Source organism: Salarias fasciatus (genome assembly GCF_902148845.1).
Source record: "Salarias fasciatus chromosome 7 unlocalized genomic scaffold, fSalaFa1.1 super_scaffold_4, whole genome shotgun sequence".
Lineage (NCBI taxonomy): Eukaryota > Metazoa > Chordata > Actinopteri > Blenniiformes > Blenniidae > Salarias > Salarias fasciatus.
In genome coordinates, this window is record NW_021941229.1 from 8,722,030 (window position 1) to 8,866,208 (window position 144,179).

The following is a 144,179-nucleotide window of genomic DNA, read 5'->3' on the forward strand; positions in this document are numbered from 1 at the left end:
CAACCTCGGGTCGTTTCACACTTGCAATGAGTCTCAACAGACTCAGGTAATTTAGTCCAGTAAGCTTAAATACCAAAGAGTCCTGGTGTCTATGATCAAGCTTATCATCATGGCAAGCAAATCTGTACCCTTGAAGAGACGAGGCTTAGAGGGAAGGTATGAGAGGGGCAAAAGGAAGCAGTAAGCAGAAAAGGAATGTAAAAAGAGAGAGAAAAAAAATGAAGGGATCCAAATGGGATGAGAGAGTGAAAGAAAATAGAGGAAGGAGTGGAGAAGGAAAAAAAAAAGAAGGTTGCACAGCTCTTCAGTGACTCAATAAGCTAGCAAGGGTCTCGGAACTGATTTAGTTCGAGATCTCAGGTTCACCCCAGTCCAGCAATTCTCATCTATTCAAAAGTGGCATTATAAGAAAATGTCCATGTTGGAGGTACAGAGCAGGATCCCGTTCCTGGAGAACATTTCGTTCCAGCATTCGCAGAGAATCCTGAGTCTAAATGAGATCCTGCCGGCGGACATCTGTGAGAGCTCCGATCCCCAACTCAGTGGAAGATCCTGCTTCAGGACCCAGAGGAGGTTTTGGAAACTGGTTCCAAGTCTTGCCAGGTTTCTCCAGTCATAGCTTCAGAACTCTGGGAGTGTGTTTGTGTGTTGGTTAGTCTGCTGGTGGGACTGAGGATACTGAGCAAACTGGTTGGACGGGTGTGTGGTGGGCTGACTGGGCGCAGTCTGGTTTGCTTGCTGGTTTTCTGATTGATACTGTTCGAGCTCCCTCTTCCGTCTCATGGCTGACTGCAGCTGCTGCTTGATTGCCACGATCTGACCCTCCAGTTCTGACAGTTCCTGAACCAGCGTGTTGTTCCCCACACTCAGGCCGGGACCGCAGTCGCCCACTCCCAGACCCCGGCACTGCGTTACACCCTGTCCAGAACCCCCCTGTCCTTGACCCAGCGCCCGGCCCAGCAGGTCGGAGCGACCGTTTGAAGTGGTCACCATGGGTAAATGTTTCTCCAGCATGGGAAGAGAGTAGGGGTGAGGGAGGGGCGACGGAGGCGGTGGAGGTGGGAGGTCCTGGGAGGAGGGACGTTCCAGGTCGTTCTGCATCTCCTGCGGCACCACCCTTCTCCTGTTGCAGTGGGACGATTCTGCAGCGTTCCACGAGCTGGACTGGTTGTTTCCCTCATTGCACCTGAGGAGATGAGACAGAGACAATTCAGCAAAGACAAATATATGAAGTTTAACTGCATTGGTCACAGAATGAAACAATAATGAAGCATCCATTTACAGAACCAGGCCCTCAAGTCATGAACATGCGTCGTACAGCCTGGTATGGATATATTCTGAACATGATCAGCGAGAGGATTAGGATTATGTCAAAATTCTAGGAGTAATACTAGAGTGAAACAGGCTGTTCAATGTAAATGTTCCATTTATGAGAAAGTGTAGCATTTCTGAGTGGGTCTAATGGTGAGGCATCTGACATCTGTTTCAAAACTTTACCCTTTACCACAAAATTAATGAGCCACAACATATCAGCCTCACAACAAATCTGGGGTGGGATGTCATTTTCAGACACAATTCCCCACTGATAAATCATATTTTCACAGGTTCTCTGATCTTGCTATGTTTTCATTCGTTTTCATTTGCTTCTATATATTTCATTTTGCTTGCTTGCTCCTTCAAAATGTGCTTCGTCAATAACTTAATCACATAGTTGCTGCGAAAACGTGAAATTGACATATATTAAACAGTGATTGAAACCAAGGATATTCTTGACTCACACTCACACTCACAGCTGTAAAGCGACAGCAATTAAAACGTAGATTCCTTCAAATTATATGCATAGGAATTGACTCGAGGACTTCAATTCATTATTATTGCATATATTTTACATACAGCAGAGTTGATGTTTTCAGGGCTGGAAAAGCTTGGAGCAAGACTGCATTTCTGATCTGCCACCAACAACATGCCACTCAGCCGCCGATGATCTGAGCTTAACTGCATTTGCATTATGACAGACAGAAGCAGCCGTACTTCCCTGTCAAGCCCGGGGAGTCAGTCCTGTGAATGGCTTTATGTATTTCTTGTGAGATAAATAAAACGTAGTTTTCCTGAAAATGTAGACTGAACATTCCACATGATGCATTTGATATTAGAAGTAGATGTAGAACAGGACTGCTCCTGTATGTGAACTCAAAGGGACATTGACATGTTTTCCCTGATTAAAAACCGTCAATATTTGACAGTCAGCTCATTATTCTTTGTCAATGGCCTGACAGAATATATTTCAGACTTGTGAAACTTTTGAACAAGTTTTTAAAAAAAGTCAACAGTGTTGATTTAGTGTTTGAATTTCATTCAGTCAATTTAAAATATTTCTGCAAGAAGAAATATCAGTCTGATAAAGGTAACTATTAAATAATTCTGCTTGTTCGGATACTTTACTTTGAATGTGACTGATCTCATGCTCAATTTATTATTGGTTTTCTGCGAAAAATAAACTTTTGAGGGGGCGTAGTAAATCAACAATTAATCATTTGGTTCCTCCTGCTGTGCAGAGTTCCGATCTGTTTCCTTCCACCTCAAAAAAAGTAACCACCACATGAAGTAAGAAAACTGTGGGAATGAAAAGGATAGAACATTTCTGTGATCAGCTCGGATTTGCTGTACAACCAACATGGACCAGAATGGGACAAATTACTGAGGCAAGTGTTTGTTAAGTAGACACAGTGTGAATTTGCAAATATGCCTCATTTCTTCAGGGCTCAACCATCCAATCATCACCACAAGAGTCAGCAGCAAAGAAAAGCTGTTTCGCACTGACAGAATTTTTTTTTTTTTTTTTTTTTTTTTTTTTTTTTGCATAAACTCCTATGAACACAATCCACATACCCAGGTCTGCTCATGCCACAAATGCATGCTGCTAAAAAATGTACCACCATTTAAAGTAAAAAATTGTTTCCTTTGCAATAGTATCACATTTATTGAAAATAAACATTTTTTAAACACATATTTCCTTAGTGTTTCTGTTACTTTGATTCAAACAGGAATTTCATTAAAATACTTGATTTTGAATATCTGTAACACACTTCTGAAAACACATAGTTTGTTTTTGCTTGGCAACAGTCTAAAACACTCTTTCCTTCTGAGCAGCCACTTGGTTCATAAGACACGAACAGCGGATAAGTTTCATTTAAATTTTAATGATCAGACCTCCACATGCAGGTAAGAGACAAAAAAGAAGACCTTGACAGTATGAACCCACAGTAGAAATCAAATTTCTGTCCAATTAATTCCCTCCGGCACCAGCACTGAACTCTGTATCCGTGTCCCGTGTAGCCGGGAGGCCTACCTTCACCTTCAAGCTAATGAGCACCAGCAGCAGGATCGCGGGTTTTTCACAGCGAGGCTGCCGTTTGACACAACGTCACCAAAGTCACGTCCATTTCTCGTTCAAACACGTCACCTGACAAATCTGTGTTTTTTTTTCCCCCTCTCCCATATCTGCCTTTATCTATTGTTCTGCTCCAGGGAGAGATGAATGAGCTGCAAGGGGACCACAAGGGGAAAAAAAGCCATGGACGTCTTTGAGGTAGTGAGGGAGTACAGTAAAAACAAGGGTGGGGTGGATCTGATGGACTCCCTCATTGAGAGTATCTTTAAAAGAAATCTCTAAAAAGCTGCAAGGCCAGTTAATTTCAGTGGTAAATGTGAAGAAGTCTGTCGGTATGAGTTTCAAAACAAAACAATGTTTTTTTCCCCTCCTTGAACAGAAACTTCTCAAATCTACAGGGACAAATCTACAAGCTGAGAAATAACCGCAAATCTAATAAAGAAGCCAAGAATAGGGATTCCCATCATGTGAAGTGAAGCTTATAACTGAGGAGCTCTCTGAATCAAAGGTATTTTTACTTGTGATGAAAAAAAGAAATGACAAGACGACTCCGGCGAGATCCTCCAGACATCAAAAGAGACTTAAGACTTAAGGATGACGAGTCGGAATATAGAAACATAAAACGAGTTTAAAGTGATACGTGGAACCTTTTGACAAGAGGGCACCTGTGCTTGCATCATGGCTGCAGCGGAATGGCGAGCGCTTTGAAATGCGGTTAACGATATCAGATCTGTTAAGCCTCCAGGCTGGAGATCATCACTCCAGCTTCAGTCTGCGCCGCCTGTAAGTAGAGCGGCCGACTCAGACCGACCCGGGTTCTGAGGCTCAGACGAGGCTTCGTTACAGGAGAGAGATGATCTCGGTAGGTCGGTCCCAAGAAGGAGTCACTTAATACAGATTGAAAGAAATTGCTGCCTGTGATTTTTTTGTGTGTGTGTGTGTGTGTGTATTTCTGGGAGAGTAAAGCTTGAAATACAAGTTTTCAGACTTTAACCTTTAACCAATGATAGTAATTCTGCTGTTTTCATGGCAGCTCTCAGAAAGTGTCCCACAAATAAATGATTCCCATTATCAGTGCTTCACTGCTTTTAGTCCCTCCATTCCAGTTAAAAATGACCTGAGTGCAGCAAATTGTCACTGTGAAACCTTCAGAACTGGCGACTTGGGTCAAGACGTTTTGGTTCTCAATGATATTTTCTATGAAGTTGATGTAAATTATTCAATTAAAGGACTGATTTTAGTACATTTGTGCAGCACTGTGAAGATACTGTGAATCAGCATGCAAGCACAGCTTAATGACTTATCATATGACCTGCAAGTCATACTTGCATGATGAGAATAAGAATCCGTTTACATGATGCTTCAAGTGAAAATGCATCACTTTTTAATTGACATTTCAACATTTTCAAAACAATCTCCTTCTGCATGGGAACTGTAAAGACGCTGAAAACAATTTAGTATTCATGCCGGGCCGCTGATGTCTGCTAAACATTAACATCACGGACATTTGTATGGACAGACAACAATGTTGGATTGCTTTTCCGGCTGATTCTCAACTATAAAACGACCAAGAGAGTTATGACACTCTGGTGGCCGCCATTGTCGTCATTGTCCGCAGAGGAACTCTGTTCTGCAGCCGCAGTGCGCATGAGCAGTAGCATTTGGTTTGCATAACGTTGTGTAATCGAGGCCTTAGACTGGCTTGTGTGTTTTATGTCCAGCAGGCTCATGTGGACATTCCAAAGTGTTTACCATTATTCTGATTTTCATCCTTCCCTGTTGGGTGGAGTTGAACCCCTGATAAATGTCTGCGTTGCCTAAATGCCATGAGCCCTAAAGCTTAACTTAAATAAGTCTAATTTCGAACTAAAATTGTTGTCCGTTCTCCCATCAGGCGTTCATACTTTAAATGGCAAATGTAGACTTGAGCGTACTCGAGCACCCATGGGCATGTTTGGTCTTCAAATGACGTGTTGGGTCCGCAGTACTCTTTTCTCAAGTGATGAGGACGCTGGGTAATTAAGACAGTTTTGATTTATCAGAAGCTGAAAAGAAACCAATGTGACTGGGAGCTTAGTGTATTCAGCGGTGAGCAAAAAGAAAACAACTGCAAATAATGACGTTCAATGTGGGAATATATTGGGAAGAATAAATGTCTTTACCTCCTGTGTTTCACCTTCACTTTAATATTAAAGAGCATGTCTGGGCACCTTTTTTTTTTTGGGGGGGGGCTGATGGAAGAGACCGTTGCAATCACTCCCATTCAAAAATGTCTGAACACGGGCTTTTTAAAAATTTTTTGCGGTTTGCCAGAGATAACCGCAGCGCGCCAACCCTGGAGAGATAATGATGTCAAGGTCAGAGAGAAAAATACGAGTGGCGATGATGCAAAAAAAAAAAAAAAAAAAGAAGCTCAAATATAAATAATATTTCCCTCCAATGTTAGCATGTCCTTCACAACATCATTATTTTACCAAACAGAGAAGTTTTTTTTTTCACTTGGTACTAAAGGATGCATGGTGCTGTGCGAGCTGGGTAGAAATCTCATTACTGCGCTCGTCTCACTGACGTTAAGAGGTTTCTCTGTTTTCACCACAAAAACAAACACACCTCTTTGATTCCCACTTTGTGTGTGAGAGCCCTGGAGTCAGTACACACAGCTGCAGGACAGCCTCTGTTGTTTCCTCATCATGCACTGGGAGGTAATTTACTTTTCTGCTCTGGGTTAGATACTTCTGCCCCCTTTATTCAGAGAAACCAGATTCTGGCTCACCTTGCCAATTACAGCTCTCAGATTCCTCTGTGTGATTTCCAGTTCCTCCTATCTCACATTTCAGGGCCACTGGATTCCTCTCTCACCCAGATGTTCCCTGTCCTTCAATCAAATATTAATCAATATCGATTTCCTCCATATATAGTCATTTGACAGATGTCCTTGCAGCACCCTGCACTCAGCAAACATGAAATCCAGCACTAATAAAGCGCAGAACTTCCAATAATTACAGCAACTTTTTGTGTCTCGTGTCAACAACTGCACCTTCTAAAGACTATTTCCCAACCCATCTGTCAGTACAGATGTTAATTTCTGCAGTGGCAACAAGGCATGGAAGCAGCGTGCAGCACAGAGGGCCCTTCAGCACAAGTGCACCTCGTTCAAGTGTCATTGAGCCGGATGTGGAACCCCACCAGCTCCGGGGGACTTACCACTGCTGAATGACCTCTTCGCCACTGAGAAGGAGGCTCACTGAGGTATCTAATTACTAGTCTCTGGTATTTTCCCAGTGCGATTTACTTCTAAATTCCAGCTGACAATTCTGATTATGCTCAGACAAAAAAGGCAGCTTTATTTACTATGTAAACATGATTGAATTCTTTCAAATTGAGGGATCATGAACACTAAATGGAGTGATTAGATCAGAGGTGGCGAACATAAGGCTCGGGGGCCAAAACTAGCCTGCAAGAGGCTCCAATCCGGCCCGTCCAACCACCAAGCAAATGACAAACATTTCAGAGAAAATGGTGATTTTTTTTTTTTTTACACATTTTGTAGGAGTCGCAGACACAAGACACCGAAACACCGAAACCCGAGCTGAGATCTCAGTGTTGCTGCCATGAATGATAGAAAACTAGCGTTAGCCTCAACGCCATGCTGCCGGGATGAGTTGGTAAAAGAAAGCCTAGTGCAACGGCTACAGGAGGAGGTTTTAGGACATTTCACTGTATTTTGTACTAGAAGTTATCATTAAAATCGACTTTGTGAAAATATCGCCAATATGTTTTATCAGTCCAGTTGTGCTTTGGCTCTGAGATTTCTCTCAAAACCGTCCCTGAAGCCTCTCACAATACAATAATATGGACTCTGATCAGATCATAAATATCTTTACACCATCATCCAATAGGATTAGTCTAATGAGTTTTTATATCACTCGACTGTAACTGGATCAACCTTAACCCTCTGATTGGGAAAGCGTCAGCTGATTGACAGGTTGTCATCATTTTGTTACCACTTAACGTCTCCGTTCATCTCAGCCAGGTAGCAGTAGCAACATTTAGTAATATTAATTTAATGAAACATTACCAACGGACAGGAATGTCAAATATAATCCAACTTTTGATGTGTAAATATGCACGGAGGATTGGGGAATTCACTACTGCATATCCCTGACTTTCGTCGAGGACTAAAGGACATAAAAAAATTTCAGTTTTGACAAAAGACATTCTTGCATTTGCAACAATTTCCTCATGAAATAGACCACCACAGCTGAATTATAGCTGCTATTATTGACCGACTGGACATGACAGATAATGTCCTCTCCTGCATGCATGTGTGTCTCTTCCAGAGCTTCACGAGCGAAACACTCGATACTAAATGACTTGATCCTAATTGGCCATCCAAGAGAGTTTTCAGGGTATTGCAGACTATGCTCTTAATTCTCACAGACAGACACTTCTCTGATGCCTTTAGGTTTCTCTTTTTCTGTGTCCTTGTTAACACCGCCAGTGGAGAAATAAGCCGTGGCTCCATCCTTAGTAGTAGCTGCAGCCGATTTAATTTTCTGTTTGGTGACAAACCGCTGACGTTACAGACTCGGTAAAAGCAGCACAGCGGCCGGGATTGATGTGGATACTTTTTGGTACAATTTATGGTAAAAGCTGGAGGAGGTCATCCCATTTCAGTGAAAGTCTCGCAAACAGGCACTTTTTGACTCCTGATGCTCCTGCTGACAATAGGACGGTAATAATTTGTGACTCTGAGGCAGCGAGCGGGCATGATGCAGAAGAGCTTGATTGAATGAGCATAATTATATGAGAGGAGGCAATCTATCCTCATTACCAAAGGCATCCCTCACCAGGACTCACAGGACTGTGTGTGTGTGTGTGTGTGTGTGTGTGTGTGTGTGTGTGTGTGTGTGTGTGTGTGTGATCCCTGCTCTCAGTGCTTCACCTGAGCAAAGCCAGGATGGAAGTGAGATTACAGCAGAATTTTTCATTCAGCGTGGAGAAGGAGAGAAAAAAAAAAAGATCTGTTTGCTCAGCAAATGCTGGAGGTGTGTTTTGATCTTTCCTTCGCCGTTCTACTTCCGTCGCGTTGCTGCTCACAGGATATGGCATGTATGAGATTGTGTGAGATGAATTCATGATGAATAAAGTACTGCAGCCATATTATATTAGTGGATTCATTGGTGTTTCACAGTAAGATGTTTGAATCTTCTACAAGCTTGTATCTCACTTCCTGCTTTATTGTGTACACAGACATCGTGCACATGTTCCTAAGACTCACTTCCTGTTTTCTGACTCCTCACAACTGCGCCTCATTACTGATCAGCCTACTCAACACCCTCTCACCTATTGTTGGCCTGATTGCATTTGTTTGCCATTCTCTTGTGGATTTGTGATTTTGTTCGCACGTGCCTTTTTGCACCTGTGCTTCGCACATGGGTTTATAATACCAAGTCGACCTTCCTGTGTGGAGTCTGGATGTTTTCTTTGTGTGTGAGTTTCCTCCCGCAGTCCAAAAACATGCATGTGAGGGTAATCTGTGACCCTCAGTGTGACTGCTATCCTGAACTCGCCCATAGTTAGGTGGGATTGGCTCCAGCGCCCCTGCACAGGATAAAGCGGAGTCGAAGATGGATGGATTCTGAACTGTCCAATGTCTGCAAGTGAGTTCCTCACCTTCGTCACGCCATCACATTATGTCACATTTTCAACATACACACTGAAAAAAAGGTAATATTGAAAAACTACCATTAAGAATTGAAGCATTCTTAGAATAGGTGGCAAAAACAATCTCTCACTGTAATTTTCGGACAATTTATGTCCATAAAATCAATATAATAAGAGAGTTAAAGCAAAGGAAAAGCATGGTGCTTAAAGTTTCCAAAAGAGAGCTATACAGACACACACACACACACACACACACACACACACACACACACACGCTCAGTCTCGTATTTCTATCCTCGTGGGGACCGTCCATTGACTCCCATTCATGTCTAGCCCCTAACCCTGACCCTTACCCTAACCCTAACCCACACCACAACAAAGCCTAACCCTAAAGAAATGTTTTTGCACTTTTACTTTTTTCAGTAACAACAACATGGTCAAGAAAACACTGTTTCTCCTACTTAGGACCGGAAAAAGGTCCCCACAAGGCATGTCGTTCCACGTTTTGCTATCCTTGTGGGGACATTTGGCCCCAACAAGGATAGAAATACGAAAACGCACACACACACACACACACACACACACACACACACACACTTACTTATGTAACTGATCTGGACAAAGAGCACCCTCGCAACTTCTGAAGCTCTCATGATATACCGAATCTCCCGCTGCTCTCAACAATGCTCCGTGACGTCAGGGTGAGATTATTCCCTTAATTTCGCTCGCTGATAATTGGCTTCCATCAGGCTGACCGTACCGTTTAGTTTCTGATTAAAAAAACGAGTTCCCTGACTGCCACTCGGATGTTAATTGATGTCACTTTTTCTCAACCTAATAATTTGGCCAATGGGCCACTTAGATTTGGAAAATTGGCTTCCAGCTGGAACAGCTTCAGTGCGTTTTAGATGTGAGTGAATGTCACAGCGCACGGAGTCAGGAGCGTTCCGTAACCATACCCGGGAACCAAGCATGACTTCGTTCTTAAATGGAGGTACTCGTCTTTGTACGAAACTTGTAATGTAGTTCTATGAAGGTGTACTATTTAATTAAAAGGGTTCAGTGGTATTTTAGCCCTCTTTAAAGAGTAAGCCTCTAAAACCATCACCTCAAGCAGCCAGAAATGAGAAGCAAAGCTGTTCCTGGTGTGTCTTTGCATGACAAAAGTTCTAATGAGCCTAAGTCTCGAGTCAATCGTTCAAAAGCGTGGACCTGAATTACAACACACATAAGCTCAGTTCACATTCAGTTCAGACACTGAGGGATGGGATTTTCCCACAACTCTTAATCCTGAAAAGGAAAATATCACATGTTCATGATTTACACTGAGAGACTCGTGTTTTTGATGTGCTTGAACTGAGAGGAGCAATTCAAAGGAAAGAAAAATACCTTTTATCAGGTTTGGTAACAGTCGGGAGCTTGTCGTCGTTGAAGACTGAGTTGAGGGCTCGGTGTAATCTCTGGAAAACAAGCAACACATTAGTTTGCACCTGTTCTGTGTTTACTGTGAATTTATGCTTCGTGTGTTATCAAAAAAGACACCAAGAATTTTTTTTAACATAATTGAACCTTCAATATTTGTTTTCAGCCCAAAACAGTCATTTAATCAACATTCATTTCTTTATGATTTTAATTGTAGTTTGTAGACAGAAAAAAAGATTTATTTTGCGTACATTGGTTACACTGAAGTGAGTGAAATGTAACTAATCAAAATCACCACCCAGCTTTTATTGATTCTCAATCATGACAAGTCTATTTTGAACTCATTTAAAATGTAAAGTTCATCATTAAAGCTTTGGAGAAAAATCCACGTTCCATTTGATGTCACTTTTATCAGTAGTCTTTCAGAGAGGACCTGTGATGTGTGGAGGTGTGGCATCGCTTTCTCGACACGACTGCAGGTCTTGAGGCACACATCATTGAAATGGTTATTAAGAAATGTAAAATGATCACAACAGTGCAACATTGACATGCCACATGCTTGCAGTCATCTTAAAAACGTTCAACTTTTTGTTTTGAGTGTCCATTTACACAACGGTGATCTCAGCCACTGATGAAGTCGCTGAAGTGTCACGATAAGCTAACAGCTCTTCGCATACTGTTTTGAAAAGGTTTTCTGAAACAAAAACACGAATGCCACGTTTTCATGATGAAACACTGTCATGGGACCTTGGAGTGAAGGTTCAACTGTAAAAGGGTTTGTCATTTATGATTTTTGCATTTAACTATTAAAATGACTGTAATTTTGAGTTTTGATGTCAGCGAGAACACATTGGACAGGATAATGGTGTTTTCCTCTTTCTTTTTTTTTGCACAACTAGTTCTGGTGAAATATGCATTTGGACTTGTACTTTAAAGATCTTGTTTGGCCCTTTTCTTAAAAAACAAAAAAAAAAAAAAAACAAAAAACCAGTGGTTCATTGTTGTGTGTGTGCATGCGTGTGTCAGCCGGGTGAGTACCTGACTCGTGTGCAGCCAGTATTTGAAGCGTGGCTCCTTGACCCTCGGGATCACCAGCTTGTACACGATGTGTTCTGCTATTGTGGTCAGCAGAGATAAGGCCACTCCCACACACAGCATCACAAACAGTCCGGAGAAATGCTTTATTCCCATCTGCAGCGTCTGGAAATACAAGCAGCGGGTGAATGACACAACAAAGTGAAGAACAGAGAGACTCAAGAAAAAAAAAAAAAGCGGAGAGATACAAAAGAGGATAAGATATGCATATAAATTGCTTCAAACGGGGAAGTAGCTGCCTAAAAAAATCTAACCGTGAAGTATAAAGCTCCTCACATTGTGCTGTGTGGTTAAAACAGCCTCTTAAAATGTCATTGCATTTAATTACAGCTTCTTCTTAACCGCCTTGGGTCTTTTTATGTTCTTCAATCCCCATGATACAATTATGAATGCATAATTTTTGAGTTTATTTGATGTAACCCGAATTCCAAAAGGTCTGGATGACGTGTAAGTAAATTAAAATAGAATATGATTTGCAAATCTCATCAAGTCATATTCTATACAATATTAGAAATATTAGCTCATTTTGAATTTTAGGGCAGTTCAAAGAAGTTGGAACAGAGTAAAGAAACGATAGCTGTTAATATAAAAGACAGTTTTAAGAGGACTTTCCCTCCTGGATAGAATAATGTGCAAATGGGTCAGGTCAGTTTCAAGAAGCACAATCTCTCACAGGTTAGAAATTCATCGATGTTTCTGCATCTGTTCAAGCCAAAATGAAAATGACAAACCCTGTCATCTACAGATTTTAATATAAATTTGCAAACAAGAAAAATCTCTGTATATGAGTAACCAGGCCAAAGGTTAACATTGATCTTTGTGCGTTTTGGAGATACAGCGGCGATTCTGTTCTGAAAACTACTGCACTGGCTTAGGGGAACTTCCAGTAATCGATGATTTTGAACACAATTCACTGTACAATCCAATACTGCAGGTTAAAGCAGTATCACGTGAAGAACAGCGCCATCCAAAAAAGGATGTTTTGTTTGGGCCAAAGCTTGTTTTTAATGGACTGAAGCCAAATCAAAAACCTCTGAGAAGAACGCAAATTTAGCATTTGCTCTGCTCACCCCATGCACTGAGTTTAGTGGACTAACGAGGAACAAGAATGTTCAATTTATCATGGACACATACTTCAAAAAGCCTGAATCTCATTGCATTGGTGACTACGGCTTGTCCAGCTTAAATATCAGGAAAGGAAACATCAAGGCTGAAAAGTACATCAAGGGTTAACAACAGTTTTCTCTCTTCCAGGCGTCTGTTTCAGAGGAGACTTTGTGAAATGCTGAAAGACAATGCGAGAGCACACACTGCATCAATCCTCGAGCCAGCGCTTTAATGATTAGTGTCACTTTGTAATTTTCTCATTTCGATATTATTACCCATGAAGCTCGTGTACCCACTGTTGCACTGGCCGCAGACGTTCTTCCTCTCTATTATATCAGCTGATTTGGCTGACCTCCCAGGAATTATTGGCTCCCATTGTTTTTCAAATAAAAACAGCTGTCACAGTTGAAGCGGCACTCAGAAACGAATTACAGATAATATATATATGCTGGTCATCTTTCTCTTGAATTAGTTATTTCGCATCGCTTGATGGAAATGAAAATTATCTGAGCTGAAAGACTGATGAACCGGCAAGCGCGTCCATTGTACAGAGAATTTCATCCTAACAATTCAGGATGGTGCTCAGTATTTTTTTGCGTGGCCTCCCCATGTCTGCTTGCCTGAGGCGCGCTTCTAATGAGGTGGTGGGTGTGGTCCTGGGGGATCTCCTCTTCGATCTGGACCAGGCCTTCACTGAGATCCAGAGCTGCACCTTTGCAGCACCAGATGGACTGAAACATGTGCTGTTGGATTTAGCTTAGTCATTGCTATCAATTCCATCATCCTCCAGGAGCTGCCTTCATCCTCTCTCCACATCACATTGGACGTTGTTGTGAACCAAGGAGGAAGTCGGGGCAGTAAGCTGCAGGTCGTCGGGGCCCTGAGACAATCCAGATCAAGACTGTGTGGTCGGACTTTCACACTGGTGGCCTGCAAGAGGTAAGTCTGTGAGCCTCCGCCAGTGATTATTCACTTCTCCTTTGCACAAGTGCACTGATACAGATTCTGATCGTGAGTGAAGCAGCTTGGACTACCTGTGCACCCTATGTAATGTCAAGCCCCAGCACCATAGTGCCTCCGTCCCACACCCTGCACCTTAACTGACCACGTTGAGTTTTAAGTGACTCCAAAAGGTTTCAATTTTCACTTCAAAATATTGGATTCAAGAAAAAAAAACCCATTATATTCAAAGTAAATTAAGTGAAATCTGCAGTGGTTGTGTCCATTACCATATTCCACTATGCCACTCAATGAAAATGAGAAACTCTTGCTCCCCTCCAGGACTTCATGGAGAGTTCAATTCCCTCACTTACATCTTAAGCTGCACTTGTTCCTGCTCTGAATGTGTCTGTCAAAAGAAGAAGAAGAAAAAAAAAAACAGTACTGGATCATGAATCTGCAAGAGTACCAATCTACAAGTGTGATGTGCTGCTTTTCTTAAATGACCACTTGTGGCGGTAACTGCAAATGTTGCCTATTTTCTCATGAGGATCTATTTACTGCTGAGTACAGAACAGCTTGGGATACAGGAGCAGCTGCAGTGATTGCATTATAAAGTCAAGCTGAAAAACAATACATGATGGATTAAATTCACCACTGGGACTTGGCAGGCGAGCCATAATGAAATTTTAGGGAGTGTTGGGGATAAGGACCCGGGATTTCTGGAAAGTTTGACAATGGCAACAGGAGTTTCTATTTTTTGGTGGGAATCGAGCAAGATAGCGGAGGAGAAAATTCCAGCGGCATTATCCCTTTACAGTCAAGCTTAGTGAAGCTACATGACGTTAATCTAATCTAATTCTGCAGCTCCAGCTCCAGTGCATAAAAAGCAGTTTGTGTGCATGAGCCCATTGCAGCATTCATTTCGTGAAGGACTTTACCTTTCCAGAGCACATGAAAACAATGCCACTGATTTCTCAGAGCTTTTACATTTCACAATGCAGCTGCATTAATTGCAACACAATGTATGAATAGCTTCTATTAAACACGTCCTGCTCATAACCTTCATCCATTTTTTTTTTTTTGGCGGTTGGCTTTATGTGAGCTAATTGAATAATGCGCATTGACTTTATCACGTGAAATAGAATCAACTTCTTTTGAGGGGTGGGGGGGTTACAGAGAGCTGGCTACGTGCCAGAGACTTTGGCCGCCTCTTCGAAATCAATCCATCAGATTTTTCATCTTTTCTGAATCCCCGGGCTCGCTGCTGGGGGTGTAGCAGTCAGTCATCGGAATAAAAGATTGCTTAAAAAAATGCTGAGCAGGACCGAACTGAGTCAGCCAATTCATAATGGTTCCACGACGCGGTTTTCCCGCACGCTCTTAGTGTGATGTTGGGGAATGCAAATATGTACACACACAACATTTTAACATCAGATTAGCCTAATGCAGGTGAGTGAATAGCTGAGAAACCAAAAATAATTATATGGCCTAATGCAGGTGAATGAATAGCTGAGAGAGCAAAAATAATTATTTGCTGATGTTAACATGTGCCCAAACGCAAAACAAATAGCTACACAAAGTAATGTTTTTATATTGTTTAATTTACATTTTTTTTCATTTGATTCATAGTTAATATTTCTTTAGTTAATTGTTAAAATTTCCATATTGATTGATTAAATGTTGTTCGCATGAATAAAAGCTAGAAATGGATTGCCCCACTTGGGATGAATTGTGTGTTTGAGAAGTGAAAATACCCTCCACAGCAGAGGAAAGGGTAAATACAGCTAGAAGGGTAAACTGAGCCACTCTGTTCAGTCCCGCTAACCATAAATAAAAAGTGATAATGTGACCACAAACCAAGAAAATGTAGTTCATGCAGCTCAATCCATCTTGAACAAAATTGTTTGGGAGCTACGGTAATTCTTGGAGCCATATTATATGTCAAAATAATGCGGTCGCTATCCGTGGTGCTGAACTGCTTTGGATATGTGTTGTTTTATTAGTGACCATGTAGCCTAATAATTTTTGTTGCTCCCTTGGTTTGTTATACTTCATGTCCTTTTGATGGACTTCAAAATGACATTGTCGCTCTCCATGGTGCTGAAATTCGTAAGCCCCGCTTGCTGTGGGCACGTGTATGTTGTAAAATGATGTCACATGAATCACTGTGTGAAATCAGCGAGTCTCTTCCTTGAGACATTAGATTTGCATTTTTTATGAGTATCATGAGTAGTCAATGGATTTCAATCTTTTTGTACATTTCAACATTGTACAATTGTGAAAGTGAGACATTTGAGTAAGGAGTTAAAAAAGTAATGAACTTGACAAAATGCATTTGATGATTTTACACTTTTCATCCACAATATTGTGACTCAGTAATACAGACAGGAAATGAACAGCAGTAATTTTTAAAAAGGATTTTGCAGGATTAACAGAAACTCTGGGAGAAAAACGTTTTGAATGAAACTATAGAAACTCAAAAAATGTTCAAATCAACACTGTTGGAAATGATTCTGCGCTGGTATTTTTTTTTTGTTGAAGCTACAAAAAAACCTTGAATAAAAATCATTGAGCATATTTCTGATTTATGTATTCATTCTATGTTTTTTCTGAAAACGTTTTTGATAGAAATTAATGTTTGAATTGAAACTTTATGCAGTTTTTTGTTTTGTTCATTGGTGACACTCTTCACAAATCAAAATTTTTACAAATTATGCAAAACAACTTGAGTGATGTTACACAAGCAAATGAAAATGAGCATTGATCACTTCCTTCAAAAATTGTGGAGTTACTTGATACACAGCGCAGTTCATGGAATTGCCTCCATTTTTGATAATTAGCATATAGTTGTATTATTGCGTCACTATGACACATTAGCTGCGCTGGCGGTATAGTGTGAGTCAGTCCAATGCACAGGTGTCCAAACTATGACCTGCGGAATACGCTTCAGTTTTAATTGTCCTGCAGCAAACTCATAAATCAGAAGTGTAGGCCATATTTGTTATTTTTAAACACTGGGGGAAGTTTGAACAAGTTAGCTTCAAAACAAAACAACTCTGCATGCTGGGGGTATCATATCAATAACAAAATACCTACAAAAACAATCAGAAGATGGCAGAAAGTCTTTGAAAGGGAAGCTAATGTTTATCTAAGAATGTTTATCACAGTAGTGACTGTGGATACAGGCTAAATGGAAAACTTTTGTTTGGGGTGTCTGTTTATACAATAATGGTGCTGGGAGCCACTGAAAATGCAACTTTTTGACATAAGCTACTAACTATGTCTCCCTATGAATGAGGGAAAATACCAATACTACCAAATGTGCACTGTGCAAGTAAATAGCTCTTTCGATTCAATTCAGCTTTATTTGTAAAACACCAGGTACAAAGCAATCATTTCTTTTGCAAAGCTCTCCTGCTTATGCCTGAGTAGATGGACAATAACAACAGCAGCCTCCACAGTGGCTGAGCAGTCGAGTCACCCAGGTGAATAACTCAACGGCTTCTTTCCATCAGGTTAAAACATACTAACATTCGAAACGAAGTTTTATTTTGAAGTGACATGATTAAATATCAGACAGTAGTTCATGTTCCACTGTTCCCTCTATTTACCAACATTATCTCTGATATGGGACTTAGAGGGGTGTTCATGGTCATCGCACCAGTTCCTACACGGAGCTTGAATATTTCCAGACTCACTGCAGGCGGAGCGTGGCATGATGCTGCAAAATGAAAAGTACCTGGAGCAATTTAAATGTCGGCAGTGGCAGATAGCATCTGTAACACGTCTAGGTTGCTGCATACTGGAAAACGATTCACTTCGCCGACACTGATTCTGCAGCGTGGCAATGTAACCACGAGTGCTTGTGTCACGGAGACTCATAAGATGGTAATTTACATTTATGATTAGGCACCGAGGTGACGCCGTCATTCAAAGGCACGCACCATGACTGCTTATTAATTAGACATCATCATGAGGGGTTATATTGCCTGTCACACGGCAGCTAAGACAATAAATAAAAGAAATGAGTGATTTACAAGTGTTAAGAGGAGCAGAGGGAGGAATCAGGAGAAGTTTCCAGGAGTTGCCAAAGTCACAGCTGGAAAGAGAGAAAGCCAGGCCGGTGAAAGCGCTAAGTGCTCAATAATAACAGAAACGAATGGACTTTGGGGGGGGGTTGGACTGGTTAGGATAGAAGTTAAAGTGGCACGGCTTGAGCAGCTGCCAGGGTCAGAGGTCAGGGTTTGAATTAGAAAGCCGCAATTACTGTACATGGAGGTTGTAAAGGGCAAGGGAAGGCATTTCCAGAGGAGAAACGGTGCACCAAGAAGCCAAATCTGTAGTGCTCACTGAGCTTTGAAGAACAGAAATGTCCTCCCTTCTTGTTAAGCGACAGTAAAGCTATCAGCCAGTTTCAATAATTAATTTTTAATAACAATTATTTCCAGGGTATAATCAGAAACTGCATAATAAGATGAACCTTCCACCCAGGCCCACACTGCTCTTACCTCAGTCACAGCGAAGCTGCGCTTCCCGCAGGGCACAACCTTGTACCATTTGTCATGCAGCATGTCCATGAAGCCATCTGACTTGTACTGACTAACAAGCTCTGAGATGTTGGATGTGAGCGGAGAGTTCTGAGGGAGGCCAATGCCGTAGCCTGCCAAACAAAAAAAAAACACACACACACACATGCAAATAAGACGCTCCGGAGTGATTATTCTTCTGTCATGACAGCAGACAGACTTGTTTTCTTCGCTTCACCTTCATGCTGCTACTATAATCTTTTCCTGGCTCATAGCTGTGGGGGGAAAAAAGCTGCCGAGCAAAAACACGGTAGTCTCGACAGTTTAGCTGTTTCCTTTTTTAAAAAAAAAAAACAAGATCCCTTTTAAGACAAAGTAGACACTTGACGATGTCAGTATACTGTATATACCCCCTGAAAGTCTTGCCAGGAAAGTGTGACAAATTCTGCAATAGCCAATTACAAGAGTACCTCGCCTTGGTAGGAAGCACACTGATTGATTTGTATTGTATCCAGGAGGCTTAAGGGTGCATTAAGTAATTAACAACAGTGCTGGAATCCGGGGCTACGGTGGCCTGTAATGGAAGCAACCGCCATGGGAACATTTTCACAGTGGGAGGAAGAAGACTGCTAAATGGACCAGAGATTAACAGCAGACAGTGGCGAATGTAAGCTTTTGAAAGCCAAAAAGATTAGCGACAGCACAAGCGATGAGTGATTGATATTGTTAAATTTAGGGTCCTGCTAAAACCGCTTATAGCCAGTCGGTCTGCAGAGCGGAGTCTCTTAACATCGAGTCATGATTAAAAACCAAAACAACACCTGTGTGTTAATATTACTGTAACACCACAGTGAGGTGAAATGAGGCCGAGGTTTCAGTGACTTAATCTGGAGAGAAAAAAAAAAAAGACTACTAGGAAGAAGAAAAAAGTTTGAATTTTGTCTCACTTTCCCACAAAAAACAATATTCATGATCTCATACTTACAAAACATTAAACAACAATGTGGACAAAAGATTCTGACAACATAATCATACAGGTGGACTATTAAATCAAGAGGTTATAAATCATTGAAAAGTGTATTACTAGAATTTAAGTACGGTTTGAAACTTACAAGAAAAACACCAAAGGACACCAAGACCTGTTGAAGGTGTGGTGCAGTGTTTGAGTGCAGCATATGTGACAAAAGTTTTAATTTATTTTTCAGATCTAATATGAACAAAACTTGAGTTTAACACTAGCGATGTGTCGATACTAGTATTGGGTTCGATACTGCAGGAAGTACTCATAGTGTGAAAAGACGATGCACCCCGTCCACATAACCTCTTGGTACTTTATCAGCACAGCTCACTTTCTAAGTGGGTTTATTTTGGTTTTCAGTATTTTTTCTTTGTGTTACCTTCTATTGCGAAGGGTTTTCCGACCGTCAGCGTTTTACAGTCCGCATCTATGGAGACCTCATAGTCCAGCAGAGCTTTGTCCATGATGAATGCATCCAGTTTCTGAGGGTCAGCCCTGTAAACAACAACAACAACAATAGAGAGATGACAGGAGTGCGCTCCAACTGCAAATGTAGCAGGAGGAAGTCACCTCAGTTCAGGGACTCGTGGTAGCAGTGGAGGGTGGTTTCGTAACTTCGGTGTTGTGTTCAGCTGAAATGCGGTGAAGGGTTCTTGACCCAGCTAGTGAGAGCTCATCTGTTATGTTCACGGTGCTTTGTAGCACTCATCTCAAACAGCGAGCTGCACTAATTATTTTCCTGCGCGCACATTTCGCAAGCACTCCTCAGGCTAATCAGTAATAAATAAACACTGCATTGCAGAATTGGGGAGAAACAGAACCACAATCAAATGTATGGCATTTCGTACAGCAAACATGATCAAACAATCGAGCTAAGGCTTCAAACTGGTACTAATTCAGGTATGCGTTTAATTTTGTTTGAGCTTACCATCAGTTTGACACTAAATATTAACCTCTACAACCCCAGGAGACTGCAGTGTACTTCATTTAGGCACAAAACTAGGAGTTTATTTTGCAGTTTTTCATTTTCTCTGCTTCTGTCCTCAAGCAACTCATCTGACCTTCAAGAGTGAGAACAAACAACAGGAAAAGTTTTGTTTTAAATCCATCTCAAGTGTGCAGGCACTGATTTTAGACTTGAGAGGAGTAATTTGGAATCATGAGTTTATTTCTCTTCATCTAACTTAGGGTGCCGGGTTCAGATCCTGCTGACAGTGGGACTGTGTGAATATTAGAATTTGTTCTCTGGTAAATTAAGAAATGCATCACTAAAACACATTTATTTATTTTCTTAAAAAAAAAAAAAACAAAACAAAACAAAAAAAAAAAAAGTGTTGTCTTATTCAGCCAATGGCTGTAGCCTTTGAACTTAATACTTCCTGTTAACTAGAGAGCTTTTTTTTTTCTGGTGACTGTGTAACTTAAAGTAATAAAGCATGTGGTAGCTTTTTGCTAAAATTTCCAAGTACTGGAAACTGATTGATTCCTTTGCTTTCAGCCACAACAACCGACATATCATCATGATATCTAATAGTAAGTGCGTTATTATTGCCTATTTGAAGGTTGAGATCCAAATTCTGACTCCATCTGGTTATCTCTATGCAATATGCTAATATGTCATTAAATCTAATACACCAAATATTTTTTCTGTAAGTGTAGATTTTGGCAACTGGCAGCATGAGTTTGTGGTCTTTGTGTATGAAAGCCTGCTGTGTGATTTGCTTGTAATTTGTTTTATTCGTCCCTGTCAATGGCAATATTGTGTTAAAGTGTACATCCAGTGGTGTGTTTAAGTGGCAGGCTTGTAATCTTTTCGTCTTTATCATTTTGGCTGAATATCTTGCGTATTATGCCACATTATTTTAAATCGCAACACTTTTACTGTATTTGGACGACTGTTGCGTGTGTGATGTGGTGCATACATATCGGTGTTACAGAGCAAATTAAACTTAGAGATCCCTAAATTCTTCCCAGTACCGCCACTGAAAGATGGAGCTCTCCCAAAACGCCAGCAAAAAATAGAAAAATTAAAAATCTCTGGCACTGCCACTGGCATCGTTGTCATGTAAATGAAATCCCAAAACACAACAAAAGTTTTATGTTTTCACTTGAAAACAGTGTCGTGCGAATGGGGCCTGAGAGACACCAATTAACTTCAACGGGAGTTCATGGAGGAACATGAAAATTCCACCAGGAAACCCAGAATCAAGTCTTTGCCGTGAGGCAAGAGAGCTAAAAATGACATCCATTAGAGCGGCAAAGACCAGCACACAGTTTAATTTTTAGCCACTCAAAAAAGCATGTTAACACTAACAGCATATAACCAAGGTGCAATGAATATCTCTGCTTTTAGCTTCGAGGCAATTTTACAGATCTCCTCACAGTGACTGCAGTGGGATGTCAATGATTCAACAAATTTCTCACCAACCTCTTGCCTTGTCTGAACCTCATATTTCTCATGCTGGCCCTGTCTGGATATTCTACTGGCCACCTGCCAGTGGAATTAACGCCTGCCCTTCCGGCGTTTGCCAATTTATTCGTATTCCTCACGAGTCGGTTACACGGAGGTGAGATATGAAGTGGCAGCAGTCTCAGTGAAGCTTTTGCAAATCAACTCTAAAACATCTTTAATGTCAGCTGGAGCCTACTGGGATACAAATGCTACAAAGACCGTTTCAAGATATGTGTTTTCCTTCTTTACTTGCGATCAAGGACAGGTTTTGAAATCGAGCACTCTTCTATACACTGTCTGTGTTGATTAACACTCCTTGAATTAGGGCTTCAGTGCACAACCTTGGACTATCCACACCTTGGTATGTATTTAACCAGGTACAGCCAAGTATGATTAAAACATGATGCGCCTGTTTTTTGCATCATCTGCCTTAAATAATCCATTTAAAATCAAGTACTTTTATCCCAGTGATGTGAACTTCAACAATGTGGATTTTTTTTTAGGTGGGGGGAGACGACAGTCCGAAGTAACGAACATAAAGTGGGCAAACAGGTTAAAAAAAAAAGACTTTTGTGGAGGAACAACATGAATATTTCTTACGTGAATTGATCATGACATCTGATCAGCAAACCAAAGTATGAGCAATGTGGTTCACCTGATACCGTATAGTTTAGGAGATTATTTTATCTCTGTAATGACCACAACGTTTTGATTCTCCGTTTTTCGCTTGGAAAAGTAATTGAACCCTCAGGCTTAAGGCTTGGAAAAGTAAAGCAAATTATTCTTGGCTGGAGATGATTAGATACTTGGATTTCTCCATTTTGGTTACTCTTCCTAAAACTGGGCCCTCACCAAATTTAACTCAAAATCACAGAACGCCTCTGGTCATGGCTTTAGGCATGAATGCTTAATCTAAACCACACTGACATATACTCAGCATTCAACACGTAAAATACATGTTGAATGCCTCGCATACAGTACATCAATTTGAACAGCACTCAAGAAAAGGATTACCTGCCCAAAGAAAGCATCTCTACATGGCCTGAGCCCCTTGAGGTTCTGAAATACAAAATATTCCCAAATAATACGCAGCACAATGCGGACAATGAAAAGACTCCTGGAGCATCGTCTCCACACCGATGCACACTGATGTATGGAGCTTCAGGGCTACTGTATTACCTCGTGGTGTGAGGTTGCCTGTCATTAGTTTGAGAAATAAAGCTTCGTGAGTTTTTCAGTGTATCCTACAGGGGAACATCAGGGTCACAGCTCACAAGCAGAAGCTCAGAAGATGTCGGTTGAAGGTTAACATTAAAAATCTACTGCAGAATGACCTCCAAAGCCCAGTCAGGGTGGCTATAGTCAGGTGATGTTTAGACAACTTTTTCATGTGAAAACGGAAAGCTTTCATTGTGTTTTGGGTCTCTGCTTAAACGACATTAGTGCTCAGAGTTACTGAAAAAGGAACTTTTAGAAAACGGTTCAAGGTGAAACTTTTTGAAAACAGTCCAACTCTATCTCCGAGTTAACGGGGAAAACTAATCTACACAACTTTTCTGAAACTCTGCTGCTGCGCATGTCCATGACAGCCAAAGCAAATACTTCTTGCCAGACAATAACAACAATGATGGCTTCCAGAGTGTCTTGACTCCCAGTTGATATTCTCATGAGACTTAGTTGTTTTATATTTGAGAATTACTTGGAAGAGCAAAAAAACTTCTGTGTCTGTGTACTTACCATTGTTGATGTTTATAGTGTATTGTTCTTTGTGTGCGTGTGTGTGTGTGTGTGTGTGTGTGTGTGTGTGTGTGTGTGTGTGTGTGTGTGTGTGTGTCTGTGTCTGTGTGCTTGTGTGTGTGCTACTGTGCTTCCATTACTGAACCACCAACAGCACCAACTGGTGGCCTGGCAAGCTCACTACATCGTCTTCATTGTTTCTGCCACTTCAATGTAAACAGAAATCATTTTTTTAAAACACAGCTGAGTAAATGTGAAACATTTTGGAACAGATTAGTTTTCCCTCAATGTTGTGTAAACAAGGCCCAGAGTACAATGTTGTACTGTTGTACTGTTGTACAATGCTGGTTCTCAAATAGCTATTTTGGAAGGGAGTCGGGGTGGGGGCTGGCATTTGTTGCAGTTACCGCAACCTAATCAGTAATATTTGTTTTGTGAAGAATTCACCAAGTTGAGGTTCCTCTGTGAATTTCCTTTGTGTTGAGTTTAGCCTCCACATGCCATAACCCTATCAGTTGTTTCTACAGTTGTTTCATAGTGTAAGAATAAAAGTGACCAGTGGGAAAGTGGTTTGCTGTAAAATCATATAAGTGATCCTTAATGCCTCGTCCCTAATGCAGTGAATCCTTACTGAACTTGTATACTGTCTGGTTGCTAAGTTGTAATTTTCTAAAGATGACATTTTCCCCTTCAGCTTCACTAATCAGCGTTCATGAGCTCAGTAAAAAGAAAAAAAAAATCTTGTTTTATCCATTTAAAATTTGTCCTACCAGACTAGGCCCGCATTCCAGCTGCCTTTTTGCACTATATTCTGCTATGCTCCACGGGGATGCCGGTTGAATGTTGAAGCGGCTTAGGATGACAGCAGTGGCAGGGTAAAGAGGAGGGTGAGATCTGAATGCGAACAGGCATGCTTGTGGTGGGGACTGACAGCAGCGGGGATACACTTTTTTTTTTCTTCTCTCCCCCCTTAAATTTTTGACTTTCCTTTGGTAAACCCCTCACATTTCTCTCCCCTTATGTACACACAAAGAAGCTGATTTTTAGGAATGATGATACCGAGAGAAAGAAAATATCTGGGTCAATGTGAGGGGGGGAAAAAATGACATCAGATCATGAATCAGTAAGGATGGTTGTGTGTACAATGTTTGCTCCATGCACTTCTACATAGGGCTACATATGAACCACAAGCATCCTGTTGTCTTACTTGAGATTATGTATTCCATCCGGCGTTGCAGGGACATTGTATCTTCTCATGTACTCGTGCATTTCAGGGAAACTCTTCTTGACGTAGTCCTCTGCACTGCTTTCTCTCACTGTAGCAAATCTGAATCCCTGAGAGGGATGGTGCAACTGCAGGAAAGCAGAATAAAAACCCTGATGTTACCTTTACCTTTCGCATTACAGAGCAAAATCATTGATACCAACATTTCAGCTTATTGCTTCTCATTTCCTTCGGTCCTGAACTCTACTTTCTTTTCTTTACTTTCGCCTCCCGACTCTCATTATTCCTCATTACGAAGTGATTTTGGTGACTTGACAACAAACATCTATTAGCCTTATCCAAATTACTCATTCAAAAGTGCTTTGATTAAAGATTGCTGCGTAGCCGTTTAAAAGAAAACAGCAATTTGTAAGAAATACACAAACAGCTAAAATCTGAGCACCAATTTGTTATTTGTAATTTCAAACAAATTGAAACTTCGATGAAAATCAAGCTACCAGAGCCACATTTTCACATCACACTGTAGCGAGTTTTTAACTTTAACTTTAGAAACTCTAAGTTTCTCCAGCGATGCTTCGTTCTGCCTTCACTACCTTTGGGTCGTGTATCCCTGACAGCTGCTCGTAGGTCTTCTCCCCGACCATGACAGCAGCCAGGTTGGCGGTGTAGGTGGACAGACAGAACAGACAGAAGATGGCCCAGAGGTTCATCAGCAGACGGCCCGTCCAGCACTTCGGGGGCTTGATGGCGACCGTTCTCCCGAAGAGGATGGCGTAGCAGACGTTGAGTGCGGAGGAGAAAGAGAAGACCCGATCGCGGTTGCGTCCCCGCGGCGTCATGCCGAACGGGCTGTGCCACTCGTACAGGGTGAGGAAGACGGCGGTGACGTGGAGGGAGACGAAGATGCCGAGCCACATGGACCAGTGGAGGGGCCACATGAAGGCACCGATGGGGGCAGCCGTGTCTCGAGTGCGAACCTGTTCAGGAGAGGACACAAGATCGAAGAGCTTGCATGCTACCAAGCCAAAGACATGAAGTCTTGAATAAATAGTATTGTTCTGAGCAAGAAAAATAAACAAATAAAAAATAGACCAGGTCATATTATTTTCTGTTGCCTTGCACCTAAAAAGATGCTGAAGTTGGAATGGGTAAAGAAAAAGAAGGAAAAGTAGAGGCATAAAAAGACATCCAGTGAAAGATTTACCTGTGGTGGCAGATAAAAAAACAGAATGAATACTACCATCACTATGCCTGTCAGGCAGTGAGACTACCTTTCGTAATTGTGGTAATAGGGTTGCGCCACAAAGCTGTACATTCAGGAGGCCAGTCACACATCGGAGGATTGCATTAGAAGCCAATAACTTAGGACTTGCAGTAATAAAACTCTGCCATATTGATACTGACCACCTGAATACCAAGAGGAGAGAGTTGAGGCGAGGCCACTGACACACAGCAAAGTTAAATGGACCAAAGAGTGACAGAAATGGGGAATAAGAAGAACATGGAAGGAAAATCTAATGAGGTTTTCGAGAGAGGAGCGGTACTGACCAGAATTCCCAGGCTGGTGGAAAAGAAGGGTGAGGTGAAGTCAATGACTTGACTTCGGGCTGAATTAATGCTGAAGGAAGTCACTGCCAGATGTGCAGCACCGCTGAGCAGATCGCCCACCAATCCTGTCCAGCGGCCATTCTTGAACCCTCCATATTTCCCATCACCGACAATGTAGAGGTCAAAGGTAAAGCCCATGTCCTCTGCCAGCTTCTCCAACAGATCGATGCAGTATCCATAGCAACACTTCTTAAGTTCTGTCGGAACAGATCCGTTGGGTCCCCCCAAGTTCTGGAAAAGTCCTTCCAGAACTGAAGAGTCATTGGTGAGTGGGTCGAGGCACAGCTGGCCCGCGGGACACATACCATCTCCGTCCACCTCGCGGGTGAATACGAACGGGTGCTCCACCAGCGTTACCACTCGCATGTGCAACCGGGTGGGCCGGCGCCAGTCCCCTCCGCCCCCAGAACCAGCGTGGCTCGGCCAGGCCCCTTGGTCCATCAGAACTCTGCCTCTGCGCCAGCGTCCGAGGCGGGTCCAGGTTGGCTGGCCCAGAGGGTCCAGCTGGAGGGACCAGATGTAGTGATGGGACTCTGAGATGACATTCTGGCCACGACTGTCTCTGGATATGAAACCACTCTGGCCCTCGAAGGACGTGTTGGCTAGAAATCTGAGGGAGACGAGGGGAAAGACAAAACAAGAAGTGTCAGGAGGAAAAGAGATGGGAGCAGGAGCAGAGCGGTGGTTAAAGCTCATGAAGAATGCTCTTTTTTAAAATTTTAAATTGTTTTGTAAATTGATAAGAGAAACCAAATGTTGAAGTGGGATTTGGGTTAGAAAAATAGTGTAATGACAACTGTTAGGGAATTCATTCATACTGATTGACACCTGATGCAGTTATGCTACTAAATTGCAGAAAATCAGACCTAACCTACATAATATCAAAACAATAGAAGAAGTTCCTCTCAAAGTAGATAAGACATGGTAGCAGTGGGTCAGGACATCCAGATGAGATTAGCATGGAGTCAGATGAGTGGAAGTTTTCAAAAATGGGTTGTTGCATAAATATTGTTGTTCTGGGGAGGTTGGATGCAGACTGAAAGCATACTGACTGACATTTTCTGAACCAGATAAGAACCTTTGTACAAAGTCTTTTTGTATTCAAGTAAATTGTCCTAAGATGTCACCAGTTAAGGAGAAACTTTGTGATCCTCAAATTAGAATCAAGGAGCAGGCGAACATAATTTAAACAAGGTGATTTGATTAAAGTTACTGAATTGTTGAAAGTTGTTATCGTTACAGGAATTCTCTCCAAATTGCTAATTGGAAAGTTGTTTCTTTTGTTACTTTCTTGGGGCAGTTGGTATCGTGTTTGTCTCTCAATTGGAAGGTTACAGGTTTGGATCCCTGTCTTCTTCTGTCCACATGTTGATGTGTCTTTGAGCAAGACACTGAGCCCCAAATTGATTCCAGTGATTAGATTGAGCACTGCTTGACAGCTACCTCCACTGGTCTGCGAATGGGTGAATGTGATTAACACTGTAAAATAATTTGAGGGCTCCTCGAGTAGTGAAGAAGTGCTAGAAAAGTGAAATCGATATAACTTTATAAACATTTTATTTCAATCAATTCTTGTTAGCTTAGGATGCTTTGCAACCTAAGACAGGTGAGCAGTGCTTTTTTCTCTTTGAGTCAGTCAGCTGAGCATTTGTGACTTTGAGTTTCTTTTACCTTAACTTTCAACTTAAATCTAGGGTAGGCGATGTTGTCCAAAAGCACTTTTTGTCATACTGAGTGAAATGCTCCTTACCCCCTGGGAGAAGTCAATACATTATGTGGACGGAAAAAGGTGCGGAAAAAAATCTGACAACTGTAGCGGCCACAGGACAGTAAAAACTCCGACCAATCGTAAGGCACGGACCGCTCTTAAGAAACCAGTCAAATCCCTTCGCTGTTATACCAGCCCCCTGCGTGTACCTTTCACTGGTGTGCACTGGCCCTGGTTCAATGCACGCGCACGTTGCCAAGGTGCTCTCGGCGCTTGCGTGAAAAATAGAAGGAAGCGGAGCGGGCGCTGCGCTCCTATGCGCGTTTTGTGCGGGCAGTCAGAAAGGTTAATAACATTGGAGGCGATCACAAACTCCGTGCCCGTGGCGCGCTTCCGCATCCAGTGCATTCGCTCCCAACGGGAGCTCCTCCAATGGGGTGGGAGTTGGGCGGAGCCTTGGGGAAATGCTACATTCGAATACATGTTAGTTTTCCAAGATCGCCGACCCTAGTTTCAACCGAAGTAGGTTGAAGTGAAAAATTAACTTGATGCTTACACTGATCAGTTTGGTACTGTCAAGGTCATGTCAGTAAACTTACAAACATTCCTGACTTTTAAGTAGATGTCAATTATTATGTGTTCACCTGTTACTTCAAACAAATGTTAAAGAAACCTTTGACTAACTATTGACTAAATTCACTATTTTCACCCAATATTTGACTCAGCCAAGCTCGATTGTGTGCAGATGAGTTTTCTGTTTCTTATTTAATACAAAAATGTAGAATGCATGACTCCTGAAAAAAGAAATGGATGTTTTATCTTATCTTGGTAGATACAGAAGAAGCTTATAGTGCATGCGTGTGTCTGTGTGTGTGTGACAGCATGAGACACACTACGGTCCAGCGATCTCGCCGGCTCTCTCACTGAGCCATGCTACTGGCTGTCTGAGAGTGTCAGATACCAGGGCAGATGCACACACTCACTCTTCCACAAACACACACACACACACACACACACACACACACACACACACACACACACACACACACACACACACTGAAACAGGCTCAGACTTTTCCGTGGGATCGGGTGTGTTCGGAGGCCAGACAGAGCTCGGACGCACACCTCTTCCACATGCCCACAGGAGGTAATGATGAAACTGATGTGACCTTTTTCCAAAACAGCTCCATCGTGTCACCTTGCTCACTGGAAAATTTCGTTTTGCACCACCTCGTCGACTTCTCTACATCTTTAGCGGTCTTTAAGCCAACCTGACAGCTCAAGCAGTCAGTCTGAAGGTCAGTGTCTTCAGTGTAGCTTGTAGACGTTAAACTACCTGGGGAATGTGTCTCTCAGCTTCAATTGCACACGTTGTAAGTGACTCGCTCCTGCACCCTCCTGACAGTGCACGGCCCGCTGCGTGTTAACACTGAAATGCCACCTTTCAGTAAAAGGTCACATATGATAGTTGGATGTATGTTTTTTCAATTGTCGAAATCTTTCGACTGCCAGACACGAACAAAGTGCATCAGAAATCAGCTGAACTTGAAAATGTTCATGTTGAACCTACTGGGTTTTTTTTTTCTCCACACATCCCATTTTCAGAGGATTCTCATTCATACTTAAACAGGAGGCAGGCAGAAAGCAGCAAGTAGAAAACTCAGAGTTAGACTGCTACTTCTCCAATCAGCTAATCAGAAGTGCAAGGTTACTCATCACATCTGGGCTCCATCCTGATTGGCTCCACTCATTAATGCACTTTTCGGTCCAGGTTACAGTAGTTGAACTGATTCAGCCCATTTTGCAGTGACGTTAATTGAAAACGAGAAACCGGTGTAGTGGTTTATTTGTGTATATCTGGCACAGTGTACAGCAGCCAACAGATCTCACAAAGCACAAGTCACCACATAAATGAATTATCTATAATATACTATTATGTAGTGATTCAATGTGACTACAAAATTCAAAGCATTGCAGCTGTTTCAGCTGAAGCAATCATACAAAAGCAAGACCACCGATGCCAGATCTTTCAACACAGATGTGCTGCCATCGCCACGAATACATAATCCACAGACGGAGAGAGCAGAGAGCTGTTAGTGTATGGGATTCTGAAGGACTGCTGCACATAATGTAGTGTTACAGTATACATTTTTATGATACATCTATTTATCAAGCCTTTTGCCAACCATCTCATCAGAGTTTATGACTTCATGCTGTAGCATTTTCACCTTTTTTTTTTTACATATAGCCTATATGCCATGTCTTTTGTAGAGGATTTCCTTTACTTGCGTTTCTGTAGTTGTTGGAAACAATTTTTTCACTTGGGTTAAACACAATTTATAATTTTTGTATCACCAAGGAAGTGAAGATGCAGAGGCTAATATATTACATCTGCAATAAATCATTTAACATTATTATAATCATTAATATTTTGTGTCCTCAATATAGTATTTGATGGCCAGAAAGTATTAATTAGTGGCCACAAAACAGTCCTTTTTTCCCCCGATCACATCAAAAGATGTAAATAAAATGGATGCTTGAATACTGCGTGATGTATGTTCTGTCACATCATTTCCAGAACAATGCTGGGAGCTGGGCTTTGTGCCATATCATGTGGGCACATTGTGCTGGCTTTTTTTTCTCCCGAGCCAAGAGCAGCTTATAAAATGTATATGGAGGTCAAAACAGCAGCAAGGGCTTGTGTACAGCACTTCTGAGTCCCATCAGGTCCTGTTTTTAGTCTGTTCCCAGTCGTGCTGTCAAACTAATTCTAATTTGTGGGGTCACATCATCTCAAGTGGGCTGGACCAATAAAAACGATAAAATGAAACCTTAATAGCGTTTGTTTCTCATCTGTATGCAAGTACACAATGAAAAAAGTACATTTAAATTAAAATGCTTATAAAACCTTACTAGATCGAAGTGAAAATGTAAGTGTATCTTGCTCTTATTTTTCCCTCCATGACTCTTGCAATGAAAAGCACAAAAATAAATTCCAGTAATTACTACTGGCATTTTTGAAATCCTGTTTGCCATAGTATTACTCCTCGTCTTTGGAATAACCTGGTGGACTTCTCAGGGCACACAGTTTCTGCAGCCTTCAGCACAAATTTACAAATTCAGACTCACTTCAGCTTTGATGTCGATGCTACATCCGCCAGTAATAAGGTAGCAGAGTTTTACTGTTGAATAAGATCTCTCGGCTCACATACTCTGTGTGCTCCACGTTATGTTATCACAGCTGCTTTTATTAAAACAGTGACGCCGCAGTAAATGAATTAAAAATAGCTGTAAGTCTTATTGGGAAAAAAAATGCATTTACAGCCATGATGGGATCAGTGATGAGATGATTTTAGACTGTAGGTTACATGTTTGACACTTCGTGCTGCATTTGGAGTCTAATTAGAATGCCTTGCAATTTCTTTCTTCTTGCTTTTTTAGTGTGTCTGGATCAAGGGTGTAACTGTCAGTATTTGAGGGCCAAACTGTGACAGCTGGATGGTCAGACCGTTTCAAAAATTGCAGCTCTCGTGGGAAGTTATGGGTCTGCAGTGGTCAGTATCGATTAGAAGTTGTCCCAGGGAGAAAAGGCAGTGAACCTGGGAAAAGGGAGGACATGGAAGGCCAAAATTCAGTCGTGCGTGGTGGAAGTAAAAGCTGGACTGTCTGGACGAGCCAATACCTGCAAAAGTTACTGCTGGTTCTGATAGATTTGGGTCCAAATTCCATCTGTAATTGTGCATGGTGCTGCAATAAGCAGACCTACACCATATCATGCACAGGCTGCAGGCGCCTATCCTGGCTAACAGTTGGTAAAAAGCAAACACAGAGAGATGGACACACATGGACAACATACAAACCCTGTACAGAAGGGCTTCAGTTAATACTCAAGACCTCGTCCCTGTGAGTATTGAGTGTGAATATTTATTTTCATAATTATCTCCTTGGGATCCATAACCAAGCTGTGGCTTTACTGGTAATACTTATTCTTATACAACAGTATCTTGTTTAGGAAAACTGTTTACTTTTAGTACATTTATTTAAAAATACATCTAAAGCCCAGTTTACCTGACAATGGCGGTTGGAGCCACTGGAAGTGCAACTTTTTGAAAATTTCTTCCAAAGGTGGATATTTTCAAAAAGGCGTTCCTGAAGCACTGCACCTGCACTGTTTATTGTTTATCTTTCTCTGTGAGGTTTCATGACAAACACAATCAACAGCACTCACTTGTGGCTCGGAATGTTAAATTCATCTTATTCTGTGTTTCTGCCATTTCTGTGCAGACATCGTTTTCAAAACTTTGCATTGTAAATGTGAAAACTTTCGGAAAAGAAAATGACAAAACAAAGTGTTTTCTCTTGAAACGCTGTGTGAACAGAACCTAAATGTCAGTTCATCTGGGCAGCTGTGGCTGTTAAATTGTAAGGTTGCTGGTTTGATTCCCCATTCTATCTCTCCATTTGTCAAAGCGACCTTGAGAAAGACGTCATTCCCCAAGACGCTAACGCTCTCCAGGACTGTTTAAAAAGTGCCGTATAAGTGAAATCCATTCTGACTGAAATGTTGGTTTAAAGTCACAAACAGGGCGATGTTTGAACTTTAGAAACGGCCTACGCCTCAACATTTTATTCATTGACTTGTCACAGAAACCGCACACGGCTCGGCTGTCACACAGGTTCGGTCCACTTTGAATTAATAGTTTGAAATTGCTTCGGAGGAGCTCGGATGACAAAACACTTTTTGTCCAGCATACTGATGACTCGTCCAAGGCCGGGGGCCTGTTGATGTATATCCAATCTTTACAGGGTCACTAAGCGTCCGCGACTCCAAAGTAAAAAGCGAGAGTTGAACTTTTTATACAATATGACATGATTCATTTCCACCTCGTGGAATGATAAAATGATGGTATTCTGAAGCAGAGGAGTTTTGAAGGTATTTTAAGCCGGGGAATGACGTGTGGATGAATCACATCTTTTACACAGCGATACTAACTCAATGTCATGCCCGCCTTGTGTTCTCGCCTCATGCATCACCAAAACAAGATTTGGAGCATAATATTGGGTCTAACCTCACAGATGTGTCTGTGTTCGCATCCGCTTCTCGGTACGCGGAATGAAAGGGAATGGGAGTGCACTTAAATCATCATCTTATATTACCAGAGAAAAATATTCATCAACGGCATTGCATGTTGTTTGTAAGTAAGTATCAAAACATCATGTTCTCAAAAACCCAAATACAGAAAGAAGTGAATGCGGCGGTCTTTTAGGCGGCATTAACATGTCTGCCAAGAGCATTCGTCCTTGTTAAACCAATCCCCGCCTAAAGCAAACAGAAAGTGTTTCACTTACTCTGGTTCAGGGACTATAAGCCTCAGTGGGGACATTTATCATATAGCATTTTCTACCTTTTATAGCTCATCTTCCTGGCACATCAGGGTACTATCCTTTGCTTTGATGGGCATGCATCACCTTAAAATGATTTTTATCAAGAGGGATTGTCTCCAGTGGCGTACAAAAAAAAAGAAGGAGAGTAGAATTGGATAACCAGGTGAAATGTGCCCCTGACAGCATATCTTATCTGCTCATACAGGACTTTTACCCCCTAAAGTTTATCCCTGTGTTTGTGTCTACAAAGGTTATTTATAGTGTTCATGTGAGAAATCCTTAAAAACCTTTTGCTTTCTGCTTTATTTCCGCCTCCATCTCGCTCCCTCTCCCCTCTCCCTCTGTGCTGTTCTATCTTCTGCCAGGACTGTAATTATATGGTACACTCATCACATGTAGGTGCAGGTTTGATGTCTGTAGACTGCATCCAAACCTCAGATTTATTTAAAGTGGACACTTTAGTCACAGTATGTGGTGAACTCAAACATGCACCGGGCAATTTTGTGTTTATTGAGCCAAATGTTAAACTTACCTGTGTCTCTTTTGGAAATAATGTGACTGTGTGATGTTATAGGGAAATATTTTGTTTTTGCAGCTTATTCAATTCAAGAAAGAGAAAAAAAAATCTCCGTAATCCAATTAATTACTATGAAATGAAGGCAGTGTGTCACTTTTCGACTCACTAAATCTGTCCTCTAACTGCCAGATTTTCCAATCATGGTGACTGGAATTAGGTAAGGCAAGGCAAATCTGGGCGACTTTGGCTTCCTGTGCATGTGGAGGCCGTGTGCATGAAGCTTTGCCTCATGGTTTAGCCCAAAAGTGCATGAAATAAGTCCAACGATGTGTGTGTGTGTCTGCTTTGACATACGACGAACGAGCTGCCTTCCTCGCTGTGGCCTCCCGACCAATCCTACTGTACTGAACGCTGCAGGCCTGGGAGAGACTGTAACCGTTGAGCGGAGTCACATCATTGATTTTGTCACGCTCTCTTTGATTCGGGGATGTTTGCGCACACGCACGCCCCCGTCAGACACAGCACTGAAGCGGACCAACTTTCTTTTTAAAAGCAGCTCATGCATGTGGCAGAGGTGCACTGTGACCTGTGGTGATTGAGGCATTGTACGGGAAGAAAAGTGGGCTGATGTAATGTGCTATGTTACCTAAAAGGAGCGAGAGAGTCTATATTTCAGGGAAGGGAAGGTGCTGTGGACGGATGGATCACACACTGGGCTTTCATCCAAACGGCTGAGGGAAGGGTCTAGTAAGGACATTAAAGTGAAAATTCATTTAGAAGTAAAACTGATGGATTGAAATGAAAAACATTTGTAAACCATATTATCAGCCTGAATGACTTCAGTCATATTGGTTCTGATTGAAAACTAGTGCTGCTTCAAAAAAGGGACCAAAAGGTTGGATTATGAACAAAGTTCAGGTACTCTGTATCTGTACTGAAGCATATTTTTCACATTTTTCACATATCTGTGCCTTCTGTTGATTACTTTCATTCGAAGATATCTACAGTTTCTTCAACATACATTCTTCCCAAAAGCACTCATGATTAAATTTAACTTTTATGGGTGATGACTTTCAATAAAAACCAGAGGGAAAGTCATATATGATCAGAAAGCTTACAGTCCAGACTTTGTGCACTTTCTGATAGATAATTACCTGGAGCCTTCATTAAAGAGAAGAATGGCACAGCCTCTTTATTCCTCTATGCTCGTCACCACAGCCATCACGTATATAGCTGTGCATTCATGCTGCTGCGGATCGGAGCTCATGTGCCTACGTGGCGACCATCTTGTGGAGGGGCCACTCGCTCCCAAGGTGCATTATGATGTAATATACCTAGCTGCATTGATTCCAAGCTCCTACCTCCGCTGGTGAAAAATGTAGCCAATGCGGAGGTATAGAAAAGCTGTAATTCTGGGGAAATTCCATCAGGGGACGATGATGTTGGTTTCAAATAGAGCTCAAGTCACTTTGGAACCCATTCAAAAATACTGACTGTCAGAGTATAAATAGACATATCAAGTGCCCAGTTTCAGTTTCTGTCACTAGTTTCTACAACTGTGTCAACTTGACCACACTCTGATTATGAAATAAATCATCCATTAATTTTATTTTATGAGTTAAAGTTTTTCATAAATGACTCTATCACAGCGCCTCCTCTGTCCACGTGATGCGGTTACATGACATGATTGATCAATCACATTTATATAGCATATTTCATATGCTCAGTATGGAGACATCCAGCCTCAAAACCTCAAAATACGATTTCAGAACGCTGTGAGTGACGTTTTGTCCATCTTTCTAAACAGTCAATGATCGATTCTGACGTGAATTTTTATTGAAAAAGTATCCTAGGCCAATTGCGGTGCAAAAAAACCCACATATTTTCCAGAAAAATCTTAAAAGCTTCAATTATATCCACTCTTGGTTCTTGAAGTCTTCAATCGTGTTTTTCCTTGGAAAAAATCAGACAGAGTTGGAGTCAGAATGCAAAATAGAGAGTTTTATTACTAAAACTCCCGGCAACCAGCGTGACCGTCTGAGACTGGCGCAAAGACCGATTTCAGCCCCATCCTTTTATACTGTTTTCTGGGAGTACATTGTATCTCATATGACCCTTCGTCAAGAATACACACATGCTGTAAAACACTCCGTATCACTCCATGGTGGCTGTACGCATCTAAGAGCACAACTGGGAACCTGCCAGTCCCCCCCCCCCCCCCCCCCCCCCGCCCCCCCCGCAAAGGTGCCTGTCCATGACCTCTTCTGAGTCCTTATCAGGATCCACCAATTCTCCATCCATCCTTCACGAATGCCAGATGTTGTCCAACAATACATATATAGTATTACATTGCTTGTCAAGTGAGCCTCATTCGCGTAAGAAAGAAACAGAGAGGCAAAGTTACATGTAGTTTTAGCTTTAGAAAAAATAAAACAGACTGTCCAGCTGCCAGGAGGCTGCCGTAAAAATGAAAAATGGCAGGCAGGAAAACATAAAAAGAATACATTGTCTTTTCCACACCTGTGTACACAAGCACACTGTATCTAACAGAGACATGCGTAATGTGAATAATGCTAAATGGCATAATATAATAAGCATGATTTGAAGAATACTATAAAATTATTCAACAGGTCCTGATTTTTTTCAAACTGCTTCTCCTTCTTCTTCGTTTGTTTTGGTGGATCACAAGCAGCTTTAAGGTGCATACCGCCACCTACTGTACAAGCGTATCACATCACGGACGTCTCAGTTTCCCAAACTCCGGTGCGAGACAAGGGTTATAAAAGGTGCACAATTTAATCACGTGTCAAATAAATGGGTGGCGCCAATAGGAATTTGAATTAACTCGTTATTATTGCGTTAATTTTGACAGCCCCAGTTTTCCCCCATTTCCACCATTGAATCATTTTCAAAAAGTTCCTCCTTGGGAGCTGTATTCAACAAGCTGTATCTTCAGTGGCTTTGAGCTGTGTTGTCATGTGAATTTACAAACAAAAGGTAACAAAAGTTTTCTATTTTCATTTGAAAACTTTGTCGTCTATGCAGGACATTAACTGGATTGTGAATTCAACATGTGGGGGAATTTGTTTTTTTCTTTTTGACACAAAAAATGGCTCAACGTGACAATGTTGAGTGAAAACTCCTAAAAACTCAGTAGCTACTTACTAACAGCTAAGCAGTGATGTCCTTCACTGAAGCTCTCAACAGCGCGGGCATGCTCGCTGAAAAACAGTTTAACATTTACACAGCTGCACTTTTACGAGCTATTGAGATAGCAGTAGGTAGCATTTATTTGTTAGCGTCACCTTTGTTGAGCTAGCAAACCGGGAAAAACACTGTTCCCTCATTTTTATTGAGGAAAGGCCAACGGTTACCTAAGGTTATTGCCAGAATACACTTTTTGACTGAACACACACAAAAAATCATATTTATTTTGTATTTGTAGTGACTTATAGTCCAACTTTGTGTGTCAAATCATCTCTTTATGTAAATGTCAGCTAAGAACACACTGAGCCATTTTTTTCTTTAAATGAGATTTAAAAAAAAATTGCAGAAAAGATCAGCTCTATGATGCTTTAATGATCTGATATTTTTCTAAACATTCTCAACACAGTCTGTCTTAACAGTTTTCCAATGCAACACAAAGGCTGGGCTGTCTGTTTCCAAGTTTCCAAAAAATGTTTTGAAAAGTAGTTTCTGTACCGATTATAAATTGGGGGAAGACGACGTCTTATGCCTGGAACGCATCCTTTATCGCTAAACAAAAGTGATAGTGTCATCGAGTGCTTTAAAAAGCCTCTTTCAATGGTTCATTTCCTAATGTGAGTCAGCCACAAATATTTGCCAGACGACATTGTTATTTCAGACAAACGCAGAGGCTGTTGGCTTAAAATGAGGAGGCCACTTTTGTCAACCACCGTCTGAAATAAATCACCCGCTGTTTGGAAAATTACTACGAACGTGGAGTGGTAATTCTGCCCCTGTCATTATCGTAAACTATGAATAGTTTGGCAAATTACAACTGAGGGAACAGATGAAACAACGGCATTGTGGGGCTTTTCAGAGATAAGAGAAACCCATTCAAAAATGAAAAACAACCTGTGATATAGAGCGGGGGAAGAGACTAAACGTTTAAATGCACCTTTGATTTCGGCATTAATGCGCATACAGTGAGATGGAAACGGTGCCATGGCTGTGTGGTTGTTCTGTACAGTTTTCTGTAGCGTCTCCGTCGGGCTGTTGGTTTCCCATAATGCTAAGTGATGAGCCTTGGAAGAATATTCTCAAAGGACTGAATGGATGACAAAAAAATAAAAAAGAAGCACAGATCTTTGAAGACTCAGTAAACCAAAGTCGGTGGTAAACAGAGGAAAACAAGATCTGAGAATAGGATTTTATCCACAAGCCTGATCTCTGCTTGATCTTTTTCAGTTCAAAGCAAACGAACAGAGAAACGAGGAATTCAAGTAATAATGAATAAATCAAGCATAGAGCCGAGCTGAATATCCAGCAGCAACCGATTAGAGCTATTTAAAACAGAGAATATGTAATCATCTGTCGTCTCATAATGCAATGCTAATCTTTCCACATTATTAGATAATCTTTGGTTCATTTTTGTCTATACATAATTCATGTCCGTACATCCACTCCCAATATATTCTGAAATGTAAATTTCACTTGGTGGAGAGAATCAGCAAGAACTTTCTTCAAACGAGAACCGAATAAATCCAGCTTCCACACACTCGGCCTGTTTCACTCCGCTTCCTGACACGACTGGCTGAATAGTTTTACGTCTCCCGAGCAAATTAAGCGAACGGTTCCCGGAGAAGAGAAACGTCCCATGGCCAGTGTTGACTTTATACTGGAACAAACATAAAACAGTGCCTACAGATAATGGTGGTATTATCAAACAAATGACTCGAAGAGTTTGACATTTTGAGTTAAATAAAAGGAAAAATAATATATACAGTATGTAGGAAAATAAAAAAGCACAAATCAGTCGCATGGAAAAAGTAGCATCAGGGATTACATCAGGTGATTTTAATGAGTTGAAACTTGTTCCCAAATCCAAGGTCTTTGCTCTTCGTGTTCGGTGTCATCAAGCCGCTCTCCAAAGAGCTCTTCAGGGTCTTAACATATAAGACTTGATTGATGCCTGTAAGTCTGTCGAAGGATTTTAAAATAGCTCCAAACTTCCGATCTCCACTGAGCTTTATAAGTAGCAAGTGAAAGTTGGATAAGTTGAGGGCATCTGAGGTGTTTTATTGCATTAGAATATAAAGCTGTGTGCATTTTGATTAACGACTTGTGTTTTCCTCTTACCTCAAGCATTCTGTATTTCCCGTCCCTGTGGACCGCATGCATCTGAAACCCGATCTCTACCTGTTTTTTATTAGCCTACAGAAGGGGATCTGCCACAGATCTGGATCTGCTCGCGGTACTTCTGCCCCTCTACACTGGCTCTCTGTGAAGTTTTCAACAGTTTTGTAGAAAACACACTTTTGTATCATCATTTAAAATCACAGAAACTCCTGTTTCGCAATGTGAGAACACACGTCACGTGAAAAAAACAAAGATTTAATAATTTGCGATCTAAAGGAGTAGTTTTGCTTCATTCCTCACTGAATTTGATACAAGAACAAATTTAACGAACACAACGACCAGTAAATAGAGATTTAGAGGGGGAAATACTCCACTTTATGTTCAATTACTTTGGTAACTTCAGCCTTTCTTGTTCAAGTTAAATGTGTTTTCATGCACAAATATGACAGAAAAATGATCTTTAGGGGAAAAATAGTGTCAAAAAGCAGATTCCAATTAGAGATGTACCAATACCAGTGTCTAGTCTGATACTGGTATCGGTTCAGCTTCATCCTTCAACATGCCAACATCTCACTGCACAAAACACATTAGCTTCCTCCTTTGTCCGCAATTTAATAAAATCCATATCTCATATTCCGTGTTTTGTTTACATATGCTAATGGGGCTCTGAGTAACATGTACAAGTGCGAAGAGACGACACTGAATTGATTTTTATCTCGCCTTTCTCTTTTCCCACTGAAAATGGGCCGCGACCCACTTTTGAGTTTCCACCCACCAGACGAAAATCAGAGAAAATGTGTCACATCTTAGCAACTTTTCCACTTCTCTGTATGCTCGCCATGAATAAATCCATATGAAGAAAAGGTCCAGAGGAGAATAGTTACTGTTAACAAATTTTTTTTTTTTTTTTTTGCATTCACTGCTAAAAATGTTGTTTCATCTGTATCTTTTTGAAACAAACAACAAAAGGCAATGTTGGCACACTTCCGAGCTAAAACAGCTTGAGGGTCAAAAGCTGATACAAACAACAACATGTCAGTGTTTCTCCATTGTAGCTCTCAGAATTCATAAATGCAGGATCAGCTGCAGTTTGGTAAATCATGCAAAATCATATAATCATTAGTTTACTGGTTGAATATATTTTGTGACTCCAAAATAAATAGAGAAATAAGAAGAGAAAATGTCTCTTTCAGTCATAAAAGTAGCAGATCTCTCGACACGGGTATGTTGCATTCATGTTTTGAACTGTTTCAATTAACAGACCTGGATTTTTTTTGTTTGCATTATTATCTCCATTTGTGCTTTACAATTTCTTGAGGTTTTTTTCACAAAAACGGACATTTCTCTACCCCCGTTCCATTTGTCTTTTTTTTTAACTTCACTTATATCACAGCTGTTTTGTGGAGAGGGGGATGCAGGAATGGGCTGATGCCCCATGATGCTTTCTGCTGCCTGTAGTTCCCGCAGTGATTAGCGTTATTGGTTGGGGAAGGATGAAGTCATCTTGAATGACGGCTGTGAGGACGTCCACATGTGGAGTGTTTTCGCCTGCTTGGCTTCATCAAACTAGGATATTTGCCCAGAAGATCAAGAATCAATTCCACCAATGAAGGAAAAAGGTCAACATTCATTTCAAATCAGTCTCACTAACTTAATAAAAAAAAAAAATCTGATCTTTTAATAAACAGCTTTCTTACTCGGCTTCCTCTGTCTTGATCACTGCACTGGAACTAGCTTAGCATTGAGCCATTTTTTTCTACACTGACTCAAACGAACCCTCTGACGGCTTTGGCCCGTGACTCGGCTGCAGCTCAGTCCATAATAATCTTGCGATACGTTCCCTTGGGGGCGGTTAACCCGCCTGGTCTGAAATCGGCCGCGGCGCCTCCGCGGCTCGTCTGTCACATGGTCTCTGGCTTCAACACGACTGGGGAGTCAGCAAGCTTCCCTCCAGGTTGACTCATCAGCAGGCACCTGATCCTGCGATCTGACAAGTGTCTGGCTGCACCAGAGGTCTCACACGGGAAACTGAGGAAAATGGCAACAACTTTCACACAAAAAGAGCCATTAGGTGTATCAGATGTGGGACGTGGACTTGAGGGGCCTTGACAGGTTGGCGACAAATAAATGTTTGGATTGACAACAGCAGTGGCTGTCAGCTTTGATTCCAGAGTATCCCTGCAACGATGTGCACTTTTAAATTCCACTTACGTGACGTTTCAGGTGAAAATGCATCATTTTTGTTTTCATTTCAGACAAAAGTTTGCATTTACAGCATTGCAGTGAATGAGCAATGTATTAAAGTCAGCTGTACTAGGTGAGTTACAGGAAGGGTTGATCGCCTTTTCCCTTTGTTTGAGGAATGTGTGTTCAGACTTCAAAGATCCACCCCAGAATATGTATTGATAGATTGTGGCCACTGGAACAAGTGTTTGCCACACTGGCACCTGCATATGTGATGTGAGATCTCCATGTTGGTTGTAAGAGAGCTGATTTTGCGTTTGTCACGAAGTAGGATTTGTCAGATTTGCCAGTGTACCTCCATGTTTGATTTTCATGCTGTTCAGAGTCAATTTAGGAACTGTGTTTTATAGCTCTTAAGCTGGTATTTGGATTTTTGTCTGAATTTAAGAATATAATCCTCTCAATTCACATGTTTTTAGAAGTCATCCTGTTACAACACGCCTGATTCCGTTAAGTGGATTTTTAAAAATGTTTTATTGAACTCTGCAGAGGCTTAATAACCCAATTCAATTGAATAAAGTGTAATGGGGCAGGAAAGCATCTAAATCATGCAAACCAGGGCCCCTCCAGGAGAATGGCTGAGAAACATTGCATTGAGCTATTGTCTTTCTAGAAGAAGAACTCTGCCAAGATGCTGAATTCCTCCTCGTTTCCATTTTCCCCTGAAAAGGAGAAAATCTCCCTTTGCCAGGTTGCTTAGTGTTCTTTTTTTTTCCTGTATAAGCAGGTCATAAATAATCATTTTACATTTTCATGTGCAAAGAAGCCAGAACGCAAGCAAACGTGCGAACGTGCCAACAGGAAGTTAATCGATTTACGTAGCATCACACCAGCTCTTTATTAGTTTAGAAAGAGTAAGGCTGCAAACGTCTTTACACTTGGCACATCTCTCTATTAATTACACCAGGCCTTCGATGGTCCCTGCTCTGTTTTCTTATTCTTCATTTGCTTAAAGCCTTCCAACAAATGAGGACTAGTCCCATGCTATCATTTAGAAAAAGTATAATAATTTCATGCGAGCGTATGTCAAACCTCAGTCGCCCTAATACCAGTAATTATGATAATAACGACCTGGATAAGGTGAGTTAGTATGATTGCTGCTAAATGATGGTTTCTTAATTGCAGTTTCTCCTCTCAGCTGAGTGATTTTTATGACTGTATCTGCACTGTGCAGTTCAGGGGTTGATTTTAAAGTCGATGCTGCTTAATAGAGAGGATTTAGAAAAAAGGATAAACATCGGTCCGGTCCTCATCCTAATACAGACGATTGTCACAATAGTTTTTCAGCCAAAGAGCCACCTGACAGGGCGCATCGAGATCCGTGTCGGCTTGGATCGGCCTCACCACCTTCACACAAAGTTGCAAGCAGAGACGTCAAAACAAATATCCAAAGTGAGGGATGAACGGCGACTTAAAGTGGCAGCAAAATCAGACCAAACTTGATTAAATAAACAAGCAACAGTCGCTGCCGCTAAGTTGACATAAACGTCAAAGAAAATGTGTTCTGAAAAGAGTCTTGAATGGCTGATTTAAGAGAGCTGCACCTGCAGCGGGGGCCTAGTTAACAGTAACATGAAGAAAGGTGCAATTTTAAGTACTTAGTTCATCTATATGCGCAGTGGAAGGGTAGCCGTTTCAGCGCCGTCGTCATGTAAACAGACATAAAAAAATGCAAGAAAAGTTTTCACTTTAAAATGTTTAAAATGGACTCAGCTGGGTCTGCAATTCATTAGACTGAAACAATTGCTATTAAGAGAGAATCTAGATCCCACCTGGAAGCTGCTTCACGGTGAATTTCTGCAAGTTGTGTGAAAATGTGTTTTTTTTTTCTTTCAAAGGAGTTCCTGCAGCCCAAGTTACCATTTGAGGACCCAGCTCAACAAAATGAATGACCTGGAGTTCACCCCACTGCATAAAGGCATACACATCCTGCAAGTGTACGAGAAAGTGAGTGGATTTATAGTGGCGGCCCAGCTGTGTGAGAGGATATGCGAGGATGGGATGCGAGGATGGGATGTGAGCTCTTTCCCATTTTCCTCAATGCAGATTTTTTACCACCAAAATACAACTTAGCACAGGAACTGCTTTTTGACAAGGATGCAAGAGCAAGTGATCAATTTATCCTCCAACTGTGCAGGTGAGACAACACACAAAGAAAAGGCTCGATTGGATTGCAATCCAGACAGGGAAAATGACGATTTGAGACAATAGGCACTCAGCGAATGGTCTCTGTGTCGAACCAGAACCGAGCGAAGACCAGGTTTGATGTGCAGAGCCGTCTGAGCGCAGCTGCGGCCACAAACGCTTCCAGGACTGTCAAAAAATTTGAGTGACGTCCGGCCTCAGGTGTCTCATTAAGAGGGAGAAAAAGCTGGTTAGTGAGTTCATTTTTCAGACAGAGTCCTCTTTGCTTTGTTAAAATAACATTAATTTTGTGAAATCGGCTTGACCCGAGTGGTACACCTTATTCCTGCCATACATCAGACACCTTCTACAGAATTTACCTTCTACCAAGAACTTCTAAGGCCACTTATGACGCCATGAGTAAAAAGCAAGATGTCTCCAGATTCTTGTTGACGTCAGCTACGATCACAATCCTCCCAGATGTGCCTATAGTATATTATTTGGAGAACTTTATGAGTTTAAAACTATCAGATAATAAAATGTAAAGATCTTCTGCCAGTTGCATGCTCAAAATAATGATTTTGCTACTTTATGACAACAACATGGCAAGACTGCTTGTGGGTCAGTGGGTGCCAGAGGTCACTGAGCTCTGATGAGAAGCAAGGGTTTACTTTAACCAATTGTGTGAAGCAATATTATTTACCTGGATTTTATAAAAGAGTAAAACTTCTAATCATCAAACCACTCAGCAGTTTTTGGACAGTTTAAATCAGGGATATCAAGCATGTCTTATTTCTGAGGCCACAAACAGCTCAGTTTTAACTTGAGTGGTGAGAGGATCAGTAACACGGAGCCACAATGAACTTTAAATTTTCGTTTTTATTTGTTGTGGCGATGACAATGTCCATTTTTTTTTACAAAACTAAGCAGTTAATGTCAAAAATGGATAAAATCTCAACATCAAGCCAATTTTAATGATAAGTTCTGCAGTAAAATACTGTCACATGTCAAACAACAACAACAGCAACAACTTTACTGTTGCATTACGTGCGAGATTATGGGTGCAAGCTCACCCTGACAGCATGGCTTTGAGGATAGTGTGTTGGGTCTGCCACGCTTAAGAAATTTGTTGAAAATAAAACTCTGTTTTTCCTTTGAAATTTAAAAAAATTGGATTTTCAGTTTGACGTTTGGCAGATTGGAGCCTCATACAGGATAGTTTTAGCCAACGCACTGTATGTTTGACACCCCTGCTGTGGATTGTTGCGATTTATGGAAACCTGTTTCCAAAGTTGAATAAATTTTTACTATAATACCGCTTTTTAATTTAGATATCGAGACTATATTATTTCTAAAGTATGGAGTATCACTTTAATGACTGTTTAGTCTTAAAAACATTGATGTTGTCCTGCTTATTTGCTCTCCTTCATAATCATGTTTTGGGAGAATTCCATAAAAACTTCGACATTTACACTGTTTATTACTGTGGATTTCTTTTTCTGAAATTTGTTGTTCTGACATTTGTCATAATGTACAATATGTTGGAGTGCTGTCATGTTTTCTGTACATTTTAGCTTTAAGAGTGCGAAGCTTTCTGTCTGTCTGCTTCTTTTTTCAGTTTTAAAGAATCAATTCCACATTTTATAAAAATAAGAAAAACTGGTTGTTGTCATTTTTGACCTATCCTGTCTGAGTGAAATAATTCAGTTGCAGATATGCATCATAATCCATGACATATACTTTTGGCATATTGATTTAGGTATAATATTTTTTATATAGAATTCATTTTTATCAAATAAACATTTCAATAATTTTCCTCTTGTAACCTTGACTTGTTCTTTCTTATTGGAAGTCATTGTTGTGTCACTGAAACAGCGAAATTTATGGATCATGATAAACTTTAAAGTACAAGGGTGCTTTTCCCTAATCAAAATATCCGACGTCAGAGACGCAAACGGTCCGGATATTGCTTTATTTTTGTCACAGCCTCAGCTCACCCATATATCAAACCCTCCCTCAGGCCACCTCCGGCCCTCAAACCCTACATCACTGTGTGGAATATTCTGACCAAATGGATGTTTTGTACTTTGCCGATGTTGTTTGCTGCCAAAGAAAATGTGTTTAGTAGATAACAAAGAAAGGGGGTGGAGAGGAACGGGAACAAAAAGCACAAGCAGACAAATGATCCTGTGGAGAATAATGAAAACCACTCGACAACATAAATATTGTGTAGCGCTTCCGTTTGGGAAAAAAAAAAAAAAAAAAAAAACAACTCAAGAGACGAAACCTTAAAACAGCTTCTCACAGGTGGGACTGCATTTAGAATCATGAAACAAACAAAACATTTGACCAGTGCTCGTTCAAAGACATATTTTTGAAAAAGCAGAAGTGAACTGATATAATTGAGCCGCACAAATAAACACATTTGATTCTGTGTGGAACAAAAGTTAATAGAAACAGACGATGATGGCCATGACTCGATTTATCTCTAATCTTTGAAACCTGAAGAGACATGAGGAAATTGGAGAAAGAACAATAAGTCCGTGTCTATTAACTCCTGTAACATTAACGGGCTCAGACAGGTCAAATCCGAAAAACTGACGTACAAATACATGGATTCCAAAAAGGAAACTGCCTGTCTATCTTTTCCAGATCCATTCAAACGTTGGTGCTTATCTCTCCTCCAGCCTCCACAGCTGATTCTAGAGGACCATATTCCACTTCCCTTTCAGATTTCCCTGAGCCAGGTATGTGACGGACTTTTTCCAAATCCCCTGCGTGTAACAGCTCGGATTAGCAGTCGGGAATTAAACCCCATCAGGTAAATCCTTCCTTGGCAGGGTCAGTGACAGGGCACTCATAGAACAAAAGGTCATGCTAAAGAGCGGCTATTTTCTTCACCAGACGTCAAACAGAAACATTTTTTCCCCTCACTTCTCCAAAAAAAAAAAAAAAAACAAGAAATGCAAACAAGGCTTTCAACGGTTCCTCTGAACGTACCGTGTTGCAATAATAATTTTCACTTTGCTGATTCGGGTTTTTCGAGGAGAGAGTCTCAGTAGGAAAGGTCAAACTCTACTTGTAATGCAGCGGCGTGTGATCACACACCTCTTGTTGCTGGTATCTGAGCAGCAGCATGGCTTGGCAGCAGATTACAGCGCAGGTGCTACATTCAATTTATCACACGTGATCGTTTCACCGCTCTGCTGCAGTCATTCAGTATGTATAAAAGACTGCTTACATGTGCACAAACACTGCAAGAAGAATGTGCATAAATGGCTTGTTTCTTTCTTAGGAAATCCTTGTTCTGATCCCAATAGGATTGAGGAAAGACACATAGGTGAAGGTATGATTTACAGAATGGACTGAATGGTATACGTATCTATAGCTATCAGCTTTTTTGCTGACTGTTGAGATCCATATTTGATTTATTTCAGTTGAAAGTGGTTATTATTACTAAGGTGTCCTTGAGCAAGATCCGTAACTCCTACTTAGCAGTTCCCCAGTGACCTGTGAGTCAAGCAGTGGTTATAATTGTTCAAAATGCCCAAGAAGGCAGATTTTAAAAGAAGCAGAAATGATCTCTTTTTGCTTGTATTGTGATCTATCATGTGAGAACAAGTACAACAAAAACAAGAATAAAACCTATCATTTCTATTCAGAGGAGATTGGGGCGGATGGATGGCTCCGATAAAGACTCAATACCAGAAAAGCAATTAAATGATAATGTGAAACAATGCTTCAAACATCGTCAAGCCAACAAGAATGGTTTTCCTACTTTTTTAAAACATCAACTGCTGGAGAAAGTAAGTCGCTTATTATTTATTACTATGATAGCAAACCATGACACAGATGGTGCTGCTCTCAATCAGCCAAATCATCATCAGGTCCATCATTTGGCTTTTTTTTTTTTTCAAATTCAAAAATGCAAAACTGCTGCGCACTGTTGAATGAATGGAGAAAAACTGACTGAAAGCATTTCACTAACTCAACAGTATATCCTGCTTTTGTTCTTAAGTCTCACTTTAACCTGTTAGACCTGTTCAAACGCATGAATGAAATTCAATGAAGCAGTTGTGTTGCATTCAAAATGCACAGTGTGTAAAATTGCATCAGAGCAATCAATCTTTTCGATTTCCTACCTGGCCAAGTACTCCCCCGAGCTGCCGTTGCTTTGTTGTACATCCATACAGTTGGTAGTCCCAGGTATGAGTGCCAACGCCGGATCCTCCTGGGCCGCACTGCCCACCGCCCGAGCCACCAGCTCCAGCGAGTCGTGAACATAATGATCCAGAGACGGGGATCCCATCACCCCGTGGGCCAGCAGCCCCAGAGGTAACCCCTCGGTTCTCAACTCCACCACATTCTGGCTGTCCCCCAACACCCAGTGAAACTCCGGCAGCGTCATCCGCGTGGCCACCGTCCACAGGCGCCGCACCTCGCGGATGTCGCACCCAAACGTCACCACTCCCGTTGTGGACGAAGGTTCCCTCAGAGCCTCCAGCTGCCGCATCAGGGCCTGCTGCTGGTCCGATTTAGCAGCGGAGGTGGACGAAGATGAAGAAGGTGAAGCAATGGAAGAGGACAGTGACGCCTGAGCTCCCGCTGGGATCCCTGATGCGGAGGACAGTAGAGAGGACGGAGGCGATGCCGAGACCGTGGCCGTCAGGTTGACGAGGGAGCCCAGACGGAAGCGGGTGTTGTTCTTGACGAGTGAGAGGAAGTCGCTAATGTTCCATTCTTGGCAGAGAAGAATGCTTATGTCCCACCAGCCGTTCATCATCAGCAGGGTGTAGAGGAGATGGGATGGTGGCGCCTCCACGGTCCGCATCGCCATTTGGAAATGGAGATTATTCTGAGAGGAGAACAGGAGGAGGTGATGAAAAACATAGGAGAGTGAGGTTTGACAGTCAAAGGGAAATCAAATAATGAGATGAGTGTGTAAGGTGAAAGTTATACAAAATAAACAGGAGGCGATGCGGAGGGCGAGGAGTTGGTGAGGGTCAGTTGGATTTCATCGAGGGCAGGCAGGTACAAGTGGAGATAAAACATTAGAGGATGGATTTTAAAGTGAAGGATATTGTGAGAAACAGCAAAATAAAGGTAACCGAGGAGTTTGGAGGTCGGGGTGTAATAGTGAGGAAGACGATGGGCGGTTTGGAAGGAATAGAAACAAATTTGGACAGCAGGGAGGAAAATATGGAAAGGAGGACAGAAGGAAAGAAGGAGAGGTTTATAAATCTAACAGTATTACTTTCTGTCTTAGAATTCAATTTGTTCCTGGAGAACAAACACCGTCTGCTGGATATAATGGATTTCAAACTCCATTTACCCTCTTCCATGAATATCATTATTCACATCATGAGAAATACTCAACATCTATTTTGATGTGTAGTCATTTTTTTTTTTCATTTAGCATTACCTTCAACCTGAATATGGCTCAACAGGCTATTTTACATACTCAGTTCCGTGTAGTTAAATTCACATTTGTGATTCATAAATTCATGACCTGATTGATGAGTCCTGGACAGTTCACTGAAGCGTTACATCGAGGAATAATGGAAGCGTGCTAACTCCTGCGAATCATCCTAAAGCACAGGTAATTGATGAATAAGACGCATAAATCTGCCTAATTTGGAAAGGTTCATTACTATTTTGAATTTTCTTCAACACAGCAGATGTTTTCTCTTGGTTCACTGGAAAACAATCGCACTGAAATTTGGGATCTTCAGACTGTATTAAGTAGTGTGTGATTACAGCTTATCAGGTTATCTTTGCACAGATGTTTGACTGAAAGTGTCACTGTCATGGTGTTTTCTCCTGGAAGATGTTGAAAACCCCAAATAGACTTAATCATCAGCTTCAGGTTATCAAGAGCTTGATTCATAACTCGACATAAACAGTGAAGACATGAATCCTTCTTTATCAGCTACACCGGCTCACAGTGAAACATCTGCAGTCATACAAACCCTCTCAAACTCCTCCAATCTTCATCAACAGAACTGAATAATCCCGCCATAAACTCTCTGTGCTTTGTGTATCAGAACCTGCCTTTCTTCTCCAAAACCTTGGAAAAACAAACCTCAAGGACTCAGTTATGAAATTCAAAATGCAGTCACACCCTGACCAGTACCAGTTGGTGTAATAGCTGGAAGATAAGAGGCATTGTTTCTGATAAAGTTGGCTTGATCACAAAAACACATGCACAAATTTAAAATTTCATAAGAGGAGCAAGCAACACCGAGACCCGAGCTGAAATGGCTAGCTACCTTGCTGCTATTAATCTAGCCTTAAAGTCATGCTGTCAGGATGAGTTTGTAATAGCATGCATCATAAAAACAGCTATAGAAGTTTTTTGGGTTTTTTGGACATTTCAGTGTTTTTAGCACAAGAAGGTTTCATTAAAATTGGCCTCATATTGAGATTACTTTTAGATAGTAATTATTTTGTTTCTGCAAGAATAAAGAAATTTTCATATACAACAAAGAAAAAACTTGAAAGTTATTATGGCACTGTGGCACTTGGAGGTCAAATGTCACCCCCAAACTACAATGTATTTGACACCCCTGATTAAACTTTCTAATACCCACTGCAGCATGTAAAAGTGTTTCATATAGGGTGACGGCTATTTATTCCAAAATGTAAATGTTACTGCTTAATGAAGTAAAAATATCTTGAATTTTGTTCAGTGGTTATATATTACCGTTTAACACACCAGTTAAAATGTACTGTGTCATCAAACATTTGCCATCTGGGTTGTAATCCATGCTTTAACCTTCATACACCCTACAAAATTAAATAAACCCACAAAAATTTTGAAACATCACTTTTATGATAGTAGTACATTGAGCCGCTACCATTAAATATAAAGTTATTTGTTACAAACTGTTTATCTACATAACAAAGCTTTGGTGGCTCCATAAGGTGAATATATCAATATGCTTTATGTGCTGCTTCCAGCACCTCTTTAATTAAGTGTTATGTACAGAATTCTTCACTCCACTGTAAATGATCTGAAATCTAAAGCTTCCTGTACGTGAGGACATAAACCTGTCATGCCGTAAAAGTGGCTGGCAGTAATGGCAGATTGGTGTATCCGACTCTCTCTCGGTGCCAACGTAATCACACAAGTGCAAACGGCACACATCACCATGCATCGCACTCACGGGATTATAGCAGGCCGCGAGATCAGAGCAGATATGTTTCAGAGTTGACACAATCGTCGCCGTAACACTTTAGATAAAACTAAGTAGGACACATCAGTCTGCCTCGGCATACCTTGTCACACTGTATCCACCAGTTCTGCAAATCTATCAATCAGTCTGTTTGTTTGTTGTGCGCACACACTCGCACAAAACTACACATGCCTAAAAGCCTCAGAGCAACTCATTTTAATTGACTTTATAACTATTACACAAGCTTTGCACTTAAAGTCCATTAGATTAATCTACTGGTTAATTTCATTTATCCCATTAATCACTATGCCCAATAGCCATGCAAATAACTCATCATTCATCTGCTTAATGCGCGTACATGGGCGGATAATTGTTGTGGAAAACGCACCAACAAAAGTGAAAGTACACGTTGTATTTCAGATTTAGAAGTCCTGTGTCAGGGAAGGGAATGCTAATGCCGTCCACAGGGCATCAGGCCCTCACCTCCTCTCATCCCCGCAGGAGGATTGGAGGATTTATTCTCGACTGCAGCCCCTCTTGCACTGTGATCTCCATAAATCTTTAACCCCCTCTTTGTTCCTCGAGTAAATAAACATGAACAGAAATCAGTCGGAAATGTAGCCGCCTGCTCTCCAACACGAGGCACTTCGCTTTTTGGTTGGTCGGGGAAATCCCAGCTCTGTTGTCACCGCGCTCTCTTTCATCACTCCTCTCCCGTCAAAAGTCACTCTCCTCCCCTTGTGATTTGCACATCCAAAAAGCCTTTTGCCGTGGATTGTTGTGCAAAAGGGAAAGCCTGCAACGCCTGCTGTCTGGTAAAACTGCAGATGCCGATGGATCGGTGGAAATGAGCCGGTGGACAAATCAAATCAACGCATAATGGCCTGGTTATCGATTTCGCTTTGATTAGATGATTCATTGAGGGGGACGGTGTGAAAACTGATTAAACTGAGTTTCTCTTTTTACTTTACTTGATTACAGGAGTTTTCCTCACTGAACAGCAGCCAGGATCACAGAGGCTGATGGAACAGATAAAAGTCTCTTCAGCTTATTATTCACTAAGTAAAGCAGAACATATGTGAGGAAATACTTACTGATCAGTGCGATCTTCAAATGATCTTATAAGTGGACAAGAAATTGTTTTTGTGTGTATCCTTGTGCACACAAATGTTTTTTCTTATTATCATTTTCTTCCAAATATCCTAAAAAAAAATTGCTTCTGAGCTTCTGCTTTCATGCTTCATTCCCACAGCTCTCTGCCCTTTGGCCTGAACTCATCGTAAGGTGTGAAGAATCAAAGGAGTCTGAGCTATTTGTGTTTTTGAGAAAACACAGCAAGTGTCTCACACACTCGCATCTCTATGTGGAGCAGCTTGATGTTTGAAACACCAACTGCGTGAAATACACAAATCACTCTTGGGAATCACTCCTACATAAGAGTTTTCTGTAAAACAATCAGAATCTGTCTTTGTTAATGTGTGATCTCTCCGGAGTCGTGAGCGATTTAAAGCTCGCAATTTAGGTGCAGACGAATTCTGCTCAGTGGCATTTATTGTGACCCAATTATGAGGACGCCTTTGCTGCTGTGATGGAAGTTGTTTGAAAGCCAATAATGGATTAACACTTTTTTGACTTAATTCTACACGCACTGCAAAATAAATCACTTTGTGTGCTGAAAAGATGTGCGCCATTAGTCTAAATGATGTTAGGTGTACCTGTTCAAACTGATCTTTCTGCATGATCATTATTATCATCAGTGAAATATAAATGCCTGTCGTACTCTGACAAAGAGAAACACTTTGAGCTTTTTAAAAATAACATCTAGTGCCTGGTGTTACATAACATTGTGCAGTTTTAGCTCATAACCTTGAGTCCAAATTTTTACTTAAGAAGAACAAAACGTAATTCTACCGCTCTGGAGTCTCTTCATTTGGAGTCACTTCCTCTTCGCCTCTTCGTTATATTCCAGAGGGAATTGTTATGTTTTCTGTTTCATGGTTCGACTTGTTTTCAGTTTTCATAATAGTTGAAAAGCTTCTGTCTCTCCCTCTGTTGACTCAACTCTTCATTTCAGTGATAAGCTGGGTTACAGTTTCACTAATATCTTACTCATTTTTTATTAATCCTTTCATAACTACAATATTCCGTAGCAGTCAAGAGCTTCAGCCACTGATGTGTCACCATTTTATTCTAGCTGCTTCTTTCAGTTGCTCGATGCACCATCTTGTGGTGCAAATCTGTACTGCAAGATTTTAGTTGCTATTCGAATTTAGGTAAGGTAAGGTACTTTATTTGTCATTATACAGTGAATGTATAACGAAACTCTTCCTCGCTGAACCATTCCATAAGAAGCAGTGGGCAGCTGTGGGGAGCGCCCGGGGACCCATCTCCAGATGTGGAGTCAGGCTCATGGTCAGAATCACCTGACTGGAGGATTGACCTATCGTGCATGTTATCGGTTTGTAAATTTGTAAAGCTTGCTGATATTGGGAGGAACAGGAAACCAGCAGCAGGTCATAAAGTTGGCTTTGAGCATCGACACCATCGTTTTGTCTCATTCAGATGCAGATTATTTGAGGTTACGTTAATTCACATTTGTTGACCATTTTACATGCTGCAGCTCTGAAGAGACATTTACGGCTCAGAGGATCTGTCTGGTTTTTTTCTATATTTTTATAGTTTATCTCAGCTGTTCACAATAAATTCCTTTAATGAAGCACGAAAATGCCGATTTTGGAGCACCTTCCTCCAACTATCTGATGTTCAGCCTAATGAGTGAATTAGTTATAAAACTGTTCCACAGACAGCTTTCACTGATGTGTCACAGGAGCACTTCAATCACACAGATGTGGGCACACAGGATTAAAAATAAAGATATTTCTATTTGTTAGTCTCAGTAATTGCACTGCACTGTAACTGTAATTAGAAACTAGTTTCAATGCAACAAACACCATATTTGCCTTTTACAATTCAACACATTGATAAAGATTACACTTTCCACTTGATGTACAACATACAGCCAGGTTCACATTTCTGATCTTTAAGAGCTGTTAACAATCCCAACAAATACTATGTTTTCTTTCAAAGGGGCTAATATTAAATAATAATAATAATAATAATAATAATAATCTAAGCTGAAAGAAAATTCCCAAACCGGAAACATACTCAGGTCTTCCTTCTTTCTAATTATGCAGCTCAGGAGCCTGCAGATTCATCATCCCTTCGTAAGAACCTGTATAAAAAGGGATTGATCTTTCCCATCAGCCTCTCAACACTACTCATACATTCATTAATTGATAATCTCATTCTGTTAAATACATCCATACATGATGGGATGAACCTGAAATACATTTAGCTGTGAATACATTCATTTATCTACTGTACTGCTTTGTCTAACTTAGGATGGTAGGAAGCTGGAGCTGGTCCCAGTTTGTATTGGGGGAAAAAGGCAGGATACCTGGACAGACAGCCAGTCCATCACAGGACACAAATACAGTCTCTGCTGGATGGTGTTTACACCATGTGTCTGTCTGCGATGACACTCTTCATTTTCATGAGTCACAAATAGTTCTATGCATCTACCCTTTGACATAATGAGGATATTTGCAGCACATTTAATGCAAAGAGCATACGTTTGCACATAATTGGATTAAGGAGCAACAGATATTTGCATATACGCTTCGAGCTGTTACTGAAGATGCTCTATCTTAATTTCCCACAAGCTCGAGCGTCGTCAGCCAGCACACGGGACAGATTTCCACTTAAAAACTAAGTCCTCATATCAGGAACCAGCTGGCCCTTCCTTTCTCCAAGTTCCCCTCGGTTCTTGCTCTTTTATATGTTAAATTCTCGACCCTGCTCTTCTATCACCAGCAACTCCCAGCCCAGTTCCTTTACTCTGAGGTCACTTTATCCTTCACTCCATTAGCTCCGTGTTCTCACGCAGCCTCATCATTTTGACACTTACATAACAAACTGAGGGCAGATCACATTATCAAAGGTTTCTCGACGATTCGCCGAATTAAACAAATTTTCACTTTGCCTAATCTTGACCGCGAACTCTGAGAAACGATGAAATGAGCCAAAGGTCACACAAAGTTAGCAAAAATAAGGACTAATGAGATCCTCTCAAGACATTCAGAAACTTCTGACATTTTGAAAACTCTGTTTTGGAGAAATTGCTGTCAGCCTTCAGTTGGGATTTGCTTGTGAAACTAGATTGAGTCAGAGGAGAGTTAAGCCATTTCTGTAAACGTCTCGCACAAACACTGCACACGAGGGCCATTTCCCAGCCGCCTCTTGCCCCTTTACCCTTTCACATCCTTACATCTACCCTTCCATCAATCACTCATTCTTTATCCGTTGCTCTGTCTGCTCTATTTATACCTGTTATTTTGCTTCAAGCGACGGAGTCTGACTTGAAACGCCTGCTGACTGCTCACGAGGAAATGCCTCCTTGTGCATTGAGCAGGAAATTAGGCATTACCCTGGAAACACACACAAACACTCCTATAGCCCAGCAGGTGGCAAGCGTCCCAGAAACCTTCAGCCCAACTAATGGATTTGGATGCATGTGTGTGTATCTATCTGTGTGAGGATGTGCGTGCAAGTTCTGAAAGACACACTCAATGACATATTTGTGCATTGCATAAAACACAGCATTCTCCTTGATATCCAAGCTGCGTTGTTATTGCCAACCAATTATAGAGCTTTACAGTGCATAGATGCACTAAATCATTTTGTTGTGAGAGCAATTTCTACCTGCACACACATGCACTCAGCAGGTGTTCTCTCTGCAGACTAAATATTTATGAACCGTCCCACTTGTGAATTTAAGAGTGTTTACACTTAAGACTAATTCTCTAATTCCCGAAGCAAAACTTCACCAATAACCTTTATCGCTTAATTTAGTACAAGAGTCAATTTTCCAGCTCATATTAGTTGATTTCAGTTGCATAACATGACTCTAATAGCTGCAGTTGCTCTGCCTTAAAAACCCACGTTACAGTTCCACTATGGTCTTATATTATTTGTGAATGGTTGTTGATGCAGTATGGAAGGCACTGTCGTCAATTTATTCTGCATCCAGACGCTTTCCATCGGTTCTGCAATTACATAATGCAGCATTAAATTAAAAAATAGAGAGCTGTAAATGAAACATTCAACTAGTCTCAGGTTAAGAAACAGTTTGTTTGTTGTCATTAAAAAGCTGCATGTTGGGAAAATCTAACCTTTCACATGTTTCATTGCTTAGTGTGTATTCTTGCCATGAAGGGAGGAAATGTTTCAATCGCACTGTGGCAGAGACAACCCTCAAACCTTTGTTTCTCCTATGGTTCATTCTTTCAGTGAGGATTCATTTCTGGAACTGGCAGAATGAAACATGTGATCCAGGTTACAGCCTTTCTGCCTGAACGGATTAATTCCTGTACATTGCAGACACATTGTGAGTCAGAGCAGTAGACGTTTGACTGAAGAAACTGGGAGTGGTGATCACATGCAACCTCCATAAAGTCTCCTAATGAGCATCAGAACATACAGTACACTTCATTAGATCTATTTGAGGGAGCACATCACAGACCTATTTATTATTTCTTTGTTTAACGGATACCTTATGGCGCTGCCTCGCACATCAACCTAACGCTCCAAGCTGAGGTGTGTGGATTCATCTCGTTTATTCCAATTACGAAGGTTTCAAAGCTTAATGCCACATTGACAGACAAATTCAATCCTCACCATGTCATTAGTACATAAAGAATTTTCTCATCAGGCAGATATTGATCCCAGGCGAGCAGAAGGGAATCAAATGATTGAAATGTTTACAACACACAGTGCTGCTTTTATCGAGTTACCGATATAGGACCAAACCGTAAGTCACACATTAGATTAAGTGTAGATGTTTGTCGACATTTGAGTCAGTCCGATAGGGGTGAACTTTGAACTATATGTTGGCTTTATTGCAAAGGAATGGATATGAATGTGAAGTGTACTTGTGTTTGTAGGAAGTCAAGGTTTGATTTGATTCCGCGGTCCTCAGGATAACATCTGATTGGATATATTTAAGTCAACTTAATCAGGAACAAAGATTTATGTGATGTAAATACTGACAGTGAGGTACTTGTCTTTTCAGCATTGGTTTTGTCTGTGCTGTATTGAGCTGAAAATCAGGTTTTACCTTTCTAAATGACTTGTGCAAAGCTGCACCAAGTCAAATAATCATTCTTGATAAATTAAGGACATGAAGTGTGCAAAACTCTCTATCAAACCCTTCTCTTCTGTTCTTCTTTGATTCTGTCTGATTATTAGAAAACGTGATTGTTGAGACAGTGAATTGATGGGAGTTAAACAAAAAAAAAATACAAAAGACCTTTCATTATCTCTGCTGGAGGGGTAAGAAATCACATGCACATTACACAATAATCTATTAGTTTTAACTCATCACAGTAATTTGCATGATTTGGGCAAATCAAGCTAAACAGGTTGCATTTCATATTTCCAGTGTCTGGCAGATGTAATCTAACTGCACCCTGTTTGTAGATCAGTTTCTGTATGGTTCTGTGTGCCCATAATGTCACATTTGTGCCCATTATTGTACAAAATTTAGTAGTTCACCTATTTTTGTTAAGTGTCTTTCACTGTCAAGGCCTTTCTGTCTTTGCCGTTGCATTAGAGTGTTCAGTATTATATTGAGAATCTCTTCGCAGACCTTTAAGTCTGTGTAAACCAAACACTCAATGTCCTTTGTTGTTGAAGAACAATCTTATTTTTCAAAAATCTTTTTGAGTTGTATTTGTAACCTCTAAAAACTGACTGTAGATTTTTACGTCTCAAGTTTCAATTTGAACTGTGTCAAACACTTGAAAGCCACAATGGACAGAATAGATAAAGGTAGAGCCTTCTTTCTCACTTACCTTAAATTTTTACCACCTTCAGCTGAGGATATAAGGCTGTAATAGCTCCACCACCTCATATTCTATCAGTAATGTGACCCATATGTCCTTAAACACTTGATATACAAAGAATGAACCCTTCTGATGACCCTTGATGACCCTATTCCTCTCCATAGTGTCGAACCTCTGCCTTATTCACACACAGTGCTATGCTGAAGAACCACAAATAATTTGTTCATGCAGATACACCTCGGGCCATGTGCTGCTGGGTGTACTAAGTCGTCAATCAAATATTTAACCTTGCTGCAATAGGAAAAAATCTTGCATTCCTGTCTCTGCGCAGACTCCCTGTGTTCACTATAATTCAGCACCATGGACAGAGGCAGCCTCCCCCCTGCTCTCCCCGTGGTTCCTTCTTTTCTTTCTTTTTTTTTTTAGCCCTGTTTGGAAGCAATTTAAGTTTTTTTTCAGGTTCCCTACGTCTTTGGTTTGCTTTGTGACAATAAATACCCCAATTGTGCTGGAACTTAAGCTTAATTTCGGCAATTTAAAGCAGAAGTGATTGAATCAATGCAGAACTTTGTCCAAAGGATTTCACCCTATATCAAAAACAAATTCACACCCTCTGCTGAGGAAATGGGTTTGACATTCAGCTACCCCCCCCCCCACCCCCACCCCCACCCCATCTAAAATATTGGCTCCGTAAATTAATCGATTCCTTGAAATCGTTAAGAATGGAGCTGCGCTCAGTGAAAGGATCGATGTCGATGTTGACCACAGCATCTGTCCCACCTGCACAAACTGAGTTCAGAAAAGCGATCAACAGTTAACAAAAGTCCACATGTGGCAGAGAAATAACTTTTTTTCTTTTTACATTTCATATTTACCTTACTCTTACGTGAGAACTCCCTCTGCACAACACTGACAACCGGCACCTGAAGCGCAAACGAGACGAATTCCAACTTGACAAACTCGTCCCGGTTGCGTGGGAAGGCGATCATGGCGGAAACCCCCTGCACGACCACCGTGTGACACACGCTCTCCACGAATGACAGCGGGTCCTCGTTTTCGGGGATGCCCGTGGAGGAGAAGGAAAAGGCGGGCAGCTCCCCGAGCGCGGACCCGACTGCCATGACCATCTCCAGGGTCAAATTGTAAGGGAGCAATCCGGCCCGGTTCAGAGCCTCGGCGGCGAGCAGGACCGAGTCCCGGGGCGCGAACACGCGGTTCTCCCTGGAAGTGTTGTCCTCCCGCTGCCGCGCCTGGCTCCTGCTCCTGTTTGCGCCCCGCTGACTGTTAGCGGAGACCCGAGTCCTCAGGCTGCCGTATCCTGGCGCACCGGCACTTGTTTTAACCTGCTTTTCCAACTCCGGCTGCTGCTCTCCTGCCAGAGCCCCCTCCGCGTCCCAGTCCTTAGAACCGCTGCCAGCAGTGGGGGGGATCAGGCGAGGCTGTACGTGCAAAGCCCCTACCCGAACCGTGTGGCCGATCCGTTTCAGCACCTGGCACGGCTGCGGGTGTGAGGAGGCGCACGGCGCCAGAAACACCAGGGCGCACAGCAGTAAGCATATCGGCGGCGAGGCACCGGTACCTGGTCGGGCTGCCGTGACATCCGCTATCACCATCATCCCCACCGACCTCACCATCCCCGCTCCAGAACTGCGCCGGATGCCCCGTCCAACCGCGCCAAACGCGGGGGCCGCTCCGTCGGTCCCCTCTCTGGCCCCTAGCCTGTGGCCCTGGTGTGCCGCTCAGACCGGCTGCAGCCCCCGCTCCCGGTCCCGCTCCCGGCACCGCTCCCGGTCCTCCTGCCCCTGCTCCAGCCCCGGATCCGTATCCAGCTCGCGGTAAAGTTGTGCGTTTCTCCTCGGACGCGGACAACAGGCTGCTGAGGCGCAAGATCAGGCACGAGCCGCGCACGAGCAAAAAATGATCCCCAAAAGTGCTGCTTTTCATCTCAAAAGATTTTCATCATTCAAACCTCGGGATTACTAAAATAAACCGTGGAATCAAATGAGTGAAAAACATCCACATATTCCAGTGGCAGAAGGAAAACCAAGCAGAGTGAAGGCATTGGCAAACCCAGAGGAAGGAAATGTCGGGAAAAACGCTGAATGCGCATCAAACACATTCCAAAACAGTGCAATCCACCTCTGGAAGGAAAAAAAATAATAATCTGATGGCTTTTAAGGCTTCGAGGAAAACAAAATCACCCCATTATCATCCATAGCGCGCGAACCAAGAAAACACTTAAGGCTACTTGTTCCCGGTGCTGGAAAAATGGATATATATTTTTTTGGGGGGGAAGAAAAAATGTTTCCCCCTTGTTAAAACACCCCAGTCAAAGCTTCCCAAAGCGCACGCGCTGCTTGGCTCGAGTCAACCTCTGTACTGACACTTGTAGTGGAGAGACCCCCGGCACGAGAGCGCACGGTGTCCGCGCACGTTCCAAGGAGATTTAACCCCGTCCTCACCTCCCTCTCAAGTTTACCCCGTTCCACACTGTCAGACTGTCTTTTCAACGGCGCCATCAGGAGCGAGACATCCGAATTTAAAGCACAGTCAGTCAGCGGGTTCTCTGAACGCATATGTGGAAATATAGAGGGGGAGTGTTTTCCCTCCAACTCGCACCCATCAACATTTTTTCCTACACGCCACTCTGTTATTATTAGATTTATTACTTATAATATTGTTCCGTTTTTTTTTTCATATTAATTACAATGGCTGGCAGAACCTACCTCAATAAATTGGTTTTTCACCGTGGAAAAAAGATGATTGAGAAATATAGTTCATATTTACTTCTGACTGAACTTAAATTTTTGAAAAATTTAATCATGACTTTCAAAGAAAGACTGGAACTTCGAGATGAAACTCAGAGCAACAGTAACACATAAAAACCCCGTCCAAAAAGTGCTTGAGCAAAACTCCAATCAATGTAAGTTTCTTCAATAGTGTTAATATTTCATGTGACCCTGTGTGATAATTAGTCTCCCACCAATGAGTAAAATTGTTTCATGCCTCATAGAGGTGTCAGCTGTAGCATTTCACCTGGAATACTTTTTCTAAAGCATGTACAGGAGCCATACCATGATTGATCTGCTTTTAAATAAGGGGGTTGAGGGTCCAAAAAGGTCACTCCAAATGAATGTGAGTGTGTGTGGTTGTCTGTCTCACTCTGTTTGCCCTGTGATGGACTGGCAACATGTTCATGGTGTATCCTGCCATCGCTCATATATCGCTCATATTGATTGAAGATGGATGTATGGATGGATACAGACCAGGTGGAAGGTGTATTCTCCCTACTAAATGTCGCTCTGATTACTCACATCATGGTTCTATCGTACTGCCAGGGGTCAGATCAGCCTGCCAGATGGTGAAAGTGCAAACTATGACCTTGAAAAGTGTAAAAGCAAGAAAAAAAGTTGAAAAATTCACTGAAAGTAATCATTGTTTCTGACTCATTCATAGTTTCTTGCACTGTTTTAGTAATTCAAATTAGTCAACTACAGTAATGAATGCTATAGTGAACTTCTTGTACCAAAGACAGAAGCTATTGAATTTCAGTCTCTCCTTAGTCCCTTTTTATTCACTCCACCATCAGTATCAAAGCCACACTCTGAGGATGAATTTGTAGAAAAAAATATTCATGCAGCGGACATTTTTTGTCTTGAGAGGCGACAGGCTTTTGCCAACATTTGTCTGAAAATGGCAGAAAAAAATCTTCGATCTCTAAACGGATAAAGCACAGAATCTATTCATTTGTGGAAATTTTGTGTGCAGAAAAATTCAAAGAGAAAATATGAGCCAGGAATGAAGGACATGGTTTGTGGATATTTCACTGCATTGTGCACAAGGAATTATCAAAATGACAGAAGGTGGAAATTGTACTTTTTTTTAATCAACTTGTAAAGATTCTGAAAAAAAAAACCTTGCTATTTGACATTTGTTTTATGCAAGAGTGAAATTCTTCATCCAATGAATGAGACAGTAAGGCACTCTATCCACCCATTAAGAGCTATTAGGGGTTCAGTGCCTTGCTCAAGGACGCTTCACCATGCGGAGGGGTTGAGATGGGGATTTAAACCAGAAAAATGTTCAGTTGAGAGAAGACCAGTCTATCAAATGAGCTTCAGCTTTTAGGAGTCCAAACATATTTTTCTCATCGAGAAAATACCGTCAATGAAAAAGACCAGGGGGACATTGATTCCTTTTTATGCTGTTTTATTGTCTGTGGTTGGTGTTTACTCGTGCAAGAAACAATAGTTTTCGCTAATGTGGTTCAATGAGCAAAAACACAACTTACAGCAACATGATAGGAAAAAAGGTTTAATAAAAACAAAAAGCCTCCTTGATGTGAATCGTGTCATTACAGCCTGATAGAAAAACGACACCAAACCGACCATCATCGGCGTATCTCTAATTTATCAATGCCTTCAATTTAGCAGTATTATTGGAACAGGGACATTCGGACGAGCATTTATTCCAGCAAAAACAAATTCATAATTGCGCTCAGACGTCTTCATCTTATCTGAATAACACTGCTCCATTCCTGATGCCAGATTGCTGAAAGAGTCTCCAGCATTTTGTGTGTTGAAGGCTTTTAGCTCCTCTCGCCAGTGACAAAGCCTTGATGGGGTTTGGCGTGATAAATGGTGTTGCTATCTGAACGGCTCAAAACAATCACAATTTAATAGTTCTGCAAGTAAAATAACTTACTTTCAAAAGAAGTAACGGACCGTGTTTGCATTTCAGATTTTAAAAATAGACTCGTTTGTGTTTGGAATCATAATGTCTTCTCTGTTCGTGTGTGTGTGCATGTGTGTGTGTGTGTGTGTGCGTGTATCAAAACTGTTGCATGGATCACTTTTACTCTCAGTTTACCCTCGGCGAGTGTTTTTGCCAACATCACTGGCACATTTTCACCCCACAAAAATGACAAAAATGTTTCACACAACTGCTCACATTTCAAATTCTGATAAATTTGGCAGCACAATCTATTTGGCTTAAACTGACTCCAGTCAACATGAACTCTTTCTGATATCAAAATTAAATACGGTGTGCATACCAGTTGTTACACATTAACCCTGTGAGTCTGGTGTCATTCACACACTTTTGTTTATGGTTATATGAATATATACAGTATTTTACATATGTAGCCATATATAAAACACATGATTATATATGGTCATGTTTTCAAATGTTTTGACGTACCTCATCCTCGTTGAGGGGTTAGCTTTGGTTGTGTATTCATGCACTCAAGGCAAAGTGAGGACAAATAAATGTACTGGTACTGCACAATTCAGACACAAGGTAATTCAATGTTTTACCGTAAGGAAATACATTCAAACAAGGTGGATAAGAATCTTTGTCAATTAAAGAATCTTAAGCGATGGAGATTATGAAAACATTCAAACAAAAGGATTATGAATAGCAGAAAAAGGAGAATAAATACTGAGTACTCAAAGAGATTCAAACTGGAGATTTTGCAACATGTAAAAATGTACCAGGGAAAGAATCATCAGCTGGCAACGGGCTCGAGGTTTTTGTTTTACTATCTACAATAAAAGAAAAGACATAAGCCAATATTTAGCTGAACACAAAGAAAGTATGATCTTCTGAGTGGGCCTTGTTAAAAAGAAAAAGGGGGGGGGTGGTAGGGTAGGGTAAATGATTTGGCTTAATTTACGTTTTTTCTTAGAAAAATCATGTTAAAAAAGAGAAATGCTTGGAATAGAAAAGTACTATTTCTTCCAACAAATAACTAAACTTTAAAAGTAACGGGATTATATTACTTTTCAATCAAAACGATCGAGTCAGCCATATTGAACAATCATAGTTTTTACATGTATGGTTGCAGGTCTTTGCGTAAGGACAGCGTGTTTCTCAAAGGGAGTTAATCCTTTCCCCATACTGCACCCAGATGATAATCATTCATTCACGGCTCCTGTCAGTCAGTGTTTGCAAAGATAAACGAGCTAATCATAGTGTGACACCGTGCACGTGTTCACTTTGAGACAACCAGTGTCACACTGCGCGATCTTGTGCATTTCAAAAGCAAGTTACCTCTAATGCAATATGGTTCAAAGTTTTTAATATAGAATTTCACCCTGTCACACACACAGACACTTTGAAAATTCTCTTTTTTTCCCCAGATGAAATCAGACAGCTACCAGTTCCTCACTGAGTCGTTCATTCTCCCCAAAGACGCCACATAATGAAATTACTTGCGACTGAAGGTGTGAAAGTGTAACTGATGTACGTCTTGTTCCTGTGGTAACCCAGAGGTCGGGGGTCTCCACCGAAGCCGGTTTAAACAGCGACCTGGATTAATGATTGGTTAATAGTCTGATTTAGATTAATGACCGGCTAATGGTCAGGCTTGAAATGAGCGGCGCGCCTTCCGGGATATTGGAAGATCAATGACCCACATTGATCCCAAATGGACCGACCTCAAAGGCTTGGAGTGGAGGGAAGAGAGAGGGGAGAGGAGGAGAGAGGGAGGGGGGGAGGTGAAAAGTGATAAGAGGGATTTTGACAGGAGGAGAGCATGAGGTGGTGACTGTGGGGGACGGGAGGAGAAAGAAGCAGAGGTTATGATGAGAGAGGCAGCGGTAGGTGGGAGAGATGGATAAGAGGGGATTGATAGAGGAGTGGAGCGGTGCATGCTGGAAGGACCACAGGAGAGAGACAAAAACAGGTAAATAACAAAGGAATATGAAGGCAGTGCAAGACGGATCAGCTGCAGCTTTTCTTCACTATTAGAAATGAAATAAAAAGACGTTTTATCAAAGCTGGTGGGAAAACTAACAGAGGAGGTAGAAGGACCCTAAATTGCACCGAGAGATGCATTCAAGGTGAGAATTAAGAGTGTGTTTAAAAGGCATCACCGCCGTGGCGCTCTGCACGGCGTGCTGAAGGAGGGTATCAGGCTGCCATATGCTGTGTGGGGCTTTCAGAAAGGCTTCAGAGTCGGAGCGTTAATTCTAATTCCAGCTCCTGATGAAAAGACAGTTCAATCACACAAATGCTGGAGATTACCTCTGCCACTTGAACTCGGCTCAGTGGAGGAAATTCCCACTTTTAAAATTTTCAGCACACTCATATGGCCTGGTTTCTTCACCAGTGAGTCACTGGAATTGATTTTTTTTTTTTTTTTCACATTTGATGAGTAATGAGAGAAGTGAAGATATATCTGTCAGTGCTGAGTCCAGGACATTCTTCTATTTCCTGACCCTGCAAATATTAAATATATAGGGAAAATCTGATGATAAAACACCTGGTAGTGTTATAGCAAAACAAAACCACTTTACTGCAGTCAGTTTTGAAGACAAATTGACAGACAGACCTTTTGCATCATCATGTTGTAACTTTATTGACTTTTTCCCGGTTGCATTAGCATTGTTTCAGATTGATACAGCATATTACCAGTAATCAAATGTGTGAAACAACAACAAATATGTATAACTGGATCATTACTTTACATAATCGCACAGACAGTAAACACAGTGAAGTCACTGCAGATCCATTTGGTGGAAATGAGGATGTTTATACCAGCCTGTAGGAGCGACAGATACACAAGACATAGCTCTGTCTTTTTTCAAGCAAAGTGGTAAACACTTACTCATGTCACCTGGGAAATTTCAACTTCAGATAAAGTAATGACAGCCTTTGGGATCCAAGAAGACTTAGTGTGTGTGGGTTTTATGAGCATTCAATTTGAAAATTAATGTCTGTGTCTAACAGTATAATTTTTGTTCCCGTTACAATTAGTTTACATAAGTAAACATGAATTTCCATTCTACCCTATTCATCAGAAATGTGTGTTTATTATACTCTCCACTCAGTGGTTTTCTATCATTAGTTTTTCTTGAGAAAAAAATCAAACGGGTAAAGAGAGATGTTAAAAAAAATCCCAGATTCTCTTTGAAAAACTCTTCCCTCTGATGAAGAAACAGGCCGATCACAGATTAGTGGTTGCATATGGGTGCAAAGTTTGAGTGTTTTAAATGAGTAGCAAACCCACTGAACGTGTACTTTTTTTTTTTTTTTTTTTTCAGAGCTGTGTCTAACTCGGAACAAAAAAAAAATAGACTTTTGTTGAGTTCAGCGTCATTAACAGTGTAAATAAGCCTGAGCTGCAACAAGTGTGGGGCATGAAGTCTGTGATAACAACATGACCACAGGAACCTTTAAATTTAAACTTCAATATTTTTCTTTGTTGTGATGCAGAGTATACGTGAAAATATGATGCAAAATGCAGTGAAATGTCCAACAAATTTGTCTACTAATAAGCAAATATGTTAAAAAAATGTGTTTTCTTTGAAATTTGGCTTGATTGTCAGTGATATTGACGCCCTCTGGGAAAGTGCTCCTCCAACTTACCCCCCCTCTCTAAATCCTTCCTTCTCTACCGTCAGTTTTTCATTTTCTTTGTGTTTTCCCTCTTCAGGCTCCTCTGATTTTGCATGCCCGTCCACCTTCCTGCCCGGTACTCCTGTACGCCTGCCCTCTCTTTTGTCCCTCTCTGAATATCTACTTGACCCCCGTCTGGTTGAATATTCATCCACGCTCCCTCGTCTGCTTCGGTTGTCTGATTTTCTGACCATTTCCCTCACCTGTCTGCTCTCCCGCTGACGGCTCCTCTCATCTCTCTCCCTGTCTGTCTGCTCCCTCTGTCAGCCATCTGCCTGTCTCTCGCTCTGCTCCTCCACCCATCTGCCTGTCCGATCCTCCGATAGTTCGCTCGCACCACGGCGGACTCTGCTGACCCTTACACCTGCCAGCCGAATTCCTCCATGGTTCAGTGCTCCCTTCTGCAGCGCAGATGAAACATGAACTCAAGAAAACAAAAGAAACACAGAAAAGTCAGGCTCATTGATTTACAGGTCACAGCGTTCATATTTAAAGCAGAATTCAGAAGCTGCTTTTTAACCTGTTATTATTCATTCATGTTGGCTACACTGCAACAAAGGCAACCGTACAGGCCACAGAGGTTGGTTTACAGTGGTTGTTCAAGAATTTAAGTATTCTACAGTATCATATTCTCACGAGAAATACAATTATTTGTCCACATTCATCACTTCCGTTTGCTCAGCATGATGACAACACTAAAACTTTTATTAAGTGATGCTTCATTGAAATAGTATCATCCTCCATGTCAGATTGGCTCCACAATACGAACAGATGCTTCCTTTTCTGCAGTGTATTCTAGTTGATCACTATTGATATGGGAGACATACAGATTTTGATTAACTGAATTTATATGTAAAAAAGAACACATTTCAGACAAAACACACTGTTGTTACCCTGTAGTGTTGGCTCACATGCTTTTTGAATGAATCACATGATTCACTGGATCCTACTGGTTTGTTTGGCTTCATGAAATTGTTCTTACCCCCACCAGTGACCAACAACAACAAATAAATGAATAAATGGGATCTCATAAGTATATTCATAACACTTGTTGTCAAAACCATAACTGCAACACAGTTGATTGACTGTTTAACATTTTTAGCTTCACAAAAATTCCCTACATTGGTTAATATTATCAATATTCTCATTATATCCAAAAAAGAAGAACAACAAAACAACAACATAAATATGACTCCCTATTAGCCCCGTATTTGAAACAGTTTAGCCATAGGTCAGATGTCAAAGTACTCTTTGTTTCAACAATCAGGTGCACGGATGCACTGACCAAAAGGGCAAAATATAATGGTTGCTATTAATCTTAATGTTCAACATGAATGTTTAATGATGCAATCAATACCTGAATCAATATACAGTACAATTTGGTAGCTTGTGTGATGAACTGTTGAGCTTTAGAGTTGTGCAGAGTTGTTGGTAAACTGAAATCTGATTTCATTTTTAAGATATGTCAATATAAACCTACAACATATCAGTTCATTAAAATATATTTAATGTCTATTGTGGCAGATAAAATGTGACTGATCTGAACTAATATCAAAACAAGTGTCACCCTCAATTAAAGTTTGTGTGTAGACTTCATATCTGTTTATTGCTGACAGATTAACAGCACATGAAGATAAACTGCTACAAAGTTACTGAAAGGAAACATTTTATCCAAAAACTGACTGGGCTCTGCACACTACAGCACAGTCCACAAATTCCGTCCCACTCCATTGTCGCCCCATCCCTCAATGTCCCGCAGTAATGTCCTCTGCTTTGCTTCATGGCCCTGTGAGTTAAAGTCCCAGTAGACAAACCAAAAGGGGGAAATGACTTGATTTCTCTGTTTACAATGCTGCCTGACACATTTAGCACTCTGATCTTCAGCTGGGGATGGAGAACCGGGCTCATCGTGATTAGTGTTGAGGTGGGCTGATGGCAGCCTGTTCAGCTGGGGCATTAAACAGAGACCCGTCCTTGGAGTGTGAATAAGACATAACTGTCTGTGTTACCTGGCTCTGTGTGGAAGGCTCCGTTCAGCGGAGACGACGTGTGCAAATGCCTCATTTTAATTATTTAACCCCGTCGTCAGTTGGCTGTCTCACCTTCAAACTGTTGTCGTAACTTCAGAGAGCTTTTTTCTGCTTACTCAATCATTTTTTTTAAAATACACGAAACTCCCCTGCTGTTTGTCGGAGTTTTTATTTTTCCGTCTTGCTGGAACTGATCAGACATAGAGCTGCAGACGCACCAACTCAGCCGAATGGATTTTGTCAAGCAAGACTTACGGTATTAGAAGGCTCAACAAAAATGACACAGAAATACATAATTATATATCTGCATGCAGTGAATGATGAAGGTATTTCAGTAAAAATCCGATTTATAATCTGGATTAGAAGCAGTGAGTATTTTTTTTGCTCAAGAATCCTCATTTCAAAATAAAATAAAATGTGCTGAATGAAACATATCCCTGAAATTATGTGTGCAATTATATATGCAACTTCAACAAACAACCTCCAGCCATGTCTTAAAATACACCAGTGTTTCATTCACATGCAGTGAAGTGGACTGTTCAAAGGTGTTCAGCCGTGTTGAATGAGATTCCAAAAATGTTGAGCTTACAACACGCTCAGTTTAAAGGGAATTGCTCAGGGTGGAGGGAGAAGTGAACATGAGTTCATGACTTCATACACAGGGAAAACCCATCAGTTCCAAGGGAATCAGGAAAACGAGAAAAAACTCGATGCATTTTGAGGAAACTTGCTGCAGTTCATCTTCTAGTATGGATGTCAGCATGACTGTGAATTGGTTAGTCCAAGGTATTCTGATATACCATACCGGTAAAATAAAGCCATTATAACCTTTAAATGCATGCTTTTAAAGGTTTACTTTGTTATGCCAAAGAGTGCATGGGATGAAAATGTCCACATTTTGGCAAAATCAAACATTTACTATGGAAATTCACAAAACTTTCAGCATAACGTTGATCTTGATAATATCCTTCTGGTGCAAAATACAGTGAGATGTCCAAAAAAATGTTTCCTATAGCTGCTACATAATGCATGTTTTCTGACCCTAACAACATGGTTTTGAAGCCAGTGCTACTTTGCGTTCCTCCAGTGAAGTAGCCTTCATGGCTTTTAAAAAGTTAGCTGAAAAAAATCTGTTTTCTTTGGAAGTGTCTTTATCGTGCTGCCTCCAGAAAACGAAAATGTTTCTATGTTCTTGCAGAGTGTGTACCTGCCTTGACGGTTATTTCACTGACACCTCATCAGATCTTTGATCCGTGTCTACGCTGATGTTTTTGAATCGTTTATCTAATTCTCAACTGGAACACGACCCAGGTGACGTGACTCCAGAACGATTATGTTTAAACACAGTAGTACAAGGTCCACTCTTTGTTGAAGGTGCGAAGCTCATGCAGAAGCTCCAGAGAGCAGGATCATGTTTACATCAATATAAAATAGAACTGTGTGGGAGACCGAACGCTTATAGCAGGCTGAAGTCGAAGTTTACACCTTCACAAGCAAGAAAAACGTGGCTTGTATAAAACATCTTTTGTGGTCAATACTTACACCTGAATCTGACCTCCTGGACCTTCAGACAGAACAGTGATTGGCTCCTTTCTCAGTCCTGAACGTCTGGGTCTTCTGGCTCATCCTGCCTTTAATTTGGCCTTCAGAAAGTTTAATACAAGTTCAGTTGGATTGAGATCCGATTCCATAAGTCAAAGGTATTTCACATTTTTCCCTTTAAAATAGTTTGTTTACCTGCCCAGCCATTGTGGTGTTGAGAGAGGGAATGCTGTCCAGCACCTCTGAATGTGGCGTTTGGCTGAAAGCGTCGCTCTGCGTTCAGTTTGATCCTGCTGCTTTCGTTAAAGACTGAAATGATTCATAAATTCCATTGTGGAGTGTCCAGCGGCAGCCATTACTGCCCAGACCGAAGCCGGAACAGCGCCGCCGCTGTGATTGACAGATGAGCTGCAGACGTTTGGCCCATGAGTTGTTCCCTTTTGCTCCTCATGCCCTGCTTTTTGTCATTTTGATTGAGGTTATTTCAAGTTTACAGAAGCATTTTCCAAACGGTGCTGGTTTCAAACTGTCTTCTTTCGCAGATCCTTTGAGATTGTGATCAGGGGTTTTTCTGTTTGTTTTCTGAGCAGACTTTTTTTTTTTTTAAGCATCTGCATCACTCTGTTTTGTCAACCTGGCTTTGATGATTCTCTGATAGATGTTTTTTGTTGTTCTGGCTGTTATCACCTTATAATGAGAGGAACTCCATCTCCGTCTAAATGGCAGCTCTCGATTCACAGCAAAGTCTGATGTGACCTTTTATGTGCTCATGTTAACTGGTAAATACCACGTAAACAAACATTTAGGGAGAAATTCAGCTTTGTAATGTGGACACAAAACTCTCTGGTCTCACATGAGGTCAGTATGAACAGAAGCTGAGAAGAAAAGGAAGATGAAGGGAGAGGAGAAAAGAAACAGAGGAAGGAGAAGGAAGAAAGGAGTAAGGAGATGAAATGAAAAGAATCTCCATTCAGAGAGAGAAGGAATGAAAAACTAGAAGCATGAAAGAAGAGAAGGATGAAAATAAGACAAATAATGAGGAAGGGAAGAAAGAATGAAGAAAGGAAGATGATACGAGGAATTAAGAATGGGAGGAGGGAATGGAATGATGAGGGAGAAAAAGCAAGAGGAGAAACTAAAGGTGGAGGAGGAAGAACGGGGATTAAGAAAGAAAGAAAGAAGGGGAAGATATGAAGTGGAGGGAAGAAAAAAAGACAATGAAAAATGAGAAATGTGGGTGATGAAAAGAGGAAATAAGAAAAAAGAAGGGAATTCAACTAAAGGGAAGAAAAGAATTTATAAAGATGAGAGAAAAAGAAAAAGAGGGAAGAACATGAACAAATTATACAGAGGAGGAAACAAGAGGAAGAGAAGGAAAAAAGACGACAAATAAAGGGAGAGGATATATGAGGAATTACAGAAGGGCAGGAGGAGAAAAGAAAAGGTGTAAGAGGAAAAAAAGAGAGGGTGCAAGAAACATCTATACATTATAAATTGTCTAGTAATGATAAAACATTATCACCATGTTTAAACTGATCCAAACAGCTGATGAGACAACATGATTCCTGCTCTCTCAAGATGAGTCTGTCTCATGACAGCTTCAATAATTCAGGTCAGCTGTGTCAGATCACAAACACTTTTCAGCTGGAACCTGCTGAAGGCCATTTCTGGCACAATTAAGCTGAAAACAACAGCTAGATAGTTAATTAGAGGATGTGGCTGAACCTGATAGTTACCAAGCAAGGAAAGAAGGTAAATGAAAGGCTCTTATGTTGAAACCACTACAGGAAATCAAAGTTGTGATTTTTTTTTCTTGCTTTCCACCTACACCAGCCACATGGACTGCCCCTTTCAGGCTACACTGAATGGGATCGTACTGCACTGCATGGCACCAGAAAAGGTGCCAGTCACAGGCTCATGACAGGTAAATTCAATTTGTTTTCATTTCCTTTTGAATCTCCAGTTTATCCTGGTACTACTTGCATCTCAGCTGCCATTGTGAAGCGATTAGTTGTAGCTTGGGGCATTAGAGCAATCAAGAGCAATTGATCATTGACTTAGCTTAATTCAGTTTAATAATAAATTATTTGTATACAGATAGTGTAAGCACATTGAGGTGAAAACTCATCTTTTAATGTGTCAAATATCCTACACACAAATTTTTCAGATTTGATTTGATTTTTTTTTAACTTTCCTCCTTGTTTGAAAGGGTCCACCACTTGGTATGGACCTAACAGTTTGCAGCAGGGTTTGCAGAGTTAATACACTGTAGATTTGAGAGAGATGAGATCTCCGCTTTACTGAGGATTTGAAAATCCATTTATTTGATGTGGTGAAGGAGTTCTAATCAAGATGCAGGGGAGTTAAATTTGATCCCTCCCTGCAGTAAAAAATAATTAAGCAGAAGGGAGAAAAAGCATGTGATTATCAGTGTTTTTTGTGTGCTATATTATTACAGTGTTTAATTTATTTATACTAAACCTCATTCACCTTTCATTCTTTTAAGTAATGCTGAACATAGATGCACCACCTCACTTTGTAGTGTTGTGCACTGATTTTAAACTATTGCAGTGTATTTTCTTATTCATTGTATTCGTTGTATTGCCATTACCTGAGTAATGGCTCCAAAAAATCATATTTTAAATATCAGTATTTTGTTTTTCCATGTAATTGTTTTTGTGTATTGGTTCTTTACTGTAAGTATATAAAACGATCTACTTGTACACTTTATTGACTTTGAAACAGGGAAATTGTGAATGTTGAATGTTCTGTTAAAATGTGACAGCAGTGTGCTTCGTGCTATGTGGTCTTATCTGTTGAGAAGTGTTTGATTGTAAGAAGCAACATTGATTTGATGACTGTGGAAGGTTTCTCTCAGCTGGAGAGCTGGAAGTTTCTCAGTTAGATTCCACACTGTGAACCTCTTCTTTAAGAACTGAATATATTTAAAAATTTATTGCTTTTAGAGAATTAATGAGAGAATAGTTGTCGGTTTTAGAGGTTTTATGGGTTGATTCTTACAACTTTGTGGAATATCAGATAAGAGATGTCATTAAGCACTTTTTTTCATACCTTTCTGAATCCTGTGTGAAGGGTTTGTGTCTTTTTGATAATGTGTGTGAATCTGTCATCGAAGTTTCCACTAATTAATGCAAACTGCTTTTACAGCCTCTAATTTTCAGAGGCTTAAGTTTAATCCTGTGTGGATTTGAATATTGCATTTGTGTCTGTAAAGAATGGTAATATCCAACATTTTTGGGTTGTCCAAATCTAAGCGTTAAACTAATAAAGCTATGTTATTAGAGCACACATTGATTTATGAATCTGTTGGGCCTTGAGTTTTTGTCATACAGATCCATTCCTGCTTCACACATCCATGCCTTGTTCTGCTTTTCCTGTCAAATCTTCTTTGGCATTTCTCAAAGCTGAACTGATGTTCAGGTTGGCTGAAAGTTCCTAGCTCCATGTCGAATCTTTGCAAAGAAGACTGAAGGCAGTTCACGTTCTTGCTCAGGTATAAGCCAGCAACTTTGATCAGCGTGACAGCTGTAAACATCTCATCTAACACATAATATTACGACAGCTACTTTATTGAAATTGATTTTTTAATCAATATGCATGTACTTCATACTTTCTATGTTGAAAGAAAACTCATCGAAACTTGGAGTAATTTCATTTGATGAATGGTTTGAATCAGCTTGAAATGACCATCATCCTAGCATCACTGGCATATCAGTTTTTGAAAACTGGCACTTTCTCCCTGACTCCGCCCACTTTCAGCCACTGAACAGATTCATTTCCTCTTTCATTTATTCAGCTGGAGAGTTAAATGGAGCATGCTTCTTCTATCTGTCATTTAAAACCATCATCAAAAAAAATCAGTCCGTCTTGCTATATTAGATATCCATTCGGGTCAGTGGATGGAGATTTTTTTTACTAACATGTCATGTTCTTTTGATAACGATCCGTGGATGAAGGTGCAGCATGACGGAATAAAGAATCAAATATTGGTCAGAAGATGGTTATCAGACCAGAGCATTTCCAGATTATCATCTTTTTTAAACGTGCAGTTTCACACCGTAGTCCATCATCTACATGTTTGAACAAGGATTTTTGTATTTCAGTTTAAACTGCTGCCAAGTTTGCTTCTCCTCATCTAATTGCACTTAAATTAAATACATTAATAGCCTACAATTCAAGCAGTTTCCCCCTGTAGCATTATTGTGATTGTAAATTGATATGTTGACTCGAGCAGCAGTGTTCTCTCTCTTTTTTGTTACAGTATTTTCTAAAAACATTTTCAAACGAACATGTTTGTATGAGCGTATATGAGTATGTATGAGCGCATTAACGTGTTCGATTCCGTTGGGGTGAAAAACCCCTCCCTCTGCTTCCCTGTTGCCATGGTGACTCGTTAAAACGGGGCTCCTTTTATGCTGTCTTTTTAAAGTTGTGGCACATGTGCTGAAGTTTTCAGAGTTCATCTGCCTAATTCAAATCAGCTTTTCTGAAACTGAAAACTCAGATTCCTGTCGCGACAATATTTTCAAATGAAAGCACAAAAAACTTGTTGGATTTTGTGGTCAGTTTACACAACTATGCTTGAAGCAACTTGAAAATACAACTTGCTACTCCCTGTTGTTAATGCTGACAGTATGTTGTTTTCTAGACGCATGTGTGTGGTTTCACTGCAAAACAACCAGCATCCTCAACTTGTGAACTGGCAGTGCTAACTACATAATTTTCAACATTTCTATCCTTTCCATATAAATTGATAGTGATTTTTCACATGAAATGGTATGTAATTGGGGCCTGAATGTATCTGTTTTAAATGACCTGTAAGGGTTTAGCTATTGCTACACTGTGTAACTGTGTAACTTGTGGAGACTCCTTTGTTCACAGCCTCCATATTCAGTATCACAGGAAGAAAGCTCAAAAAAGGGAGGAAAACAAAGCCTGCTATCCTTACAAATAATTACTGTGTCTTTCAGTTTTACAGCTCTGCTCTGCCAAGGTCAAGTATTCACACCAGAAGCCAAAACACTTTACATTTGTCTCCGTATGTTTCATTCCGCAATTTTAAAGCCACTCGCGTCAGATATTCAAACAGGAGCACCTTCGCGTATATTCCTTCAGCAGAACTCAAACTCATCAACTTATCAATAAGTGTGCAGCATTTTCTGATAAAAAAAAACACTCCAGATTTTCAAAAGATGTTCAGGTATAAGAGTTCACGTGGAGTGCTTTACATTGGCCTTTCATGAATTAAAATGTGAATCAACACTACTTTTGAAGTGGAGAATTATCTCCGTGAACTCGTTGCCTCAAAATACCTTTTTAATGCATGTTATCACTCTATGATAAATATGCTCATGTAAGGGGATAAAATGTAAGAATATTTGCATCTGTAATGACCTCAGCTTCTTTACAGAAACTCTGACAATAAAAGACTTATCAATATTGAGAAGATGTCAAGGTCTAATTGGTGTAGTCTGGGTCACATTCATTCTGAACGGGCAACAGAGATCATGGAGACAACATAGAGCTGCAGCCACATGAATACTTATCCACTTTCTTCCAAGAAATGGTTATTCCAGTGCAACCAAAGCATGAGCTGCAACAACAGAAAATGCCATTGCCGGTCATGTTGAGGTGATTTTGATTCAGTTTGTAATTCTCGGAGGTCTCAGTGAGGTAAAGTTCCAGGGTCAAACTTGTTAGATGGAGTGTTTCTGTGCAGGGTTTTGCTGTTACGTGTGAGAATGTTGGTGCATCCGTAGCGTCCGTACTTTGATGCAACTACCTGGTTGAGTTTTGTGACAGTCGGTGTCTCTGGACTTCAAAGGTCTTCTCGAGGGCTTCAGTTTGAATCTGGACCACCAGTGTGTGTGCACACAGCCTCATGCAATCAACATATTTGGTCAGGAATTCTCTAGTGGCTTGTCAGTGTCTTGTAAAGTGAGGGTCAATTTCAGCACATTTGTCTGTCTTTTTTTCAACCCAAAGTGTCCTATTCATGTTTTATTTGGTTCTTTGGTGGAACACTGAATCGCACATTGCTCCCAACAGTGTGTGACCACCCTGTGTGTCGTTGTGTGAATGGATGGATGTGATGCATCATGTAAAGTGCATTAAGACTGCTGACGCGGTTGGAAGGTGCTGTTAAACTTGAAATCCATTGATTACGGTCGAGCAGCTGCAGAGATGTTTAAATGTTAGTGGAAAAAAATGTAAACATATACTGCTATTGGAGGCAGGTCAAGCTATTTTTTTCTTTTCGAAGTCTTCCTTGCTGCATACCAATTGGTGTTAAACTCCAACAGTCCTTCACTCCGAAGCTCTTTTATCTTGCAGACAGGCAGACTGTCAGCTCCCCCTTTGGACCTCGCCCCAGATTTCAAACCCCAGATTCGGCAGAGAAGAACAATACCGTTGTTTTCTGTTGGCGGCCCCAAGGACAACATGGTGCCATACAGACGGCGAGGTTGTGCCATTTCCTCTGCCCCGTCTTTGTTCAGCCTTTCTCCCCCACACGTTTCTCTGCTTTCCACAGCTCCCATTTTCAACACTGAGTGAAAATGAACAAAAAGTCACTGAGCGCAGGGAGGAACGACACACAAAAAGAGAAATCCTACTGCTAAATAATCAGAAACTGAACATCCCGCTGAAAACAAACAGAAGACCTTGATGAATGCAGTGCTGTGGTTTCTTTAAAAGTAGTTTGTGTTGAATTGCTATCACGGGTGATTCTCAACTCTGAAATTACCAAGTCGCAGCACTATGGACCGGGAGTCATGACACTCTGGAGACTGCTTTGTTGTTATTGTCTATTTACTTGTGCAAGTGCAATGGATCTATGTACATGTGTAGCAGCAGCTTTTCAAAAAGTTGCATTTACAGCCGTTTACACTGAGACAGAGTCAGTGTTTTGGAAAAGTTAAGCCTCGGAAGCCATTTTGGAAAAAAGTGCTTTATCAGGCTCTATTTTCACTTGGAAAGCGTTGTCCGGTGAAATTGGCTGAAGATGGTTCCGATTTTCAGGAACAACGTAGGAATTCATCACCATTTTTGTTGACGTATCCCAACTTCTGCTGCCTTTGTTTTTTTTTGTTTTTTTTTTGTTTCCTCAGTTGGGATGCTATTTTTATTTTACAGTGAGTAAAGCTGCATGTTTGAAACGAACACCCAAGAAAAAGAGACCTGCTGATAGTAAAATCTTACTCACAGTGAGCTGTAAATAGTGTTTTTCAGACTTCAAATTTTTTATCGAGCTGTTCAGACTAGTAGAAGTGAGGTGAGTTGCTCTTCACATTTAGCGTTTCTTCCTGTTACACTTGTAGATGTTCACTTTATCTTATTTCTAAGTTTGGAATTACATAATCACAATTTAAACCAGGGCCGGGTCTCAAACTAAATCCCCCAAAATATATTAGCACGAGCACGCACCGCACCATCCTCACGCCGATGCTACTTGCAGCAAATTGGAATTCATCAATTAATCGAGACTGACAATTAATCTTTACCAAATCCATGATTTGGCTATTTCCGCACCATGGACAGTGCCTTGAAAACATTTTGAAAGAGTGAACTACTGATACTCTGCACCACAACGTTGGATTAGCTATTTCAACAGCGTGGACAGCGCCTTCGATTTTTAATGATACAGTGACCAACTGCTACTCTGCACATCAATGGCGGATTGTCTATTTCAGCACCATGGACAGCGCCTTATTTTTATTGGTAAACAGCGACCCACTGTTAAACTTCACCACAACAGTCAATTGGCTATGTCAGCAGCATGGACAGCAATTGGACTTCATCAATGAATAAAGACCCATTGTTAATCTCTACCAAAACGTTGGGTTTGGGTATTTCAGCACCATGGACAGTGCCGAGGATTTTTGATGATACTGCGACCAACTGATACTCTGCACCACAATGGTGGATTGACTATTTCCGCTCCATGGACAGTGCCTTGGAGTCATCATGAAAGAGTGACCAACTAACATTCTGCACCACAACAGTGGATTTGCTATTTCAGCACCATGGACAGTGCCTTGGATTTATCTGTAAACAGTGACTTAATATTAATCTGAATGAATGAATTGAAACTGGCAATTAATCTTTACCAAATCTGTGGTTTGGCTACTTCAGCACTATGGACAGCGCCTTGAAAACATTTTGAAAGCGTGAACTACTGATATTTTGCACCACCGTGGTGGATTAGCTATTTCAACAGAGTGGACAGTGCCTTCAATTTTTAATGATACAGTGACCAACTGCTAGTCTGCACCACAATGGTGGATTGGCTATTTCAGCGCCTTGGATTTATTGGTAAACAGCAACCCACTGTTAAACTTCACCACAACAGTCAATTGGCTATATCAGCAGCATGGACACCAATTGGACTTCATCAATGAATAAAGACCCACTGTTAATCTTTACCAAAATGGTGGGTTTGGGTATTTCAGCACTGTGGACAGTGCCGAGGATTTTTAATGATACTGCGACCAACTGAGACTCTTCACCACAATGGTGGGTTGGCTATTTCAGGACCATGGACAGCAAATTGGAATTCATCAATGAATCGAGACTGACAATCTTTACCAAATCTGTGGTTTGGCTATTTCAGCACCATGGACAGCGCCTTGAAAACATTTTGAAAGAGTGAACTACTGATATTCTGCACCACAATGGATTAGCTATTTCAACTTTACAAGCCTATTTACAAGCTTTAAAATAGCTACAAAAGAGCACTGGAGTGGGACTACAAATTATCATTTAGGATTAGTCAACCAGGGAAGTTTATCTCTTCAGAAATTGCAGCCCATCTCTTTGTATTTGTTTTGTGAAAACAACAAAAAGCTCAGTCACATTCAACATGATCTCTAAAATGAGAATTGAGTCTTCATGTTGATAAGGCAGTGAGGATAAATCTGTTAACCTGTAAGCAGACATAAGTGATGACATTTTTAGCATATTATCACCCACATTAACATCTCCTCTTAAGCAGCGGAACGTTTGACGAAAGTTGAAAGCTTGCAGGAAGTGGTTTAAATCTCTTTGATTTAACGACGATAAGAGGCACTTTCATGCGTCTCTGACTGGTGCAGAGGCAAAGTGGTGTGTTGGGATGAGGGGGAAAGTGAGCAGAGTGATTCATTTCCTTGCTTCCATTTACACTGCAGGGATGTCTGAATGGAGTCAAACATTATCTCTTCAAGTCTAGTCCAGGAAGGGCATTTTGCTGTGACCCATTTCCTGCCCCTGCCCACAATTTGGTCGTTTGTGGTGGTCCAGACATGGACTATATGTTCAGTACGATGCATTATATTACATTAAAATGCGAACAATCCCAGGTCAAGAAGATATACTCAAGCAAATGTTCATTACTCCATCAATCTTCTGTAATGCTGAGTGCAGCTCAATGAAGCTGATCCCAGAAGACTTTGGACCCGCTCCCTTCCCTCCTGCAAGGAGTTTTTACAATCACCCTCAAACCTCAAAGTATGTCAGAACTTTGCAGAACATGCAAACTCCTCAGAGATGCTCCACTGAGGTATTGTCATTGAGATGATGATCTTTTAAAGTGGAAATGGAACTTTCGTTTCGTTTTGGTTGTGTAATTAGAGGACACTGGCATTCGGAGCCATTGAAAATGACACTTTGGCAAAAAAAAAAAAAAAAAAAAAAATGAAAGCAACCCCAGCGTGAAACTGTCTCTCACATGGATGTACCTTCGTAGGAACAGTATGTGTGTTTATTTTTCAAGTTCGACCACACTTGAAGAAGGGGTGGAATATGGGAGTGTTCCTTAAGTTGAACCCCCTATTTGGGGAGTAGGGGGTTCAAAGTCTCTTTGGCTTAAATCGCCATCCAGTACTGGAAACATCTATCTGGAATCTCTGAAATCTTCTCAGAGCTCTTGAATCGTTCTCCAAAGTCTTAGACAGGAACAGGGGGCCTCCAGCTGAACAAATAAAAGCTGACCATGTTCAGTATCATAAAGGTAGGTGTCAGGCCTCAGACTACTTGCTGAAACAGATGGCGTTCACCCTTCTTTCATCCACACACTTCAATGTCAGCTCTCTTGCTCGGTGCTCAGCTACAGCTGACGGATCAATCTACCTTTCTTTTGGTGACCAGTCAGACGGTGGGCTCAAGCTTTTGATTAGCCACAATGACCATACATTTGACTCAACTATTTGACCAGTTTGTCAACAAGAACTTTCCTTTTTATCTATTGAGTATTTCAGCCATATAAATGATCATTTATAGCTATAACCATAATAGTTGTTGTGATTATCTTAATGTGTATTGTCATCTTTGGTTTAAGTTGCTAGTTGGATAGCATTCTGAAGGAAAATACTTTTGTCTATAGTTGAGTATGAGTATCAACTATGTGCTGAACACATTTAAAGATATTGAAAACCTTGCTGTAACAGGGAGGGATGCCCTAAAGATGCCTGCATCTTTTGATATTACATGTTGCAGCATTGTACTGATTCTCAAACTCCGAAACACTATGTTTTTGCTAAGGATCCATTTACATGGCGTTTCAAATGAAAAAAACACTGTTTTGGAAAAGTTTCACATTTTGAAAACATCCATTTACATAGAAATGACAGAACCGCTGAGAACAGTGTGAGCATGCCAGGTCACAGGTTGGCATGCATGTTTCTCTGCAGTGAATGCATTTTGGAAACTATTCTTTCCATTTAGTATTCATCCTTTCATCAGAGTAAATAGAATTAATTTTTTTGATGGTTTGATGCAATTTTTTTTTTTACCATGTTTGAAATCTGTTGTTGTGCATGGTGAATATTGCACTATCAAATGATTTGAAGAAATACTGTCAAATCAAAATCACAATACCTGTTTGAAAAATTACAATTAGATCTTTACCTAAAATTGTTCAACCCTACCCAAAACCCAGAATGGAAAAGACAATACAAATCTCGGTTCCTGTGCTGTAATGGATGTTAAATCACTAGACCTTTGTACCAGGATACATGCAGTATTTTCTTTTCATTAGATGTCTGAAACCATCCTGAAGTATCTGCTGCCTCATCCAAAAAAAGCACCTTGTGAGTCATACTGTGTTGGATAATTGCTTCTACAAACATCAGAAACACATAATCGATACCTCTCACTCATCTCAGTGAGATGCTCATTACATCGGCTCATGTGCATTTCCATTCGTCGAGCAGATGACGCTGGCGGAGACAAGAGAATGCTAATCTTGACAGAAACCAGAAGCCATCATCCCTGTGATGCTAATGCAATGCTGACGCTAGCATCATTTCACTCACGGCCGTGTCACTCTCCATTACAGGAGGGACTAAACTCCTCATCCCAGTGGAATGCTAAAAACTCTGAGATGCACATCATGATCCGATGAGTAAAATGGTCATGCCTGCCATGTTTAGGAATTGCGTCGGACCTTGAACATCTTTGCATGCATTGGACTTAGTTTTAAAAGTGAGATGAAACCTCTCTGTGAAAGAAAATCTGGAAATGTTCTTTGACAAATTGAAGCTTTACTCAGTTGGCTCAACAGAAAGAAAAGATGTTAAAGTTGTGAGTTGATACAGTTATCAGATTGCAATGGGAAAATCAGGCTTATGCAGAATTGTCTTTTATGCATTAATGGTCTTATTTGGGTTCAATGTTTCTGGAGTAGATTGCAGTGAGTCTGAGAAGTACAGGAAGAAGGAAGTAGAAATTATTTGTTTGAAAATAGTTTGAGTGTTTGATTATTGTTGCTCAGAAACAGTACAGAGGCAGTCAGACTAGGGCTGCACAATTTTGACAAAAAACCTAATTGCGATTTTTCTGACCAATCATGCGATTGCAATTTGATTTGCGATTTTCACATTTTATACTTTCAAATGCAGAAAACCGCTAAAATTATGGTAAAAAATAATTCTTGTTACTTTTACATGGTCTTGCTCAAGTTGAAACATAAAATTACACATATTGTAAACTAACTTGACAAAGCTTCAGGCAGCGGCAGCCGAGACGCCACCGTGCGTGTCTGCATCACGTTTGAGAAAAAAAGAGTGCATTGTTTTAATGAAATTAATAAAAAAAATAATGAAAATCCAATACTGTCCAAATTGTAATTCAATACTGGTCTTGCTTGCATGGTTCACAGAACATTATTTAGTTTAGTAACAGTTTTCAACGTGAAATAAATGGATATTAAAAACCAGAACCGCAAATAGGCACCACTCAGAAACCAACTTCAACTTGCAAAAAAAAAAAAAAAAAAAAACTCACCATCCTCTAAAGATAAAGGGTAAAACAAAATAATACTTATTGCTGTAATATTCTTAGATCCCACTCAGTTTAGTAGTCCTACTCTGGGTCATCTTCCCTCACATTCTTGGGCTGCAGCTTCATGTTTTCATGGAGAGAGATGAGCAGATGCTGGATGAAGGCTGGAGCTGTTGGGTGATCGGGTGAGAGAGAGAATAACCTTGTCGACATTTCTGTTAATTGTGTAGTGGTGTTGGTTTAAATAAGACGTGTTTCCTCTGGATCTAGCTGCTGCACGGTGACACAATTTGTCTCGCTTTTGCGCCATGTCGTTTTTTTCAAACCCAAAGTCAGTCCAAACAACTGAACTACAGTTCTTTTTTGATACCAGCTGCTCCGCACCCTCTTCTGTTGTCATCTCAGCCATTTTCACACTGAGAAGGAGTCACACTGAAAACTTTTTGTTCCTCACGACACCGCAAATTACAAGTGCAAAGTTTGTTGTTAGCAACATGACGCTAGTTAGCTGCAGCGGTGCAGTGCATACATACTTGCTTCCTATTGTCATTTCTGATTGGCCGGTGGGCCGGAATGCGAGACTCGAACGTTTTGATTGGCAGATAGGTCTGTCACTCAAATGCCTGTAAAAACCTCAGCCCTGTGCGGTTCGGTTACCGCAGTAGTTACAACCTCAATTTCGATGAGGTGTCGGTTAATCGTGCAGCCCTAAGTCAGACATAAATATATAAGCTACAATCAGAACATCACAGTTTTTTCTGTGGTGTTTTATTGCTGCCCAAACTGGGACATCAGGATCCTTTTGATCACTTTATGCTGGGAAGCAATACTTCAGATTGGACTTGCACATGTCTCAACATGGTAGTTCCTCGCCTTTCAATTCATTTCAGCTTTATTTATAAAGTGCCAATTACAACATAGTCATTTCTAGACACTTTTACAGAGAAAAACCTACAGATCCACATGAGCAAGCATAAGTGACTATCCAAAGGGAAAATTCCCTTTTAAAAGGAAGGAACCTTTGCAGAACCAGGCTCAGAGGTGGCGGCTTTCTGCTGTTCCAGTTGGGGTGAGGGGACAGAAAGAGAAATAGGACAGACAGGTGCATTCTTTATTTCTTGTGTCGACATACATTTCATGTAGAAACAGAGAGTACATAGGCTACAAGAGAAAACCTTATGGTGCTAAATATTGTAAAAACTGAACATTTATCCACACTGTAATGTGATCTGGTTTGATTATGTAGATGTTGACCGGACATGTTAATGTGTTTATAAAAAAAAAAAAAAAAAGGAAATATCTGTTAAGTATTTCACCTTCGTCTCTTCTGACATTTGAGAAAGGCTGAATGCCATTCCTACTAGACTAAATGCCGCCTTCAAAAAAGCATGGGATTCAGGACACTCTGACCTCAAAAGTAAAATGTGGATACCACCAAAACGACCAAAGATTCAGATATTCGTCTCCAGCTAGTTTTCCACTTAAAAACATCTAAACAGGCCCTGAGAACGATGCCCGTCTTGCAAGCTTGATGCTATTGACCTGAGTGTGTTTTCTTCTTTCTGCTCTATAAATAAAAATGTTCAATCAATAAACATGACTCAAAGGAGGAGAATGTCTGGTAATATAGAACTATAGCAACAAAGAAGAAACTGAGTGTTGTTGAGCAACAATTACTTTTGGTTGAGACAAAGCAAACAAAAAAACTAATATTTTTCTATTGTATAAATGTAATCAATAGCTGTATTTGTATAGATTCGATTCTTTCCGATTAGAGGATCTGATTGGCCCATTTACATGAACACTGAATAAAGAAATTGCAATAATGATATGTACCAAGGTGCTGATGTAATTACAGTGGATCAATCCCATAATGCTTTGCACTGTGAGGTTTGTGGTTTGTGGCATGCAGATGGAATCCTAAAGCTGGGTTTTTCAGCAGGGTCCTTCCCACGAGACGGCCTCAGCTGCCACATCCAGCATGGGGGTCCTGCCCTTCTCCGGCTCTCCGGTCAAAGGTCAGTGTAACCACACCTACTGGTGACATCAAGCAAAGAAATGACTGGGATGACCCCACAGCAACAAATGATAACTGACTCGAGAAGGAAGTCCGCAACAGATGTGTAAGTCTTGATGTGTTTTCCAGCTGCACAAAAATAATGTGTCAATGTTTCAGTAGACATGAGTGAAGAACTCCGGTTTTCCTTAGTCAGCATTTTGTTTTACAGCAGAACTGTAATAAAAAGAGACAGGCTTCACATTTACCTCAAGTGATCCGTAAAAAGTCCGAAAACTTAAAACAATTCTAATCCGTTTCTGAATTGCATGTCAAACTGGAAAGAGCCACAAAGGAAGATAAACAGTGTGTGCTTCAAGGACTTTGCAATGTAAGTGCACGGAGAGGAAAATTAGGATGGGGCCTATCAGCCGTAGTAAACTCCAGAGATTGTTGTTTGTGGAGGATGATGGATCGCTTGTCGTCACAGAAGACTGTACTGTTGGAGGGCATCGCAGCCAGCTTAGTAAATTCACATTAAATGCAAAGACGATCAAAAACATAAATATTTAGTTTCTTTGATTCAACAAAGTCGAAATACATGCCTGATTTGATTTTGTCTGTCTGTTTATTCTCAAATGTGCTCTGCAAACAAAGATCAATATGGCTCGCTGCAAATGCCCAACATTGTTCTGGCACCTTTTCATTCAGTAAATCAATGAGAAAGTTGGACATTATAAAAGGGAATGCAATCAGGACAGACCGGGTTTGAGGAAAAAAATTGAGATCTTGGGGTGAAATGGTAGAATAATATGATTTTTCCCATCTGAAGTGTGTGCTTGTGATTGAGGTGGCTTGAGAAAAGCATGAAGGTCAGTGTGCCACTAGCATGTTGATTATGGGAGGGAAGTATATGGGTATAGGGACTCAACATCGCCGAGAGATGTGAGTTTCAGTGCATTTGCAGTACTGCCAAAAGAGGGAATCTGTGAAGGGCATGACACAGGAGAATTTAAGGAGGGTTGAGGCTTGAATACACGACACTGCAGCATATCTGTATTTTTGGAGGGTTACAGATGGCCGATTATTGTTGCTCAAACATCGAAATGGGCTGAGACACTGGTACAGTTCTCTAATATTTGATAAAGATTATGTTATCGTCAACTCCTGCAGCTTTTTTAACTCAGGATATTCTGCCAGATCACAAAGCAAAAATCACATTCATTTTAAGTAGCACATGAAATAGTGACCTTTGGTTAACTTCTTATGGTAATGGCTTCTAATGGTAGCAATAATAATCGAAATGATCAGAAATCAGGCACACAGGTTAGCTGAAGCACTTGGACATGTGAACAAATAGAGAATGTTGGGCACGTGCCCTCACATCGTGTCACGTGTGCTGAGAAACCGGTTCAGTAGATGAAGAAAAAAAAAATCCCAGCCGTCATCTTGTGCCAGCTACTTTGAGAGATGGATGCTGCTTACTGATGGCAAGAATTTAAAGCGCTTGACCCACATAAGCCGGGTTCTACTGCTGCGGACATGACCCAAGGTGTTGATTGTGGAAAGACGCCCCTGAGACAGTCTGTCACATACAGGCAAAGCTGAAGATACAATGTGTGCCAACTTGTGCCCTGGGAGTTTTAATTAAGTGGCTGAAATGCTGCATGGAAGCCCTTTGTGTTCAGTGTGGGTCAGTGTTTTCTTGGGACCAACAGGACAACAACCACAGACAACTGCAAAGAAAAGTGCCTGTTGCATTTTCAGTTCCAGAAAAACTCAATATGTTGATTCCAATCAACTGGTATATCCCAATGGTAGTGTGGGCAGATTGCCTGCTGTCTGAGATCTGTCCACTTCTAACACAAACAATGATTATAGCAGCAGTCAGAATCATAGACTGTGTTGACAGACAACTTTGACTGATTTTTTATTGCATGGCAGTTGTTCGTGTTCAGCATTTGAGAATAGGTCACAGAACTTATGAATGAGAAAGATGCCAGGATGTGTTTCAGATTTCTATGGTTCCCGGAGACACTCTTCCAATGGCATCATAAATTGCTGCTACAGTAAATATTGCAGATGCTATCGATTTTAAATGATGACTGAGATGCAATCCCGTTTGTTGCCATTCAAGAAATGAATACTAACAAAAAGAAAAACTGTTAATGGTAGCTATTGCACTGTTTTACACATCTGACCTGAGCAGGACACAAATATAGACTGGCATTATTATGGGAATGCACATTGTTTTTTTTTTTGGGTTTTTTAGATCATGTACCATATTAAAAAAATGGATAGAAACATAGTTTAAAAAAATCTTCATCACCAGTTTTAAGTTCTATCAGGTTCAAGTCAGCATTTCACACGGTGACGTGACACAACTGCCAGATTATCTTTCAAGCACAGTCGTTTCATTATCAGCTTTCCCTTTTCAGTTTGTGACACTTCTGGTGTATTTGGTTGTTGTGACACCACCTTTTCTATCCTGCTTGTTTTGGACATATTTCTAAAGAATGGAAACAAGTTCTCACAATTTAGCCTGCACCCTATTTCTTAACTCTTTCTGAAGTTAAAGGTGTAATGGACAATGTTTTAGCCAATGAATGGCGTGATGCGAGTGTCAACTATTGGTCCTCTAACATGTCAATCACGCTGGAGAAATGCTTGCGTAACGTCGTCAAGCGCGCTCGTAGGAGCAGCAGAGCAGGTAGGATGGTCTGGCGCATGCGCCTTTTTCAAAAAGCGAGTAACAGACGTTTGGCTTCGACTTTTTCGAGAAAATCGTCCGTTACACCTCAGCTCTACCAAAAAAAAGCAATAGAAGAATACATATGGCACTTGAAGTCCTAAAAGATTCCAGGAGTAATGGCGACATCAGGGCCTGTCACCCTCAGAGCTGGAGAGGAGGTTCAGAAAATTGCAGATACATTATCTTATGTCTCCATCTGGAAGAGAAGAGACCTCGGCACAATTTAGATAGTGAGCACAACCTTCAAACTCTCAGATCTCTGGGCAGTGGGGAGGAATTTGTTGGAATCAATTCAAGAACTTTCCAATCAACATTAGGATTTCTACATAAAATTTGATCACCAGATGATCCTATTAGACAATTTGCTTGCACAAAGCTGCGTTTTGACGAACATTACAACAAATATAGAAATGTCTGGAATTATTGTCGCTATAAGCTTAACGAATTGTCACTGCGTTCCTGTGCAGCGTATGTGAATGAGATGTTTCCTTTGTTGAATGCAGCCAACTTCTTAGTTTCCTGCCAATGACAATGAGCAGACATTTATTCAGCGAGATTGTCATTGATGATAAACATGAGCTAATCAGCTAAAACTAACACAGCTGTCTGTGACTGTTTACTTGCACCAGAAGATTATTCAATTAATGGGTCCACTGAACTCGGGTGAAATCGCTCTACTGGCCCTGTAGACTGAACACAAAGTCTGAGAAATACAAGAGCGGTGTTCCTGAGGGAATAATCAGTTTTTGAAACTACATGTGAGACTGATAATCGCAAAGAGAAATGACTGGAAATCATGTGTGAAACACTCATCCCTGTAGGCTTCCCAGTGCACCTTGTTTGTCAACACCAAAATGTTACCTTATCTTCTTCACATGACAGCCTGAAATTGTGCATTTCCTAGATTTACACAGCACAGTATTCACTGAAGAGCGATGGCACCTCTGCCTTTGAGTCGGGGCAAGCAAAGTCAATTTTCTAGCCCAATTTCTCTTCATTACCTAAAGTTGTTTTCACTAAAAATGGATGCACGCATGAGTGAGCACGAATTCACACACCTAATACCTGCATGGACGGATACACACATCGTCAGACGCGGTCCCAAATCAATAATTTTAACTTGTTAAAAACCTCACCCCCGCTTGACTATTGTGTTGTCTCGACCGGCTGAAAGCCGTCAATGTGAGTGACTCCGAGCCAGAAATCAAGTCAGTGGGATGTAGGTTTGACTGAAAATAGATTTTTTTTTTTTTCTTGGTCCCTCAGACGTGCTCTGGAAATGGCTAAATGATGAGGTAAACAACAGGAAGGCACTGTTGGATGATAAGCTGCATGTAAGCTGTGAAAGCTGTCTGGGAGGCAGCTAAATTACTTTATTCTAATGAGGCAAATATGAGTGTACCATGCCCTGTGAACATGTTGTAAGACAAACCAGACAAACAGAATGTGGATTTCAGCTGTAATTTAAAGCCACGGTGAACTTGTTTATGCAGGTTCTGCCTCTGCAATGTATAAAGAATGAACTAATACAAGCAATGTGTAAATTATTGACTTCTGAAAGAAGAGAATGCTTGATCCGCTCTGAAACAGAGGCCACATTGTTAAGCATTGCTGAAATATATGCAGTTACAATCAGAGCTTCCAGGAAAGGAACTTCCTTAATGAGTCTCATATGGAACCTTGTTCATTTAGGGTTTTCTTTGATATTGATGTCTTTATTAGTGTCTTTAATGCCAGGATCTAGACAGCCCGCAGAGTGAAGGGGTGGATGCCTGCGAGTCTGGCAGGGGGTTTAATTAGAACACCAAAATATTTGAAGTAAATCATCACACTGTAAAGAAAGTCATTTGCGAGTGGTGGAGATTTCAAACTACTGCCAGTTGTGTCCAGCACCGGCAGTCTCAGCACATTCAGTTCAACTGCAGATTATTTCATGCCTATAAATCTCCAGAGATCACCTCGGTGTCATCAGATGATCGGCAGGTCACTAATGCAACTGTTAGAATCGAACGACGGAGCACAAATTCGACCTGCCAGGAAAAAAAAACCTGAGCCAAAAACAAAAAAACGAACAATAATTACTGCTTGTGAAAATGCATGTAAAGAGCATCCTCACTGGGATGTTGTGTTAGGAGAGTTATTTGTGTTTAGTCCGGGCTGTCATCTGGGGACATCAGAGAGCTTCGGGGGCACAGAAGCTGGAAAAATAGCAAAAAATTATTCTGTGAAACATAATTTCCAAGCAGAATATATTGAAACCGTAATGGAGACAAATTAAAACGGTTATTATATTTTCAGACTGGACATAGAGAATAATGAGAAATTGCAAGAATTCAACCTGATAAAGCGTTGTGCTCTTTATTCCTGATTTTGCTGTCAGCAATATCTTTCTTTTTCTTTATATACACCAGACCTGGGCAACATAAAGCCCGGAGATCACATGTGGCCTTCTGGTTTTATTGACAAGCAATCAGGGTGTCCCTTGGTAATTATGAATGAAATGAGAATTATTGTCATTTTTTTACTTTATTACATCTAAAATTGCCATGATTTTTGATGGCATTTGTCAGTTTTACATTATTGGCTGCGTCTAGCAAAGAGAGCAATTGTTACCTTAATTGCAAAATAAATGTTTCACAGCAGGGGAAAAACGTTGTTAATTGGGTTGAAAAAAAAATCAGACATTTACGAACAAAAACGTAATCATGATATCCAGACAAAGGCTGGGAAAGAAAGTGACGCAAAGCTCCTAAAAAGGTAATCCTAAAACAACCTTTTTTTTTTTTTTTTATCAAGCGATGGTTATTATAGAGAAAAACTAGAATCAACTTAAGTCTAATAAATTCTCAATAATTTTAAATGGATCAAAATTCTTGAAAAATGAAAAATACAGCACATTAAAATGTAATCAGATGCATTTCTACTGTTTCCACCTGCAAATTTATAATCGAAATTAAGACACAAACAGATTTGTGTGTCTACAATGTAAGTGATGTTATCAGTAATGAAATAAATTAGCGTTTCAGCTGAACAGCATGTAATGAAGTCAAGCCGGTGCCGTCTGAGGAGCTTTCTATTGCGACACGTTGGAGAGTTATTGTCGAGGAATAATAGCTGCTGGCAGGAGTGACTTCCTGTAGTGTTGTCTGTCGCAGAGAAGCTGGAAAAAGCTCTTATTAGAAGTACTTTGTTGAATGAATGAATGAAAAAGTACTATTAAGATTTGTGTACCTAATTTACCAAAAGTGGCCTTGGTCAATGATTAAATAAGAAAGAAAATACAGTATAACCTTTCCACTGGCACTCAAGCTGCAAGAATTTAAACAGATGTGAATGGTTTGTGGGCGAGAGCTGATTTCATGTTCAGGTTCAGCTCCAGTGACCCCTCAGTCGCCTCACATTACACCCATTTAGCCGCAAACAGAAGCAGAGGCGACTATCTCTCAAAGCTGTGGCAGAAAAAAATCATAAAACCACTAATTACATCATTTAATCGTGCACATTTTTTTTCAATTTGGGCTGAAAGACAAGTGACATTTACAGATGATCGATCCCTCCGGATGTCAGTCAGCAGGTGAGACAGAAAAGGCATTTGATTGGGCTGCATTGCCTGAGGAGTTTTAAAGTCAAATTTGCAATGAAGTACATTACGTTTTGCAGAAAAACACAGGAAGTAGCAGTGAACACGCTTGTCAGATGTGTCGCCCTTCTGTGTCCTCAGCAGTCTGGAGGAGTCCTTTGACAAAGCAGGTCAGAGTGCTTGTTTACAGCTGTGTCTGAATTCAGGCTTTAAGCCCCTCATTCAGGCGACCCCCGCTTCACGGCCAAAAGGAAAACTGCCTCCACCAGCGTTCTGACTTCAAAGACTTGAGGGTGTTTGTGCAAGAGCCTCTTCATGCATGAAACAACCAATTTCACATTATGGTTTTTTCCAGCACCACCAGTGCATGTGCACCTGTCTATTGTTATTGTCTGTCTGCCACGTTTCGATTTTCTGATAACTTGCAATTTTGATTTGAGAATCAAATCTCAGAGAGGCGCTTTTCAGAGACCTCGAATGCACTGGGAGCAGTTTTCAAACTAATCCAGCGACGTTAAAACGACAGTAGAAAATATCAAAAGTACAGGGTTGATGGATTACCTTTCAATAAAACTTTACATCGGTCTTCAGTCTCGAGTAAAACAATACTGTCTGTATTTGAATCCGATAGGCTGAAACCACCGGTGGAGCCCTTCGGTTCAAAACAATAAATAGCTGGCAACAAACCAGACTGCTCTCTGCATATGAAGTAAACATTGCCAATGAACGAGTTGAGACATTTCTTTTATAATGAGGGGTGCAATATCTGGCTGCAACCCTCAGGGGCAGGGAAAATGTTAACAAATTCAAAATAACTGAATAATTAACGCGTTTTCTACAGTACGGTGGAAGAGTTTTTATTGTGTTTGGGAAAGTCTACCGTGGCGCCAGTGAAAAAGGGGTCATTTGAAGGTTGAGGGAGCCTCAAGAGGATAGTTGTTGCAGGCTGTTAGAGGATAGTTGTGACAAAGAGAGAGACTGCAGACCAGGTTGCTGAATCGTAACCAAATGTGAAAGAATCTAAATCTGTCTGGAACGCTTCAAAGAAAAAGAAAAAAAAAATAAATCTTGTCGGAATAGCTGAAAAACAGAAGTAAAGCAGAACTGCTTTTCAAGTCAAGTGCATATTATCATTGTGACACTCCAAGCAGCTCATTAATCTTAATCCATTTGTACAGTTTACTCAGGGAATTTTCTAATTAATGAAGCAAAGCTTTGAATCCAGTGATACTAAAACAGTTTTCTGTTTGACTCCAAATTGAACTTCAAGTCTTTGTGAGGCAAACTTCAGATGACGGGTCATGGAGTTTTAACTCCGTAACTTCTCTGTAACCAGAACTGCTGCTTAGCAAGCTTTCAGAGCGCACGGCTCGTCATGGTGACACCTTTTATGTCTCCGCTTTCAGCCCAACATGACATGTGCTTCAGCCAGCCGTGCATTTAGTGTAGACAATTCCGGATCTTGTCATTTCTGATCCGTCCATGAGTTCCCCTCGGAGAGTTCGCTGCCCTTGTCAGTGAAACACACAAACACACACATACACACACTCCATCAGCAGGCCAATTAATTCTAAAGAGCATATACACATGTGCAGAAACTCTTATTAGTGAGATTTTAAAGTGTTGCTTTAATGTTTTTTTTTTCTTTTTTCCATATTAAAGAAATTTCAAACTGCTATTTGGCCACATTTTTGTTGTTTTTGTTTTCAGTCTGATGTGATTATTCAGTGTAAAGAAAGCTTGTTATACTGATTTTGATAGCTCTTTGGATTTTATATTGAGCGTTTTTCTCACTTGAAGTGAACTTCAGAGCTTTTATCAGTTTCTTCATGAAGTAATAACACACGGCCATGGAAAAGCTGAGCAGCCAGTCATCGGGTTGCTTTGTGTCCCTCTGAAACGGTGCAGGGACACACAAAACTTACACTGTTCTCCTGATCTGGATGTAAATGCAGTCACAGCTGAAAGCCGGTTATTTAATGAAATAGACTCCGGTGGTGTAAAAATGCCAAATGTTGAAATTGTTGAAAAATGTGTGAACGTCCAAATATTTATGGATGTTTATGTTTAATTCCAAAGTTGTTTATGATAACACAAACCGCCATAAATTAACCACACCTCTCTTCCCAACTGCATGACAACAAAGGCAATTGATGGGTTTCTACTGGAGTGAAAGATTTGTCATCTCTCAGCTTTAGTTTTCCGATCATGTCCAGGATGATGCAGCCAGTGATGGCTGCTTCGTCTGCCTGACATGCAATAAAAATCACGCGGAGAGACCGATCACGGTCTCCAATCATCACCTGCTGGCCCAAACCAAAGCACACAGTGAATTAATCAGCTATAACCTCACCTTCAACTGTAATTCTCTTTGTGTGGAGAAGCAGACATTTTATAAATGGCATTTCGTGTTCGCTGCGTAGATAAAAGTGGACAAGAAGCACTTGAGCCTCCTAATGTCACGCCGTAACACTGATCTACGGCACTGATGTAACTGGTTATGCAAATAGGGCAGGTGATTAATCAGGGAGGGATGCCGTCTGAAGCTGTCCCCGTGTCGTCTGTATCTTAAAGAAATTAGCAGTTACATTAGTTCTAACAAATTATATCTTCTCATTTAATTAATATGTAAAGATATGCGATGGAGTGCTTCAGAATCTAATCAGGCCATCCACTTTATCAAGGGAACCCGTGGTGTCAGTACAAAGACTGCTTTCTTTATTGTTCAGCAGATTTCATGTTAAATATTCATTGTCTTTTTGAAATACTGTAAGTGATGAGCGCCGGAAGCCAATTCGACAAAGCTCGCTCAGACACGCTTGCTGGGATCACACGGTATGCGCAATAAATGCGACTGTGCTGATGAGCCTGCTCGATGCACGCGGCGTTTTTGGCGTCTCGAGGAAAGTCGTTTCCACCTGCAAACATTCGGAGCTAATCTGAAAACACAAACTGCCAGTAAGCAGGTCAGAGTGTGGCGATGTTCGCCGAACAAAACCCTCAGTATCAGCTGGTCTCTCTGTGAAATCAGCTAAATAATCCAATAATATTTTGGACCCCTCTTATTTCGGAGAGGCACTGGAGTCAGCATTTAGTTCATTTCTCCAACTTTTCTCTATTTTCTGTTTTGTAGCGGCAGGGGGATTACTGGCTCGGCAGGGGGGCCCCCTCGCTGAGGTATTACACTACAAGCTGGCCTGAAATGATCTGCCGCTCTCTTACCGCTGCTTTTTCTGAATCCCTGTTCCCCATTTCTGTATGTCATTCCGACTGTCTGTCTCTGCCCATCCCTGAAAATTTATGCTGCCATTTCTCTTTTACTACCCATTAGTATCTTATACTTTATACTCTCTCCTCATCATCGCCACCCTCCCCTTCTCATCCATGCACCATTTGCGCTTCTCAGCTTCTCGTCCTCAGATAAGGCCACATAAGCGTGCTCTGGTACTGCCATGTGCCCTCATCCATCCATCTACCCAGCCACCCGTTGGTATATAAGCTCGAGCAGTGAAGGAGGAAGGTTAATTTTCTGTCTCCACTCTGTCACTCTTTGATTGACTAAATGTGTCTCCTGCAGTAATGGAGTCATCACAAACTTACAGAGTCTTAATGAGGCAGCAATTAACTACCAGTCAGAGTTCTGCATGTGTCTGTGTACAGCGGACAAGGAGAAGGCAATTTAAATTGTGCGTGACCGTGTCCACAAGTGCCTTTGTGACACGGAGTGTTGATTCTTTTTCGTGGTCTCATGCGCGTCAGAAGCCATACATGCGAGTGTGTGTGTCTGTGTGGTTGCTATCATTTCAAGCTCATCCAGATACACAGGGGCTCATCCATCACTTGCAGCAGTTTCAATTATGAAGACGCTCTGGCAGAGTAATCCATTACACATTTCACATCTTGTTATTTCTGCTAAATGATATGTGGGGATTCACAGAGTCAAGATCATCACAGCAAGGCACGATGGAGTCAAGATAAATGTCTTAGTTTTCATATAATGGGGCAGTATGCTCAAGAAAGACAGAGTTTGCACGTTTGGCCTCTTAAAAACATTGTTTTTGATCCAATCCCACATCCTGACTGGCCTTTTCTCTGTGGAGTTAGCATGCTCACCATGTTCCTGTATGGGTTTTGTCGAGGTCCTCTCAGCTTCCTCCAGTTGATATGTATTGGCCTAAGTTAGGACTCTAGTGTCCATGCAGTTATTGTCCAAATGTTTAGCCTGTGATAAACTGCTGACCTTCCCTTTTTTCCTGTGTTTAGGAATTTCACTTTGGGATTATTGAAGTATTTCTGTTCTGTTCAGAATATCACCATGGATGGGGCTTATATGGAAATCGAATGGATCCTTGACACTTCAATATGCACACGCCGGCAAAACCATGAGGCATGTCTTGATATGAGGAAGCTGGATGTTGTTATGCCATCAGAACTGTCCTTATTCTTGGTGACATAGAGTCAACAAGGTTCTGAATACTCGGAGATGTTGGTCCGTTTTGGCAAGCCCACGGTACTGCACATTTGTTTATTATTTGAGTTTTATGGCTTGGTTCTTCAGCAGATGGTACCTGTTCACAAAGGAATGGACCTGATCACTTACGTGATGCTCAAACTCTAATGTGCCAAGTAAATACCCACTACACCATTACACCACAGCAACTGCCTGAACTGTTGATACAAGGCAGGATCCATGCTTTCATGCTGTTTGCTCCAGATTATGAGTCGACCATCTGAACGTGGCACCAGAAATGGTGCCATCTGCTCTCATCAGACCAGGCAACGGTTTTCCAGGAGTGCCACCTGGAATGCGTGCTCCTCTACTGCTGTCGGCCATCAGTTTAAAGGTTCAATATGTTGGCAAAGATGGTGTTCTACATACATCGGTTGTAACGGGTGGTTATTTGAGTTTCCGTTGCTTTTCTTGAATCAGCCTGTCCATTCTCCTCTGACATCTGGCATAAACAAGACATTCTGGCCCAGATAACCGCCACTCACTGGATGTTTTCTCTTTTTCAGAATAGTCTCTCTAAACCTGAGGGACAGGTGTGTGCGTGTGAAGATTCCAGCAGATCAGCAGTTTGTGTAGTAGTCAGATCAGTCTGTCTGGCACCAACAACCATCTCACATTCAAAGTCAATCGACTCACCTTTCTTAACCATTCTGATGCTTGTTTTGACTTCAGCAGCTCATTCTGAACACGTCTAAATGCCTAATTACCTTGAGTTCCTGCCATTTGATTGCTTAATAAGCTATTTATGTCAAGAAGCTATTACAGCAGCATTTATCTTTAATGACGTGGCTGGTGAGAGTGTATGGGCTGGAGGTTAAACACATGACTAAACATATATGAAAACATTGTTTGATTTACATTCCTTTAAGGTAGTTTTGGAATAACTTTTCACTTTTAGTCAAAGCAGATGCATGAGTTGTCTTTATTGGGTTGTAATGGTGCATTGGGTTAGATTTTGATTGTGAGATCACGTTTACACGACTGTGTTTCAAGTGAAAACAGAAAATTTAAGTTGCATCTGGGAATTCTGTAATGATGCTCAGAGCACTGAAAACACAGAAAAAATATATTCACAAGGTGAAACTTGTCGGAAAAGCTCTGACTTTATCTCCATGGAAAATGGGAAAAAGACAGCTTTGCTGAAATCCTGCTGCTGGAGTTAGAACTCACCAAATCTACACTTGGTTTGGTGATCAATTTGAAAAGGAAGCAGCTGAATAAACTCGTGATATTGTTTAACCGACATGAGCTGTATTAAAAACAGGTCAATCTGATGATAAATAATTTTCCAGTTTCAATAGCTGGTTAGGTTAGGAATACCACACCCTGCTGACAACTATCGAATCACTTAATTATTGCTTAAATTACCATATCCATTATTCAGAGCAAATTTAAGAAATGCTAATTCAATCAGAAAAAAAGCAGCAATGTCATATGAGGACAAACTGTAAAAACCTATCTTTACCTGTTTTAGTTACCTCTCTGACTTTCAGTGTGATTGAGTTATTTTCTGCAGTGTGACAATGAAACTTGCCTAATAATTTCCAACACGTACACGGACTCTTTCTTCTTCTCCTCTGTATTTCTCTCCCTTTCCCTCTTCCAGTTCCACTGTCACTCTGCCTCGTCTATTCATTGGCTTTGAAAGCCTGTTGATCCATAACATAAAAGACAACCCTCAGAGAGCTCATGCATTAATGAAAAAATGTTGATAAGCTTCCCTTTCTTTTTCACTCCGCAGAGCCGTATTCTTCTCCCGCCTTGGAGCTAAATGAACCTTGGTGGGTCCTTAATGTGGCATCTATGGCTTTTTACTTTGCATTTCGAAAACACAGGCCTTGAAACTCATCACCTTCCCGTCATAATTTGCCGTCAGTCATTCCTTTTTTTTTTTTTGCTCCGTGTGGCTCTCCTTCCACTTTCTGCAAAAAGCGGTTCTGAATCATTGCCATTATACTCACTCGTGCTCAAGTGCATGGTTTTGTTAATTTATTCCGCAAACAGTTGTGACAGAAGTGGGACGCTGATAACAGGGTAATTTTTCTGGCCATTGACTCATCTTGGCTTTCCTTTTTATTTCATGGTCTACACTTAACAACTCAATAACATTCACTCACAAATTGAAATAATGTGTAATTATATTCTGTTCCTCCAGGTACAAATTTATCAATAATACACTGTGGAAGACAGTTATTTGGGTGTAATGTCCATTTTTATGGAAGTTTGTCTATTTATTACGAATATTGCAACGTTTGATGGAAACTCTTGAAATCTTTATTTTCCAAACTGTTATGTTTGGACATGATTGTAAAGGATTTTTTTTTTTTTAAATACAGACAAAATAGTACTTTTTTTTACGGAAACGCAGAACTACCACAGTGAAGAAATATTTATGAGCGATATCTCGTTATAATGAGACAGTTTGTAGCATGACGATGGGATGGAGATGTCCGTTGTGTGTTACTGACGTTTTGTTAAAAGAGTTATTGAGACCGAAAGTCCAAATATGTGAATATCTTGCCAACTTTACTGGACTATACATTTCTCTGGAATCTTTCGGCTTTGTAAGAATGTATAAAGAGCCTCATAGTGGCTCCATCTACTTACAGCAGCAGTGCGGTTCCTCGGCAGGCTGAGAGCAGGGGAAGTGATCACTGATCTTATTTAAACAAGAAAACTAGTTCGTTATTATGAGATACTGCTCAGAAATATATTTCTTCACTGTGGCAGTTCTGCACTTCCGTATTTTTTTTTGGGATATACTATATATGAATTTGGACTGGATCCCGTAACTCGAATGACCTATGTAGTCATGGGTACACAGTGTCAGACCTGTCGTGATATGTGCTAATAAAGAATAAATAAGAGAGCAAATCTTAACAATAATAAAAATCTAAGAGAAGAAAAGGTCTAATTTTATATACAACATAAAACTTAAAACATAACAGGGTCTTTAGTATATACAAATATGTACAAATGCCGATCCCGTCTTTAATATGGCCGTGCGCCTGTATGCCGGCCGCCGGATGATTGTTTGATAAATGAGGGCCTGGGTGTCTTTATAGACGGAGCTGCAGCCTGATGGCTTCACTGAGTCACTTCTCAAAGTTACCGACCGTCATGGTTTGCTGTGGCGCTCTGGCGCATGCGTATACCGTTGCGACTCGCGTACGCGCAACGCGATCTCAAAGTTTGGGCTGCGAGTGGATGGAGGCGTTAAAAGTTTTACATGCACAAATAAACAACTTAACGTGTGCCCTTAAAACCTTTACACCTCACATGTAAAGTTGCTTATGTGGGTGCATAAAAGTTTTAAGGGAGCATGTAAAACTCCCTTAAAAAAAACAAAAAAACAAAAAAATGTCCCTTTAGGGGCTCCGTCGGAAGTTGTCTGTCAGTTAAATTAATTAAAATCCAAACAACTGATTTGGCTCACCTGAACTGAGTCCTGCAGCTTGAAATGCCTTGCCTTGATCAATACCATGCACTGCCATGTGGTTCCACTTCTATTCTGTCCCTCTGTGACTTCTGTTACTGTTGTTGGTGGAGATAAATTCGATGATTCCTGTTCTCTATAAAGTTGTGTTGGTACAGTTATGTACAATTGGGAAATGTTTTCTCTCAGCATTTCTCTGATTGACTGTTCACATTACTTGGATATTTCTGACCTGGCCCTGTTAAACAAACTAAGATAAGGGATTAAGCTGGGATATGTTGGTTATCCTGTATGAATGAATCTTACTTTTTGAAACAGACCCCTGGTGTGATTTTAAACATTGACGCTAATTTAAATGTTACAGTGTCAGTCTATCACAATGTGCTTTGTTAAACATTTTGATTTAACAGGCAAGGTTTCTTCTAGGTTTTTCACTACATTTTTGTATATATATATATATAATATTTTCATGGATTTGCTTTTCTTCCATATTAAGCCGTGGATCTTTGCAGTACACACATGTGACTTCGGGGTCTGTTTCACTGACGGGGACGTCGCTGCGACTTCCACGAACGACTAATCAGTTGAAGAGACTCGGGATCTCACCGAGGTGTCAGGTGGCTCAAGCAGCACCAGTCAGCACTGTGGAGACGTCGCCTTAACGTCTCCTCAGTCTTCTTGTTCTCCAGCAGGTCTCAGAGGTGTTGCAAAGAGTCTTTTTTTTTTTTTTTTTCTTGCGTCTCATCTGCGTGTACAGTATGTCCAGCCAGCCCGTTGGGGCCGTGGCCTCTCATTCATTGCAAATTGCTAATGCACTGCGATGTAATTTGACTGGAGGCCGGGTCGCCTCTCCGCTGCTCACCAGCCCCACGATATGTGTTCTACAGAGTCGATTCTCTTTGTTCTTTTACCTTCTCCGCCATCTGTGTACTATCCATCTATGCGTTTGTGCGTGTCAGACTTTCATCTCCTCTCTCCTGCTCTCCTTGACTCCCTGCGTTATCCTGCTGCCATCACAGGGGAGGATGGAGCCCCGCTGCTATTCAAAGAATTTATGAAGCTTTTCAAAGCGTATCGCACAATTTCAGATCCTGACTTCTTAACACGGATCCATTTTTAGCGATGAATGTCCCAGAGGGATTTAAACACATAGCCCCCCACAGAGAAGTGATCTGATAATGGAGCATCATGCCTCACTGCAAATTCAAAATTCTTGAGTATTCTGGGAACGCCTCACAGTATGACGTGCATGATTTTGAAACAGACACATGCAGAATAATTCAGAAAGTTTGGAGCCAACATGTTTTATTTATTTTTTGCATCATGGTAAATAGACTGCTCGGAATATAACTGTAAAGACTTATTTTTTTTTACTATTATTGTCATCACAATTTTCACTATCACTAATTTTCACTAATTCAAACTATCACTGTCTACCATACTGTCATGTGGGCTTAGTAGTTTTAAAGGTCTAATACACGATTTTCTCGAAAAGACGAAGCCCCACGTCTGTTACTCACTTTTTGAACAACGCGCATGCGCCAGACCATCCGCCCGGCTCTCCTGCTTCTCCCAGGAAACGCGGAAGTGTACGAGCGCGATCTCCTCTTCTCCGGCGTGCACGGCTCTGTTTACAGTTTCTGCGATCCGCCTCGCTCATAAATAAAGCTTTTTTTCCGAAACAGTTACAGTTTCATTATGTCAGACTCGCCGTCGGTAAGTACGAGCTCAGAAGCTCACCGGCTACATAAACACTCTGAATGCGCGTTCGCAAAAGGGAGAAGCTGATTGGGCGCAAGCACGTAGAACCGCCTTACGAAAGCAGCTCGTCAGAATGATTGACAAACAGACCCACCAATTATTTAGGTGATCCACCCGGGAATCAAAATGTTGTATTACACCTTTAAGGTTCAGGATCATCTGTAATAGCAATCTAACTTTCGCTGTCTGTCCATTTCAGTGTCCCTACTGTTGATTTTTATAGCGTACGCAGCTCTTTGCAGGTGTGTGTGATTTCATTACAAAACAAACGGCAACTCGTTGCCTTATATGCAAACTGCATTGTGTTCAGCATTCCAGCGTAAACTGAAATCGTTTTCTTAACTTTTCTGAAATGAAATCTCAAAACAAGCGTCTTAACTTGAAATGTCATCACCGTTCTGAAAACTGCACCTGGAATGGTCTCGACTGCGACTGAAACCTGTTTCTCTAACCACTAAGTTACAATACCTACACAAATTTATGCATCTTTTATTTTAATTTTGCATTGCTGGATTAAGATTTCTTTACAATATGGAAAAATTAAAAAATAAATACCTACGCGAATTTTCTCTTGTGTCAAGTGAAACCAAAATCAAGCAGTGTGGCGGGCTGGCGGTTAAAGAAAAGTTGATCTGCTTTTGAGGATTTGATTCAACTTACAAAAGTTATGACATTAATTTATAAAATACATTGTTTTGCCAAACAGGAACAGGACGACTTCGTGCAAGAGCAAATTCTACTGAAAGGTTGAGCTTATACAGGCAGAATAACATGTTTAGTCAGTTCCATCCTTTAGTCAACACACCACCAAAATGTTTTATTTTCTTCAGTCATAAAAAAAATGTTGATCATCAGGATATGCAATATATTGTAATTGCCTAAATCTCAGTACTGAATGAGGAAGACAGAAAGCTTTCCTTGAGTGTAATGGAAAGGGCAAATGTCCCCGTGCCATTGATTAAACTAAGCGTCAGTTAAATGCAGCCTCCTCGGGCAGTGTATACACACACACACACACACACACACACACACACACACACTCACTCCGGGTGTCAGACCTGTCGACTTCAGCTTGCATCCCCATGACAGACTGAAGTGATGCTGAGTTGTCAAGAGAGTCGTCTTTGCTCAGAGAGGGGAGAGACAGTGATAGAGACGCATCCACTGCGTGTCCGTTGTGTCTTGAGGGGTCCCAAAGTTTCCATTAAACTTCTGGAGACAGATGTGAGGGGAGGGTTTCTCAGGTCACAAGATAAGGTTAATGACAGCTGGGTGAGCACTGAAGGCACAGAGAGAGCATTACACTTACATCCTTTTAGTTAGTGCAAACCCGAGGCTCATTAGAGTGTGTGAAAGTCAGTCAACCAGGTGAATGTCACCTTATTGTACTCCACTGCACCCAGGTAAAACCAACATGTACAGAGTGAGGAATGATCAAACTCAGGATGGAAACTCCTCATCAATCACCGGATTGAAGCCAGTATCCCAAATTCACTGACTGAATCCAAATAAGCTCATTGTGCTGATCTGCATGACCTTCATTAACATTTTGTTATCTTGTTGCTCAGTGTAATCATTACAACCCAGATTACAGTGAAATGTGTTTAGAGAATGCCAATTTATCATTTTCCATTCACTTCTACACCACTGTTTACAGTTCGGGGTCAATCCCAGCTGACTGTGGGTGAGGCAGGGCAGGCCTGGGAGAAGTCATGAGGAAATCACACAACTATTATCAACTTCAAACACACAGAGGACACACAAGAGGAAATTAGAGGAAACCAGAGTCTAGAGAAAGAACTCCCTGAGGTCTTGTTTACACAACAACCTTTCAAGGGAAAAGGCATCGTTTTCATTTCGGAGATGTTTCACATTCACACAGCAATGTTTTGAAGATGATATCTGTTTACATGGAAGTGGCATGCACACTGAATACAAAGTACTTTTTATGTTGGGTGCTTTTGGTTGTTCATGTATGGAATTAAATGCACTCAGACAATATGCCAAAAATACTAACAATGGCAAGAACACAAACATTCAATGAGGACCAAGTTGGATTGCTGTTAGGAGTAACTCGCCTTCGCCTTTAAAAATATGAAGTTCCAGGAGAATATGGGCCGGGAGTCATGCCTCTCTGGAAACCGCCATCATTATTGTCCATTTACTCACACATGTGGAGAAAAACTATTTACTGCAGTCGTGCTGCACATTTTCAGTAGCACTGTTTCAGAAAAATGAACTTTTCCCTGTTTCAACAGAGAGTAGATTGGAGCATTTCCGAAATGTTCCACATGGGGAGCAGTTTTCAAAAAGTTGTTTTCAGTTGCTTCAAACACCGTTGTCATCATCGACCTCTGAAACGTAACAAAACATTTCGACTTGAAAACATGGTCGTGTAAAGAAGGTCTTACATGTCATGCTTTGGAAGCACTTTGATAGCACCTTTAGGATTGTCACTCAATAAATTAATAAACTTGTATACTTTAGCTCAGTTATTCCAGTTTGTTTCCTTTATCAAAGGCCAGTATGTATCACTTTTTTCTTTCTAATATCTGAAACAAGACTGATACTTGTGGGTATAAAACAATTCTTGGGATTATACATATACATGTTGTTCAAGCACTTGTTTCACTGAAGGATATTGGGAAAGCTCCTCCATGAGCTGTGTTTTTCACTGATGATGTGGTTTTATTGGAGGCGCTGTGCTGGCCTCAGGCTTGGCCAGGATCATATGTTGAACCTGGCAGGATGAGCAGCTAACAGTGGGACTGACAGTAACTGATATGCACCGCGCGCCTGTCGAGGCGCCAGCACTGTGCAGTCAGAGTGACCTTTGCGTGGACGTTTTCTTGTAATAATGACCTTATCTTTCACAATTATGACTTCGTTTCTTGGTAATTGGGTATGAAGAATGGTGTGATAATTCCAAACTGTTATGCCATCAAGTCCTTGTTACCCAACTCCTAAATGTGTTTTTGCTTCTGCTAAATTAGAGCTTATTGGTGCCAGGAGTTGGGCTGCAGAGAGAAAAATAACCAATGCAGACCTCAGCTACCGTAATTCCTCTTGGACAAACGCCCTGCTATTCAATTCCAAATGGTAGGTTTGTATACTGAAAGGCTTCAGAGCAAAAAAAAAGAAAAAAAAAAAAAACTGGAATGAAACTCTCAACTAAGAACTTAATTATGATTCATGGATACATTTTTATCTTCATTGCATCAAAACCTTTACAAGCAGATTTGATCTCACTGGATAAAAGTCAGCTTTAGTTCCATTTATGAACTTGCATCATTGTGTGTAGTCTTATAAATTAGACTGTAAATATGAGACTTCAATCCCCCAAAGCATTGAGCAGCTACATTACATGAATGTTGTGCAAAATGTTCCTTTTTCTGTACCGTATTGTGATTTTTAGACTCACGAGGCAGTGCATATCATCACAAAAGTGGCAGCGGCCCCACGAATGCCACTGTCTGAGTCAGAGAGTGTGTGATTGGAGTCACAGCCTTGCCATATGCATTCCCTTTAGATGAAAAGATGAAGTAATCACTGGTCACCTAATTACCACGGCGCCTCTATACAAACCCTCGTTTCAAATGATATCCATGCAGACTTCCCCGCTTCCTTCTCTTGATTATCATGTTTGGAGGTCGCTACATTGCACCTCATTAACTTTGTAATGGATTCTCCAGAAATGTTTATTGCTGGTTTTCACAGCCAGCAGCACAGGTTTAGTGTGGCTACCATCTGGAGGTAATGGCAGAGCAAATGCAGGTGCCTGGAAGACCGACTCAGATCACTTGGGTTATGTGATCTGTTTTATTACTACAGTTGCACTCAATACCATGGGCTGGTCACACATTTCAGCTTTGACCTTTTGATTTTATCCATTATCATATAGATTGCTGGTGTTTGCCATTGATGCAGCCATGTACAGAAACCTTTTCAACCCCCGAAAACAGCTAATATGGATTTGCATCAAACTGCAGTATCACATTGAATTTTTATCCATACATGGTACCGGCTTGTGCTGGTGGCGTCACTAGTTCATGTCACTATTACCCATTTCTATGATAATTTGGTCACATTTGGGTAGCGGTTTTCACATCATCATCCACATAAGCTAAACAAATTCTGCGAGCATAATCTATATCGGACTGTGAGCTGATTCTCTGCAGGTTCTCCTCTGTTAGTGATCTCTGGAACCAACCTGGACACTGTAGGACGTCTGATGAGTATTACTCAATGTTTAGTTTGAGTGTTTAATCTGGTGACGATCAGATTTACCAAGCTTCTCGCTGCGTTCTCTGACTGACTAGCTCTCAAATCAAAGCCTAAAATAGCCAAACCAGGTATGATGTTTTCAAGTGAAAGCGCAAAACTTTAGCATTTACACGGCAACAGTTCTCAGTCACTGAAAACACAACTTATTGAAAAAAGGTCAAACTTCTTGAAAACGCTCTGATCCTGTATGTGGAAACGGTAAAAATAAACTTTTCTGGACTACTAGTGCGCATCTGCACCACAAATATGATAACTAGATCCTTTTCAAGTAGATTCACAACAACAGTTGCAGCCTACAGAGTTGTTGAGAGTAGTTGAGTGTGAGATATAAAAACAACCAACAGCGCCAACATGTCACCTGGTATATGAACTACATCGTTTTTTTTCCACTTCCATGTCAACAGACATAATTTTCAAAATGTTGCCGTGTGAACTCAAAACTTTCTGAAACAAAAATGTGTTTTCATTTACACCATGTGAATGTGGCCTGATTGATCTGGACTCTTGTGTAATGTTGAGGATGTAAGGCCCAACGATAATGTCAAAATAATCAGAAACACAAGCTTAACTTTTTATTTCAGTCAAACAGTGGAAAAGTGGATGTACATTAATTTAAATCAAAACATCTGTTGCAAATTGTTATGGAGGAAACAGTACTTTCAGTTTCCTGACAAAAAGAGTGCAGTTTTGGAGCAGTTTTGGTCCATCTGCCAGAAGACCAAAACATGCAGCCCTCTTTGTTTTGTGTATTCTGCACATAGTGCCATGAGCAGGATATTCTATTTTAGATGTAAAACTTGCGTCACTGTGGACGGTAGCAAATCCTCATTTGTGCTGAAAACCATCATTGTTTCTGATCAGGTTATTTCTTGGAGATTTGTTTGTGATATTTGGTGCCTCTGAGTCCCACCGTTGCTCCAGTAATTCGTGATGAAGAACCTCTGTGTTTTTTTTTTTTTTTTTGGTTTTCATTTTTTGCTCCTTGTCATATTTTCTTTGCCTCTGTTGAAATTTCTTACTTTTCTCACTCTAAAACAATCTGGCTCTTTCACAGAACAGGATCAAAGCTTCGGTGTCTCTCTTTGGACAAAATAGCCTGGTGAGATGTTGTGGGCTTTTAATTTTTTGGAAGTGATTTCCAAGAGATGAGAGGTCAAAATGTATTTTTGCTTGAGTCCCGAAAGTCATTATATAATTACTTTTTGGTGCCGTTTGTGCATTCGACCTTCAGTACAATTGTTTTGCAATTCAGTAAAATTGATATTAAAAACGGTGGTCTCTTTTATAACCCTTGTTTCCCATTTATCGCTCTTGGATAGGCCTTGATTGGCCTGCGTCTTCGGGGACAGCTTTTGGTTCATTTGAGGCGGTTGCGACGCATCGGATGCTGCGCTTTTGTGGGGACGTGTCGGGTGGTTTACTGTAGCGTTTCAAGTTGATGAGGCATTTTATTTGACTGCAGTAAAACTACCCGTAAAAAGAGGCCAGGAAAAAAAAAAGTTACAGCACTCAAACTGGGCAGTAAGCAGATCAAAGAAGAAGTGGAGAGATTGAAGGAAAGTCAGTTGGGCTGCTGGTGGATTTGGGGAGTGGCACTCGAGATGGATACTCTCTGATTCTTGTTCTGATGAGGAGGGCCAGAAAGACTGAGTGATAAGAGATGACACAGCAGATATGGAAGAATCACAGAGCAGGGTTTAGAGCTTTGGGCCTGACCAGCTTCACTGTCAATATCTTAACAAACTGATTCTTTATTTGTTGATTAAAGTTTCTAATTAACAGCCTGAGCCAAGTTCTGTGTTTTTCAATCCATGGCAATGCAAAGCCAATTTGTCACAGCGGATTCACTTCAGCGTTTTGAATTCCAGTGAGCACCGATGCATGAATCGGCCCATCTGTGGACAGTACCGCTTCCTATTAACGTGGGAACTCAATCCCACCCCATTTTTATCCAACTATGGAAGTTGCTTGTTTTTGCTAATCACATTTATGGGTAGATTAGTGTCTGCCAGTGTGAAGTACCTGAGAAAAAGATGCACAAATAGTGGCTAGTGTGATTAAAGCAGGAGCATTGCATTATCACAGAAGGGTCATTTGAATTTCTTTACATAGCTCCTACTAACGGCCTTATTGGTAGTACATAAATGGTTATCACTGCTACAACTGAATTTGTAATGAAGAATAAACAACGCGATCTTCATTTCTTCAGTTTTAGCAGCAGTTTTGAATAATTTTTCATTTGAATAAAAGAGAAAAAAACCCATCAAACAGACTTTTAATAAGAACGTTCTGGTGGATCCAGACTCAGAGGTGGCGGCTTTCTGTTTGAATTATTCAGGGTTAAGGAATAGTAGGAGAGGAAAAGCTGGGATAGACACAGAGAACAACAAACAAACAAGTTGACATCAGACAGCGAGCTAATCCGCTTTCTGCAGACTTGATGAGGATACGGAGCACAGATGATGAGCTCCCAGCTCCACGGCCAGAGATCTCTGCCAGTCTGTCACCTAACATGTTGTGATCAATGATCTCAAATGCAACACTGAGATTTAACAGGGCAAGAACAGAGACCGTTATTTGTCTGAGGCCAGGAGAGGGGAAGTGGTGACTTTGACCAGAGCAGTCTATTCTTTGAGGAACACTTCGGACTCAAACAAATCATTTGCATGTAAATGGTTGTTCAGCTTATTTGAAACCACTTTTTTTTTCCATGATGTAAGCAAAAGGTTTAATATTAGCCTGTAGCTGGCTGGAACACCCTGATAAAAGCTTTCCGAGAAGAGGTTTAATGACAGCAACTACAAAAGCTGAAGAACTCTTGTCTAGGTGGAAAGAGTTTGAGTGAAGCTTCTAATTTCCTGGAATAAACATAAACTTTAAGAGCATAGTAGAAAACCTTCATAGCCTGTTGCAGCCATGGTAGCACAATGTCTCCGTCATGGGACATTTTTAGAAGTCAGTGATTAGAAGTTTTCACTTTGCCACTGAGGTGAGGTTCAGCCCGGTGAAACAAGCATTCTGTGAACTGCTCCCTCACAGCCAAACCTCAGATATGGAAATGAAATCCATTGCATCAGGCTGTAGAAAAGAATTAGAGAATTGCCACAGTCCCTGCCCACCAAGCCATCTGTCTGAAATACTTCCTTTTGGCATAACGTACCGACATATTAAATCCAAGACAACTTTCCTCTCCCCCTCCAGACCTGTTAACCTGTTTAATAAGCTCACCGTCTTCTGTGCAGTCCCACGATATCCTCCTCTGATTCCACTCCAAAGCACTGAAGGATTGTTTGCTTCACACTGTTTACATTCAGTGTTGTCATTCTGCTTTGCACAGACCTGAAGTTTGGCAACTCTCTGTGCAACGTCTCCACCATCTTCCAACCTCAGACGCCGTTCACGCTCCCTGCTCCAGTTTTCATCACTTCTAATTTATTTCAAGCACCTAATTCTCTTGAGCACAACACAATGGACCGTGACCCTGCGAGACGGCGTGCACTTTAATCACTGTAGCCGAACAATGTGCCCGACGCTTGGCTGAACTGTAAGGTGCTTCGAATTGATCGGCCCTTGTTCACTCAGCTCGGCTAATTTGTGTTGGTGAGCAGCGTGGAACAGTGACAACAGCATTGTAAAGAACTTAACAAGAGGAATTTAATAATTTTGACATTATCTTTAATATCGATATTGAGAGCTAGAAAATTTCCTCCTTGTGCATCTTTGTGATGGTTGAATAGATTTTGTTTTACAGTGATCCGTCCTCTCATCTGACTCATTTTAATGTGATATCTCAGGATTCCTGTGAAGGACTTTCTTCAAATTTGGCTCATCAATTCCTCTCTCTTGAGAGAGGCCACTGCGGTGTGTCATTGTGTTTATTGGTAAAGCTTGCATTTAATGTCTGAGATTCCTCGGGAGTGTGCTGTTTATTAGTTTATAAGTGTGGAAGAACAATATTGTAGACTGGATGTTTACATTCAGTATGAAGACAACTGAAGGAGAGAGTGATGAATACTGATTTCATTAGTGTAACTCTCAAGTTGAATGGTTGGTAATGGAAAAATAAGTGAGTGTAATGAATTGTAAGATAGGCAGTTTGTGATGCCCAGATAACTTTTCAAGTGAAAACACAAAACTTTTGCTCTTTTTGGGGGGTCTGAAAAAATATGACTCCCAACGTGTAACTTTGCAAAAACTCCTGCTCTGTGTGTAAACAGTCAGAATGCAACTTTTCTGAAATGCTGCTACCGTACATGTGCACCAAAGTTGTGGTAAATAGTTCTTCTACACATGCTAGAACATAGATGAAGAATAATGGCAGCCGACACACGGGTGTCTCCCAGTCCATGTTCTCCTGGGACTTGGTAGTGTTACCGTTGTGTATTGTTCTCTGTGCACGTGTGTGTCGTTTCATTACAAAAACAAACAGCACTCACTAACGGTGCGACTTGAAAACAAAATAATTTTCAGCATTTCTGCCATCTCTGTGTCAAATAGACATTTTCAAAACTGCGTAAAAACAAAGTTTTTCAAAACGAGACGTTTCAATCTAAAATGTTCAATCAGGCCTTTTCAGAAACAGCTTATCTAAACTGTCAGTCATTTGGTGGTGGTCATACCTACTAATGGTCATCCAAGGAAGAATTACGAGGTTTTAACTACAGAGTCATAGAGTTGTGCTGTCAGCTACTGGTCATGTAACCATTCAGAATGCTCTCTTCCATGAGAAGCACAAACCACGAGTACTGTGAGGATCAGCTATGAATGATGTAGCCATTACATAAAATAGCTTCAACTGATGAATTATGTTTGGTACCACAAATACATTGGCGCTAGAACATCATCTACTGAATGCTCTATGGAAAGAGACCAAACTGCAGGAGGCAAGGTGACACTTTAAGACAACGCTCTGCGAGGAATCGTATGGCTGCCAGTTTGACACATTCGACCTCCAAATTCCCTGGATCTCAATCCAATTTGTGGGATGAGATTTGCATCCTACAATGAACAGGACTTAAGGGATCTGCTGCTCATGTCTGGGTACCAGATATACACAGTCCTAACTTCACTGCATCGGACGTGTTTGTGCAGACTTGCTGGAAGACAGCTTTGTTTACACAAAGTAATGCAGACAGATATATTCAAATGAAAGAAGTGAAATCCAGCAGCATGGTCACTGTTTCTGTCATCTTAATGCTAGTTGTACTGGCATTACCAATGAGGCAGTGACCCTTGTATTATCACAGCTCTGCATAACAGAGATTACAAGCTTCAACAGGTCGGTTTGCCATTTAAATTTCTAATCTCCTGTGCAAGCTATTAACCCACGTGTCACAAAATATCTTATCTGCATAAACTCCAGACAGTGGCGTTGAAGCCAGCAGGATAATATCATTGCCAGGAACAATAAATATATAAATAAAAGACACAAAGAGATGAAAATATGTTTGTATTGAGTAATGAAGTAAATTAAGTAGACAGAGTGAGATCTTAAAATGTGTGCCCTGAGTGGCATTTCATAGCCATGCATACCGTTTCTGTTTTAAAAAACGCAATTGGTAAAAATTTGGTTTGAAACATGTCACAGTTGATTTGAGTTTCTGGGTCGTCGGTTTGTGCATGAGAACAATCATCAAACTGTTGGCGTGAAAGGTACTTTATTAAACATGAAAACTATTGTGTTTCCGGAGGATGCATACTTCTCCGACTAACTGATGAATTCAGTGATAGATTGAAGCGTGGCGTCCAGCGCTTCTTCCTTTCAGCGGTATTTTAGCAATAGCCAGTTCTCTTCCATCGATTTTTCTTTGTGACAAGTCAAATCACTTTCCCCAAACCTGTTAATAACCTGCCGAGGTTTCATTATTGATGTCTTTTCTGTGTCAGAAGATTTAATTTACATTCCTGGACGTAACATTAACTACCGACTACAATTCCCTCTTTCTTCCTTTTATGCATCAGCCCTGCTCAGATTCCGGATTCCTTCACCAAATATGTGACCATGTTCTTTCCCTTTGACTAAACTCTCCCGGTCACCTACACTTTTCTTATTTTTCAATCAACCCAGCAGCACAAACCTGTCCACCTGCTTATATGAAATTGTGCTCAACATTTTCAGCGTCGTCTGAGGAGTGAGAGGACGATTTTGAGAATACTTGTTTTACAAAGCATTGGAATATGAACCCATCACTTACAAAAAAAAAAAGCAGTAAGTCAAAACACTATATACAGAGAGAGAGAGAGACCAGGTGAACATAAAAGCATATTCTCCTCTACACATCACATGAGCGTCAGAGTTTGACACCATGTGTTGCAAATACATTCGTTACACCTGACACAACAATACCGTGTCTCTCTGTTCTTCTTCAGTTCACACAGCTCGCAGCAATTCCTCTTGTTGCAGCTGTCTGTAGTCCGAAATGATGAAAATGGTTGGGGAATTTCAAAAACAACTCACTTTCAAAGACGAACGTCTGGCAGGTTTACGGCGTGGAGAGAAACTCACTGATACACACTCTCTGACTTTCAGACGCTGGAGTTTCTTGATTCGGGCGAGCGGGCAGATGGAGCATCGGCAGCAGCATCCTCCTGAGTCCTTTTAACAATCGCACCAGAGGTTTGAATCCTTCAAAGATGATGACTGTGCTGAATGTGATGTCTTACCAAAGTCGCGCCCGGATCCTCCAGGTGAGAGCCGTCTCCTGGTAGCTTCCCCCTTATCCAATCTGGATTCAATTATAAGAAACTCCAGATGCGCACTGGGATGTCTGAGATGTAAGGTATCGTAAGCAAGTGCTGTGGTTTATAGCTGTGGTCAGTCTCCATGGAGCTTCAGATTGTATATTTCCCCGTGCTCATGCCGTGCCCTGATATGATCCAAATCTCAGCCACGTTCTCTGAATACAGGAAACCCAAACTTGGTTGAATTGACAGGCCTGCTCCATGTAGTTATCAGCTGAAGTGAGAGCTGTTTCTTTTTCAGCTTCATTATCAGGAGCTCCTCTTCTCGCTGGTGGGAAGTAAGGGCGACCCAGATCCGCTTGTTATTTTCAGTGGTTGTCTTTCCTACAACCCCGCGTCAGTGTGACGGTTGGAATCTTTTCATTCCTGTTGAAAACTGAGTGCATTTCCGAGCTGGTGGTTATTTTTAATACCAACAGGGCAATTAAGAACTATTAAAAGATATTTTATGGCATATTGCCTATTTATTCATACTTTCATGTTGAATTTGCATATAATTCCACATTAGAATGAGAATAAACAGGCCGGTTTGAATTAATCAAAGATTTTACTTGGAATTAGGTGTTCACATGGTCATTTGAAGGTGCAATTAACTTTTATTCAGAATTAAAGAGGAATTTAAAGTCCCATCCTACACTAAGCTCACAGGGGCTTGTTGCCCCTTTGGATTTGGGTTTGAAGTTTTACTGGGGAGTAGGGGTTGTTGAACAAGGTGTTCTGCTGCTCTCCCAAGCAAATGAGCGAGCAAATCAGAAGAGACAAATGTTTAACAGATTCCACAACATCTCTGAGAACCCCGGTGTTCCTGTCATCCCTGATTGTGGTCAGATTGTTTTCCTGCTGCTCGGTCTACTGTCTCATCAATCAGAGTAGTTTGATATGGAGAAAATGCGCTAACCTTGCTCAAAATGTAGAGTTGTTCTGTATATTAATATTTTTTTTTACTGCGTATTGACATGTTTACATGCATCTGCTTTAGTTTTTCATCAGTTTCACCACATGGATGTTTTATTTTTTTCCATCAATGGTTTCAGATCTTTATTTACCCTCAGGGCTCACCAGGCCAAACCACACATATGTTATTCAAATGTGGAGGTCTTCGCTCGCAGTGCACTCTATTAAAATGTTTTTGAACCATCTTCATTGAAAATGAGTCCCATGAGGAGTTCAGCACGTGCAGAGCATTCAGTTTAATCTGTATATGAGCAATCAGGACTTATAAATACCTCACAAAATCACCCAGAATCACGCCATTCTGATCCATTTATATCACTGTTTTCTACAGGTGGAAATACTGCGGTAGTACATGCTTCTTTAAATTAGGTTGTTCTTTTTTTTCAGAGAAAATAGCTGAATGTAGAACAGATGCGTTTAATAAATACATCATTATTTGTGAAAATAAATTGAAATGATTTAACAAGCTACATCAAATAATCTGCTGCTGTGACCGTTGTATTCTGGGAGCAGCCCAGTCAGCCTCTACATGTGAATCTCTTCACACTGTTTCAAGTGAAAATACACAATGATGCTGTTTTCATGCTTTGCCACTAGTGGATGCTGCTGGTTGTTTTTGGATTGCAACCACATACGCATGCACAGAAAATGATATGCCAGAAACATCAACTATGGCAAGTTCACAGATATTATTATGGAAAGGTGACGGACCGCTTAAACGCAGAAAAGTTTTGCATTTTCATTTGGTCGTTGTGTGAACAGGGCTCAGAGTAAAAGCCACTAACTAGAATTCATCTGATCTTGGATTTTATTCCATTTAGCTCAATACATCTTTGACCAACAAATTGATTTTGTTATTCTTTTTATGCATCCTGCTTTTATCATCCAGCTCTTTATTTTAAAATACATGCATTAAATGTGTCTGGTCCAGAGGGAGTTACATTTATTTCCCCTGTGATGGAAGCAATCCAGCAGAAGAGAGAGTTGACCCCCCAATATGGCATACAGACTTTGGCCAAACAAATACATGGATGGCCTAAATTATTGATAGTTTGTACATATAATACCTCACAGCTGCGCATAATCAGTCAGTCAAGTGAAGCTCTCTACAAGACAAAGTGAACTTTACAAAATATTAAAAAAAAAAAAAAAAAAAGAAATAGATAAGCATGCATTTCTACAATACGGCTCTGTGTCTCACCTCAGTAGAGTGATAACCTCTTATTCCTTTAGCCAGACAGATCGTAATCCTGCTCGACATGCCACTCCCAGTGTCCTTCCTCTGTCTTTCACCGTGTTATCTGTGCCACATGCCTTCCGCTCGCTGCTCCCCCCGCCCTCCCCTCCATCATCTCGCCACCCGGACCGTCCACCATGAGATGGCAATTAGAACTTTGTTGACACGCTGACTCCGCAGGGAAACCTCGCCTCCTTTTCTCTGTCCTGCAGCATCTGTCTCTCTGTCCGTCTGCCTCCGCCGTCTCGCGTCCTCCGCATGCTTCTGCCTCCGCACATTTCCGTCTACACCTCTGGCTTTCTGACTCTGTCCGCTCTGCTCAGGGCCTCGGCACCCATGGGTGTCCTCCTTCATTTTGTCCACCCACTCCCCCCCCCCCAACAGTTGTTCCTTTAGCTGCTTCTGCTGCACACTGTTTGCTTCTTTCTTTTATCTGGGTTGTTTTTCTTTTACTTGTGTTTTTTTTCTCAGCTGCCGCAGACTTGCTGGTTCCCTGCCTGCATTTTGGACAAAGCTGAAGATTCAGAAACACTCCACTGATTGGAATCTTTAAAATATCGCAGTGAAACCAATGAAAATAATTTTTTTGGCAGATCACTTGTTTGTTATAGCACCCATTTTTTGAACTGGCAGAGCTGAGCTTGTAGGTTATGCATTTAAAGTTTGGTCAAATCACTGCGAATGACTGTTTTAGACCCTGTTTACAAGACATTCTAAGTGAAAATGCGTAATTTCAGAACACTTCAGCACTCACATGCCTGCAGAGAACACTGATCTTGTTTTTTTTTTGTCTTCTATCTCGCTTACTATCAAGGTTCCAGCTATTATCACCAAAAAAAATGTCTCGGCAAAGAAGTAAGCATGGATTTTCTCTTTATTTTTGATAATTTTTAAAACGTTCCTTTACCTGATTTAGCTCAATGAATTATTTCAAGACCACATAGTGGCTTTCATTAACTCACTGAGCGAAATGCGATCAGCTCCAGATGCACAGTGTGGTTACACTGCTGCCTTTGTGTTGTGAAAACAGCTGTGTCACCTCTGTTTGTCTGTGTGTGTGTGTGTGTGTGTGTGTGTGTGTGTGCGCACTGGCTTGCTGTGGAAAAGGTCCAAAATGGTTGGCACGACTGTGTTCAGTGTCAGCTTTTATTGGAAATCAGGTAGTGTGGAGAAAGCTCTGCTTTTAGTAGCGCTTGTGAAGTGTGGATATAAAACACTATCTGGAGCAGCTGCTGTGTGTGGTCAGCTGATGTCCATGTAATGTGGTTGTAGGAAACGCAGCTGCGCAACAGTAGAAGAGCGAACATTTGAATTTGTGTCTGTGAGTGGAGCATATTGAAAACAATGCAAATTGCTGTCGTATCTCCTTGAAATTTCAATAATCTTTTTTTTTTCTTCTGAAGACACTGTGGGATTTAATCTCAGAATAGAGTAATAGTATTTTAACTGCAAGTAGAATATTGGAAAGCAAAATGAACTTTACTCAACAGGTTGAATCTGGGTTTTTTTCAACTTTGTTTAGCTTTTTCATATATACTACATGTCTGTTTTAAATTCAGATATATGCACATATCAAGGCCACGAACACAAAGCTGTGCATTCGATGCAGCTTTTACAATGAATGAAATTGAGTTTTAAATCACAGCAAACTCAGACATGATCGTTTTGACGTAGTCACATGGTAGGAGGAGGGTGCAAGTCTAGTCTGCTTTGTATTGACAGTAATATTTCTTCGTATTTCTTGTATTTTGAAGAATCTTTTCAACATTTTCTTTGTGTTTTGGGGTTCAGATTTAGGGTAGCAGGTGTTCCTACTCATCAGAGTTGGTCCAGCATCCAGCTTCAAAACAAATCTTTCTGATATCGGGTTGATAGACCACTGGTTCAAACTTTTTCCTGAGAGCCTCAATTTTTTTTCTTTTCTTTTTTTTTCCCCCCAATGTATTTGTTGAATGATGAGTTCATATTCTCTGAGGATACCCTTCGGGTTTATATCTTGTCCGGGGTGTTTGGTAGAGTGGTGTCGGTTCAGCTTGTCAGTCTCAAACATTCTTTTGACAGTTTGTCACTGCGAAAGATGCATTCAGCTCTAATTTTGTCAGCCATTTTTTTCTCCCACTGCTTACTTTGCAAGCTTACCTCTTAGTACATTGCAGAAACACTTCAATATTTCTTTAAATATGTTTAAAAGAAAACATTCACAATGGCTGTTTATTTAATTAATCCTCAACATCATGTATCTTGTGAAACTAATAGGATGCAATGCACGTCTATAAGGGAGACATCGTTAGTGTTAATCAATTTGTAAAGAAACCATCAGATACTGCCTGAGGTAAAGACAATGTTTAAACATAATTTTTTCAAGCAAAACTTCAAATTCCTGTCTTGATGTTCCTGGAAGTGTGAAGAGTAATTAATGCTACTTTACCCTAATTTACTTGACTCAACCTGCAGGTGTGAGTTAAAAAGAATTACCAGGAGCCACACCTTCTTTCTGAATTGCTTTGAGCGCACACGTACGGGCGCGATTATGTTCGAGTCGCATCCTAATGGTAGCCATCACATCCATCTGCATCACACGTTAATTTGATCTCAGATCAAATGTTTCATTTGATTTCATCAGACTCAGTCAGCAAGTGTGTGGATGAAAGTGATTGACAAAGACAGACAGTGGTACACACACACACACACACACACACACACACACACATCAGTGAGTGTTACCTTCAAATAAATACAACTTTCAGTCTGTGTGTGCATTTTTTTTTTTCCAGCATGTGTCAGCACGCTTGTCCGAGCCGGTTGAAGGCCGGTAGGCTGTCGGGGACAGAAAGCCGGAGGGACATGAGGAAGCTGTTTGATGTCGTCACCGCGCGTCCTTTCTAGTAACCCTCGGCTCTAATATACGGTGAGAAGCTGTCCGGGTTCCTCATTAGTTACTGGGAACTCTCTTTACTGTAATGTCAACCTCTGGAGGCAAGGTTGACTGCCGGGCTGAATTTCAATGGGAAAGGACATGTGGCGAAGGTAGATTATGGTGAATATTACAGACAAGTGAAAGAAGAACACTGCCTTCTCGTGTGTGTCTGAGATCTGGTACTACATCTGAGTGACGAGCACGCTGTGCAGCCCCCTGAGCAGGGGTCTTTACAAGTCTTTACAGGTCTTGTTACAGGATTGTTTTCTTCAAAGAGCATTCTTGTCCTCCTTGAAGTCGATCAATCATATGATCAGTGAGGGGCAGACCTCTCCCGGGTGGGGGGTTGGAGGTGGAGTGCCTCAGGAATGAGGCGGTAAGATGCAGGCTTGGCTTTGAAAGATAAAAAAAAAAAAACAAAAAAAAAAACAAGTCAAAGTGAATTTATTATAATTGTAAAATGACCAAAGTGCAACGGCATAATGTTCAGATGGTATGGTCATACTTTGATGTAAATAACGTAATCGTTGTGATAAAGTTTGCAGTCTATATATGGAGAAAGATTTATTTAAACACAGTGAGATTTCAGAAACAACTGACTGGTCGAATGTTTTGGATGCACAGAGCATGGGAACATAGTTCAAACTGATTTCTTAAACATGACAATGAGTTGAGCCCTTCAGTCGCCTGCACAGATAACAGATCTCAATCCAATAGATCTCCTTGGGGATACGATGGAACAGGGGATTGACATTATGGATGTGCGGCCGACAATTCTGCAACAATGACGTGATGTTATCATGTTAATATGGACTGGAATCTCTGGAGTGCTTCCAGCAGTTCGCTAAATCAGCGTCGCCAAGAATAAAGACAGTTTTGATCGCAGAAGGCGGTCTAGTCCAGTACTAGCAAGGTGTGCCCAACAATAAAGAGGCCTGTGAGTTTCTGTTGCAAACTTTTTGCATTGAAACCACATTTACAGAGAACAATGCAGAGAACAATACACTATAAATAAATTTGAAAATCATTAGGAAGGTCCAGCAGTCAAAGAATTGGTGAGAGCTGAAGGATTGGAAATCTGGAAACCTCTGCTATGGTTTATTCTACATGAACCTTTTTTTTTCCCTTCTGGACTGAAAGCAGGGCAGAAAGGCCTCTTTCCTATAAAGTAATGCATTCTAATTGGATGGTTTGGACCGATGAAGCCAACGCTTGTGACCCCGCATCTTATGAGATCAGGAGGCTCCTCTGTAAACACCAGTGCGCTTTAACCAGTAGGCTGTGTAATCACACTCATGTCAGGTAGGACTTGACCTCTATCCCCACCTTCTCCAACCCAAGCTTTTCTATCAAGAGCCCACATACACACACACGTGCTTTTCTGCAATCTTCATCCCTTGTTGTATTGTCAGAGAGAGAGAGAGACTGCCCATTATCACATTCCTGGCTCTCTCCACTTTTGGATATGCATGAAAACACACCCAGGATCTTATTTTTATGGCGATGCGGATCAAGTGCAATGACCTTGCGCCAGAAAAAAGGGGGTAATTTTAACTGCGAGCACATTTCTTTCCGCTTTTGTGGCTTTTATGGCTTCACTCGTGCCAAAATATGTCAGAAGCATATGATGGAGTGTCCGAAAAAATAAAAATATAAATTTAAGCGTGAGTGCAATCTTGAATCAAAGCTACTCGCTATTTTGACTTCAAAAAGCCTTTTTCCCGTGGGATAGTTGTAGATGTAGTTAGAGATAAACATGGACGTTCTTCTATTCACACTTAATGTTTAACAGGCAAGAATACTGAACAAGATTGTTTCCTTGGAATTTTTTTCAAAATACTAACTTCTTGTGGAAATAAATTGGCAAGTTCAACCCCAATATACTGTAGTGAAATGTGTATGTCTGATATCACACACTGACAATGCAGTACAAGCCATAAAAACCCGTTTCTAGTTTAATGGTTCGACTTTCACAGACTATACACCGGTATACACATGCGCCAGAGTGCCACAGCAAACAAAACACATCAGACGCTACTGAAAAGTGACTGTGTGAAGCTATCAGGCTGAAACTCCGTATACAAAGACTTCCAGACTGAAAAACTGGTGAACGGAGATGAGAAGGTTCTGCCGACAGAAGTGAAAGTATCTAATCGCTCCGGCACCGCCCCCGCCATTCAGAGACAAAAAAAAAAAAAAAAAAAAGGCAAAATAAAGTTTGATACTAAATGATAACAGACTAACAATGTATGTGCCACAATTGCTGTAAATAATTTGTAATGAAGGGGCAGATAAACTGTCTGGAGGAACGGAAATTCTCCCAGAGTATGCATGATTCGGTGCATGCATGAATTGTGCACTGTGTGAGCGGGGGGCCGGGGGGAGGGAGGGCGAATATTCAGATCGCTAAATTATTTGCCGAATGTCATCATAGCAATCAGATATTCGGGACCAGCCCTAGTGTTGTTGTTTGTTTTCTGCATGCATTTGTGCAGTTTCAGTATAAACAGAGCCACCTCGTTTTCATGGTTTCCGTGTTAACAAACATAATTTTCAAAATATTGCTGTGTCAATCCAAAAGTTTTCTGAAATGAAATTGCAAAAATTGAGGCGTTTACACTTCAAATGTTATCGTGTAAACTGGTTCTCAAACCTTGAGAAATGTTTTCTTGCAATTTCATCACAACAAACACCTATAAGACACTTCAACTTCAATCGCAATTTTCTGTAAAATCGGAAATTTTAGGCTGCAACAATTACAAAAAAGTTTCATGAAATCCTTGTGGGTCTGATTAGTTAGATCTTCCCCAGCTTTTGTTGGATTTTTTTTATTTAGTGATTTATTGATCAAAGACAGGCCCTAAATTCCTCTGCAAGCTTACAGATGCTTCAAAGAGACATAAGGAGCCACCTCCACTTCCTCTGGTTTATCTTCCAGTTAAGGTTCAGCTCAATCTATAGAACTATAACTAGAATGGTGGTTAGCATTCTTGCCTCATAGTGAAAATGTTGTGGGTTCCGATCTAATTTCTTGTTTCCGCCCACAGCACTAAAGGTTCATTATTAACTTCGAGTTGCCCATGGCTGTGAATTTGTCTGATTGTGTTTCTGTCCTTCACATTTTCCTTGACCGGGATATACGCTGCCTTTGACCTTTGTTTTCTGGATAAATTTGCATAAAAGTGAATGGATTATAGGCTACGTGTACACATTAGTAGAGGTTTACCAAAACGTTAAGGCCCACCAGTATGATCTAAACTCTGTAATATACAATATGATAGATATAGTTGTGAACTGAAACCTCTTGAATACTCATCTACCTTTGATTTTGCTTTATACAATTGAAGATTGCAGGGCGTTGAGGAAAATTGCAGATAAATATTGTGTAAAAGTCTAAATGATATCCCTCACTGCATGTCATATCATATAAATTCCCAGAATGCTGAAACTCTCTATAATATTCCAAATTAATTTTTGTATATAAGACGGTGTATACATCCTTTTTTTAATCATCTTGGCACACATTTCAATCAAGGGTGATTACGTTCTTAGCATTCAGAAGGCTTCTGTGACCCATCATTGCAAAGAAGTCTTCCCTACAAATGATTTCCAAGTCGTCACAGAAATTAGCACTAACTGCCAATTTTCTGGTCCACAGAGGCACAAATTAGCAAGGGTATAATTTTAGATAGCACAAGTTTTATGTTTTCTATGACAATAGTATTTTTAAAAATACTTACTGTCTGAAATAGGACATTTGAAGGAAACCAGGTATAAAGTGTGGTCAGGTTTGCATTGTGCTCAGTGACTGGACCAAATATTGTATGGAAAACGCTTCCTGGGCTTCTATGGAGGGTGGTATTGTGGAGCATAATATTTACAAGAGAGCTTGACCCCAGTATGACCTTTTGTCTACCACGTTTAAATACGTCTTGGTCAAATGGAGGACATTTTATGAATCATTTTTTAGTTCTGCCTTGTCTTCATCTCTGCAAAGAGATTTATGTATCCAACCTTTTATATGTTCGAATAAAAGATACAGAGCTGTGTGCTGGCACTGAAGGCAACTAAGAATTCAGCAACGGTTTAGAAAAAAGTATAGGCAATCATAAATTAAAAAAAAAAAAAAGTCAGGAACGCCTCCATTGTGCAGATCACCTACAGCCTGCTGCATGGACACGATACTCCTGAAGCCCATAGCGTCCTGCGTCTGGTCCATGGAGAGATCTCTGGTCTGTGCTAGGTCCAACTTTATAGTAGAACAAATGTGAACTAACCCAGAGATGTGCTAACTTATGAGTGCACTCACAAGTGGTGTGATATTAAATGTATCAGGACTGTCAAACATAAGGCTCATGGACAAAAAAACCAACCTGCAAGTGCCTCCAGTCCGGTCCACCAAACCACCATGCAAACTGTACAGATTTGAAGAAAAAAAACAACAGATTTTTCAAATATCTTATAAAGTAGTGGAAATGAATGTTGACATTATTGTCGTTTTCTGCAGGGATTCTTTGTTTTTTTCTAAAATATAGACATTTTAATCATGTATCCACTGTGCTACAGCAAGGAAAACCTTTGGAGTTGGAGTTTGAATTTAAAGATGATGATTTAACAGTTTGTCCCACTCAAGATGGCATCGGGCTGTATGGAGAGTATTGCATTAACTCAAAGAAACCGGACACTCGGTGCACATGAGTATCTCCCAAACTAATGAATATCTGATGTTAGAAACATGTGAATAAATATTCTAATTTGTGAAGAAAGAGGCCACAGAAGATGCGGTAAATGGTTTGTCCCTACAGTTGTTTACATTTGGACTTCTGACATGGATTTACAGAGTGGTTTTTAGTAGACATATGAACAGTGCTGTTCGCAAAAAAACCCCCACAGGTTTGCCGTCTACAGCTGCTGCGTAGTAACCCTTTCTTCACCTTTACCTTGATTCAGGATTGAGGATATAAGTGAAGATGACAGGTTACCTTTAATTTGCGGCACGAGGGCCGGTTCCCCTCTGTGCCTGATTCGCGCCGGTCCACCACAGCGGCGTGTGCGCTGCATTTAAAAGGGGTGGTTGATCTGATTGGCCTTGATTGATGCCAGCTGCTATCACACCCATTTAATCCTCCTAATCCGAGCACTTTAACAACAGTGCTGCAGGTGCTCTCTGGTCATGGAAATCTGTTGGTCACACACACTGGAGCCATCTCCTGCACTTTGAAGGATAAAAGCAGTGGCTGAGTCTATACGGAGGACTTGGGGAAGTTGTGCTGACAGAATATGGAAAAAAAACGGATCCATATTATGAGAGCAAAAGTCTGCTTTTAATGGATTCTAATGGGAAAACAACCTGCTATGTTCAGGAGTATGGATGCATGTGTGTACCCTGTATTTAGGCATAGACCAGAAGAAGTGGACAGGGAACTGCCCTGGAACTGTGTCGAAGAGTTTTAGAAGTGGGAGGATGGCCCGCTGTCAGAGAGCTTAAACTCATGACCCCCATTAATTTGTTTTGAACCACTTAGCAGAACTAGTTTAAGGCTCGGGGACAGGGCAGGACAGCCGAGGATGCAGCCATAGCGATTATGTCTCCTCAAGAAATGACAGTATTTTTCCCAGAATGAATTGGAAGACAACGGCAAGAACTCATTTGTCAATTTGTATGTTGTAAATCAGCTTTTGAACATGAAAAAAGTTATACTTTACAAAAGATACATCAGCAAATTGGGGCAACAGTTTTTTTCAATGACATGTGAACCTCACATTCACACGCTTGCTACAATATGCAGAAAAATTATTTTTTGGTGTAAGGATATATATCTATCCATAAATATTACAATACTATTTATCAAAGGAGAAATAACAGAATATTAGAAGAGTCTTGTGAAAATGCTAGCCTACACGATACAATACTACAGTCTCCATAAATGGTGTTGGCCTCATCAGCCTCACGGTTGGCCTCTTGTACCTGTATGAGTCAAGAAGTGTCATCATGAAGAAGTAAAAGGAGTATAGTAACAGTAACAGCGGAGTTGATAATTCTGGTTCAGCAGCTGCTGTGAATTTTCTCCTCAGCTCTGTTCAGCATACTTTTGTTTCAACTTTCTACAGCAGATTTTACGTGATTGGTTTAATTTTCACTGTGTGTCTTTTTTGCTTTTGACCATGGTTTACTTGCTCAGTCAGTTACATACAGTACTAACTGATTTTTTTTCTGAGCTCCTGTAGCAAAGCTCTGTTTTTTTTTGTTTTTTTTTTAAAATACATGTCACCTGACCGGCTAAACTACTCGATGAAAAACTGACTTATCGTTTAGAAAATACTGTATATCTAATGGATATGTTATGTAACAATGTTGCTGACTTTATTATTTGAGAATAAACATACTGCATAAATTATCTATCAACAAAACATGTTTACTGGTATTTCTGTTATCAATGCAGCTTGTTTTAAACTTAGTTAAATCTTAAGTAAATTAATGTTTATTTTAAATACATTAAAGTAAATTGGAAAAAAAGGAAATATGCTCTGCTGTGATTGCAATCTGCCTGTTCATTATTTAATTTACTGCTAAATTCACCATATGTCTTTGTACAGATTTAAAATGCAAATTTTAACTGTTCTATGTGGCTGAGGAAGCAACAGAATGACTTGAGTGTGTGTGGAGAGTTCTACAAGTGTACTTGGATTTCTCTACGCTTAATCATATTTATACATGCATAACAGAATTGGTGCCTGTTAAATCAGATCTGTGCATGTGTAATATGTTTGGTTATTTGTGAAGCACACTGCTTTATTTGCCTTCACTCCAATCCTGCGAGGTCACTTTTTTCTGGCCATGTCTCGTGATGTGTTTGGAATAATTGTGTTGGACCGCAGTTTTTACGTCTCTGCCTTCAATAAGACACCCTGTTAGATAAAGGCCACACCGCCTGACGAGAGCGAGCCTGTCAGTCTTCAAAGAGGACACAATAAAACTTACAGAGGGACGTCTGTCACGGCAGGAGTGTAAAATTTAACGTTAAAGTCTCACTTGAAGTGAAAACCGAGACATTCAGAGGTCATTGTAGGCATGCACAGAATTAAACACCCATGGGCAGGACGACCTGACGCTCGCTTTGAACGCCGTGCAGTAGTTCTTCAACATGGACACTGCCTACTGATGGAAAACACATATTGGTTTTTCTCCTTTCATCTGTGTGTGTGCATCTTCAATGCAGGTCACAGAACTGACATGCATTGTGGGAAACTACATGTACTTTAGTATATACTTTAAAGAGAATTGTACACAAGAGAGGACGAGTGTTCTTTAATATTAATGAGAATGACAAGAGCCTGATAGACTGTGAATTATGTTCTGCCATAATATCAAGAGGAAAGACAAAAGATGGTTTGTACAACAGCAGCAGTTTATTCACCAACATTTGTTAGCAGCAGTTAGCCTGATGTCGCTCGTTAGTTTAACTGCTCCAGGAGGATTTTACTCCGAGCTGCACACTACTCTATGTTCACCGTAGACGCTGCAGCTTTCATCACTGTTGGAGGTGGATGCAGCGTCGACGGAGAGGCTTTTCTCACGGCATTTAATAAGCGCTTGTGTGGGCAAGTAGCTAAAGGTTAGTGCTCGTCCTTGAAAAAAGTGGTATCGGTGCATCTCTAATTTTAATGTCTTTAATTTCACACAGGATGACTTGGCTGGCTGGATTGCGTTTGGCAAATACCTCTTGATACACGCTGTAAGAGAAGAGCACCTTCTGAACAGGTCCTTGAAAATTCAAAGCTTTCTTTTCCACTTTTTCCTCTTCACTCATGGTAAACAGTAAAAAACCTATGGATCCTTCCTCCAGCGTGACTGAAGGTCACTCAACTGTTTGCAGCTATTTTCCTCTTTTTTTTTTTTTAAATTTCATTTTATTTTTGCTGCTACATCCATCCTGAAGTCCTGCGGTGCTCCCCTGGGGGGGCGCGGCCCACGCTTTGAACACCACTGCGGTGGAGGATGAAAGTACAGCAGCCAGAGTCCCGCTGTTTGCGAAAAAGAAAAGGGGGAAAGTGGGGACGCCAACAGGCAGTATTAAAGTCCAAGTCAAAGTTGGGTCTGAGCCTCTGAGAACATGGGGCTGGATACAATTATGAGGCGTGGAAAAGTCAATAAAAAACAATCTGGTACGGTTCATCCTCCAGCCGCAACTCCCACTTCTACAGTCCAGGCCTTGGTAGAGCCGATCCGACGTCACGCCGTCCTGCCGAAATGCTGCCGGCTACGCCGGAGCGTTCGCTCGATCGAGTGCTCACCGTGGCAAGTTGGGTAATCATATGTAGAGAAACAAAGCACAGACAAGCTGTTTACGTCCATGAATCTGTTACTCTGTGTGTGTGTGCGTGTGCGTGTGTGCATGTGTGTGTGTGTGTGTCCCTGAAGGAAACTCTTGGTCTATGTGTTTCATGATTAGCATCATATCAAGTCAAATCTGAAATCTGAGTCCCTTCTTGAATATTTGGTTGTTAGAAAAAAAAAAAAAAAACAACTTTCTCACAGTTTTCTATAAAGCTCCCCTCAAGAAAGGACAGAAGACAAAATAGGAGAGAATAAATAACGGCGACGGCAGAGCGGAGGTGGTGTGGAACAAAGACAACAGGATTGTTACTGAACTTCTATCATCGGTGCTAACGTTATTTTTTCAAAACGGACTCATTCATCTATTTTTTTGAACGTCTGAGACTAAAAGGACCAAGCCGGTTGATACTGAAATTGCAGATATGGAAAAGTTTGAGTGATCAAGTTGCATGAATAGTTTTCATGCCAAAGATCTTTCAAAACATAAATTCCTCCAAATGTTTTTAAAACCATTGAACTTTTTTCCCTATTTCTCAAGCTATTTAATATTTGACTCTAGTAAACTGTCATTAATTATCTGTTAGTTGATGTAGTTAAGTTGTCTTCAGAGAGTGCAGACCTCTGCTCAGGACCTTTTATGACTCTGTGGTAGCCTCTGCTATCTGCTGCTCCGCCATCTGCTGGGCCCCGGACAGCACAGAGCGGGACAGGAAGCTCAACCAGCTGGTCTGGAGGGCCAGCTCTGCCCTGGGCTGCACACTGGACTCTGTGGAGGATGCGGGTGAGAGCAGGATGTTGGCCAAGCTCACATCCATTATGGACAGCAGCTCTCACCCACTGCACCGCACGGTGGAGGAGCCGAGCAGCTCCTTCAGTGGCCGACCCTAACCCTAGTCCCTCAGTGCAGGAAAGAGTAGGTCCTTCATCCTTATTGCTGTCAGACTATAGAACTCCAATATATTCTATATTAATATGAATATTCTACTTGTGTAGAATATGAGCAATAACGCTGGACAGTATATCCTGTAATCATGGTTACTTTATAAACCACTCATTCTGTTGCACTAAAACATGTACATATTTGTATATATTGAAGCTCCTGTTATATTTTAGATTTATGTTGTATATAAAATAAAATTAAATCTTTTCTTCTTTTAGATTTCTAATATTCTATTGTTCTTAAGATTTGCATTATTACTTTTTCTTATTCTTTATTTGCACATTTCCTCACTTTTTTGCACCAGCCTCTGTGTTCTGCGAGCCTCTATAACGGTAAATTTCTCCATAGTGAGATAAAATCTACTCTATTCTATTCAAATATTGTGAAAAATGTAAAATTTCAGATACAAACAGTAAATATTGAAGTTATAAAAACACAGATGGATGGAAATTAACACCGATGTCACACAGCCCTGACACTAAATATTCAAAACAATGTTGTGTTTAAAAAACAAAACCCTCCAGAAATGTTGAAGTGTCGCCGCGGTCATGTCATCTCGTCATTGTTAATAGCTGCAATTAGCATGGAGACAGCAGTCCTCTGTTTGTGTGACGTCCCAACACGGGCCGCGGCGCCGCCAGAAAAACAAAGGCGATATAAAATTGATGTGTGGTTCTCCCGTGGCTTGTTACATATTTAAAACTCCATCTGTTGGCTTCAGTGCGAGTAAAAAAAAAAAATAAAAGCGAAAAAGGCTGAGATCAGCATGCTTCTCCACTAACATTGTTCTACGGTTTCATGCTGAATTAACCTCTATAGATGCATGTAAATAGGTCACGGTGGGCCACGTGCGTCGCACAGGCTCATTATGAGACTTGCTGTGCAGAGATGCTGGTGAGGTTTTCATTTGAAGGTTCAGTGGAGTGTCATCCTTTCTGTTGTGTTGGCCTGGTGCTCTTTTATCAGTGTTGTCACGAGCATTAAATCAACTTTGTTTCGGGTCTTTAAAAGCGCGGCGTAATCTTATAAGCACTTCTTTCTCATTTACATGTTAAACGGCGTTCTCTTTAGGCAGTGGAGCGAGGAGGAGAAGGTCTGCACTGCAGAGAAGTGTGAATGTCAAATGTGAGAAATGTCTTTATCCACTAATCTCATTAAATCTTTATTCCACTGTTAACTGGATCGCAAAATGTGACAGAAGGCAAATGTAGTGAAAGTTTTTGATTTTTTCCCTTGGAAATATGGTTTATCATGTTGGAGCCTGTGCTTCGCAAGTCCATCCATGCTAAGTGAATGCAAGAGATTTTTCAAAAAGTTCCACCTTGGAGCCAATTTCCAAAAGGTGTTTTTAGTGACTCCTGGTTGTTATGGAAACGGATATCTAAAACACAATGAAAAATGTCTGTTTTCACTTGAAAACCTCATTATATAAACAGGGATTAAATGAAACTTCCTACATTGTGTCAGAGGTGGCAACATTAATTATAGTTTTTACTTTGATAGAAGTCCAGATTCTAGGTCAGAACAGTGATTTAAGTTATTCACTAAAAGGTACATTAAGGAGTCTGCACGTTTCATGCAAAACAACTGCCCCTGCAGGCCTTGGGCGTAACTGCAGCTTAGTGAAACGCTCGTGCCTGTGGCTTGCGTCCATGTACGTGCACGGAACTGCATTAGCAGCCTTGGCACGCAGAAGAGGTGATGGATTCGCAAGAATAGCTTCAATTGTAGTAAGTAAAGTTATATTTGTAGCTTTTGGTCAGCCTCCTTCCTCGCTCTTTTAGTAGCGCTCGAGTAAAATTTAAGTTTCTTTTGCCTGGTGGGGTCTGTGCTGGGGTTGTGGCAGTGCTAGAAGCTGGTCTTTTCTTACTTTCTGGAAGATCCATCCTCAGTTGTTGCTCGCTAAGCATCTGGCAAAACAAAAGCTAAGCAAATCAGGCCAGTGGGAGAGTGCATTACATCACAGTCTCTCAAATTCTCCCTAAGAAATAGAAATTGCCGGACCGGCAGTACAACTATTCAAGTCACAATTTAGTTTTGTTAACGGTACTTGCAATGAATATGTCAGGGAACATTCTACACATCATTGAATATTTGTAGCATATTTATGGTGGAAAATGAGTATTTTTAAAGTTTAAAACTCCTTAATGCATCTTTAAATGAAAAAATCACATTCTGAAATGCACATACATATAAAAGTAAAACTAGTGTCTTTATATCTGCTACCTGTTCAAGAGATCACCTTAGCAATTCATTGAAATCTGCACAAAGAAATTTTATTTAATCATAAAGATTGTGATGAGACAGAATTATTTCTTTTTTCAGTTCATTAAGATTCTTTTGTGAAATAAATCTAGTTAATGAGTGTGCTTTTTATTGCTTCAAAGTTGAGTTGATTATGCATTGTCGTTAATTGTCATTCATTTATTTATTCATTCTTTCTATTTGTAATTAGTTAATAAGATGTTCAATAATGGTGCTTAATTTCAACTCTACAGCAAGAAAATTCAAATTACCAAAATGAACAAAAATGAAATCCATTGACTCTATTTCACTTGATCATATCTTTTCTCTATTACACATTTCTAATGAAACACTTCTTCAAGTTTTTGTAGTTTTTAGTGAAATGTTTTATATTCAACATACATAAATGGAACAAAGTTAGTTCAAACTATACATTTTAAGATACATGTTTGGATTGTTCATTGCATAAAAATCTGACCAGGTTGTTTTTTCTGGTCAGCACTTTATCACAGTTTAACACAAGGAATCACACACACTGACCTTCACACACCCAGCCAATTTAAAGTTTTCAATCAAACCATGATTTTTGGACTTGGAGAAAATCCACACAGCAAATGCACAGGAAAGCAACAAGCCGGGATTTGAACCACACAAATCTGTCACATGCAAGACGACGACATTGACTATTGCATGAGTTCTGTTCAGACCCGTCGCCAGACATTCGTCTCGGGGGGGGGGGGGGCATATCAAGTGTATGGGGGGACACAAATGTGCGTTCAGCCAGGGGGGCGCGCATGTAGCGTCGGAGCGAGAATGGTGCGGTGTAGGGCTGAATGATATATCGTTATCATATCGATATCGGGATATGAACATTCAGGACATTAGTTTCTCAAAATCAACTATATCAAGATTTCCCCTGCTTGCCCTGCATGTAAGCTTGTCCATGCACAGGTAAGGCCAGCCAACCACAAGCCTCGTTTACTGGTTGACAGCTGATGGCAGAGGGCGGTTGCAGAATCTGTACAAACGAGTTTGGTGGTAGTGACAGTGAGTGACAGTGACATAAATAAAACTGCATTTTTTTTTACATCCTTTTGTATTATGATGTTTTTATTTTTCTGAAAAATGCTTAACTTTCACTGAATCCATTGTAATATATCGTATCGACATCGAGATATCTAGCATGGATATCGAGATATGAAATTTTGCCCATATCGTTCAGCCCTAGTGCGGTGCATGCTTGTGCTAACATATTTTGGGGTATTTAGTTTGAGTGGGAACAACATTTATTTGAGGGGGCCAGGCCCCCTCTTGCCCCTGCGTAGACCCGGCCCTGGGTCGCTGTATCATTAAAAATCGAAGGCGCTGTCCATGCTGTTGAAATAGCTAATCCACCATTGTGGTGCACAATATCAGTAGTTCCCTCTTTCAAAAATGTTTTCAAGGTGCTGTCCATGGTGCTGAAATAGCCAAACCACGGATTTGGTAAAGACTACTTGTCAGTCTCGATTTATTGATGAATTCCAATTTGCTGTCCATGGTGCTGATATAGCTAATTGAGTGTTGTGGTAAAGATTAATATTAAGTCTCTGTTTACAGATAAATCCCAGGCGCTGTCCATGGTGCTGAAATAGCCAACCCACCATTGTGGTGCAAAGTATGGTGCAGAATGTCGGTAGGTCACTCTCTCATGATTATTCCAAGGCGCTGTCCATTGTGGTGAAATAGCCAATCCACCATTTTGTTTTAGATCAACAGTGGGTCTCTATTCATTGAGGAATTCCAAGTCACTGTAAATTGTTCTGATAGCCAATTGAGTGTTGTGGTAAAGATAATCATTAAGTCTCTGTTTACAGATCAATCCAAGAGCTTTCCATGGTGCTGAAATAGTCAACCCACCATTGTGGTGCAGAGTATCAGTTGGTTGCAGTATCATTAAAATTTCTCGACACTGTCCATGGTGCTGAAATACCCAAACCCACTGTTTTGGTAAAGTGGGTCTTTATTCATTGATGAATTCCAATTGCTGTCCAAGCTGCTGATATAGCCAATTGACTGTTGTGGTGAAGTTTAACAGTGGGTTGCTGTTTACCAATAAATCCAAGGTACTGTTCATGATGCTGAAATAGCCAATCCACCATTGACATGCAGAGTAGTAGTTGGTCTCTCTATCAGTAAAAATCGAAGGTGCTGCCCATGCTGTTGAAATAGCGAATCCACCATTGTGGTGCAGAATATCAGTAGTTCACTCTTTCAAAATGTTTTCAAGGCGCTGTCCATGGGGCTGAAATAGCCAAACCAAAGATTTAGTAAAGATTAATTGTCAGTTTCGATTCATTGATGAATTCCAATTTGCTGTCCATGGTGCTGATATAGCCAATTGACTGTTGCGGTAAAGATTAATATTAAGTCACTGTTTACAGATAAATCCAAGGTGCTGTCCATGGTGCTGATATAGTCAATTGACTGTTGTGGTAAAGATTAATATTAAGTCACTGTTTACAGATAAATTCAAGGTACTGTCCATGGTGCTGAAATAGCTAATCCACTGTTGTGGTGCAGAATGTTAGTGGGTCACTCTTACATGATGATTCCAAGGCACTGTCCATGGTCCTGAAATACCCAAACCCACCGTTTTAGTGAAGTTTAACAGAGGGCACGTTCACATGGACCACGTATAAGCGGATTATACGTGGAGCGGATTGTATGTGTCATGTAAATGACAGTGGATCTGCTTCACTCGGAGCGGATTGTATTTTGGAGCCGATTGTACAAGGTGTTTTATAGGTGCTGATATAGCCAATTGACTGTTTTGGTAAAGATTAATATTAGGTCACTGTTGTAGTGCATATTATCAGTCGGTCAGTCTTACATGAAAATTCCAAGGCACTGTATATTGTGTTGAAATAGACAATCTACCATTGTGGTGCAGAATATCAGTAATTCGCTGTTACATGATGATTAAGAGGTGCTGCCCTTGGTGCTGATAAAGCCAATCCACATTGTGGTGCAGAGTATCAGTTGGTCCACTGTATCAGTAAAAATCCAAGGCACTGTCCATGGTGCTAAAATACCCAATTCACCATTTTGGTTAAGATCAAAAGAAAGGGCGAATCCCAATTCTCTGCTTAATCCTCAATCTTACTCCTCATTCCTCAAAATGCGCGCTCCCGTGAAGTTAAGTGCTGTCCCATTCCTAAACAAGTTGAGGAAAGGAGCGAGACTAAGGGACGTTATCTCCCTTAATTTTGAGATTCTACGAGACCTACCTTGGAGTTAAGGATGACCCAGAATGCTTGTTAAATAATTCGTTTTGCTGTTATTTTATTAATAAAAAATTGTGTATATTTCTTTGGGAGTAATTGTATTAACTTTCTATCACAGATAATATTTACAAAGGCTATTAGAAAGAAATCGAGACAATTCATTTGAATGCATTTATTAACAAGGTCACACATGCAAAATGTTCAACATTTCTAATGCAGGGCGCATTACTTACAGTTATAAAGGGCGTTGTTATTGATCATTGATCAAAATTATTACTCCTGCCAGCCCCCCACCACCACCACCACCGCTACCGTGCTAAATTCTGCAGCGCCTTGACAACGGAGAGGGAAAAAAACAAAAAAAAAAAAACCCAGCGGTCCATGCGTGTGCGCTCTCTTTTTCCTTCGGATGGTCCAAAAAAGCGTCGCGCTAGCCGCTAGCACCCTCCCGATGGTCCAAAAACTCCCCGCCGCGCGCTCCCCCCTGGCCAAAGTTTTTTTCCTGCAGGAAACACTGTACTCCCAGCTTTCTTCTACTCTCTTGCGCAGTGCTGCCCCCTGTGGTCCAAGGACGTAACTGTCTTTAAGGGTTGTCCCATTTACAAGTGACATTACATTCCTTAACACTTGTTTTTAGGAGGCACTTAATTTGAGATTGAGGATCAAGGTTGAGGAGTGAGGATTAATCAGAGAATTGGGATTGGGCCTAAGTTTCTATTCATTGAGGAATTCCAATTCGCTGTCCATGGTCCTGATATAGCCAGTTGAGTGTTGTGGTAAATATTAATATTAAGTCTCTGTTTACAGATAAATCCAAGGCGCTGCCCATGGTGCTGAAATAGCCAATCCACCATTAACTTGCAGAGTAGCAGTTGGTAACTGCAGACCCGTCGCCAGACATTCGTCTCAGGGAGGGCATATCAAGTGTATGGGGGGGCACAAATGTACGTTCGGTTGGGGGGTGGGGGGGGTGGGGGTTCTGCATGTAGCGTAGGAGCGAGGATGGTGTGGTGCGTGGTCGTGCTAATATATTTTGAGGGATTTACTTTGAGGGGTCACAACATTTATTTGAGGGGGCCAGGCCCCCTCTTGCCCCTGCGTAGACCCGGCCCTGGTTCTGTTGTGCTCCAGCTGGTGTTTGACATGTAGATGAGCACTGAAACGATGCTGCCTCTGCCGCTGTTTTTGTAACAACTTTTATCTAGTGATGGATTTTGTTCCCACATCCCTCCGTCATGCCACTTTCCTCCTAATAACTGCTTATCAAAGCGTAGTTATTGAGCCAGAGAGAGCTGCGGTCTATCACTGCTCCTCTCTCTCTCTCTCTCTTGCTCGTCCGCTCTCTCTCTCTCTCCGTTCAGCATTGAGAGGAGGTCTATTCTGACTGTGGTCAAATGAGGCACCTGGGAATCAGACAACATCAATCCTGCTGTCAATACCGGACAGCTGAGCCATTCATCCCCGCCACCCACGAGGCGACTCGGCGTCAGAGCGCCTGCATGCATATAGTGTGTGTCCGGAGGAAAGAACGTATTTATTTGTTGATGGGTGGAGGCCTGCTGAGGATTTATATCTGGGAGGGAATATGGGCTATGGTAACTCAGTCAGGAGCTGGGAAATAACCTTAATTCACATTTTTTTAAATGAAAATAAGATGTTAGCTTTTGGTAGGTAGAGCTTTTGATAAATCTCTTTAATAAACCGTTTTATTGGACTTCAGGTGTAAAAGAGTGAAAGTTATTCTCAGACAGTGGAGGAAAATCCTGAGAAATGTATCTTAGCACGTTTTTATGTGTACATTTGCCAAATAAATATGGAAGAATAACTGCTGGAAATGAAATTAACATGAATAAGTTTTTTTAATGAACAAAATTGTCTGTTGTTTTTTTTGCTAAATTTGATCTGTTATGCTTTTTAAACGAGACAATTTTACCTTTTTTTTAAATTTAAAGAGAAACTTAACCTCATATATTGCCGACCCCCCCAAAAAAAAATGCCAAGGAAAAAAAAAATCTCATCTGTAACACTGAAATGTTTCTCAAAACAAATGAAATACATTTTTATAGTTAAGACATTTCTTCTTTTTGTAAAATACCACGCTGAAAAAAATCGAGGAAAGATAGTCTGTGCATTTTCTGAATTAACTGTGTAGTAAATGCTTTTTCATTTTTTTATCTGAACAAAAAATAATTAATATGCAGAAAATTTCTCTCATTTTGTTAAATTAATATCATGCACTAGGCAATACAGTAACACTTCTGACAGTGGTCTGTCTGAGGAGACATCATGAGCGATCAGCACCACCAGGTGCGTGCATCACTTGTTCCTCCTCCTGCTGCCCTCAGGTAGAAGGTGCAGGTCTATTTGAGCCTGAACCTCAAGACTGGACCTAAACCTGTGTGCTCAGCCAGTGAGGCTGCCGAACTGACCCCCCCCTCCCACTTTGTGTACTGTGTGTAAACATGTGCAGAATTCCATGTGTTACCTGAAGGCATCATGAAGTAGAGGTTTCAGAAAACAGGGTCACTGTCACACACGTACCGAGGAGTTGTCTGTAGCTGTATTGCTGGATTTTCAAGCCTCCTCTCTTTTCTTTCTTTCTCAGTTCCAGGTGAATTTTCTGGTCATGTTGATGGGTCATCCAGCAGGCCACGCTCCCATCTCCCCCCTGTGTCTCCACCTCCGCTCATCCGCCATCTTTATCTCTATTTCATACCCCTGTTGCGTGTGGCGTTGCTCCTCACCTCCCGCCCTCCATCGCCCTGCTCCTTTTTCCACATGTGACCAATCGGCTCTGATGACAGCGTGCTCGCTCCGTTTCTGAGCGTCGTCGCTCTCTTTATGTCCGCATTTGCCTCTTTTTGAGGTGTGAGGTCTGATCGAGCTCCGCTTCGACCGCGTTAGGCGGAGTGGTAAATTAAATTTATGCTTGTGTGTCACCAAAAGCAACGCATTAATTGAACCTTCATAAGTCCCATTGTGTGTCATGAATAGAAATGTCAACCGCTCCTGTGATCCAGGCGGGAATGCATGGTACCTGCATAGTAACCTGTTAGCATGCAGCAGGCGTCTCCTTCCAGAACCCTGACTCGGCTCTACACTCTCCTCGTACTGTCGATCGGCCCAAGTGTCTCTGTTTGTCTTCTTCCCCTCTCTGTTAAACCCACGGCCCGAGGCTACATTTACATGTTTCCTTCCACTTGTCTAATGGTCCTTGATTTGCAGTTCATTGCATCTAGTTTTCGGCGCTTGATGCATCATGATTCTGCTTTTCTCACAGGGATTTCGGCAGATCACAGTGAATTCAATTGGTTACGGAGGTTGAAAGCCGGGGTATTATCAAACACATTCACTTCACCTCTGGTTCTAGAGGGAGAGGCATGTAAACATAGCTCCAGGTGCCGATGGATTGGAATAAAAAGTATATTCGGCTGACTTTGCAAGGCTTCAGAGCAGACAGGTGCATTGCTAACTGGACGTAGAAGTCAGCTAAACAATCATTGTTTGATTGCGGTCAGAATGGACATCGGTGGCATCTGTAGTAGTATTGAGGTTCGCACTCTCACCTCAAAAAGGGATCCAGTATGATTCTGCGATGAAAGTTGGAATCTTGCCTTCATGTGAGTGGAGTCTGGTACTCATCTGAGGCTTATTAGTTAATCCAAAATACAGTGTGACTGTCGGTCTGTGTTTTGCCCTGTGATCTTTAGCCCAGTCGGCTGGGACGGGCTCCAGCCTCCCTGACCCTGCTCCAGAGAGCACTATAGAATATGAATGGATGGCAGCTTCACAAGACTCTTACAATACAGAGTTTCAGAGGAACACACAGACATTTAATCTTATTTAAATCTCACATTCCAAGAGTGAAGTTTTGACAAAAAAGTCATCTGTAATTTTCTTTCAGAGACGCTGTTCAGGTAAAAGATGAGGAATTGATTCAACCATGTGTTATTCTTTGCACTAAGACCTCGAGTACACAACATTTCAAGCAAAAACATGTCATTGTTGCATTTTTATTCCAGAAAAGTTTAGCATTTACAAAATAATATTCTGAAAATGTCATCTATTTACATGGAAACAGGAGAAAGACTGAAAACAATGTAGATTTTTGTGTAGGAGTGTGAGTCGTGTTTTTGGAGTGAAGCCACACACACACACACACACACACACAGCTGTTAAATATGGTCAAGTCACTATGAGTGGAGTCACTAGACATCCTCCAGTGATCACATCTTGTTTCAGGTTTGCTCCAACAAAAGTAACAACACTGCAAACGATGATTAGTAATGCTGTTTAAAAAACTAAACAGATTTGAATGCATTCATAGAAATTATATTAGCATTAATTTGTGCTCACTGGTTTGTGAAAATGACTTTACGCCTTTGCTGTGTGCCGTTTGCGCCATGCATCTAAATATGTTTGAATGGAACTGGTGGTGGCTTTTCCTCTTCAGAGCGAGACATAAGTTGGAAACGTCTGGAGTGGAGAGCCAGATTCCAGAGGTGTGCAACATTTTCTGATCAGAAGAGTTGTTTGGCGACTATCAGTCAATTAAAAATATATTTTATTGTGAGGATAACCATAAAATTGTTTATTTTTAGCTTTACTGAATATGCAACACCGCTATCTCTGTGTTCAGTTGTGAAATTCAGTGACTCCAGCTTGAACGAGAGCAGACAGTAAGTCTGGCTTCAACCATTTCTTGTAAGTTTTAGCTGTTTTTTTTTGTTTTTTAACTTTTTTTCATGGATTGATCGTTTTTAAAATTGTCGCTGTTCGGCCATTTAGAACTTTTTTCTTCCCCTTTTAACAGGCTTGTGGCAGCCAGTCATTTAAAGTGTTCGATGTTGGCTCTTCTGATCATTGTGCAGGATTCACTGAACATTGGCTTATTAAACGGGTGTGACACAGGTTAGTTTCTCCCTCCTGATGATTTGTTGTTGTGATCACAACAACAAATCATGGTGGTTTAATCTCGTTTTGGTATTTTAGTACTTTATGCAATTTGAGCACTTTAGCCTGCATGTGAGCTGTGTCTGAAAAAAGTTACAGATTATGACAGAACTGAAGTGTTTTTTTTATACTTTTGGAGAGTGTTCAAAATGCTTAACTGCGGTTATATTTCCTTCTTTCGACTAGTAAAACTAGTCTGAATTACAACTTTTGTTTCGGCAAGAGCCACAAAGAACATCCCTAATGTATAAGAGCATCAGCAGAAACATCTTCACACCCTTTACTGCAAATATCAAACTCCACATTCATTTAAGTATCACATCAAAATATGGGAAATGATGTATTGGAGGCAGAAATCTTAATGGGGAATGAATTGTCACAGTCCTAAGTGATAGAGAGCAGCTCCCTTCATCATTGTCCTTAACTACACCTGCTCCTCGATGCCACTCGACTCCTGCACGGTGCGTTCACTGTGAGTAATGTGCCGCTTGACACGAGAATGGATGGCAAAAAAGGCAATGTCAATAGTGGGTGCTCGCCGAGAAGTGGTTTTTCATTGGTAGCTGTCATAACAGAAATGTCTGGTCATGCATCTCTCTCACTCCGTGCTGTACATCACTCATCACACTGTAAACAGACACACACACGCTCCCACAACGTCTGAGTCCTGAACTCTTAGAAATTGTGCAAACACATCCTGCATCCTTCAGTGAGTGAATGCATTATGTTCGGCAGCACTCGTCACATAGAGAAGCATGCACTGCACTGAATACTGAGCACACACGCACACACACACACGCATGGCCTCTTGTGCTAGCAGAGAGAAACAGAAGGTGAGGAAGTCTCGCAAAGACCAACAAAGCAAAAATTTGAGTCAAAAACAGGCGAGAGAAAGAGCCAAAAAATGAAAACGTAAAAGAGACAGAAAATTTAATGAAAAGAAATGAAAACTAATAGATTAACAGAGAGGAAGCCAGCAGTAATTGTTCCCAGGGTGGAATGGAAGTGTTGTGCTGCTGCTGTTGGAAGAAACTTCGATCCAACTTTCTGCTTTTAAGAGTGTTTGCATCCCCGCTCACTCCATTCTGACACTTCCTCAGCCCTGTTCTACCTCATTCCTCACTTTTTTTTATTTTTTTTCCTCTTGTGCCTCAGCCCAGTCAACAGCTGTACACTCCCTCTGCTACTGCAAACACACACACGAAACACAAATCTATAACTGAATGGAGACATTGTCTGCTCCAGGCTGCCTCCCAGATGTTTGTGTGAAAAGCAGATGGACTCATTTACAAACACGTGTGGATGCTGTCTGTGAGCTTATATGCGTTTTTGATGTAAATGCACAACAATTAATCTTTTTCAGTGTGATCAAGTTCCATCTTTGCCCGTGCCCCCCTTCCACTCTCAAGCTCGCGTCTCTCTCTCTGTCTCTGTGTGTGTGCATGGATTTTATAGGCATAATGAAATTTAGAGTTTTATTGATTTGGACTTGCATCGCTCGGCCTCGTCTCCACGCCAACACGTATCGACCCGATTAATTCCAATGGACAATAAAACTTAAACTGTTCCACTGATCACTGCTCCAGGACTCTAGACTGATTGTTCTGCACTATTAGTGCAGGAGGGGAGGAGGAGGAGGAGGGAGGGGAAATAATTGTTGTCAAATCAACTTTAAAGTGAGATTATGAAGTGGAAACTGGGAAGATTTTGATGACAGTTACGAAGTGATGGAGGGAGGTAAATGAGTGAAAATTGGCAATAAAAACTTTAATTTCTCGCTGATTAGGGTTCCAAGAGTGGAAGCTAATTGTCTCCTCTGTCGTGCGTTCATTGTAGCGAGGGGTGATGGAGGCAGGGGCAATAAAAGACGAGAGGAAGGTAAAGAAGGAAGGGCACGGCGATAAAAATTTTAACAGCTTTCTTCTGGCTGCTCAACAGTTTAAACCGAGTGGCTCTTGTGAACACAGCGAGATGAATGAGTGTGTGGGGAATAAGTGGAAGACGAAGAGGTGCAGGTGGTGGAAATAAGGGGATTTCTAATGGATATACTAGAATATTTAAGTGCGGAGACATGGACGGAGGGAGGATGGGAAGTGAAGGAGGCTGGAAACGGGCACTGATGAAACATTAAACATCCTTACACCATCGGATGAAGCTGATTATGTATGGAAGGAAAGCCGAAGAGTAGGAGAAAAAGAAAGTAAGAGCAGCGCTGAGAAGGACGCCTGAGTTTGATTTAAGGGAGAAAACGATGATAGCGCTTTAAATAGATGCATTAGTCCAGAATGAAGCGAACAAGGGGAAACATGGACAGATAGCAGAGTAAATGTAATCATTTGTGGGCTAATACTAAAGGATATTACAGTGTCAATTTATTCAGCCAAGGGACTTGAATAATTACCTCAATCTGGGAGCGCTTGATTTCCACACTCGGGCAAAATAAAGGTCAGAACACAGTTAAATGAATGTCGGTTATCAGTATCAGTGGTGCGCGCTTTGGGCTGTCCACGACGTGTCTTAAATCCTTTACTCTATTACTGATACTCTCCTGATGTGATCTGCCTTTGACTTCGAGGCGCCTGTCTTCAGCTACAGCAGCTACTTATAAGTGATGGTAGAACTACAACGTGGGATAATCCAACAAATCTAGGAATAGGAATTGAGACACTGAGAGGCGATAAACCAAATGTCCATGAGTCCAGCATTCACCACTACACCTAAACCCCTCCTAAATAAAAAGTTATCTGAGAAAACGTTTACACAGTGCTTCAAGTGGAATCGGGTGATATTGCGCTTGTTCACAAAGGGGAAGAGAAACTTGGGAGCTGGTAGAAAAAGTTGTCCTTTCAGTGGTTTTGAGCGCCGTCTTGTAAATGGACAAGCAAAACGTAATATAAGTTTTGTGTTTTCACTTGAAAAAGTGTAATTTGGGCCTTAGGGTGTCAGGTGGCAGTGTTTTATTCCATCAGTTCATATTAGTATTGTCAAGCTGTTGTGCCCAATAATAATAAGCATCCCATTCTATTGGCTATGAAGACGCATCCAATTCAAATTTTCCTGTGAATGAATACACATCACCAACTCAGTGTTTTATAAATAGTGAGAGTCTCACCGATGCACAAATGCAGAGAGCTTTGAAATTAAAAAGTAGTCAGCTGCTTCTCCTGGTCTGCTCTGGTTAGAGTATTGAGCTAGGAAACTAATTCTATCAACCTCAATACCCAGATGATCTTAGGTTCCCCAGGGTGTGAACCACAAGAGCACAGATCCTAGAGATGGGTGGACATGGACTCTACAGTCTTTCTAATCTATGGGAGTAACTAAAATTGTAAATGGCAAGTTTTTGTTTGCACTGTGAAACCATTGGTTTATGTTCTCTTCAGAATTTCTTCTATATTTTTAAAATATTCAGCCTCTTTTTCCCCCTCCTGCTAAAAATGACTTCTCAGTGTATCTGGAAATAAAGCAGGGTATTAACCAAAACAAAGGAGATAGGTTTAAAGTTAAACTATTTCCAAATGCGTACGACACACACTGAGGGAGGAAAAAAAGTACAAACTGTGTGGAGAAGATAAAGAAAACGAAAGGAGCGACAGGGGAAAACTGTCAGTGTGACAAAGTAAAGCACAACTGGGAGGGAACAGAGGAGAACAGGGACAAGGGTGAAATTTAAAAAGGCTTCACTCATCTTCTCAGGACTTCCAGCTGATTGTTGTTGGCAGAGGAAAATATCAGAATGGAACAGGGAGGGAGAAGTCGGAGGAAAGGGATCAGAGGGTGAAATATAGATGTTACACTGCAATCATTTTAAACAGTGTGATTGCAGTTAAATAAATGGGCAGAGGAGGTATGGGGGGGGGGGGGGGGGGGGGGCAAACAAGGGAAGGTGAAAGCTTAAACATAAGGTTACAAAAAAACATGTGAAATAATCTTACCAGCTGAGCCAGGAGGCTGAGTGATTTTTCCTTCTCCTAATGCATGGCAGCCAAATGGAAGATTAAACAAAAGGCGAAAATATAAGAAAGATGAATTATATGTCTGAGTGTGACTTTGTAACATAAACCACCAACAGCACCAATGTGCCTTGATATGCTTATCTCCATCGTTTCCAGCTTTTCTGCTATTTCTGTGTGAATGGACATTGTTTTCAAAACGTGAACCTTCTCTGAACCGAAAGCAGTAAAACAATGCGTTTTCACTTGAAACATACCGCAAATGTGGGCCAGGGAGAAGTGAAGTGTAGGTTTTTGGTGTTCATGGCTGGAATCTTTGATCTAAATGAACGGTTTTCATGAATCACTGACTGTCATTCATCAGAATGTTCAATATACTCGGTATCTTTCAGTTTGTTAAAGACGGGTTATCCAATTCTGCATTTGTCTGTTTTTAGAGATTTGCATGTAAATATAATCGCTGCCTTGTCATTTCTTATCATTCATGCTTGAATGATTCAGGTGTCTTTTTATTGTTTTTTTTTTTTTTTGACAATGTTGTTGACAATGCTCTCAAATGTGAATCCTTGTGTACTTACACTAAAATGAAGCTGCGGTGAATTGTCTGCAGATTGGAGGTGTGACGCCAGAACAACAATAACCAGGTGATGCAAATTTAAATCTCACGAGAAATTATGGCTAATCCTCATGTAGATCGGTGATCTGTCCATTTGGCGATCTGACTGTGTAATGGCAGTTAAATGGATGAAGAATGATTGGTTTTCCCCTCGTGAAGTTACCAGAGATTGTGTTGAATGTATAGTTAATTCCTGTTTTACACCAGACACGGCTGTTGAGCGCCATTACTTTCACCAGGAATGGCTGTGAATGCAGTTAGATGGTAAAAATCTTTCAGCGGTCTTAAAAAGTTTTATATTGTTAGTCTGATTCACACACATCAGTGATGATGCCTGCCATGCAAGGAGCTCCAACTCCATGGAGAGCAATTTGGGGTTCAGTGTCTTGCATATGAGCCGGTCGTGATGGGGACTGAACCCACAGTGTAGCAATTGGGCAACTTTATCTTCTACAAATTGAACCACAGCTGCATCGCTGAGGCAACCCGACGCTCTGCTGCACAAACAATATGCAGCAGGTCTATTTTCGATGGAAACCGCATCAAGAGCAGGAAGACAGGAAGTTCCCACTCAAAAGGCATTTTCAAACCCTCCTGTCGACGACGCTCCGCAGTCAGCAATGCCTTCTCTTTTGAGACACTGCTGGGAGGAACTGTGAGACGGCACAAGATCGGCCGGCTCTACGTGCCGCTCTGTTACTCATCCATCGCTCCATTTGTTTTCTAAGAACTGGAGCAGATGAACCGAAGGTCACCAATTAAACTAGCATGCATGTCTTTAAATTGGAGAAAAAAAACCCACAGGTACATGAGAACATACAAACCACACTTAAAGGTTCACACTGGAAACCTTTTGCTTTCAGGCAGCAGCATTAACCGCTGTAGAACTGTGCCGCACCATGTAATCAAGCTATTTGTAGGGTGATGGATTGGCTCTTGGCTTTATTTGAAGCGTACAAATCGCTATCCATGCTTCTTAATGCTATTGGATCATGTTTCTGTCTCCGTGCATCGTCTTCCAGTTTTATTTCTGGGATTGTGTAACCCCAGGTAGATAGACAGCCTGCACCCCGAGGACACGCTTTCTGCCAAAAAGGTGAGCAGCATAATTGGGGTAATTCAGACGCCGCAAACACAAGGAATAAAAGCGGCCCACATCTGCTGCAGGATGTCTCAGGAAGCTAATGAATCTCTTTGGGAAGACACAGACTATGGTTGGGTTTCAAAATGCGATATTCAGCAAAGTGGCGGCTTGTGATTATCACTGGGTTTGTGTCCACTGTTTTTTTTCTTCTTCTTCAAATCGATTTCCATGCATCTAGTTAAGAAACAATGGAAATAAAGATGGCACAATATTAAAATGATGTGAGTAAGACTTTATTTATTCAATTTTCGAACCAGGTAAAAAGGATTATTTGGTAACCCTAGTGCTGTGATGATTTAAACCAGTGAATATGACCTCAAATCTGAAATGATCTGACTATTATGAGGATTATTTTCAATGTTTCTCAAGGTTAAGGTAAAATATGAGTTAGGACACAATACATATTTTCCAGTTTAAATTGGGACAATAATTAAAAAAAACCTGCAGGTTATTTATGAAGTGAAAATAACCTTCTTTTGCTATTTTTGGACATTATTTTGAAATAAATCACGACGCGCAGTGTGAGTTTAGTCATGGCGTGTCGGCTCTGTAGTGCAGTTATGTGTCACTCACTCAGTGCGATGGAGCAAATGTAGTGAGCAAGTCACATGTGTCCTTGATGTGTCCTTTATTCATCTCTGTGACGATGCCGGCCGGCTGCGGTTTATATGAGTACCGGTTGGAGCTTTAAACCAATGAGCTCGAGGACATTTTGACAAAGTGAAGGGCATTTAGGGAAACGGTCAGCAGGTGTGGATGTGTGTGTCCGTAATTTACCTGCGCTAGTGGACTCCTAAGTTTTCCACCAATAGGAACCTCGGGTTATGTGAAGTAGAGGTGAGGTTCCAGTAAATATGAAGGATATTAATGTTAGTCAGTGTGAAGTTTCCTGACCATATTTAACCACTGCGTGTGCGTGTGTGTGTGTGTGTGTGTGTGTGTGTGTTGTAGGGTTAGATGAGTGTGCAACCTGCTGCTCTTTAGCCAGTGAATTTTACAAAGTTTCATGTGAATACATTTAATATTTATTTTGTTGCTCTCCAAAAATGTTGAATATAAAAAATTTTATTCAAATCTCATTGGCTTTGTTCATGAAGATTAAGGCCCAGATTACACAACATTTTCAAGTGGAGCAACTTTATTTCAGTTTATGAAAACATTTAAATGAAATATATTGAAAAGAAAAAAATCTTTCTATTTACTCAACAACGGTGCTTGGCACCGCTTTGAGTGCTTGACTGAAATGCCGTTTCAGTGCACGTGCACCATGACCTTAGCGACCTTCAGCCCAATAACAACAATGACTTCCACTTGAAACATTTCCTCGTAAACAGGGTCCCGATGACGTCTTTGGCTCCAAAAATGATCTCATCTTTGTTGGAGTTGTGATGAAAGAAAGGCCAAAAGTGCAGACCTGGGAGTTGGATTATGGCTCATATTAGAAGTCAAAAAACCATAGATATGGTTAATATAATTAAAATAATTTCTGTGAATGCAACATGCACACATTGACTCGTTTTGGTTACTTTTTGGGGTCCAATCAGTAGAATCCAACTTTTTGTGCCACATTAAGGGGCGACCCCTTAAACTGAATCTCTATTCCTAATCAACTCCAGCACTCAATCGATTTATTTTACTGTTACTGTTATTTTGTGTTTTATTTTTGCATTACTTTGATTTTCCACATGATTATAAAAGTTGTATCGATCTTTTAAAAACTTCATTACACAGGAGTTTAAACTGCAGATGATGTTTTCATAATGTCAAACCAGTGATGCTTTGCAAAAGTACGTGTGTGCGATCTTGGTGTATTTGCATGCATGTGGTTGGGCGCCGCAGACACCGGCGAACACTCAGGGCCAGCAATCATCATAATGAACATGACATCGACCATGCAGTCATACATGATGGCTGAAGTGACTAATGCGTGACAGCACTGACAACTCATGACGAATTAGCAACTTAAAGCAAATCTGTTCCCACCACATTTGCCGAAGACAAAAATGTTTGAGCGAACTATATTTCTTCCCAGGGTCATGTGTATTCTGCCTGTGTTGTGCAACATCCATTTCTCTGGGTGTGTTTTTGTTATCCCATTGACTAATCATTTCAAATTGGATTTTGGAAATCAGCATTCATTGCACACAGAATAATTTCGCACAGTTTATCCGGAGGCAAAGCTTATGCAACTGTGAAGCATAATTCACAGCAGTCAGATCTGACCCTGGTGCTCTGTAGGCACTCTGCAAGACAGATAATGAAAAGCTGTTGCATCCCACATGTAACAGATTTCACTCCTATTTTTTATAGTAAGTCCTGAAGATACTGTGCGCACACTCTCAAGGCTTTCACCAACTCCTCTCGCTTCTGAAAGACTCGTCTCGCTCGTAGTTATGCCGTGCAACATGCAAACTTTGAACGATCCATTCATTCAGGGTCACGTCTCACGTCTCAGCTCACCATGGGCGAGGGCAGGACACACCCTGGACAGATCGCCAGTCCATCGCACTCGAACACAGAGACTGAAAACTACACACACTCACTCTAACACGATTTGGGATCACCAATTAACCTCACGTGGGCCTCACAAGCGCCTTCTTTATTGCATATCGATTCAGGTGGAATTGTCTTCATCAACGGCTAACAAGTGCTCCCCGTCTAATCTGCTGAAGCAGCACGCTTTGTTTCTCCTTCATACACACCTAATTGTGCATGAGATTAAATACAATTCATGTATTG

The 144,179-nt window shown here is 40.9% G+C and overlaps 1 protein-coding gene across 1 annotated transcript; it reads right to left on the bottom strand.

Annotated features, from left to right (window-relative positions):
* Positions 1-621: 621 nt before the first annotated feature.
* Positions 622-59,216, bottom strand: grin3a (glutamate receptor, ionotropic, N-methyl-D-aspartate 3A). The gene is made up of 10 exons (XM_030084378.1): positions 58,443-59,216; positions 47,633-48,345; positions 26,131-26,800; positions 25,176-25,559; positions 24,565-24,710; positions 19,548-19,663; positions 18,133-18,284; positions 11,519-11,680; positions 10,448-10,518; positions 622-1,186 (listed from the first exon to the last, which is right to left on the bottom strand). Exons 1-10 carry the CDS (start codon positions 59,199-59,201, stop codon positions 622-624), a joined length of 3,738 nt encoding a protein of 1,245 aa, XP_029940238.1. The 5' UTR covers positions 59,202-59,216.
* Positions 59,217-144,179: the final 84,963 nt, after the last annotated feature.

Coding starts and splice junctions, on each gene's coding strand:
- grin3a (XM_030084378.1), bottom strand. CDS start 59,201: ATGGTGAGGTCGGTGGGGATGATGGTGATAGCGGATGTCACGGCAGCC. Junction 24,711..25,175: donor CAGGGATACACGACCCAAAG/GTAGTGAAGGCA, acceptor GCTTTCCTGCAG/TTGCACCATCCCTCTCAGGG. Junction 18,285..19,547: donor AAAACCCTTCGCAATAGAAG/GTAACACAAAGA, acceptor TTTGTTTGGCAG/GCTACGGCATTGGCCTCCCT.